This window comes from Prionailurus viverrinus, chromosome F2 (genome assembly GCF_022837055.1).
Source record: "Prionailurus viverrinus isolate Anna chromosome F2, UM_Priviv_1.0, whole genome shotgun sequence".
In the NCBI taxonomy this organism is placed as follows: domain Eukaryota; kingdom Metazoa; phylum Chordata; class Mammalia; order Carnivora; family Felidae; genus Prionailurus; species Prionailurus viverrinus.
Window position 1 is genome coordinate 66,831,766 of NC_062578.1, and position 144,179 is coordinate 66,975,944.

A 144,179-nucleotide genomic window follows, 5' to 3' on the forward strand; every position below is an offset into this window, starting at 1 on the left:
TGACCCAATTTGTCAAATGGGCATTGATTAAAATAATGCATGTAAAGTGCCTGTCAGATAGCAAATGAGTAATACACATTCATTCAAAATTCCTGTTTCAGGAGCAAAGTAAGAACAAAGCAAAGGCAGGCAGAGATCATTTTTTTCAGCCTTTTCTTTTTAAAGGCTATTTAGTTTTGGCACATCCAATCCTCTTGGGTTCTGTGCCCCCACTTCACACCCCCCACATCCCCACCCCGCCCCTGCCTCCTCCTGGCCCAACAACTACCTGAACTAAATCTTCTGCTGCAATGGTAAAGAAGCCACAGAATTGCTGCTTATGAGTAAGAGAGAGTTCTTTGCCCTTTGAACTCAAGATTTCTGAGCTCAGGGGATTCCAGCATTTTCACCACTAAGAACCCTTTCAGTTATTTTTCCTCAAAGTTGCGGAGGATTTGTGCACACAATAAAACTGCGTTAATTAGTAATTGCTTTGTTTTCCTTTAAAAATTTGAATCCAAGTTCCTATATAACAGCCAATACAAGCCTCTGCCCAGCCCGAGCCTACTGGCATTGCCTCATTGTGAGTTAGGATTTTAGTTGAAAGCAAAGAAGTAGCAGTGAGGGACTGCAGAAGGCCTGGTGAAAGGTTAAACATGATTAACATCGGGCCTTTGTTAACAATGAAAACAGCACAAAGGCCCCTATCACTATTGAGGACTCAGTATCTGGACCCCAATTTTAAACCACTGCCTCACTGATAGAGAGGATTTAGGATACTGTCTTTTTTATTTATCTTTTAGAAGAGAGAGCACAGGGGAATGCGCAGAGGGAGAGAGAGAGAATCGTAAGCAGGGGGCTTTATGATTCCCAGTCCAAAGTGGGCTTGATCCCAGAACTCTGGGATCATGACCTGAGCCTAAATCAAGAGTTGGACACTCAACGGACTGAGCCACCCAGGCACCCCATAAAGATTTTTTTAATTTAATTTTTTAAAGTGACCTCTACACTCGACGTGGGGCTTGAACTCACAACTCTGAGATCAAGAGTCACATGTTCTACTGACAGAGCCAGCCAGGTGCCCCTGGATAATGTCATTTTTTTTTAAATTTTTTTTTTAATGTTTATTTATTTTTGAGACAGAGAGAGACAGAGCATGAACAGGGGAGGGGCAGAGAGAGAGGGAGACACAGAATCCGAAACAGGCTGCAGGCTCTGAGCCATCAGCACAGAGCCTGACGCGGGGCTCGAACTCACAGACCGTGAGATCATGACCTGAGCCGAAGTCGGACGCTCAACCGACCGAGCCACCCAGGCGCCCCTGATAATGTCATTTTTAAAAAGAGGAGAGGGGCACATGACTAGCTCAGTGGGTAGAGCACGTGACTCTTGATCTCAGAGTTGTGCGTTCAAGCCCCACATTGGGTGTGGAGCCTACTTGAAAAAAATAAAAATAAATAAAAAGAGGAGAGTAAACCAGGAAGAGAGAAGGGCACTTTGTAACTATTGAATACAATTTACATACTTAGGAAATGCCAGATGTTAGGCACTGTTAGGGAGTAAAAGGGAATTTTGCAAGAGTTTAAGATTGTGTGGGTTGTGATAAAAATCTGTGTTTATAGATCTTTATTTATAAAAATCTGATTTTTGGGGCGCCTGGGTGGCGCAGTCGGTTGAGCGTCCGACTTCAGCCAGGTCACGATCTCGCGGTCCGTGAGTTCGAGCCCCGCGTCAGGCTCTGGGCTGATGGCTCAGAGCCTGGAGCCTGTTTCCGATTCTGTGTCTCCCTCTCTCTCTGCCCCTCCCCCGTTCATGCTCTGTCTCTCTCTGTCCCCAAAATAAATAAACGTTGAAAAAAAAAATTAAAAAAAAAATCTGATTTTTGACTGAGGGCATGATTGAGTTCCCCACTGCAAGGTAGAGATCACTTACTCCAGGCAGCCATCCTTCCTCTTTCCTGTAATTCCTCCATGCTTTTATCCGTTGTGGTATTTATGATGCTGTGGACCGTTGGAGGTTAGAGATGGTGTCTTTTTCACTCTTGGAAACTCGGCCCTCAGACAGGGTTTGGCCCAGGGCTGCTCAATCAATGCTTGTTGAATGGACGGGAAATAGCAGAAGGAGCAGACAGAAGCATTTCTCAGCTTGCTTTTTTTTTCTTTTTAAAATTTGTTTAATTGTTTAAAGAGAGCAAGTTGGGGAAGAGAAAGGGAGACAGAGGATCCGAAGTGGGTTCTGTGCCGGTAGCACAGATGATGCGAGGCTCGAACTCAGGAACCTCGGGATCATGACCTGAGCTGAAGTCGGACACTTAACTGACTGAGCCACCCAGGCACCCACTTCTCAGTTCTAAGTCACAGTCAGGTCCTTTCTGAGGGGGAGGGAAGGAGCCAACATTTATAAGCATCTATTATGCACTAGGTTGTGCTATGAACACTCTATTAACTTCCTTGTAATTAACTCTCAAAATATCTCCCTCAGAATTAGACATTACTATTTCCATTTTTTGTAGACAAGGAAATAGGACCTGACAGGTAACTTGCCCAGAGTCCCAGATAGTGAGTAAAAGAAACCAGATTAAAAACCAACTTTATCTGACATCAAAGTCTGTGTTCTCAACTATCTCCCGAAACCAAAATAGCAGGGTTTCATAAAGACCTGGAGAACTGAATCTGTCACTGGCTGGCTCTGCCTGCCTCATGTTCTGGAGGCTTGGGACTCTTCATTTCTTTCTGTGTGTCTCTGCAGAATGGCTTTCTCTGCCCTGCTTGTGCACATTCCAACATGACCTCTGAAACCTGGGCAATTCAAGCCCCCAGAAGAAAATGACTAGCATCACTGTGTGTCCAATTCCAGGTCACCTGCCAAGAGACCCTACTGGCCAAAGAGTGAGGAGCCCTCGCTGTTTCAAAGAGCTGAAGGCTGAAGATTCTGGTGCTCTGCTGGTGGCTCAGGGGTGGCTGTGGGACCGGGAGATGGCAGGGAGCCAACTAGACATATATGTGTAGTCCGTGGGATTTGCAGTCACTGTGCCAGGCAGGGTCTTTGCTTTGGTCTTGTCTGGAAACCCTGGTCTAGGGTCTAGCCTCTTGCGTACATCATCCTGCAGACCCAGGGGTGCTTCCAGAGTACAAGACTTTTCTCACCGTACTTAGAAATTACACACCTCCACACCCCTCTCAGTCTTGAGCCCTGCTCAATTTCTATTTCTGCCTCTCAAAGATACTCCCGTCCAGAACACCAAAATATTATCTTTGACCACAGGCTTCAACCAAAGATGAGGAGACCGGTTGTTTTCAAATTGTTTTTGGAATTACCCAGAAATCCAGATGTTCTGTGAAGCCAGAGAAAGTGTTATCCAGCACTCCAAGATGCATGTCTGAGGTTACCACTTTCCTTCCTGGCCCAATGGAGATGTTGGAGGTGCTTTGAAAAAGCCTGACACCTTACTAACTACACATCCTTACTCAAGCATTCAAAACCATCTACAGTTTGTTACCAAACCAACTCATACTCTTTTATGTATGTATTTATTTTTTAGTGTTTTTGTTTCTACAACTTCATTGAGGTATATTGGACAATTAGCTGCACACATTTAAAATGAATTTTGACCTAAGTATATATTCTGTGAAACTTTCCCTCTACTTGAGGTGATGAACACATTCATCACCTCTAAAGGTTTTATCCCTCCCCTATCTCATTGCTTCAGTTGAATCCTGCTCTGCAACCAGGCTGGTCCTCTCCAGAATGGGCCTCCCCACCTCTCCCCCCAAGTCTTTCCTTCATGCTGCAACCTTCCCTGCCCCTCCCAGGTCTCAGCTCACCATTTCCTTCGTCAGGAAAGCCCCTCCCAGGGCCCTCCCACTATAACCAAGTGGGATTTATCCTAGGAATACAAGAGTGGTTCAACATAAGAAAATTAATCAATGTAATACATCATGTTAACAGAATGAAGGGGAAAAAAGCCAAACAATTATCCCAACTGACGCCAGAAAAGACCTTTGACAAAATCCAACACCCTCTTACGATAAAACCTGTCAGAACACTAAGACTACAACTTCCTCAACATGATAAAAGACATTCATGAAAAACCCCCAGATAATATTTGATGGCAAGACTGAAAGCTTTATGATCAGGAACAAGACAAGGATGCCCTCTTTCACCAGGCTATTCAACACAGTATTAGAAGTTCTAGCCAGAGTAATTAGATGAGAAAAAGAACACTAGGCATCCAAATTGAAAGAGAGTAAAACTATACCTGTTTAAGGAGGACATGATCCCATAGATAGAAAATCCTAAAGATTCCACAAGAAAACTACTAGAGCTAATGAATGAATTCAGCAAAATTTCAGTTTACAAGATCAACAAACAAAAATTAGTTGTTTCTGTGGGGCACCTGGGTGTCTCAGTCTGACTCTTGGTTTCGGCCCAGGCCATGATCTCATGGTTTGTGAGTTTGAGCCCTGTGTCGGGCTCTGTGCTGCTGGTGCAGAGCCTGCTTGGGATTGTCTCTCTCCCTCTCTCTCTGCCCTTCCCCTGCTTGTGCTCTCTCTTCCCCACTCTCTCTCAAAATAAATAAATAAAACTTAAAAAAAAATAGTTGTTTCTATATACCAGCAATAAACAATCTGAAGAACAAATTAAGGAAGCAATTCCAGGGGCCCCTGGGTGGCTCAGTTAAGCATCTGACTTCGGTTCAGGTCATGATCTCATTCATGGTTTGGGGGTTTGAGCCCCGTGTTGGACTCGTGCTGACAGCTCAGAGTCTGGAGCCTGCTTCAGATTCTGTGTTTCCCTCCCTCTCTGCCCTCCCCTGCTTGTGCTCTTTCTGTCTTTCTCCAAAGTAAATAAACATTTAAAAATTTTTTTAAAAAGCAATTCCAATAACAATGGCATCTAAAAGAATATCTTGTACACTGAAAAGTATAAAACTTGCTGAAAGAAATTAAATAAGACATAAATAAATGGAAAGGAATCTCATGTTCATAGATAGGAATATATAATATTGTTAAGATGTCAACACTACCCAAAACAATCTAAAGATTCAGCATAATTGCTTCCATAGTTCATAATTCAAACTTCCAATAACTTTTTCAGAAATGGAAAAGCCAATCCTCAAATTCATTTGGAATTGCAAGGCGCCCCAAAGAGACAAAACAATCTTGAAAAAGAAGAAAGTTAAGGACTCATACTCCTGATTTCAAAACTTACTGGAAATCTAAAAGAATCAAAATAGTGTGGCATGGGCAAAAGGATAGATATACAGACCAAGGGAATATAAGTGAGAGTCCAGAAATAAACCTTCACATATACAGCCAACTGATCTTTTTTAAAGTTTATTTTCAGAGAGAGAGAGAGAGAGAAAATGAGTGGAGGAGGGGCAGAGAGAGGGAGTGAAGCCCAAGCAGGCTCCGTGCTGTCAGTGCAGAGCCTAACACAGGGCTCAATCCCATGAATTGGGAGATCATGACCTGAGCTCAAATCAAGAGTCAGGTACTTAACCAACTGAGCCACCCAGGAGCCCCTAGCCAACTGATTTTTGACAAGGGTGCTAAGTCCATTCAATGAGGGAAAGATAGTTGTTTGAACAGATGGTGCTGGGATAACTGGATTACCACATGCAAAAGAATGAAGTTCAAGCTCTATCTCATCATACACAAAAATTTACTCAAAATGGATTAATGACCAGGGTGATTGAGTGGCTCGGTCAGTTACTAGCCAATTTTGGTTCAGGTTATGATCTCATAGTTCATGAGTTCGAGCCCCACATTAGGCTCTCTGCTGTCAGCACAGAGCCCCTTTCGGATCCTCTGTCCCCTTCTCCCAGTGCCCCCCCCCTCAAAAATAATCATTTAAAAAAATGGATTAATGGCCTAAATATAAGAGCTGTAACCATAAAACCCTTAGAAGAAAATGTAGGAGTAAATCTTCATGACCTTGGATTTGGCAATGGAATTTTTCTTATTAGGTAATCTTTATGCCCGATGTGGGGCTTAAGCAACATCAAAAGCACGAGCAACAACAATAATAATAAACTGAACTTCACCAAAACTGAAAATGTTCTGTGCATCAAAGGACACTATCAAGAAAGTGAAAATACAATCTACAGAAGGGAGAAAATATAGGCAATTCTCATTTCTCCTACAATAGTTAGTTATGTTCTATAAAGTCACCATGAACACTGAATTAGTGAATACTGAACAAATGCTCCTAGGGGTAAGAACCTGGGAGCTTCTGATCATAACCTTTTCATAAACTGGTCAATACATAACCTTGTTTCATGTGCTTTTGTTTAAAGACACCTTATTTAATATACATTGTTAATTCATTAACATTGAACTCTCAGCCAACAGCACTATAACTCATGCCTGAATAAAACTTGTCGAACGTGTATTTTCTCCATAAGGCACCTCACAGACTTCTTGCATTTACAAACACTAGACAGCACATCAGGACTACACTTAGGGGTCATTTTAAACAGTGAAACCACCACCAAAAGACACAAAAATACTTCAAAAGTGGCACTAACAGACTACAAAAAAGATGATTCTTTAGATTCTGAGAGCTGAAATAAGAGGCAAGAGGCAAAGCATTGTTTTTGTTTGTTTTGTTTTTTGTTTTGTTTTGTATTTAACCCCACCTGGGAACATGCAGATTGGAACTCAAATGTTTCAACACCATTCATATGTGTGTGGATGAGCACAAAAGTGCCATGAATATTGATTTGGGGGTTATAAATAAATTTTAGTGAGTAGTCAAGTTTCTACATACAGAATCTGGATAATGAGAATCGATGGTATTTACAAATCATATCTCTGGTAAGGGTGTAACACCTAGAATATACAAAGAACTCCTAAAACTCAACAGGAGGCAACCCAATTACAAACCTGGAGAAAGATTTCAATACACATTTCTCCAAAGAAAATATAAAAATGGTCAATAACCAGATAAAAGATGCTGAACATCATTAGTCATTAGAGAAAGGCAAATCAAAACCACAAGATACCACTTCGTACCTACTAATACAGTAATAATAATTAAAAAAACTGAAAATAAAAGGTGTTGGTGAGGATACGGAGAATCAGGAACTGTTCCTTGTACATTGCTGGTGGAATGTAAAATGGTTACAGGCACTGTGGAAAACAGTTTGTCACTGTGGAAAAGTTTGATGGTTCCTCAAAAAATTAAACATAGAATTACTTTTTGATTCAGTAATTCCACCCCTAGATATACATCTGAAAGAACTGAAAAGAGACTCAGATACTTATATGCCACTGTTTAGTACAGCATTTTTCTAGCCAAAGGTAGAAGAGACAACCCAAGTGTCTACCCATCAACAGAATAAACAAAATGTAATTGACAGTTGTTGAATCACTATATTGTATATCTTAAACTAATGTAACATCATGTGGCAACTATACTCAAATAAAACAAAAAACAAAACCAGAGGGCTAGAGGTATTGTTAGAAGAAAAAAAAAAATTGTGGTACACTGCCCCTACCCTCCTGCAACACACACTGAAATATATTATTCAGCCATAAAAAGGAACAAAGTTCTGATATATACTGCAACATGAATGAACTTTGAAAACATTTTGATACATGAAATAAGTCAGATATAAAAAGACAAGTATTGTATGATTTCACTTATTTGAAATATCAAGAACAGGCAACTTCATAGAAGCAGAAAGTAGGTTCAAAGGTTACTAGGGGCTGGGGGAGGGGGGATGCAGAGTTATTGCTTAATAGTTACTGAGTTTCTGTTTGGGATAATTAAAAAGTTTTAGAAATAGTTGTGATGATTGCCCAACATTGTGAACGTAATTAATGCCATTGAATCATATACCTAAAAACAGATATAGTGGCAAATTTTGTTATGTATAGTATACCACAAGTTTTAAAAAACTCAGTTAATAAAATGGAAAAAAAAATCACTGAAAACTACAAATCACTGCTAACTTTTATTCTGTATTCAAGGACATAATTAACCACGAGAAGAGGGTTTTGCTCTGTCAAATAAATATATTTAAAAGCTAGCAAACATCAGAGCAGAATGAAGTGCCAAGTTTATAAGAGAAGATGGTGGCGGGGGGGGGGGGAAGGGGGGGAGGGGGATCACTACTAGTTATTTACAGTTATACAAAGTTAATATATTGCAAGGGAAGCATAATATATATCCAAAGGCTTCATTTCCAATACTGGACATTTCAAATCTGAAAATATTAAAATTGTCAAACAAAACTCAGACATGTTAGCAATGGTTTAAAAAAGGGAGCAATTTAATCATTATAATACAGAGTGCTTTAAGAAGTTTTTAAATGTGTAAAAGAAAGAACAGTTTAGTGCATTAAATTGTTACAGTCTTTACATTGCTTCTTCTTAAAAAAGTTAACAGTAGTATGAAAAAGCCACCCACGAAGCCAGCTGTCTGAGTGAAGAAATCAGCTACATTGCAGCATTTTGGAATTACTAATAAAGCTATAGTTAAAAAATAAAAAGTTTATAAAAATGAAAGCAGCATGCATATTCAAGGCTTTTTCATAACATCTCATTAGCTGACAAACATTTAGGTAAAAACAAGAGCTTAATATTATTCATTAAATTAGACAAAAGAAACTGGCCAAGCCCACTACATCCGATCATTCAGAAAAACGTTTTAAAATGCAGAGCTAATTAAACTGAACATTTTTCTATGAAGAAAGCACAGTTTGAAAAATGATCCTATAGTCACAAAAAAAGGGTCCTTCTCAACATGAATGAACAGCACCTGTCTTTACAAAGTTTATAAGTTAGTATGAACTTTCAGTCTCCTGATATGGCAAGAGTTAACAGTTAACACTCCCATAATTCATAAGTGAAAAGCTAACCTTTAACTCATTATGATCAGTTCAGAATTTTTTCTCTATTCACTGAAATTGCTACCTGCAGTAGAATTTCACTGAAAGATAATTCTTGAAAATTCTGATCTGATATCTGTACAAACATTTCTGATTTCTATATGATTGTAAGAAAACACTAAGTATATATTTACTACATGGTACTTCTTCACATTTTTGGTAAAATATTTATTTCAGAGTTTCACCCTATTCAAATTCTTATGCCATTTTCTTTTCCTTCTTCAATACTGATTATCTTCAGTTTACTACAAAGCAAATTCAGCTTCTAATGAAAAAAACGAACAGAGTATTACAGAGTAAGAGTGGTATCTACGAATGTGTTCAATTAAAGATCCAATCATTAAGGGCCAAAGATACCACAAAATCTTAATCGTTCCAACGCGTGTCAATCGGCTGTTTTACATTAAAATGGTATAAGCCCACGTACAAATTTTAATCTTAGTGCAAGGCCTGATAAGACATAGAAATAAATCAGGTTCTTTTTTTCCCCCTGTTTCTAATAATTTTTACTCTGTAAAATGTTTGGTCACTCAAAGCTATAAGCTTAATCACGTATCAAAGAATACAGGCAGTAAGGCCCATCTCACTAGACATACAGTATTAACCTGGACAAAAGATGAGGACAAGCTCTAGTGGTCATTAAACCCCCTCAGAAAGTCTAAGAATCAGAACGTCTCCATCATATCAGAATAAAAATGTACTATATTAAAATTTGAATTTTTACAAGTTTTTTTTTAATTAGTGTTCTATTTACATTGCAGAACTTCCGCCAAATGCAGTAGTTTAACTTTGGCACAACATTAAGTTCCATTTCTTTTGGGCACGGGATCCTATCTTTTGAGAATGTGTATGCCCCAAAACGTTTTCAGTGTCATCAAAGTTTGGGCCCATTCACAGTAAATCAGACATCTTGCGTTGAAGAATTGATTCCCATCCAACATTTTAGGCAGCTATAAAAGAAAAACATAATAAAAAACTAAAATTTTAAAGAAAACAATATTTTAATGTTTACCACTTTAGAAACAAAAATTATACAAATTAGCCATGAAAATACATCCTCTGTATTCGCTTATTAATACAGAAATCACTTGCTATATACATCTTATATAAAGCACTAGATTTTGTGAACAATTCCTATGTATATATTCTGCATATAGACATTTTCACCTATATGTAATGATTTATTAAAAATTATTAGTAGGAAGTATATATTTCATTTTCAGTATTTGTTTTTTTAAAATTAACATATATTTTGAGAGAGAAAGAGAGCGTGCACACGCAGGGGAGGGGCAGAGAGAGAGAGAGAGAGAGAGAGAGAGAGAGAACCCCAAGCAGGCTCCATGGTCAGCACAGAGCCTGACATGGGGCTCAAACTCACGACCGTGAGATCATGACCTGAGTGGAAATCCAGAGTCAGACGCTTAAGTGACTGAGCCACCCAGGCGCTCCTCATTGTCAGTATTTGTAGTAAAAAGACTGAAATCTAAAGGCTCTTGTATTTTTTTTCTATTTATATACAAGGCTGGCTTGTGCAAAACATATTAAATGTATCTCACTTTCTGCAATAACTATTTTGGAAGTTTTGGTTACTTATTTTTGGTAAACTGAACCATACTTAAATGGACAAATAGCTATTTAGAGGAAACTCATGGTGAATCCTTTTATAAGAGGAAAAAGTATTTTGCTAAGCCAACAATAACTTGTTAGTTAATGTGTTTCATGATTTTCGACTTAATATTTTAAAAGGCATGCCTGAATATGTACCACGAAAGTACATGTATATTATATATAATATTTTGAAAACGGTGGCTTTGTATGAATTTTCTGACCACAGTATCCATTAGAGTATCAATAGAACACGAGAATTATCTACACGAACTTAAAGTCAAACCAAACTGTACAAAAAAGTTCCTATTATTTTTGGAAGATCGGCGCTCTCTACAGAATCACTGCTGAGGTTACTACAGCCGCAATGACAATTCACTGCAGCAACGCATTTCTTGCTTTCATCTTGGCCAAGTGAGAATTCTTGTGTTTAGCAACAATAAAAAATGCCTGTTAAAAATATTTTATGCATCTGGGTCAGAAGAAAGCCTGTCCTGAAAATTTCTGACATTAGGAAGCAGAGGGCTGCACACAGAGAAAACCTGCAAAAACTGTTCAACTGCTGGTGACTTACATTATGCTCTACAACCTGGAGCGAGGCTTTATTCTAAGACAGGTGTGTTTAAAAAATAATATAAAATAGGTGCATTTTTAGTTTCATCTGCTCTTCTGCCTGAAAAAAAAAAGTGTTAACAGAAAGAAAACTTGGAAGAGGGCTGCTAAGCAGTAAAAAAGGTGCCTGGTACATATTAAGCTCTCTATAAATAATTGCTTAGCAAATAAATAAAGCCAGGGAGGAAGACATGGAAGAATTAGGGAAATAGCTGGCAGAATAACAGGGCATAAAAGCAGAGGATGGGGTAGGGATGCAAAAAGCTAAGGAAGTAAGTAAATATGCTCATATGATAATGAGGGTCTATGCCTTATTGCCTTCTTTACTGTGTGAGAACAGTGCAGTGACTTCTGATAATAAGATGGTTTGGGACTACTAATAGACATACACAAACATTTTGTGACAAGTGCACTGTTCTCAAAAAACGTGTAAATTTGATCCTGGAATACTCCAATACAGAGAGTAGGAAAGAACAGAACTATGCTATTGAATTCCAGAAGTATTAAGAATTGAAATCCTAACTCTGAATCCGGTATCTGATTTGCAACTACAGTGGAATTTTAATTAACTCAATCTATGAATTAAAATTTAAGGAACATGCCAAACCTTCAGACTTAAAGCATATTTACTTGTGCTTTTATAACAAGAGATACATTTTTAACCAAATACAGTGTTTCTGCTGGTAGCAGGTTTGTTTTATATCAAAGAGTGAAAAGATACTTTAGGCAACTGAGTTAATTTAATATCAAATCTGTTATTTACCTTTTGATCTCTGAGACAGAAATAATTTATATCACAGTTTTCAAAAACAGATGCCATCTAAGCAAATGTGAATTTACATAGAGCCTAAAACAGACCTTTGGCTTTCAAGAGAAAAATTACTGAATAATTTTAACACATAAAGCATGTTAAACTATAGTTAAAAACCTAATAGTTTGGGGGCAATACAATGAATAAAAAAAGATACCCATTTTCACCTAGTTTCCTAAAACTGAGCAATCCTCACCCCTGTGGTAAGTCTTTCCTTCGGTATACTTTTCCCCTTCTTTTTAGTTTTCGTTTTTGAATTCTTTCCTTAAATAGGCAAAAAATGAAGCTTTAGTGAAGGAGGGTTGCAAGCAATACATTTTAGTTATCTTTAGTATTTGTGAATCCACCCCCCCTCCTCCCCGCTGCCCCATCTCCGTTCTCTGAGAATGGGCAACTTTCCCTTAAGACAAAGTAAAAAAACATTTCATGTAAAAAGTAAGTAATTAAAGCAGCATTAAACTCTACATAATAAATCTAACAATCATAATAATCAGACTACACATAATAATCATGTATCTCTTGGCTACAGTCATGGCCCCTGGTCATCTTCTTAGCTAAAAGAAAAACCATTTTAGAAAAAAAAAACTATCAAAAATGAACGTTGTCAGGTACGAGGCAACTATTCTAAAGGTATGTGGTTGACGAATGTACGCTCAGATTAAAAACTTACATGTCAGTCATCTGATTTAGAAAGCTTCCGCTTCACATGTCGTGGGGGTTCCCAAGTGTCACTATCATCGGTTTCTTCTTCGTCCTCGTCCTGATCATCGATGACTTCATCTTCCTCCTCATTTTCCTCAAATAATTCTATACCTAACTCTGATCTTCTCTGTCTTTCTGCAAACCACTCTCTGACCTGCTCGTAGCCCATATGTGATTTGTTAACAAGTTCGTCAAGGTCTTGCTCGTTAAGAAATTTGTGCTTCAGGTAATAATCCTTAAGTATTGCAGTTCCAGTTTTAAATTTTATGAGTGATGGCCCCCTGTCCCAGTTGTTCATCCTCTTGCTCCCTCTCGGCCGCCCGCGCGGTCTTCCTCTTCCCCTTCCTTTGGGCCTCCCTCTCCCCCTTTTCCTTAGGGAAGACAGGCCATTAACACTACTCGAATTGGCGCTTTGATAGTAATAGTACCATTTTAAGTTTCCGTTTTTCCAAGCGTAACGGGTGTCCCCAAACCAACTAACTATGTCTGTTCTCGCAAGCCCGCTTTCTTCAGCCAGCTTGTCATACTCCTCTGGCGACGGCCACTGCGTTCGGACAAATGCACTTTTAAGCATGTGCAACTGCTCGGGTGTTTTTTTACACACCTTGCCTGTACTCCCGGGCTTAGGTGCACCAGATTCGTCTCTGGGAGAAGCTTCTCCAGCTTCTTCTTTGGAACTACCTGCATTACTTTCCTCTATTTCCATTTTCTCTTCCTTTAAAGCTTTTGATTTCTTCTTCTCTGTAAACCAAGCATCAATCTCCCTTCTGGTAAGTTTGGTTTGCGCTCTTAACCTATTTAATTCTTCATCTGTAAGTGCGGAGCTGTTGAGAAAACTTGCCTGAAGAGCACGAAGCTGCTCTGCCGTCTTCTCTTTAAACTTCTGGGGAGTAAAGTCGGGAAAAGGATTCCAGGACTGTTTGGGCTGTGACGTGACGACGGTTGGGGATTCCGCGGTTTCGTCGCTGGAGTCTATAACGATCGTGGTGGAGGAATCGTTGTTGAGATGTAAGCACTGGTTACTCTTTGAATTTCTCTGGTTGTACCTTGTGTCGCTAAACCATTTTTTAATCTCTCCTTTAGTCAGGCCTGTGATTTTCATAAGTCTGATAATTTCTGAATCGTGGGGAAACTGATTTTTAAGGTAGCTAACTTTCAGTTCTGCCAGTTGCTCTTTCGTCTTTTTTGCCCGAATGCCGAATGAATCAGGGTTGGCCACTGCGCTTTCATGTTTGACAAGCTGAGGAGGGGGAGCGGCTGCCGTCGCCGGCTTTGTCTCTGCAACGGGCTGCGCGGCAGGTGCCTGACTCTTTTGCACATTTGTTTGATTTGGAACCCCTGCCACTGTCAAGGCTATAGGTGCTGTCACCGGCAGGGTGTTTGTTCCAGCCACTTGTGTAAGGACCAGACCTGGCTGACCAACTATTTGGCATGTCTGCAAAATGGATGGTAAACCGTTACTCCCTGTGGAAATGTGTGTGGGAATAACAGTTATGGTCTGAGGTACAGTGTGTACTGTTCCGTTGAATTGTTTTCTTCTCGCCTCCTCTACTTCCTCAGGAGTCCAGCTGACACCATGTTTTAGGCGTTGGGCTGAAAACCATATCTTGATCTGTTCCTCTGTGTATTTTGCTTGAGCAGAGAGAACAGTAATTTCTGACATTGTCGGGTAAGGGAACTTGTTGTAGGTGTTAAGCAAAAGGGGGTTGTTATCCAATGCAGCATTGTAGGTAGGAATGCTATTAACAGGGATTAAGACTTTGGGAATCAGATTGGAATTCTGCTGAGCCGAGACCGCGGTTATCACCTGTGCTAACCCAGGAAGAACCGCTGCTGGCGTCACGACGGTGCTGGCAGCACCTGGATGTATTCTGTTCGCAACGGAAGTGCTTGTGTTAGATTCAGAAGCCGAAGAACTTGGATTTTCCACAGTTTCTTCACGATCTGGTTTGATTTCATTCTCTTTGTCTTCAGGAACATCCTCCACTGAGTTGTGGTGAACTGTGATCCGTTTGGTCTCTACTTTATTCTTCATCATTTTCATAATTGGAGTTTTACTGATAGATATTCCTGAAGAAACTTCTGTTGGTTCAGCTTGCTCTGAGTTCTCCTCTTTAACAAAACTCCCATCAAAGGTCAGATCATTTATTGTCTGTTCAAAGATTGTCTGGTTATTTCGTTTCACCATAGTCAACTTAAAATTCTCCTCTCCTGGGTGATATTTCAGATTATGCTCAGAAAGTGCATCATACCTTTTGGTAAGAAAATTGCATTCGACACAAACATAGGATGAGTTTAGCACTACGTTGGGATGTTCTGAATCCACATGAAAAGTAAACATATTTAGATCTGGGGTTTGAAAAGTACAATATTTACATTCATAGCCACCTTCAACTTTTTTATTTTGCTGATTGTCAGAATCCACAGATTCATGAACTTCTTCATCACTTGAGATGCTCTCTGCCCTGGTGTTGTCTACAGGTGTAAGTACAGGAGGACCGTCATCCAAATCTGATATCAACTCAAGGTCTGGATCTTGCTCACTGGCAAGGACCATGCAGGGTGTTGTGGATTTTCGCCTGCTTGCCATTCTGATGTTATGAGCAAAATCTCAGTGGTGATTAAAAAGCACTGAAGCTTAAAACTGTTCAGAATTCATTTGAAAACAATGGCTTTTGGTTCTTCAAGTCCATTTTTGTGTTCAACAAGTTTCATTAGCAGCTTTTTCATGGTGCAATCAAGTAAAGAGCTTATCGTTGGCAGATAAAATGCTGTTGGACTGCTGAACTTTTTGAAGCACAACTCCAATCACCTACGTTAAAATAAATTTAAAAATGTTTCAAATGCGTGATTATGATCTTTTAAACAAATTGCAGTTATATTTCACTTATACGAAGCTTTGGACAGCTCAGTTATAAAGATCTAGAATAAGACTAGAACCAGGAAGAAAGTCCTCTAAGGAGGATTATCCCAAGCCAACTCACCGAAGGTCACGTACTATACTAATGGTCAGCCGCCAGGCTTGTTGCTTGGATTTTTCAGCCAGCTCTATAATAAAAGGGAAGTAGGAGAAGACTCCGCTTTGGTAAGCACACTGTTATCAATGCGAAATGATAAGCTGTTACTAAGGAGGAACTTTAAAACTATAAAAAGCAGTCACAGGTACTCAGAGACTCTGGCATTAAGTGTATACGAAATTCAATCCATCAGTTACGCTTTCTTCCTCCCACTGGTTTGTTTTATCATTCCAGTAGCATGGCCAAGTATGACAAAAGCAGCAAAGATGGATACGAATGATCATAGCTTCAGAAACATTATTCTTAATCATTCTTCACAATGCTACCAGAATTTATAAAACGTATCTGATCATATCAGTCCCCTGACTTAAAATTTCCCCAATGCCAAAAGAATGAAGTCCAACCTCCTTAAGCCACATGTAGTTCTTACCACAACTTGGCCTCGATCTCGATTTTCTTCCATCTCTCTCCTGACTCCTATTTCCTTATGCTTTGGGCACAGTAGACATAACTGCCGTTCCAGGGACACACAGTGAAGGCTGTTCCTTAGGCCAGGACCCTTGTTTGTGAATGTGGTGTGATGATCTTGTCTTCTAGATCACCTTCTCCCTTTAACTTGGCCCGATCTCCTCCTCGGTTTATCGTTTGGTCTAGCACTTACTGTGTTGTGGCAGAGGAGTGTTACATTTCTGTCCTCCCAGCTCTCTGTACTCCTGCTCTCCTTACTAGAAGTTTGTGTCTCACTCTTCCAAGAACCTTTATATCTTCAATCTAATGCTCTCCCAGCTTAACTATCTTGGCTGACTTCTCATTTATTTCTGCATCCCCTTTGCATACAAGAAGCCTAGAGGTAGGGACTCACAAAATGTTTATTAACTTGAACTAGAACAAAGAGGAAAATAGTCCTATGAAACTCAACATGCCCAGAGAACATCACCACAGAGAATAGCAGCTGAAATTTACAAGAATGACCATGACTCATCAAGAAAAAGTGAATTATGCTCATACACATACATTTTAATAATTTTGTACCCACATATTTAAAATTTTTTTTTATTTTTTTTTAATGTTTACTTATTTTTGACAGAGAGAGAGAGACAGAGCATGAGCAGGGGAGGGGCAGAGAGACAGGGAGACACAGAATCTGAAGCAGGCTCCAGGCACTGAGCTGTCAGCACAGAGCCCAACGCAGGGCTCGAACTCACAGACTGCGATATCATGACCTGAGCCGAAGTCGGACGTTCAACCGACTGAGCCACCCAGGAGCCTCTAAAATAAAAATTTTTAATGTTTATTAAACGTTAAATGTCTCTCTCTCATTTTTGAGAGAGAGAGACAGAGAGAGAAAGTGCACAGGAGAAGCAAAGAGAGAGGGAGACAGAGGAGTCAAAAGGGGCTCTGTGCTGACAGCACAGAGCCTGATGCAGGGCTCAAATTCAGGAACTGTGAGATCATGACCTGAGCTGAAGTAGGACACTTAACTGAGTGAGCCAGGTGCCCCTAAAATACAATTTTAATGCTACCTCAATGAAAGGTGGTGTGCTTAAGTCTAAACTAAATGAAAGTGGAAATGAGTTAAGCGGTCTCATTTACTCTCTACCTCAAGAACTATTTTCATTCACTAGTATAATCCTTTTACTAGCTGAACTGAGGAGAAAAAGTTTACTTCAAAGATTATAAAGCAAAACCTGGTCTGTCTGAGGAGATATACTGACTCAGTAAAAGAAGAAAACTTTTTAGGAAACAGAACTGTCCAAAGAGAGAATGCCCTGCCTTTGAAGGTGGCAAGATCCTCTGCACTGGGGTTATTCAAGTACATACTACATATCCATTTGATGGATCCAAGCAACAGATGGAAAGTTGGCCTAAATACCCCTCGTGCCCAGACTTCCAATATTATAAAATAAAAAGCAGGGAGCCTGGGTGGCTCAGTCACTTGAGCATCTGACTTTTGATTTCAGCTCAGGTCATGATATCACAGTCATGAGATCAAGCCCTGTGTGGGGCTCTGCACTGGATGTGGAGCCTGCTTAAGATTCTCTCTCTCTCTGTCCCTCTCCCCTGCTCTAAAATAAAAAAATAAATTAAGTAAAGCATCAGCTTAGTAATAATAGTATCCTATTCTCAAAGAATCCCTATTCTCAAAGGTGTCTTTTTTTGTTGTTGTTAGTTTTTTTACTCTGGAAAATGTCTTTGATTTCTAAGGGAACATAAAGAAGTCACTGATATTTAAAACTATTTCTTAACAGGGGCGCCTGGGTGGCACAGTCGGTTAAGCGTCCGACTTCAGCCAGGTCACGATCTCGCGGTCCGTGGGTTCGAGCCCCGCGTCGGGCTCTGGGCTGATGGCTCGGAGCCTGGAGCCTGTTTCCGATTCTGTGTCTCCCTCTCTCTCTGCCCCTCCCCCGTTCATGCTCTGTCTCTCTCTGTCCCAAAAATAAATAAACGTTGGAAAAAAAAAATTTAAAAAAAAAAACCAACTATTTCTTAACTGAATGTTATAAACTAAACTAATGCCATCTCTCCTATGTAATTCAGTAGGATTTGAACTATTTTGTTCAAGTGCTAGAATAGCTGTTTGATTATTTTTTGTCATTAGGAAGAGGTATTTCCTCAAATAGCCTGCAGTAAGTGGAAGAGTAATAAATGAGCAAAACCCACATTTTTGGCAGTGAGGGAGAACTGCTAAAAGGCAGGGGAGTAAGCTATTTTGTAACTGTTATTCTCCCAGAATCTCAGATTATATTTAAATGGATATATACTAATAGTTACAAATCAAAGATGGAAAGGTGGAGTTTTTTTTGTTTTTTGTTTTTTGTTTTCTGGAACTACCTTTCCTTAGTGATGGTTTTCAAACTTTTTGTTGTAAGCAGGGAAGCCCTTTCTTCAAACAAAATTCTAGGAGAAGCCCTGGGGCAAAACGGACAAATAAACAGCTGCCTGGCTGGAGAAGCAGAGGCTAAACTACTTCCTGACCCCATCCCATGGATCCCATAAGCCCTACTTGCACCTCTGATGGGTTCTGAGATGTGTTTGAAAGCCTGTACCTTAAAAACTTAAACACTTTCAAGACAATGTATGGGTGTCACCAAAAAATCCTTCTCAGTTTACCACTGCTGAGCCGTGAAATTTGAAAACTAATGTGAATTTAATGTGTCCTTCAGGTTGTTTCCCTGTGGAAGGCAGGGCCTGGGCACTCAGGGCTAAAACAGAGTAGCCAGTACTAATAAGAGATACAGAAGGGAAACTTGAGGAGCTAAGATCCCCTTATTATTCTGGCTCTCTAGGTCTTAGGTTAAACTGCTTACTTTTCATTTTATCTAGCTTAAAAATAGGAATTAGCCAAATTATTATTTTTATTTATCTTCCTTATAGCTCACTCTTAAATTCATAAGAATTTAAGCAGATATAAACAAATTTTAAAAGCTTAAATATTTTTTGATAAAGTCATAAAATTACAAAATGTTCATACATTATTTTACAATCTAATGATGTATATGCACAGTTGTGCTTTGTCCTTTGAAAGCATTGGTCTTGGCAATGTAACCTTAAACAAGCTACTTAAAAGAGAAGCTTTTTGAAATAAAGTCTTCAGGCGGCACCTGGGTGGCTCAGTTGGTTAAGCGTCTGACTTCAGCTCAGGTCATGACCTTGTGGTTCATGAGTTTGAGCCCCGTGTCGGGCCCTGTGCTGACAGCTCAGAGCCTGCAGCCTGCTTTGGATTCTGTGTTTCCCTCTCTCTCTGCCTCTCTTGCATTCGCGCTCTGTCTCTCTCTCTCAAAAATAAATAAACGTTAAAAAAATTTAAAATAGGGGCGCCTGGGTGGTTCAGTCCGTTGAGCGTCCAACTTCAGCTCAGGTCATGATCTTGCAGTTCGTAAGTTCGAGCCCCATGTTGGGCTCTGTGCTGACAGCTCAGAGCCTGGAGCCTGCTTCACATTCTGTGTCTCGCTCTCTCTTTGCCCCTCCCCTGCTCATGCTCATGCTCTGTCTCAAAAATAAATAAAAAACATTAAAAAAAATTTTTAAATAAAGTCTTCAGTAATGCAAAAGACTCAAACCTGATCATCTTGGGCATTTAAGACTGCCTCAAGCTCAGGTTACTTATATACCCAACTACACAGACCTGAAAAATACTCTCTTTCCACTGTACTCCTGAAAACTGTTCGCTTACATTTTCCTAACAAAACCAGAGTCACTATATTGTTTAACATATTTCTAAAGGGAGACTGAAAATTCCCAAAAGATCTTCAAGATTTGGTCCAATGGCTCAATTTTACTATAATGTATATAGCTCGAAAATAGACCAAAGCACAAAGGCATCCTCATGGTACTGATTATAAGGTCATAATTTTCAGGGAAGCAGGGTACTCAGTACAAATGCCCCACTTTTATGACAGAAGAAACCCAGGCCCAAAGGAATAAATTCACAGAGGCTTTGTGATGTAAGACAAAACCACGTTCTGGAGTCTCCTCTGTCACTCAATAGTTCAGTGACTGGAAAAGTTACTCAGTATCAACCTCAGTTTTCTCACCCATAAAACCAAGATTCTTCAATTCAACAAATTCACTCGACACCTATTTGCTGAACGTCAACCATGAGCCAGGCCCTGTGTTGGCACTACAGTAAAGTGACGATCAAGACAGACTGCCTCCGGTGTGTCAGATACGAGCAGTCGAGCAAGAAAAACAGGCAGTAAAAATTACTTAAAATAACTGTGATCAATGCAATGAGAAAGGAAGTATCAGAAGCTCTATGGGCACATTGCAGGAGGCTTCTAGAAATGCAGCAGAAAAGGCTACCCTGGAGAAAATAAGAATGATGCCATCTGCCTCAGAGGCTGATTGAATAAATGCTTCACACACTGTGATACACGGTAGGTGCCTAATTAATGCTATTTTCCAGTCTCTGAAAAATTCTTTTGGGAGATGAAGAAATACCATTTATTTAGTATTATTCCCTTTCTCTCTTTCAAGTAACATAATCAGCTGACAAGGCACACAAACTGAATGAAAAAGCAGAAAGGGTAAAAAGACAGAAGGAAAATATCTTTGGTGTGGTTCCAATTTATCTCCTTTTATCATTAAAGTGCAATAGGGCTGAGACAGGAAAACTGTCATACAGAAATTGCTATTAGCCGATAGTCCTCCTCTACTTGAAGGTCAGCTAACAACAGAACTCAAAATCAATTTGGGGAAACTTGCACTATTTACCTGTAAAGGAGAGTAGAGTTCAGTTGCACAACTGAGTAGCTAGCTAGGTGGCTTTGCAATTTAAGCACCAAATAAAGATTGCCAATAAAATAAAAAATTATGCTTTAAATGCATTCAGCACTGTAGATATAATTATACTTGAAAGCTATTTTCAATTAACTTTTCAGTAGAAAAATGGTAAAAAAAAAAAAAAAACAAAACAATAACAAAATACCAAACACGATCAATTAACTGTTACACTACCCTTAAAAATGGTAATCAAGAGCAATTAAGGAATATGAAAAAATATTTATCCATTTACTGTTACAATTTTTAAAGATCAGAACAAAATTTGCATATTAATTATAAAATAACTAAGGGAAAATAGGTATGTATATGGACAAAAACTAGATGAGAATATAAAGAAATGAAATTTTCACATGAGATTATGGGTGAAATTTTTATGTGTGCTATTCACAAATTTTAATGTTGTTATAATATTGCTCTATTAGAAAATGCAACAAACACTAATTTCAAGGCCTTAAAATTGCAAATAGGCTAGGATGTTTTGGTGGTCCCTTGTCTGCAGCTGGAAACAAAGTTCCCTTTCTATGGCAAAAACATGGGCTACATAAAGGTTTTTTTCAGGGAAGCAGAAATCCCTGAGTATGTATAACACCCAGACATTTTGGGGAGCTGCTTCTCCATGGCCTGAGAAATCATACTAGTTCTCAGAGCCCTCAAGAACACTCGGAGTCTGCAGCATATGGATCTAGGCCAAGCCAATTTCCATGGTTTTATCTGCATCCTGGTTCTTCTGCTGAGGGTAGGATACTTCTCACACAATTCATGATTCTTCACTCATCAAAATAATTATGACAATGTTTCTTTACAGGAAAGCACTTAATGAAAGCAAAATTCATTTTATCAGTGTATAAAAACTGAGGACAGTTCAGTTCTAACAGCAGTTCCTACACGGTCAAGAAGAATGTCCACGCAGTTTTCCACTATATCCCCAGGGCCTAACACATTGCCTATCAAGGCCTCAATAATATTTGCTGGGGGCGGAGGGGACCTTTAACACTCATTTATAGAGGAGTTATAAAGTTATAAAGAACATCTGACTTATTTTATAGATTACTTCCAATGGTAAAATCCTTACCAATAACATTACCTTAGTCACTAGAATATTAAAACAACTCAAAAACATCCTATTTATTAAAATATAGCAGTGAATATTCAACAAACATTTACCAACATGTATAATTCTGTTGTAACAAATCAGTTTTACATATGAATAGTACATGTCTAAATTTTGGACTGCGTAAGAATGAAACAAGGGAGACATACTCATTCGCAGAATTAGTCCTGCAGTGAAACTCAGGAGAAAAGGGTTCTTGTAAAAATAGCAAATGCAAATCTGAACTTAGAATAATTATTTTTCCGTTCCAGGAGAAAACTGTACTTTAATGGTGCTCTACATTTTTAAAGAGATTAAAAAATAAGTTCTCAATGTAATCTACTATAAATAGTAGATTGTTTTAAATTCTATGCTTAGTGCTACAAAAAAAGCCTAAAAATTTTTATAGTTAAGCAGAACTATACTGAATTTCCATGCCTCTATTTTTTTGGCTGTCTTGTACTTCAAATTAAATGATTAATAGATAATAATTTATTTGGCTAGTTAGCCACAAGAGCATGTTATACTGGTATTTTATGTGAATAAAAACTATTTTTTATACCAATTCTAAGTCAAATATGAGTACTTATAATTTTTAGGGATTATGTTAGTTTTGAGTTGGTACTAACTAAAAACTGTTCTCAGGGTAGCTAAAATATAAACTGAGACTCCTTTGGGATATGTATTCATACCTATACTGAGAATTCTTAGAACTCTGTATTCTATTTAGTTTCACTTCTTACTCTCTGAGTCACAGTTCTGTTTAGCCAGCTGAAAATACTTATTTTTACATGTTTATATTCAAACTAAAAGTTACAAATCCACCCAAATCACAGAATGCCTGAAATAATAACAGGAATAAAGAATAATAGAGTATAACTAACTAGAATTTAAATAAAACTTTGAAAAGACAAAAAAAAGAGTAATGGGATTAAAACAAATATTCACTTTGCTAAAAAAAAAAAGGATGCTTTTTTTTTTCTTAAAACATTTATTCATTTTTCAGAGACTGAGAGAGACAAAGCATGAATGGGGGAGGGAGAAAGAAAGAGGGAGACAGAGAATCCGAACGAAGCAGGCTCCAGTCTCTGAGCTGTTAGCAGAGCCTGACACAGGGCTCGAACTCATGGACTGAGAGGTCATGACCTGAGCTGAAGTTGGATGCTTAACCAACTGAGCCACCCAGGTGCCCTGAGGATGCTTTTTTTAATTAAAAAAAGGAAAACAATTTTGGCCTCTATGCACTTGAGGCCTAAAGAGAAAATATAAAAGCATTTAGAAACAATGCTCAAGTTCCTAAAAACTATTAAATGAGAAATCTGACAACCCAAATTTGTACCCACAGCAAATGTTTTTGAGAATTACGGTAACCTAGAATCATTACCTAAGAGATAAATCTCAAGAAAATTGCCAATATGGTCTCAAGACAATCAAAATTCAAGTATTAAGGTGAATATAGACAGGAGTGAATGTGATCAAAATGGAAGCATCTAAGAAACTGGCCAAAGATCATCGAATTTCAGAAGATCCTTTTGCTAATGCTAAACTAAGGCTTAAGGGTTTAGAAACTCCATCTTCTCTGTTTTTTTTCCACCTGAGAAAGCCAACCTTAAAAATGCTAAAGATTAAAAGAAGATTTCAAGCTGGATAAATTTCTCTTTGCAAGCTCTGACCCCATATTTGAGGAGTGAAATGTCTTTTTGAAAGGTCTCTGCTGGGTCACGAACGTGGCTCAGTCAGTTGGGGGTCCGACTTCAGCTCACGTCAAGATCTCACAGTTTGTGGGTTTGAGTCCCACATTGGGCTCTATGTTGACAGCTCAGAGCCTGGAGCCTGCTTTGGATTCTGTGTCTCCCTCTCTCTGTACCCCTCCCCTGCTCATGAGTGTTCTCTCTCATTCTCAAAAATAAACAAACATTAAATGCAAAAAACGGTCTCCAAAATCCTGGTTTTCTACCTTCTGTGGCATTAGGTAGGTATATAACATATTGAGAGTGATATACAAGTAAGTACTATGGTGGAATCTCCTGTATTTATTATTAAAGTTTATAGTAGTACCCCAAAGTAATTTTTTGCTGCAAATAGTTTTTCCCTAATTTTCTCAAGGAGGTGTGTTAACAAGTCTTTCACAGGCAATGTAACATAAGAATGCTATTCTTGATTGCAAGTGAGATTATCACTGAGAGGATGAAAAACCATTCATCTATCTGTTACCTTTCTCATTTATAAAATAAAATGTTACTTGTTTTACTCAGGTTATAATCATTTAGTTATAAAAAATACTTTGAAAGACAACAGTAATTAGTATTGGTAATGCCAACTTCTAAGGACTCTATCAATTTTTAAAAAATGAAAGTTGAACCACCACATTAATAGTTATGGAATCTTTCCTAGTACTTTCTGAAATCATCTAAAATGACAATTGGAATAATGTGTAAATATTTCAGCACTATAGTATGTAATTTAATGCTTGTTATAAAAGCCAATTTATGTCAGGCAAATAAAATATAAAAGTGATTATGTACAAATATATTCAAATATTTAAAAACTGGCATGTTTCACCTAAAACCAAGTATTTAATCATCAATATCCTAATTTTTATATTATAATTAACTATTATTAATAGATTATATATCGTAAGTATATTTTCAGGAACTGATCTTGTAAGTCTTGAAGCATTTTTCTGGATATAGGCAAAAAAAAAGGTAAAATTTCTAAATCAATTTCCCTACACTAAAGGTCTCTGCCCTCGCAACCTTAATTTGACTTGTTTGCCACTGTTACCACAGCACCAGGTACAGTGTATTTCAACAAATATTAGTCAAAAAATCAATTATTAATATACCACTTAGATTTATCATGAAGTGTGATACTGTTTTCTTTGAAATTAATGCAGCCGATATGCCTTTATTTTTAAAGCTTGGAAGTACATTTCTTAACAAAGTGTCAAGACTAACTAAGTCTGCTGCTTTTTTAAGAAAAGCTTTTAAAATGTTAGGCAAATACAGTATCATGGAATCTAAAGTGAGCATTATTCAGAATATGAGTTTTATCATACCCAAACAATGAAACACATACTTGCCATAGCTTCCTCAGCATTCTGTTCTTTGACAAGGACAGTGTCCCTTCAAATTAGGTGTTTAGCTCAGGCCATCATTACCAACAGGTCTGAAGTACCTATCTGCCATCTCCTACAAAAAAAATAATAATAATAATATCACTTTATCATCCTAGATATAATTCAGTCTTAGGACTTTAAAGGTTATGCCTTGGCTTTTTAAAAATAAATATAATTTTGAAAAAAATTAATTTCCTCACAGAAATTGTAAAAGAATCATTTAAATGCCAAACCCAATATTAGTAAGAAACACAAAATTTAAAACATTTTCAAAAATTCTATTTATATTATATAAAACAACCAAGTCATATACTATTTTCACTATTATACTATTTTCAATAAAAAATTTTCAAAATGTGAATATATGCAGGCTATAATATAAAAACTGAGGTGAAGAAATTGGGAACTGTAAAATATTAGTACACAAGTTATGAAAGACAATTTAGTTAAACTAAGAGGTGGGAGGAAGTGTATGTTGACACGTTCACACAATAAACCCATTGATACTTGAATCCTATTTTACTATGTAATAACTGGAATGGGGTGGATTATTAAGCTGGCAACAAGCCAGTACAACTTAAAAAAGTTAGTGGCACTCTACCCCAAAGCATGTGGTATGTAATAGACTGATCTGTGTTTCATTTTTGCAAGAAAGCTACTACCAAATGGCTTTCAATCAGTGCGTTGTGAAGCATCAGACTGTACAATCAAACAAACTGAAAATCATCTGCCGAAATTGAGATATGTGTCCAAAAATGTTGTGGTGTATTATTTGGAGCACTTAAACCAATAAGGAAAATTTACTAAAAGATATAATTGCTTCTTTTAATAAATAACAGTAAATAGTGCTTCTGAAGGGTTGAAGCATTTTTGTTGTTGTCTTGAAGACCGGAACTCCATACACCACAGTGAATAAATATTAAGGAAGATTATTTTCTCCAAATAACTTATTCTTTGATTCCATATGTTATTATATACATGTTCATCAAGAGGCTCTCAAGAAATAATGGAAATACACCAACCCTTTAGTAAAATATTTCTAGGTTAAGTTAAAGCTTAGGCTGAATAGTTAGACTATTTTCATGAAAAGCAAAAGAGCATTTTCCTGGTAGGCCCACTGGGAACATCCTGTTATCTGCAGCCTGGGATTTTACAGTTTCATTTCCTGGTATCTCCTTGTTTGGAAACTCCTGAGCCATCCATATACAGGATGTGGACTAGAAGAGAAGATAGGAAACAGCTGCCAAAGAGGGGAAGTTATTTTCCAAAATGAATTATTAATAATATAGGAAATTGGTAACCTATTTGAACTCATTCTTAAATCACACAGTAAATACAAGACGTTTTACTGAATAAGAGTCTCTTGAGAAGAGCTGCTGAGACACGTGAAGGCACAAGGCAACTAGAGGAGCAACAAATGAGCTCCGCCATACTTCTGGATGAAAAGCATACTTGCCTGATGTTATTTCAGTTCCTGGTACTGGGATTATTTTAGAACACTTCACTCTAACTCAAAGTAACTTTAACAATTTTAAGATTAGAATGAACTTCAAAAACTAAAGAAGTCATCTTAGCCGTATACGTTATACAAGAAAACAGATCAGTTGTTTGGCAGAAGACGACTGCAAACAAAGATGAAGAGCTTGGGCTTTGGAACCAGACTGCATGGGTTCAAATCTCAGCTATGTCCCTTACTAGCTGGGTGGCCTTAGACAAGTGACTTAGCCTGCCTATGCCAATGCCCCTCATTTAAAATGGGTCTCTATGAACATGTATTTAAAATAACACATGTAGGGGTGCCTGGGTGGCTCAGTCAGTTAAGCGTCTGACTTTGGCTCAGGTCATGATCTTGCACTCTGTGAGTTTGAGCCCCACATTGGGCTCGGTGCTGACAGCTCACAGCTTGGAGCCTGCTTCAGATTCTGTGAGTCCCTCTCTCTCTCTGCCCCTTCCCTGCTTGCGCTCTGTCCCTCTCTTTCTCTCAAAAATAAATAAACCCTAAACAAATAAAATTAAAAAATAAGATAACATATGTAAAGTGTTTGGAATATCTCTTGGCACTCAGTAAGTCCACAATTACATTTTTCTGACATTTATTTATTTTTTTTTTTTTGAAGAGAGAGGGAGCAAGTGAGTGAGGGGCAGAGAGAGAGAGACGAGCAGGGCTCACCTGAAGCACGGCTTGTGTTTTACCTGAAGCGGGGCTCGAGTTCCCCCTGAGCTTGCCTGAGGTCGCCTGATGTGGGACTCAAACTCACGAACCTGAGCCAAAGTCAGATGCTTAATGACAGAGCCACCCAGGCACTCACATTTTTCTGACTTTTATTTAAGGTGTTTATTTTAAGTTACACAACAGAGGAAGTCTTTGCACAAACCATGCTAAATGTTGAAACATAATAAAATAGTTTATTATTATTATTTTTATTTTAGAGAGAGAGACAGGGAGGGAGGGAGGAAGTGGGAGAGAGAGAAAGAGAAAAAGAATCCCAAGGAGGCTCCCTGCTCAGTGCAGAGCCCAACTTGGGGCTTGATCCCATGACCCTGGGATCCTGACCAGAGCTGAAATCGAGTTGGACGCTCAATTGACTGAGCCACCCAGGTGCCCCAAAACATTATGAAATATTTTCAAAGTTTAGGCAACAATCAATTTTATTTCCATTTCGTACCTTTGAGCATATTTAGCAATGCTACAAGTTGGCTTTAACAGATAGACATTAATCAATCATAATTTTATACCCCCCACTCCAACATACACATACTTTCTCTGACCTTAGCTTCAAGGACAATCATTAATATATGACTCATTTTAAAAGGTGTTTCACAGAACTAACAAAGCTCTGATATAAATCATCTAACTGTAGAATTTCTCATGAAGAGAAATTGTTCTGTCCTCACCATGCCCTCACTCTCCAGGACAGTCCATGCCCAGTAAAGTTTTAACACAATTCTTTTTGACAATATTGGAAGGTAAAAGGGAATAGACTAAATATAGAAGAAAAACATCATTATGAGTGAAGTACTCAGAAATATCAAAATCTTTCCATCTCTTTTCATTTCTCACAAGAATCAAACAAAAAAGAGAAAGAAAGGTCTTTAGAAAGGGAGAAAAGGGAGTCAGAAATCCCCTAGGAAATATGAAATCACTAAAATTTAATGACAAAGTTCTTTTACTTAAAATGATAAATATGTTATGTCTATTACTTTAATGTTTTGATGTTTTAGATTTTGAAAATATTATTTTTTAAAAATCTAAAAACTGAAAACAAACATCCTTCATAAAAATTCTGACTGCCTTGAATGTCATTCTTAAACTGCTCATAAAACTTCTTTTTTAAAGTACATCATCATATTTGTTTAGATCAAAGGTATATATTTTTGTATCTCTTGAATGCATCATAGAATATTGATTATATAAGCTACAAAAATTCAGCATCCTTTAAGACCAAAACCTGGCAACTACCTAAAAATTTACATATTTACTTTAAAAATTATCTGTATGAAATACAGGTCTCCAAAATATAAACTCACATGTATATCCTGATTAATAATCTAAATCAGCAGCCTCAGTCAGGCAAATTTGGTCACTCACAACCACAAATATATCAGAGCAACAAGGATATGATAAAACAGATCAGTAATATTATGGAAACATCGGCTATTATTCAAAGGCTATCAGCACAGGGTTTTTTTTTCCCCCCTTCAATTAAATGTAATTTAAATTGCTTCTGAGATTACATAGGATGATTTAGAAGGATTTTAGGTTAGAAAAAACTTAGATGTAAAAGTGAATGTGCTACACTCGCTACTAGCTACTACCATAAACAATGCAATAGATATTTCCAAACACCTCCATGAATTAATGAATATGATATTAGATTAAAACCTAGCTTAGGCACTGAAGTTTTAACATGGCTAATATTCAAATAAGTAGTCTCTTGAGTCCAAATCCACAATGATGCAATGTACATGAAAAGGTTATTTCCTCAGCTGCATTTGTAATCACTTTAGTAATTTTAAGAGTACTTCCATTTAAATATAAAACCATGATTTACGTCAAACTAAGTCCCAAATAACCTATTTTTGTGCCCAATTAACATTATAAGGAAGAAAACAAATACATTATTACATCACCTTTCAGTCTTAGTGTAAAATATAATAAAAAAGGGAGAAACTGCAAAATGAGCCACCTCACCTATGCTATTAAGTTCATTAATAAAATAACATAAAACTTGGGGCGCCTGGGTGGCTCAGTCGGTTGGGTGTCCGACTTCGGCTCAGGTCATGATCTCGCTGTCCGTGAGTTCGAGCCCCGCGTGGGGCTCTGTGCTGACAGCTCAGAGCCTGGAGCCTGTTTCAGATTCTGTGTCTCCCTCTCTCTGACCCTCCCCTGCTCATGCTCTGTCTCTGTCTCAAAAATAAATAAATGTTAAAAATAAAAATAAATAACATAAAACTTTATTCACATTTATTGGAAAAAAAAACCCTGTAAGTATCATCGAAGGTGAAATAATTGTGAAATCATCAATGGACAGTCCTCCAAATCCAGGGACATAACAAGCTCACTATAAAGGAGAGACATCTACTACTAATGAGTGCTCACCAGCACAAGCGCATTTATGTTTTCAGTCCTAGCATATTTTCAAACCATCTGGCATCAGTGTCACTCTGGTTCATCCAGCCTCATCTGTTCAGAACTGAATACAAAACTAGAGCTACATGCACTTTGGGGACACCAAAGAACAGCTCACATGTATAATAATACTCCAAATGCACAGCTCTCAACTAGTTTATACTTGAAATGTGTTTGAGAAGCCATTTCCCTAACAGACGTTAAGACTCTTAAAAATACTAGAATGGTTCAAAAAACCTGTATGAATCATAGCTGTCATCAGTTATCCAAGTCTTACTTTTTCTCATTTTATTCGCGATCATGAAATAGAGCATTTGAAGATGTACTTCTACAAAGATTCATTGATAAGTGAAATTCTACCAATTCTATATTGAAAGACCATAAGATTTTACATTTTATTTTGCATTTTGCACAAGATTAATCAGCTTTGCCCTAAAATGCTTAGAGCAAGGAGGGACAGATTAAGGGGGGAAAACATTCATGAAGGCCCTTTTACATCCTGTTATGCGTTACTGTCTTTGACAGCGCCCACATTTCTTTTGCTTGAAATCAAGAGTCAGAATTGCTACTTGAGAAAATTTTTAAAAATCTATGGATATACTGAGGCCAACATCCCTGTGAGAAACAACGTTCATTCATCCTCACTGTTGGCATAAGAACAAATGACTTTTTGGGGGTAATTTTTCAGAAACAAAGGTAATTCACATAATACCATATAACACCAGTTGAAGCTTTCAGACAAAGACTAAGAAACAATGACCAATACCAACAAATCTAAAGGTGCACTTATGTAGGCACGTACACACACACACACACACACACACACACACACACACTCCAAACCCACAAACAGGCACTATTCCTGGAGGGAAGACTGCTTCTTCCTAACTGTGAACCCTGTATTTTCCAATCCTCTGATTTCCGCCCCCCCCCCTTTTCTGTTGTCCTCTTGGCCTCCAAGAGAACTGCTTTTCCCTTTCAAGTTACATGGAATCCCAACCTAATCACATTACAAACTATCACCCTTTCTTTACCACCCCCCTCCCCAGCCCCACCACCCCCACCCCCCCCACCCCGCAAAAGATCAGCTCCTCCTCATGTGTTTCTTCAGCTCCGGGGTGTGATAGAAAAGCGCCGCAGAATTCCCACTCTGCCCCATCTCTGCCCCGTATCCCTCCTCTATCCACCCCTTTCCCCGCTTCCCACTTCCCCTCCCCTGACTCTTTCACTGAAGCCTTGCCAGAGCTTGTTCCTTCGCTAACCTAAACTAAGGATATCAAACGGAACCTTCTCCTCCTCTGGGCTTTTGCTCTTTTCTTACTGCTACCTACGGAGGGGAGAGGTGGAGGGAGATGCACGAAACAAAGAATTTCGAGTCCCTGTACCTAGAACTTTGGCGTAAATCCACAGGGAAAGGGCACCCGCCAGAGGTCTTCTCGGCCATTAGACCCCGCTCCCGTTCCCCTCACAGCTCCTTCCCAGCACTTCATTCCCCGCCAAGATTGGGAGATGGTTCCCGTTAGGCCCCAAGGCTCGGAGGAGTCCCTGGTCGGCCTCTCAGTCTCCCTTCTGAAAGGGACGGATAACATCTCCATTCTCTTTAATTAACTTCTCCCAGGCTTCCTCAAAACGGAATACAGTTCTTAAAGACTCCATTCTGAGTCTTGCCCCGAAGAGGGGGAACGGCCTGACCCCGAAATGGATGCCCAGTCTTCTCCGAAGTGGGGTACAACCTCGCCGGAAAGGTTTCCCGGGGCTCCAACCCCAATGCCAATGCGCTCAGCTCCAGCAAGACGATCTTTCCTTACTCTCCGAGAGACAGTCCCCACGAGGCCACGGGCCCCCCGCAGGGCAGGCCTTCCGACCTCCCCTAGGACCCTTAACATCGCTGGGGTCCTCCGTCCATGCGGCGCCCTCTCCTCTCCCCCCCCTCACCCCCCACCCCCACCCCAAGAAGCCCCGTCTTCACTCCCCTCAACGGTCCCAAGTTGTTCGGTGCTCTCATAAGGACCGGGGCTGGTATATTCCCCTACAGAGCCCACCCGCAGCTCCTTCCACGGCCGCAGACACCCCGAAATCGCGAAGGACCCTCGGGGGTCTGTCCCTCGGCGGCGATACCCCGGGGCCAGCAGGCCGAGTCCCTCCCCCTCGGACGCCCCGCGCCGGGTCCGCCCCGCCGCCCGCCGCCCGCCGCCGCCGCCGCCGCCGGCGCGCTCAGCCCCCGGGGTCTCAGCCCTGGGGCCGCCCTCCTCCGGCCGGCCCGCGCGGCGCTCGCCTTCCCCGGCCGCCGCGCCGCTCGCGAGCTCTGCGCTGCCGGTTCCCACCCGCAGTCCCCGGGCGTCCCGGCCCACTCGTGGCGGAGTCGGCTCGTGCCGCTACCTGCAGGGGCCGCCGCGCCTCTCAGCGCCCCGCCGCCGCCATCTTGCATTTCAAACCGGCTGCACTTTTCAGGGAGTCAACTCTGACCTGTGAACCCTACACCCGGAACCGCTCGGCGGGCCGGCACACGGCCTAGGCAGCTCGGCGGGCCCAGCAGAGCGTGGAGGGTCGGGGGTGGGGGTGCGAGGCGAGGCGCGCGCCCCAGCGGCCGACCGGGGGCGGGGAGGGAGGGAAGGAGCCGGCCGAGGCGGGGCCCTCCCGCGCGCGCGCCGTCCGCGCGCCCCCACCCCGCTCCGCGCCAGGCTCTCTACTCACGGACCCGGCTGCTCCCCTGGGGTTCGACCGGGTCTCTACCCTCTGGATTGGCGCACGGGGAGGTAGGGAACCGCCCCGCCCCTCTGTCAACAGAATCCCCGCCCCGGCCGGCTCGGAAGCCCCGCCCTCTGTCAGCAGAAGCCTCGCCTCCTCCAGGTCTCGAAGCGGCCCCGCCCCTTGCGGGCGGTAGCTCCACCCACCAACAGAAGACTTGTCTTTACTCAGGTCAGTCCCCGCCTTCTGTCACTTGTGGCCCTGCCCTCCGGGCGCTCTGCCTTGCTAATGTCACCGCCGGATCCTAAGAAATGCCCCTTGTCATCCTAAGCCCCATCTCCTGGTGGCATTCCACCCGAGCCCCGCCCCCTTCATCGGAATCCCCGCCCACTGTCAAAAGAAGCCCCGCCTTGCTGAGACCAGTCTGGATTCCAGCCCGAAACCCCACTTTCTGTCAACCTCCGGCCCGCCTCTTCTCGCCTGCGGGTGCCTACCCCAGCACAAACCGCAGCTCCACCCGCTGACACCGAAAGTTCAGTTCAGCCTCACTTCGAACTGCAGTTGAAGACGGAACCACCCTTTGCTTCCCAAAGTCCTCCTTTACCCCCATGCCTGCCCCTTCCCCCCTCTCCCCCCACCCGCCGCCCCGCTCACGAGCCTCTCCGCTGAAGGCTTTCTTTTAAAGATATGGTCTTCACCGGACAGCTTCAATGGGAGCTAGTCCCGAAGAAGATGCCAGCCAAGGACCCAGGCTTTGGGGAAAACCGGACGGCGTCACCGCCCCTCCTCACCTCCGCTTCCCTTCCCCCCACCCCCACATCCTTTTTAAAATTATGAAACGTGCAAACCAAAGCGGAGAGAAACGTCTCACCCTCCAAGCTGCTCTGCACAGATTCATGGGCCTGGACGCTCAACCCTCTGTGCTTTGACAGTAGTACTCCACTGAGCCACATTAATCCTAAAATGTGCAGTTGCTTAAAGTACAACCCTGATTGTTGAAATCGATATACAGCAGTTTCTTTTTATTTATATGTTTTGTCTTAGAATCCTAGAACTTGGGGAAACAGAAGCAAGTAAAGCTTAATGATCTTATAAACAGAGATACTCAACCCTACCGTACTCAACATCCTGTATTTACAACAAAAATGTACCACCACTTTGCTCTCCTGGAGTTAAATTCGCAGATAATGTAAACTACACAAATAAGTTCAATAAACCAGTGTATGTTATAAAGGTGGAAAAAGAGAAAGTGGTTTATTCTAAAATACTATACTAATATCTATAAAAATAATATGTGTTGCACTATGTAAATACTTTAGCCCCAGTGAGAACTACGGAACAAAAACTGCCCCCACAAAATCTCAAGACGCCCCCTAGGGGGCAGTACTGTGCCCACTGAGAGACTGCTTAGGACTTCTTTCTGAGGAAAGGAAATGGCTTGAGCTACAGAAATTCATTCTTTTGTTCATACATTAAACAGCTAGGTTTTTGAGCACCAGCATATGCCAGGCACTGTGGGAGATGAAAACTGAGTCCAGCAATATTTTTGTCTTCAAGAAGACTACAGTCTAGTAACCCAGCAAAAAACATGAGCATGAAAACATCAACCAAGGTGAGAAGTGAGAAGAGATCAAGGTGGGATTCAAAAAGAGATCCCTTTAAGGGTACGGGCTGATGAACAGAAATCTCCCCTTCGCTATCTCCCTCTCTTCTCTTTTCCTCATTCTCCTTCTCCCTTCTCTCCCTCCTTCCCTTCCTTCCTTTTCTCCTCCTCCTCATCTTCTTTAGCATCAGTTTATAGAGTCACCTCCTTCTCACTAGAAGCTGTCTGCCTGGTTCGCTGCCCAGTGCCAGCAGCCCAGAGTCCTCTCAGTTTAGGGCCATGCCCACAGGGCAATTCTGTCCAGGAAAACAACTTCAATAGCACGGTGCTTAGAACAGTGTCCTTGGCTGAATTGCTGCCAATTATTTGGTATCCTTGAACAAAGCAAGACTGTTATCACCCTCAAACACACACACACACACACACACACACACACACACACACAATTGGTTACAGACCTAAGCAATATGAATATATGTTTAACATAGCAGATTGTGCCAGCCCACATAAATCTGTTTAGAGATCATGCTCAGAGTAACTTGTTTTTATTAAAATAAACTCATTTGTAAAAATTGTAAATATGACTGATTTCAACAGCTGTGTGGCTCCAGAAGTAAGTTTTTAGCCATGGATTGGCACAGTTAGAAGAGTCTAGATTTTTTTTATGCATATGTTTTGCAGTTTGTCACACACAGTCTGCTATGGCAAAACTTCAGTACTGCTAGAGATGAAAAGTTGTCCAGCAGGTTTTAAAAAGCACAGCACTTTTGCTATTCAGAGTCTCTTCCATATTTGGAACAGTGAAAAAAATATTTGTAGGAAATGAAGAGCTTTGAATCAAAAGTTCTCAGCACTGGTGTCATCTGAAGAGGAATAGGCTTCCAACAGCACTTTTGGTAGTAGTTTCCTTCTGTTATTATTTTTCTCCTTTTTCTTCTTTTGGTGAGCAAGTCTTCTAAAAAACATATCATGAAAACAGATCAGCCTAAAAGACATCAAACGAAGACACTTTAAGCTTTTAATTACAGGTAGGTGAACTCAAGAATTTTGACCTAGTGAAATGCTCCCACAATTCTCTCCAATGGCTAGTTCAGAAGGTAAACAAAAATGTTCTTGCTAAAGCTAGCTCAGACTTAACAAACTTCCTTTCTTTTTTTAATGTTTATTTTTGAGAGAGAGCATGAGTGGGGGAGGGGCAAAGAGAGAGGAAGACACAGAATCCGAAGGAGGCTTCAGGCTCTGAGCTGTCAGCACAGAGTCTGGCAAGGGCTCGAGCCCATGAACTGGGAGATCATGACCTGAGCCGAAGTCAGACGCTTAACCGACTGAGCCACCCAGGCGCCCAAGACTTAACAAACTTTTAAAGTTAATTTAGGGTCAAGTCATTTCTTATTCCTCTCAATGCTTGCTTTGTAAAAACGGGAATGTTGTTGATAATAACAACAGTAAAAACAAGGTAGTATTCTAAATGATGCCCTCCCCATTCCACTCCTCCCCGGTTTCTGTATCTAGCATAAGACTGCATGTAGGACTATGGGACCACAGATGCAAAACAAGAAAAGCAGGAAAAACTGACTTTCCAGTATTTATTCAAGGAATAACATGCTGTTACACTTTAGTGGCTCTGTCAACGCTATCTCTGAAAAAAAAAAAAATGGTGCCAGTGTTATCTTTTTTTGACCTAAAGTCTTAGGACACAAGTAACTCTAGAGGAACACCCAACTAAAAACCTACAGTGGGAAGATGCAACCCTTCACTGGTTTTCAAAGACTTAGTGGAGGAGTCTAGGGCGGCGGTTCCTAAACTTTAATGGGAGTGAAGATTCCCCGGGGAACTTTAAAATGTAGCTTCTCAGGGGCACCTGGGTGGCTCAGTTGTTTGAGTGACTGACTCTTGATTTCAGCTCTAGTCATGATCCCAGAGTCATGGGATTGAGCCCCACATCAGGCTCTGTGCTGAGTGTAGAACCTGCTTAAGATTCTCTCTCCCTCTACCCTTCTCCCCAACTCACCCACTCTCTCTCTCTATAAGTAAGTAAATAAATAAATACATAAATACATACATACATACATACATACATACGATACAATATAATATAATACAATACAATACAATACAATGTAGCTTCTCAGACTCTGCTCCTGGGAGAGTCTAATTCAGTAGGTCTGGGGTGAGGTCATGAATCTACCTTTGGCAGGCAGCTGGTGACCCTCACCTAGGTGACCTGTAGGCTTCACTTTGAGAAATAGTGATCTAGCAAAATGCTTATAATTGAGGAAAAACTTACTGCATTCTTGTAGAACTAAGGGTTATAAACTACCAAGTCATTATCTCTAAGAAGAGCTATTCTAGGGGCGCCTGGGTGGCTCAGTCGGTTGTGTGTCCGACTTCAGCTCAGGTCACGATCTCGCGGTCTGTGAGTTCGAGCCCCGCGTCGGACTCTGGGCTGATGGCTCAGAGCCTGGAGCCTGCTTCCGATTCTGTGTCTCCCTCTCTCTCTGCCCCTCCCCTGTTCATGCTCTGTCTCTCTCTGTCTCAAAAATAAATAAACGTTAAAAAAAAAAAAAGAGATATTCTAAAGCTGTCAGCTGGTTGGACATCATCAGCACTGGAAGGGAAATTCTACTTCGGTCTTCAAGAACCTTTAAATCCATTACAGACGTCCATCTTCCAGGCAAACTCATGCGACTCAGTAAACCCTGGGCACTTTAGATAGACTATTTCACCTTCCTGGTGTCTCTGTGAAGTAGTTGGTATTGCTTGAAGTTAACATAATGAGGATGCCAAGGTTTGGAGAGGTTAAGCTGCCAGTCGGTTGCCCAGTTACCTACAAGGTAAAGGGTTTTGAACCCACCTTGACCCTTCCTAAAGTCTAATGAAGATGCTCCATAAACCCTTTCTCAGAAAGAGGGTATTGCATTAGCCAGGCTACAGTGTGCACAGAATTTGAAAGCCTTCCCTCGTGTTGAAGTCAGACAGTCTTCTTTCTGTTCAAGTCCCAAATCCTCTGCATCAGCAACTGTTGTTTCATAACAGACCACACAAACTTAGTGGCTTGAAAACCCACGCAGTTATTTAGCCCCTAAGTCTGTGGGTCAGCTGGGTGGTTCTGCTGATCTGGGCCAGGTTTGGCTGATCTTGACTGGCCTCACTCATGCATCGTGGTCAGCAGGTGGGTCGTCTGGAGGCTGCCTGGTCCAGGATAGACTCATTCATGTAGCTGGAAGTTGGCTGATGGTCAGTGGATCATCTAGGTGCTGGCCATCTAGGATGGCCTCAGTCAATACCTCCAGTGGGTGTCTGGCTATTGATCATAGGGGTGACTGAGCCACATGTGTCTCATCTTCCAGGAGAAAATAGCCTGGATTCCTTCACATGCAAAAAGTTATAAGAAATTGAGAAGCAGTGTTTGAGACTTCTTAAGGCTAGCCTCAGAACTGACACACTGTCATTTCTGCCATAGTCTACTAGTCAAAGCATCACAGGGCCAGCCCAGATTCCACCTCTGGAGGGGAACAGATGCAAAGTCACACTGCAAAGCCTGAAGATACAGGAGGGGCCAACAGTTGTGGCCATTTTTATAATCAATTTACCACAATAACTATATGACTCAAGGCACGTTTCTCAACTTCTATTTCTACTCATCTGCAAAATGAAGATATTACAATTGTTGTGCCCTATCTCAAAGGGTTGATAGCTCACGCAAGAGGCCTGGCTTACGTTAATTTTTCAGACAATATTGGCCACGAGAATGCTGATACTGTCCTCTGGGGGCTTTCTAGCCTGAAAGTCTTATGAGTCTGCATGGCAGAGAGAGTAGGCTGATTTTTTGATGACCTCGCAGGGCAGGACTTTGGACCTGATTTTTTCTGTTGATTTCATGCTGCCCCACTTAGTACTCTTCTGGTTGTGGTACAGAAACCCATTCAAGCTGGCTCAATTAAAGAAGCCAAAGCTCCCGTTTGTCCCCTGCATGTTCACTCCATCTTTTCCTCCCTCGACTCTCCTTTTAAGACTCCTCTAGAACATGCCTCAGCCAAGTAGCCTCAGCCCTGGAATCCGATATGACTGTTCAGCTTTGTTCATTAGAGCTCAATGGCCTGGTTCTCAGTGTCCCGATTCCAAAATCTAAAGAGAGAAACTGCTTGGTCCAGCACTTCTCTTCGCAAAAGGTCAGTTCAGTCTACTCTGCCATGGCAGGAGGGGTGGGCAGTCTTGGGGAGAAGGGGCAGCTTTATGTGGGCAGCAGAGGCTGTGAGCAAGAGCAGCAGTTCCTTCAGGAGATGGCCGTGAGCCAGCAGACACAGTGATTCACATTTCCTGGACACAGGCAGCCTTCTCTAGTATTTTCAATTACCTTCCCATCAAACAGCTGAAGTACACAATTTCAAGGACTTGATAAAAATCCATCTCCTCTCTGAATAGCTCTTAATAAAGTGGAGGTAGGTGGCTCTTTCTCCCACTCACTCACCAAAAACCTACCACATGCTTTCGCTGTAAGCAGAGGTGTATTCCCTTTTTTAGGGCTGCTGTAACAAAGTACCACAGACTAGGTAGCTTAAACAACAGAAATTTATTTTTCTCACAGTTGCAGAGGCCATAAATCTGGAGGCCAAGGTGTCAGCAGGATTAGTTTCTTCTGAAGGTTTTAAGAGAGAGAGAGATGTTTCATGGTGGGTTTTTTTTTTATATGTTTATATTTGAGAGAAAGTGTGAATGGGGGAGGGGCAGAGAGAGAGAGGGGGACACATGGATGCAGGGCTTGAACTCAAGAACTGTGAGATTATGACCCAGGCCGAAATTGGATGCTTAACCAACTGAGCCACCCAGGTACCCCAGATCTGTTCCATGTTTCTCTCTTTGACTTGTAGATGGGGGTCTTTTTCCAGACAGAGAGAGACAGAACATGAATGGGGGAGGGTCAGAGAGAGGGGGAGACACAGAATCTGAAACAGGCTCCAGGCTCTGAGCTGTCAGCACAGAGCCTGATGTGAGGCTCGAACTCATGGACCGCGAGGCCATGACCTGAGCCAAAGTCAGACGCTTAACCGACTGAGCCACCCAGGCGCCCCTAAAATTTTTTTTAATGCTTATTTATTTATTTTGAGATATTGGGAGGACAAGCAGGGGAGAGGCAGAGAGAGAGGGAGAGAGAGAATCCCAAGCAGGCTCCAAGCTGCCAGCACACAGCCTGACTCGGGGCTTGATCCCGTGGACCTGAGCTGAGGTCAAGAGTCAGATGCTTAACCAACTGAACCACCCAGGCACCTCCAAATTCCTCCCTTGTAAGAATACCAATCATATAGGATTAGGTGGGGTTGAGCCCTCATGTTACCTAATTACCTCTGCAAAGATCTATCTCCAAATATAGTCACATTCTGACTAGGTTAGAACTTCACCTTATAAATTCTGAGGGAGACACAACAATTGAGCCCATGACAGCATGAAAACAGTCATTAATATAAACAATGTCAATGGTAGCTGAGCCTGTTCCATTGCAACATCCCTGGTCTTATCTAAAGTTCCGCTTATCGGAATGCCCTTCAGCCCCTGAGAGCATCCAGTAACTACTTATTGACTCTTTTCGTCTGTCATTTATAAATAAGCCTTCTTTAAAGCTCCAAGTCTGTGAAAAAGTGGTCATACTGTGTACTTTTGAAGTCACTTTTGAAAAAAAAAACCTCTGTCATCAAATAGCATTTTGTTTATACATTGCCTAAGAAAATGGTTCTCGACTCTGGTTAGACAATAGAATCATCTGGTGCTTTTAAAAAGCAGTCTCCACCTCCCACCCCCGTACCCCTCACCAGTCCTATCTCCAAAGATTCTGATGATTTGGTTTAGGTTGGGATACAGGCACTAACTAAAAAAAAAAAAAAAAAAAAAAAAAAAGAAAGAAGATTCCCAAATGATTCTAAAATAAAGTCAGTGTTGAGAACCATTGGCTTCAGATAAAGCTTAGGGGAGGCAAACAACTCTTAGAAAGCACCTCTGCCTGTCCGGCCCTGAGCTAGGTGCTTTGCTATGTAATTTAATTTTCAAAATAATCCTAGGAGTATTAATGCTACATCCTCGATTGTATAGACAAGAAAACTAGGCTCAAGAAGATTGCCTTACTCAAGTCCCACAAGCTGTGGAGGCAAAGGGTTATTCAGGTTTAAATACTGGGTAGCAGGAGCCTAGATAGGACTAGAGGCTGGTCAGGGCTTTTACACTGGAGAGACAATCAGCATAGAGAACAATTTTTGGCCATTTTTTGTTCTAAGTTTATTTATTTTGAGAGAGAGAGAAAGCACAAGCAGGGGTGGGGCAGAGAGAGAGAGAGAGAGAGAGAGAGAGAGAGAGAGAGAGAGAATCTCAAGCAGGCTCCAAGCTGCCAGCACAGAGCCTGATGCAGGGCTTGATCCCACTAACCTCGAGATCATGACCTGAGCTCAAGTCAGACGCTTAACCGACTAAGCCACCCAGGCATCCCAACAATTTTTGGCCACTTTTTAAAAACAGGTCTGTTTTACCCTCACATTGATTCTTCCACCACAGGCTCAACAACCATCAAGGGAATATAGTACCTGTTTGTCAGAACAGACAAGGCTGTGCTGCTGTTAACAAACCCAAATAAACCTTGGCTTATTTAACACATCATGGTTTATTTCTCATTCATCAAGTTTTCTTATAGCTCTCGGTGACCTCTGGGTCACCTCCTGCCAAGCGGTGGCTCAGGGATCCAGGCTAACCCCTCTTTTTGGCTGTGCCTTTTGGAATACATGTCTTCTAGTTTGCCGACATAGGAGGAAAAGAGATTTCCACCACTTATGCAATAAGTGTTGCTGCCATGTTACCTTAACAAAAGGCATCTCTTTCTTTGGAGAACATGTTCAAGAAGATTGGAACCCGTGTTTGACTCCACAGGCCCTCCTTTTCCACTGCACAGTCCATTCTTCTGTGCCATGGATGGTAAAGAAAGTAAAAGCAAACTTAAATTCTTTACTGAGGTAGGGGGCACTTTAGGCGTGTTGACATGTGATTTTGTTGTATTATACCTTTCTTATGAGGCAGAGACCACACATCATTTTTCTCTCCTGTAATGCATTGTACACAGTAAGTCCTTAATAATAGTATGTATGTGCACATAAACATAAATTCAGCAAATATTAATTGGACAAGACAGACCTAGTCTCTGCCCTCATGACTACAATTAAGATACCCTAATAATAATATACTGGTTTTGTGTCTGGTCATTTGTAATGTACTTTAACTATACCATTATCTCATTTTATTTATGAATGTCATAAGTTGAACACATCCACCAATCAGTTTGGGCTTCTCATTAATTTCTTGGCTGGTTTGTAGGTCAGATATTTTATAATCTACCTCCTCCTTACACTTCTTTCCTTCCTGTTTCATAGCTGGATGAGAGGAATGCCTTTTATAGCCAGCAAGGTGATACACTGCCATGCTTACGTTATGCACATACCCAGAGGTTCAACACCTCTTTTCTGATCATGCAGAGATATGCAGACTTTTAGCAACTTTTTGAGAAATACTTGCCCAAAGACCGTTGAGGAACAATATAAAAATATAATAAATACGCATTTTTTCAGTTTAGACACACAAGATTTTTTCTGATTTTTGCCTCCCTTTGGATTTTGCCTTCATGTTTCATAATCAAGAATTATGAAAACAACTTTTAAATTTTTATATTTGCACTACCAAAGGAATATAATAACTTTGCAAACACTTCAAAAAAAAAAAAAAAAACAGAGGTAAGAACCCATCTACAGTTCTCCCTAACTACTATTAGCATTTTGGTGTATTTCCAGATTAGCTATTTTTAGATGAGAGAAAATGTTATCTTTGTTTCTTCTTCTGCAAGGTTATTTCATGTAATAATATTAGAAAACTGTCATTTTGGATAGACATTTTCATTTAGCTAGTATTTTAGTGATTATATTTCATGCAACAGCTGTGAGGTGAAGGTTCGGAAGAAACCAGGGAATTCATTTGAGTGATGATGGTAAATTACATTTTCTCCCTAGTGGGGTGGGGAAGGAGACTTAGGAAAAATTTAAGTAAGAAACAGAAAAGAGACATATGCTATGGTCCTAAATATAAAACATGTAAATTGAATGAAAAAAGTAATTACAGAACATAAGATTGGGGTAACTTATTTTTCTTCCTAAATAATTAAAGCAAAAGCTTGTGTCTTTTTTTAAGACCCTGATTTTCCTAAACATTCACCACAGTAAATAGCTATAATTAAGATTCATCACACGTAATCAGTTTCCAAATTATTTCATGAATACATTATCTATTGCAACAGGCCCCCCTTCTTCCCCCCCAAGTCAATCTTTAAGCAAGCTGAAGTTTCACAATGGTCTTTTAAACCAATATTTGTAGCTCACAGCGTCCTCATGTCCAGGGTGCCCATGTTTGGCACTCTTCGATCCAGTAAATGTTTTAGTCCCATATATTTTGGATGTTTAAATCATTTTGATTTGGCATGTGGTCTGAAGGTAGTGGTATTCCAAGAGCCCTCTCACTGCATGTTAAGTGCTGTTCTCTGACTCCCAGCCAGAGCTTGGATGTTGGCAGGGTTGATTGCTCAAATGTAATGATTTCATTTCCAACCTTTGCATACTAAAATTACATAGCCCAAACATGAAGCTTCCAGATTTTTCCTCTTGAAAACAGAATAGAGACATAATTTAACATTACTACAAAACACTTATGACAATCTTTGAAATGGGAATAAATTTGAAAATTGTTAAGCTGTCACAATACTGAGGAAATGAATGCTGATTTGTAAGGTTCAATAACAGCTGAGAAACATAAAAAACTTATAGTCGTTGTTTAGGGAATTTTCATATTTTTCTTTCACTTTATATATAAAGGGAGTGTCATAGATTCAGTTCTCCTTAAAGGAGACCCTGAATAAAGAATGTGAGAGTAAATGGTTATGTGGAAGGCGATGCCAAGAAGTACGGGCAGGGGAGAGAAATGAGACAGGGAAGGAAGCTACAAGGATAGAGTGCAGTTTTAAGAAGTCTGGGGCTTGAATAGCCCTCAGTTTCAGGATCTAGGGCTCAACCCCAGTGGAGACTAGAGACAGTGTAGAAGACACCTCAGGAGCAAGGGAGCCAGGGTGTTATTATTCATCAATTTCTACCTATGTCTTGTTGGCAGCTAATCCCAGGGAAGTGTTTCCCAGAAACACTTTCAGCCTACATCCAGCATGGATCACGAAAACACCCTCGGGTGGGGTTACAGATGTTTGCAGGAGGTTGCCAATGGCACATGCCAGAATGTTGAATGCCAAGAGCATAGGCGTAGGGCACCACAGTGTCTGTTTAGGGGAGGTAGTTAAGAACATAGGTTTCAATCATACACACCTAATAGAATCCTGCTTTTGCCACTAATGTGTGAAATTGAATAAATTACCTATCTACCCATTAAACTTGTAAAATGAAAATAACATAGAATATACCTCCTAAGGTCATTCTAAGGATTAAATAAAATACTGCATGTACATTACATACAAGGTGAGAGTTAACCATATGTTTTTAACTGGCTCAAATGCACATTAGAAATTATGTCAGTAAATTGTGACTTTGTTAAGCTTTACGACAGCCTCTTGGGGTGGCTTCTGGGTTGGCACTTCCTTGTAATGGTGATTTTCTTTAACAATGTCTAAATTATGTGACCCTGGCTTGTGGCCATAGTTAGGGGGAACATTAAGGCCAATCCAATTCTTTGGTGGGGGGAACTCTGAAATCTAAAATGGAATCAATGAGGGGCACCTGGGTGGCTCAGTCGATTGAGCGTCCGTCTGGCTCAGGTCATGATCTCATGGATTGTGAGTTTGAGCCCCATATCAGGTTCACTGCCATCAGCGCAGAGCCCACATCAGATCCTCTGTGTCCCTGTCTCCGCCCCTCCCCCACTTGCGCTCTCTCAAAAATAAATTTAAAAAACACATTAAAGTGGAATCAATAAGCGTGGGTGTCTTTGTTGAATTATATTGATAGCAACTATTTTAAAAACTCCTGCAAGAGCTTGGAACAGCCCTGGTTCTCTCCACTGACTTGGTTAAGACCATCCATGAGGTAACTTACATCTTTTCAAAAATATATGCCTTTTTTTTTAAAGTGTAGTTATTTATTTTGAGGGACAGTGCAAGCAGGGTAGGGGCAGAGAAAGAGGCGAGAGGGACAATCCTAAACCTTCTCCACACTGTCAGTGCAGAGCCCGATGCAGGGCTTGAACTCACAAACTGAGATCATGACCTAAGCTGAAATCAAGAGTCAGATGCTTAACTGAGCCACCCAGGCACCGCAAAAATATATGCCTTTTTGCTAAAGTTAGCCAAAGAGAATTTCTGTTGCTTGCAATCAAAAGAATCTTAACCAGTAAAAACCATCTGTTTTTTTAATTTAAATTTTAGTTAACATATAGTGCAATATTGGTTTCAGGAGTAGAATTCAGTGATTCAACACTTACAACACTCAATGCTCATCACAAGTGCCCTCCTTAATACCCATCACCCATTTACTCCATCTCCCACCCACCTCCCTCCATCAGCCCTCAGTGTGTTCTCTGTCATTAAGAGCGTTGTTTCCCTCTTTTCTTCCCCCTCCCTTCCATACATTCATCTGTTTTCTTAAATTCCACATAAGTGAAATCATATGGTATTTGTCTTTGATTGACTTATTTCACTTAGCATAATATATTCTAGCTCCATCCGTCATTGCAAGTGGCAAGATTTCATTCTTTTTTTTTTTTTAATTTTTTTTTTCAACGTTTTTTTAAAATTTATTTTTGGGATAGAAAGAGACAGAGCATGAACGGGGGAGGGGCAGAGAGAGAGGGAGACACAGAATCCGAAACAGGCTCCAGGCTCCTAGCCATCGGCCCAGAGCCTGACGCGGGGCTCAAACTCACCGACCGCGAGATCGTGACCTGGCTGAAGTCGGACGCTTAACCCACTGCGCCACCCAGGCGCCCCAAGATTTCATTCTTTTTGATGGCCGAGTAATATCCATTGTGTGTATGTGTGTATATGTATGTATGTATGTGTGTATATATATCTACCACATCTAATTTATCCATTTATCAGTCAGTGGACATTTGGGCTCTTTCCATAATTTGGCTATTTTTGACAGTGCTGCTATAAACATTGGGGTGCATGTAGCCTTTCAAATCTGTATTTTTGTATCCTTTGGGTAAATACCTAATAGGGCATTTGCTGGGTCATAGGGTAGTTCTATTTTTAGTTTTTTGAGGAACCTCCATATTGTTCTCCAGAGTGGCTGCACCACTTTGCATTCAACCAAGTGCAAGAGGGTTCCCTTTTCTTTGCATTCTCACCAACATGTATTGTTTTTTCATGTTATTAATTTTAGCCATTCTGACAGGTGTGAGATGGTATCTCCTGATTTTGATTTGTATTTTCCTGATGATGAGTGATGTTGAACATCTTTTCATGTGTCTGTTAGAAAAGTGTCTATTCATGTCTTTTGCCCATTTCTTTTTGTTTTTAATGATTTTTATTTTATTTTATTTTACTTTATTTTATTTTGAGAGAGTGCAAGCAGGGGAGAGGGGCAGAGGGAGAGAATCTTAAGCAGGCTCCATGCTCAGCACGGAGCTTGACATGGGGACTGATCCCACTACCCTGGGATCATGACTTAAACCAAAAATCAAGAGTCAGATACTGAACCAAATGGGTCACCCAGGCGCTCCTCTTCTCCATTTCTTAACTGGGCTTATTATTTTTGGGTGTTGAGTTTGATAAGTTCTTTATAGATTTTGGATACTAACCGTTTACTAGATATGCCATTTGCAAATATCTTCTCCCATTCCGTAGGCTGCCTTTTAGTTTTATTGGTTGTTTGTTGTGCAGAAGCTTTTTATCTGATGAAGTCCCAATAGTTCATGTTTGCTTTTGTTTCCCTTCCCTCCGTGATGTGTCTAGCAATAAGATGTTCTAGCTGAGGTCAAAGATGTTGCTGCCTGTGTTCTCCTCTAGGATTTTGATGGTTTTCTGTCTCACATTCAGGTCTTTCATCCATTTTGAATTTACTTTTGTGTATGGTGTAAGAAAGTGGTCTAGTTTCATTCTTCTGCATGTCACCGTCCAGTTTTCTGAAAACCCATCTGTTAATTCAACACTTTAACTGGTAACTGCTCTCTCTCATCAATATTTATATATAAACATAATTTTAAAATACATATACAATTTAATTACATGTGAATTCTAGTGTATGCATAAACATATTAAATATGTGAATATTATTTTAAATATGTAAATATTCTAGAGCTAGTGAAAAACAAAATGAAAAATCCCCACAATCTTCCTTTCAGTCTTTCCAGTCATTGTACCGATGAACTGTTATCATCAGTTGCAAAGCTAAGATAGAATCATTAGTTAGATGGGTTTCAATCTCATGAGAATGCCCAATATGTGAACAATTAACTGTTAGCAAACTGAAGTGAAAAATCTGTTCTTTTACAGCCTTGGAGCTGGATAAATCTAACAGATGCAACTTCTAAAAATATAATGAAGATGATTCTGTATCTTTTTGAAAATTAGATGCTATTAGCTACATCCTACTCTTTGTCTGAGGTATGGGCTTCCCTTCTCTATAACCCCCAAGGACCTCTATTTTCTGTCAGCTGTGTTATCTTCCTATCCTGCTCCTTAATGTCCTGCTTTCCTTATCCATTAACCAGTCATTAGGTCAGTTGATTCTTATTTAGTGGCAAATATGGACATTATGTAAGTTCTGGATCTATAATCATAAAACAAAATAGTTCCTGACTTAGAAAGTCAGGATGAGTTTTCCTCAGAAAATGAGAAGGTTGGGGCACCTGGGTAGCTCAGTTGGTTAAGTGTCTGACTTTGGCTCAGGTCATGATCTCACGGTTCGTGAGTTCAAGTCCCACACTGGGTAGCTCAAACTCCACTTCAGGTAAAAACGTGAGCCCCACTTTGAGTAAAAACACGAGCCCCCAATTCAGGTGAGTCCTGCTTCTCTTTCTCTCTGCCACTCACGTTTTTTCTCTCTCAAAAAAAAAAAAAAAAAAAAAAAAAGAAAAGAAAAGAAAAAAGATAAACAAGAATTTCTCTCTCAAGAAGTCCAGATTGGAAAAAAAAAAGCCCAGACATAGTTAAGGACTTGAAAAGCAATCCCCTAAAGTTATTATGAGCAAGGTTCTTTCATCTTATACTTTTATGAAGTAGGGCATGGGTTCCATCTTTAAGGTCACCTCATGGTCCAAGATAGCTTTTGGAGTTCTAGCCATTTTATGTATATATTCTAGGCAGCAGGTAAAATGAAGCACAGGTCAGGAAGTGTTCTCGGGGTACCCCCTCCCTTCCTAGCAGCTCTCCTAGAAATTGTGCACACTTCCCTTTGTATCTCATGTGGTCACATGGCCACATTTTGCTTCAGCGTTAGCAAACATAATCTCCCAGGACAGATTGCTCTGGGTATTGTGATAAGCAATGAGAGAATGGATATTAGGAGGCAAAATGGCTATCATTTCCTCTATGTCCTAATATAGAGTTATTTTTTATCCCCACAGTATCCCTCAGCAAGAAGTCGTTCCTCAGGTCCTAACAAAGTTAGGGGCAATCTCTCAATTGCAAAGAAGTAATGTATATGTGTGGGTGGGAGGGTAGCAGGGAGAAGACAAATAAATCTGAAATAACATCAACTAATCCTACAGTGCATACCAATCGGGATCCCTGAAAAAATCAGTTTTAAGAAAGGCAAAAGGGGAGACAGGCCCCCAATCCTTATGAGTGGGCTGTGCACAGTGATCTTCCAGAGTACAGTACTGAAAGAGAAAGAAGTTACTTTACAATGGAGAAACCTGAGAAACACGATTTCTGCCAGGTGGTCAAGGCCAATCAACAGCCATAAATCACATTGATAGTATGTAACCTGATATAATCACTTTACTTTTGTGATCTTCCTCCCCCAAATCTGTAATCCCAGTCTAATCATGAGAAAAACAGGCTAATTCCAGCAGAGGGGCATCTTCCAAATATTTGACCAGGACACTCCTCAAAATTGTTAAGTCATCAAAAACATCCCCATCTATTACTGAATTGTCTTTTGGTTGGTGAGCTTTAATAATCCTTTGAGATGATAGCCTTTGTACAAGAGACATGAAGGTTTTCATTTTGATGAAGTCTGATTTATCTAATTTTGTTGCTAGTGTTTTTTGCCACATTTAAGAAATCATTGCCAAATTCAAGGTCATAAAGATTTGTCCTCGTTTTCTTCTATGAGTTTTATGTTTTAGCTATTAAATTCAGGTCTCTGATCCATTTGTGTTCATTTTTGTACATGGTGTGATGTAAACGTCCACACTCATTCTTTTGCATGTGGATATCCAGCTTTCCCAGCACACCATTTGTTGAAGGGACTATTCTTTCCCTATTGAATGGTCTTAAACATCATTTTCAAAAATCAATTGACCATAGATTAATGGATTTATTTCTGGACTCTCAATTCTATCCCATTGATCTTATAGCTATCCTGTATGCTAGCATCACCTGTTTTGTATATAACTTTGTGTTAAGTTTTGGAATTGGGAAGTGTGAGTCTCCCAACTTTCTCTTCTTTTTTCAAGATTGTTTTGGCTATTCAGGGTCCCTACAATTATATTATGAATATAGGACTGACTTTCCTATTTCTGCAAAAAACCATTGGGATTTTGATAGGTATTAAACTGAATCTGTAGATTCTTTTGGTGAATACTGCCATTTTGACATTAAGTCTTCCAATACTTGAATACAGGATATCTTTCCATTTATGTAGGTCTTATTCAATTTCTTTCATCAAAATTTTGTACTGTAAGTGTACAAGTCTTGTACTTCCTTGGTTAAATTTATTCCAAGGTGTTTTATTATCTCAGACGCTATTGTAAATGGAACTGCTTTCTTAATTTTCTTTTCGGATTGTTCATTGCTAGTATATTAAAATACAACTGATTTTTATGTTGACCTATTCTGCCACTTTGCGGAATTTATTAGTTCTAACAGATATTTTGTGAATTCTTTAGAATTTTGTACATACAAAATCATGCCATTTATGAATAGCTTTACTTCTTCCTCTCCCATTTGGATGCCTTTTATTTCTTTTTCTTGCCCTCATTACTACAGACTGATTGCACTTTTAAGCAAAAAAACCCCACAGAAAACAAAAAACAAAAACAAAACCAAAAAGATAAAACATCCTAGGCTTGCAATTTCAGCATGGTTTTGAAAGTCTGAATAGGAAACAGACAAATTATTTCCCTGTCCATAGACAGTGTGTCATGAAAAGGACAGGAAGTATGTTCATCTTTGTAGCTAAAGTACAAAGATCATATCAACATTCCAGTGTGAACAGCATTTTAAACTATGCACAGTAATAGATTTTGTACTTGTTTACACTGGATTATCTTTAGGATATTTTGAAATAATGAAGAAATAGAAGCAAGTCTGAGAAGCAATTTTCACCTTTAAAATTTACTACAGAAGCTATACATAAAAAATGATGCATCTGGAGTTACAGAAGATGCATCTGGAGTAAGTTATAATAAGCTTTAATAAAAATGAGTATATGTGTATGTGTGTATACTTAAGTCCAGAAATATATGCTACTTCACATTTTTTCAGTGACTGGCATTGTGTTATGCATTATATAGACAGTATCTATTAATTAAGGTATCTAAATTACTGGGTTTTAAAAGGCTTAATTTAAATACAGTATGCTGATAAATCAACAAAAGGCAACTCACCTCTGAAACTTTTATTTAAAAAAAATTTTTTTTAAATGGTCATTTATTCTTGGGAGAGAGAGAAAGACAGAGCATGAACGGGGGGTGGGGGGGGGGTAGGGCAGAAAGAGAGGGAGACACAGAATCTGAAGCAGGCTCCAGGCTCTGAGCTATCAGCACAGCCCGATGCAGGGCTTGAACTCCCAAACTGTGAGATCATGACCTGAGCCAAAGTCGGATGCTTAACTGACTGAGCCACCCAGGCACCACCGACCCCCCTTTTAAAAAATGTTTATTTTGAGAGAAAGAGAGCAAGAATATGTGTGTGTGTGGGCACGTGCGCAAGCTGGGGGAGGGAGAGAAGGAGAGAGAGAGAGAGAGAGAGAGAGAGAGAGAGAGGGAGAGAGAGAGAGAGAGAGAGAGAAGGCTCTGCAATATCCCAAGCACGGTCTGCACTGACAGGGCAGAACCTGACGCGAGGCTTGATCTCACAAACCATGAGATCATAACCTGAGCCAAAATCAAGAGTCGAATGCTGAACCAACTGAACCACCCAGGTGCCCCTGAAACTGTTTTAGAATTCAGAATCTCTCATATGAGATCATTATCTCCTATTCCCCTCTAAAGAAGTTTCCAACTATTTTTACAAACTAGAATGTCTCTTTAAAAGAACAAAACAAAAGAATATGCACGGTAGTGAATAGTTTTATTGCTTTAAGAAAGAAATGTATTTTTGGTATCATTAATACAAAATTTATAATATTTATCTTTATATAATTGTATATAAAAGCTATCTATAGAATACAACCTAAACACAAACTTAGAAGGATATAAAGAGTTTTCAAATATAAAACTTTTGTTCTATTAAAAAGATATTCAACAAAGTAATTATTAATACATTTGTGTGTATAATCATAAAAATAAACCAAAAATATTTAAAATCTTTATTAACCCAAATTAGAATTATAAAAATGTTTATCTAAAAAGCATCAATTTTGACATTCATGTACAGAAGTTGTTCAAGGACCTTCCCACAAATCATGACTTGAATCCTGGCTTTTAAGTAACTGGGCAAAGAAAGCTAAAGGAAAACGAGAGATGGGAATTAAAAAAAAAAAAAGAATGGCAAAGACACAATGATTAAGTTTCTAGTCTGATACAAGAAACTATTTTTAGGAAGGAAAAAACTTAAAAGTGCTCAAAACAAAAAATATCAATGTCACTAATTACTCTTAAGTGCCATAAAACATTAGTTATCAAAATTACTTTTATTAAGAGTTGGCCACACTTCATATGCTACAGAATTACTATTACTACAGTGCCTTTTTCAATCAAACTTTCAATATTTATCAGTTATCTCTGTGATTTATCTTACACATGTACATAAATACCAAGAAAGCTTAAATATTTTTATTTACTATTTTAATCTTTTCCTTAAAGATGCAGGATTTCATCTCGCACGAGTTATACGGACACAACAAAGGTGAATTAAATAGGAACTGAATATAAAGAATATTTGATACCAAGACATCATGATCTGGAACAACTGAAGTTTTCTACCTCTTGCTCCATTTTCTAGATAAAGAGTAAGAAGGAAAAATAGTAACTTTCAATATGAAAAAAGCTAAAGAAACATTACATCTATTTTGTCAACAACCTCAAGAATATTATTAACCCATATATGATAGTGAAAATAGAAATTTAGTTCAGTATTTAGGACTATCACACAAACTGATATCACCAATGGGACTTCATTTAAATCCCTTTGAAATGAGTCTGAGATGCATTCGTCTTATGTTAAGTTCAAATAGTTATCATCAAGGCACTAGTGTATTTCTAGGTATTAATATTTCATATTTTGTAGGTACTAACGTTACATACATATTATGCTATTTAGGTACCATGTTATACTTAGTAGATATACTAATTACTAAGTATATTACATACTAGTAGCTATATTAGTAGGTACCAGTAGTGTGTATAGTATACTATATTATCATCCAATATCTATTTTTAAAAATTAGTACCAATGCTCACTATAAAGAGTAGGTAAAGACATACAGATTGATCCATCTTAAGTCTTATCTTTAAAAGAGCTTTATATCTTCATCAATACACACACAAAATAGAGATTTTTCAGTCTTCTAATACAATAGTTGCAATGTTTTTTGAAGAAGCACAAACTAGTGAAGTGCTAGATTTCAAAAAGCACAGAACTTGGCTGTGTCTAGAAATAGTCCATAATCCACATATTAAAAAATGGTCTTTAAAAATTCTTATCAGCTTATAATTCCTTATATAGATTGGTTTACCTGAATAAGTGCTGTTTTGTCATAGTCCATGCGATGCTGATAAATACATTGGCTGATTACTGCATATAAATTCTCCAACTGAAAAATATTGTATTCTCGACTTTTCTTAACAACAGTCTTCAAAAGATTCTAAAAGAAAACACGAGTGTTTATATATATGAGAGATATTCCATGAGACAAGATACTATATTTTTGAAGATGTGGGGAATTTTTAGCATATAAGCCAGAGTGAGGGCAGACCTAACTATTTGGTGAGACGTGGTGACACTGCTAGTGGCTCTGACAGTTAGCAACAGTTAACTCAGCATCATCGTTCTGTAATCCTGGTCTCTGCCCTGGGGAACTCCCATCCTAAAAACTGTAGCCGAGGAGGTGTCCAATTGCAACTTTAGCTAGAAATCTCTACGGACAAACTAAAGTCTGTCAAAGAAATCTCAAAGATTAATAAGCAAAAAAGCAACATTTTTGCAGGGTATTTTATGGCACTGTAGGTACCTTATAAAGTGCAACAAAAAGAGCACATAAACGGTGAACTACCTCACTACTTCAGTTTTTTTTCTTATAAAAAGGCTTTTTCATATTTGCCCAATGTTTTTTCTTATGACTGGAATGGACTCACTGGATATCTGTGATGCTTCAAGTCTGGCCCTACAAGAATATGCCATGACCCCTCAGTTAACCAAAAAAATGCCAGTAGAGTTAAGTAAAAACCAACTAAAATGCTCACTGGTGATGGCCATAAAAACAATGTATAGGATCAATAATGCAGACAAATATGTTAAGAACTACAATATCAATACACTAGCCATCTCTAACTACTGCTTTTATGAAAGTTATTCCATACCAAGTTCATCCTTTCATAAAAGGTCATTATTTATTGCCAAATTGATAAAATATACTATTACAAGTCATTTTTGGTGGGTTATGTTACTAATCTGCACAATGAAAGCATTACGATTTCAATTTACATACTTTTAATCGCTCCTGGTCCACAACAAGTGAGGGTGTAGGCTGGGAAAGAATTGCCAAAGCCTTTTCAACACTGATGAGTTGCTGTTGCTCTACTTGGGAACGTCTAGCTCGAGTCATTCGCAGAATGCACATTTCTAGGATGAAAAATGAACTATTATTTGGTTCACAGACATTATAATGCTTAACATAAATATTAGGCAGATTACCTAGCAGGACATATTTACTAAATACAGACACTGATTCTGGTTGATCAGAATCTGGTTGATTCGCTTTACTGTAAAATTAAGATACTGCCACTTACACACTCAAAAAAAAAAAAAAAAAAAAGGGAGGGAGAAGTACTTCTCAAATTGAGTTTTTCAAAGCATCCTCAACAGGTTGAACTATTCTATACTTAGATACAAGATTCATAGACTTTAAGAGCTGGAAGGGACCTCAGTAATCTAAGAATTGCAAACTACCACCCATAGGCCTAATCTGCCCTACGGCTATAAAGAAAATCTTATTAGAACACAACCATAACCATTTTACATATGTATGTCAATGTTACTTTTCTAACAGAGTGGACTAGTTGTGACAGAGGCTGTATGGCTATTTACTATCTGTCTCTTTATAGAAAAAGTTTGCCTATCTCCAACCTAGAATAACCTACTCACTGATAGATAGGAAAAATGAGGTCAAGAGAGGTGAAGAGACTTTTCTAAGGTCAACATACCTAATTGTTGTTAAGAGCTAGGACAAGAACCCAAATCTGCTGATATGTAAACAAGTACCTGTACCCTATTAAATAGTATCCTTTTTAAAAAGATGATAAAAGAAAAAGAAAACTCTGAATCCACATAAAACATACTGCCTCATATAGCCAGAGAACTAACACCTAAAATATCCACACTGGAAAGGCTATATCCTAGTCCATTATGCTATGGTTACTCAAACACACTAGAACTCATTTCAAGGAATTGCTTGATAAAAGGTTTCCCTACAGCCTATAAACCACTGGGAAAAAAAAATCTCATTAACATTATCAATACTTGTTTTTGACCAAAATACATTTTGACTCTGTTACCCCTCTTTTTGCTTTTTAAGACTAAATAACGTTTGTCTTTTCCAAAACCCAAACAAATCTACTGCTAAAGATCCAAGAAGATTCAGACAGAAGACAATTCTAAATGAATAACTTTGGGAGCAGGATCATTACAATAAGTAGAAATAATCTTGGACTTAACCTTTAAGAGAAGCAGAGGGATGATGGGGGTGAGTGATGTTCTACACCACTCAGCTAGGATCACAGAAAACTGCTTCTCTTGCTTAAAAAGAAGAGGGTATCCTGCCAGTTTTTAAAAACTGTGTAGCCAAGTACTTTGCTACATGCTTTAGATGAATTCTTTTATTCAAGTCTCAAAGTATTTCATTACCTGACTACCATCCACCCCAATTTTGCCGATGAGAAAACTGAGACTGATAGGACAAGACCTTGCCCAAGGTCACAAGCTACTAAGTAGTGGACTAGGGGTTCAATTCCAGGTCTATATGATGCCACACTATAGCTTTAGCAGTGATTTACAAGCTAAATAGCAAGTAAAGTTAATGCTAATTTGTTTCTAATTAACACCTGCATTCTGAAAGAAAAGGAAAAGGAATAAACTGAAATGGTAATCAGTCATTTAAGAACTTTGAGTGAAACATCTTTTAAAATTATAATTAGTAAGTTGCTTGAGAAAGCCTTACCTTTAGCTTCATTTTCATCAGAAATATCTATTATCTGAGAGCCAGAAGCATCTCCGTTGCAAACAATTTTATCTTTCCTCAATTCTGTGCATGCTGTAGTTTTCCCAGATTCTTCAAGTTCATGCTCAATATCACAAATACTTGAGTTATTATTCCGCAATTCTATTTTGCTTTCAGAGGCATTTTGCTGTTTCTCATTTTCTTCCACTGAGGACTCTCCTGTGTTTCCAGTCTCATTGTGGTCTACACTTGTGTCTTGATTTTCCTCTGTATCACTCTCAATTTTGTCATCTGTGACATTTTGGCTCTCATCTTTCACCTGTGAAATCCTCCTGCGTTTTGTTATGGTGCCTAAGTACCACTTTGACTTTTTGCGGATTTTCCTCTTCAACTGAGCTTCAAAGAATTTAAAGAAAAGAATAGAAGAACATTCAGCAATTTTCTAAAGTCCAAGTAAGTGGGGAAAAAATACCTCCTGATATATAAGAGGGTAGAGAGCTTGAGAAGCCACTACAGTCTTGTATGATTGGAACACAGAAACAAAGGTAGAGAGCACTGTAAGAAGAAGGCCAAAAGAGGGCAATCACCTGTCACCCTAAGGAGCTTGGATTTTACCCTGAATAATTTTTTTAAAATCTTGAATAATTTTAAGAAGGTCAATTATATGAATTGTCCAATGACTGTATTACAAAAATCATTGTGGGAGGAGTATGAAGAATGAACTGGAGGAAGGGAGGGCAAGACTAAAAATAGCCTATACTTATAGTGCCTACCATATAGTGGGAACTCTTCCAAGCTGTTTTTTTTTTTTTTTTTTTTAATTTAAATCCAAGTTAGTTAACACATAGTATAGTAATGGTTTCAGGAGCAGAATTTAATGATTCATCACTTATCTAGAACACCCAGTGCTCATCCCAACAAGGGCCCTCCTTAATGCCCATTGCCCATTTAACCCATCCCCCTACCAACACCCCTCCAGCAACCCTCAGTTTGTTCTCTGTATTTAAGAGTCTTTTATGGTTTGCCTCCCTCGCTGTTTTTATCTTATTTTTCCTTCTCTTCCCCTGTGTTCATCTGTTTTGTTTCTTAAATTCCACATATGAGTGAAATCATAAGATTGTCTTTCTCGAACTTATTTCGCTTAGCATAATACCCTCCAGTTCCATCCATGTTGTTGCAAATGGCAAGATTTCATTCTTTTTGATTGCTGAGTAATACCTTCCAAGCTCTTTATGTGTGTACTGACTCACTGAAATTCCACTTTAACCTGATCAGGTTTGTGACCATTATCAACATCATTTTACAGCTGAAGAAACTAAAGATATACAGAGATTAAACATTCTGTCTGGGCTAGAGGCAGGATACCTACACTGAAATATTATTATGCTTGGGAGATGCATCCATACTGTGGCACACACTTCAAGTTTAGTCATTCTCACTGTTGTACAATAATTGATATTTCCCATTCTATTGTGGCTTTTTTAGTATTTATTTTTTATATATATTTTAAATGTTTATTTATTTTGAAAGACAGTGCAAGCGGGGAAGGGGCAGAGAGAGAGGAGAGAGAGAGAGAGCCCAAGCAGGCTCCACACTGTCAGCACAGAGCCCAATGTGGGGCTCCAACCCGTAAACCAAGAGATCATGACCTGAGCTGAAATCAAGAGTCAGTCAGGCCGCTCAAAGGACTGAGCCACCCAGGCACACCCCCATTCTACTGTTGATGGACATCTGGATTGCTCCCAGTGTTGGACATTTATGAATACTAGTTCCATGAACATTCTTATACATGTATTTTGGTGAACATAATGTATGCATTCCTGATGGGTATATAGCTAGGAATGGGTTGTTTTAAAGAAGACATTTTCCACGTCCTCAATTTCCACACACACACACACACACACACACACACACACACACACACACTCAAAACTCATTTGACCAAGAACATTCTGGTAGGTCAGCTCTCTTGCTGGTGTGCCTTTCTCATCCTCTTTTTCCCAGCTGCCTCCTCACATTCTTACAAAAGAAGGGGTTACTCTATCTCAAATCACTTACCCCAGGATAGACTAACCGGCAACACAATAAGGGAACATCCCAACCCCTGCAAAACACACACACACACACACACACACACACACACACACACACACACACACAGAGTTTTAAAAATTTTGTTTAAAAGCATATGAGATCTAACAAGGCACTGAGGAATTATGGTACCAGAATCTGGGAGAACAAACGAATAACTGAGAATCTAAGATCTGAGGAGAGTCAGACATTTATGGGGCTCAAAGAACAAAAACTACAATTAATAAGAGCCTTCCAAGGAAGGGAGGCCCTGGGAAAACCCATAGGCTTTGGATTAGTGCCTGGGGAGTTATACCCTAAGAATAAGGAGGAAAGGGACACAAACTGGAATTTACAGAAATGAAATTCAATTTCAAATCAGTCAATCCTGCAATTAGATGAAGGTGAACTGGGACTACAAGCGGTATATCACTATAAACCTGGATGTATTTCAACAATGCAAAGTTGCCTTAATACTAACAAAATCAAGGTAATTCATCACATTAATATAAATAGAGAAAACTAAAGAGAAAGTAAATGGCATCAGTAGAGAATAAAGGCTAGTTTCATAAGTAAAAATTACCCAAGTGCACTTACCAGGAGTACTGCAAGCCACAGGAGTACTGGGTGTCTTTAGTTTATCATTCTGCTCTGATTCTGATCTTTTATCACCAACAGAGGTGGAATTTTGCTTTGGCATCACATGATAGTAAGATGGGGCGTATTTGGAGGAGCTACAACCTTATAAGTAGACATGGAATATCAAGTCAAATGTCCAGATCTCAAAATTACACGAAGGATTAATTAAAAGAACTCAATACACTAAATGAGAAGCATCTTTTTCTGATACCAAATCATTTTCCTACCTCTCTTCTTTCTAGATTCCTGAATTTCTTCACAAAGCTGCTCAAAGTCTTCATCAAGTTCTTCTTTAATTATTGCATAGGCAGTATCTCTTAAAGCACAGGCTCTATGCCTAATTAGACGATCTGAGAAATGAACAAAGAATATAATTTTAAAATTTCTTTTTAATAATTTCCCAAAAATAAACTCAACATGTTGGGCTAAAATTGTGGGGGGGGGGGGGGGGAGGAGAAAAAGAAAAGAAAATCAAAATTCCTTTTTTACTTTTATCAGGAAGACTAAAAGTTACTGTAATTGTATTGTTCTGTTTTTGCTGTTAATCTAATGTTCTGGATGTCAGATTTAATTCAGCAGACTAACCCCAAACAATTTTATTGCTCTGTCCTATCTAGCTCCCTGTGAAATATCAGAAAAAAATAGAAGAATCAATCAACAGCAAGACTATATAACAACAGGACAACAACAAAAACAGCAAGGAAGGCTGTATCATTAGTGAGCCAGGGATGTAAAAGAATTTTAGAAGATATAGAGACGATGTTACTGCATTGACAGAGAAACTAAACAGAAAGACAATTAAATAGCAACCCTATACAGGAAACACTGGAAAAGCCCCCTAAACTCAGAGTCCAAGCACTAAAAACTGGAATATGCTTTGAGGCAGACGGCAGGTAATAAGTGAATGTAAAATTGCTTGAACACCTGGATCAATTCCCTCATAAGGCAATAGGCAATATTCACACCCAGGTTAAGAGTTGACAGCAATAGCTATAGTATCAGAAAGATTCCTCAGGGGATTTCTAATTCAGGCACAGGCAAAAGTCTAAGCACTGATTCCCCAACTATGGTAGCATAAGCATCACTTGGAACCTTGTCAATAATGTAAATTCTCAGGCCCTACCCTACATCTACAGAATCAGAAACCATGGAGATGGGGCCCTACAAGCTGCATCTTAAGTCCTCTAGGAGACACTGATTGCCTGCTAAAGTTTCAACACCACTGGTCTCAAGTAATTTTAGATTGTCATGATGGACAGAGGCAGCAGCAGCAGTATGACTGCAATGAAACAGAAAAAGTCCTCAGCCTTCACTGTAAATGCTTCCTTCTTTCGACAATTAAGAGGTGTTCTCAGGTTGGTAACCTGTTTCCCAGGGTTTACCTATAGAATTCTGAATTACAGGGAAATGCCTAGGGAAGATGAGGGTAAGGACTGGGAGGGGAAGAACAGAGAGCTTTTCAATTGTTGAACAAACTCTCAGTAGGTCCCTGTGCTAATCAGGCCAATTTATAAACACTTCCAATTAGAAAACAGAAAGCCAATGTACTAGGGAGAGAGTTAACAGGACTATTAAAAAAAAAACCAAAACTATCCACTGAGGGTAAAGGACACTAGCCACAAAAGAAAAATAGGAAGCTAAGAAAAAGAAGCACCTAAGAAAGAATATTTTTGAATATGAGTAAGTTTATATCAGATATACAGATAGATATATTACATATATGAACAAGTGTCATTAAAAACTCCCTTATTTTATAAATCTTATTTATTTTTTAAAGACTTTGTTTTTAAGTAATCTCTGCACCCAATGTGAGACTCAAACCCACAATCCCCAGATCAAGAGTCACATGCTCTACCGACTAAGCCAGCCAGGTGCCCTTACAAATTTTATTTTTTAATTGCCTGTGTAGGTGAGGACAGAATGGGTATATGTATAGAAAAGATCTAAAAAAGTTATCCCCAAACTTAATAGTGTCCACCTTTGGAGAGAGAAAATGGGTGACTTACTTTTTATTGAAGTGTAGTTAACTTATAATATTATATTAGTTTAAAGTGTACAACACAGTAATTCAATATTTATATACATTATGAAGTGATCACCATAATAAATCTAGGAGGCTTGGTTTTAAAAATATAGGGGCGCCTGGGTGGCTCAGTCGGTTAAGCTTCCGACTTCGGCTCAGGTCATGATCTCGTGGTTCGTGAGTTTAAGCCCCACATTGGGCTCTGTGCTGACAGCTCAGAGCCTGGAGCCTGTTTCAGATTCTGTGTCTCCCTCTCTCTCTCTGACCCTCCCCCATTCATGCTGTCTCTGTCTCAAAAATAAATAAACGTTAGGGGCGCCTGGGTGGCTTGGTCGGTTAAGCGTCCGACTTCGGCTCAGGTCATGATCTCATGATCCGTGAGTTCGAGCCCCGCGTCAGGCTCTGTGCTGACCGCTCAGAGCCTGGAGCCTGTTTCAGATCCTGTGTCTCCCTCTCTCTCTGCCCTTCCCCTGTTCATGTTCTGTCTCTCTCTGTCTCAAAAATAAATAAACGTAAAAATAAATAAATGTAAAAAAATTTAAAAAAATTATTAGCAAGTATTATATATTACTTTTGTAATAAAAACTGCAATGGTCTAAACTAAGAAAATTCTTTTGAACCTTTTTTATTACAGGGTGTTTATTTTCTACTTCGAGACAGAACACTGATAAACAAATGAAAGAAGTGAGGTTGTTAGTGACTCTGTGTCTCATTAGAGGATACATCACACAACAGTTAATAAATACAGGTATTTTGGCATCAAAGAAACATGCATTCAAATTTTGCCTCTGTCACTTCCTGCCAGTATGATCCTGAATAAGTTTTCTAACCTAACTTCATTTTCCTCAACTGTAAAATGAGAATAATGCTGTATTCAATGGCATTGTGAATGTAAAATGTTTATAGTATATTACCTGGCATACAGTCAACCCTCACTAAATGTTAGCAGCCCCTGTTCCTGCCCCCTCCCTGGGGAAAAAACCCACTAATGCTTACCTCCAGGATCCCTATCCGGATTGTATTCTAAAGCATTACTACAGATCAGATCAATATCACTCAAATAGTCTTTCACAGTCAGATACTTGTGGAGATCAATTTTACTGATTACAGATGAAAGGTCCATTGGTTGCTTTATCACAGTGACATAATCAGGAACCTAAAATTCAAGCAAATCACTAAATGAACTCAGAACATAAAAACACTGGAGTCTAGTTGCTCTGCCAGGCAATACAGGGGTGAGAGAATAAATCTATAAGAAGGAATGATAATATATTAATATTAAACCTTTGACTCTATTTAAAGCTGGTTTTATTTTGTATTTACTCTTGTTCTTGGGCACCCATATCTCCAGTAATATCTTATACCTCTTTCCTTGTCCAAACGCCACCCATCCTTCAATGTCAACTTAAGATTTCACTTATTCAGCTTATTATTATTTCAGCTCATTCTAAACCGTGTAGGTTACAATAATATCATGGAGCATTAAGTCATTCTTAAATCACAAAGTTCACTGGCTACTCTCTGGAGGAAAGAAAAATGTGTTACATAGTTCTTAAGTCTCCATGTGCTTAGGACACTACTCCATATATTCCACACAAAGGAAAGAAGTTCAGAGTGTAGACAGGGAACCACATAAACTATTCAAATATTCCCTAATAATATTATAGTTTAGAACACATTTGATCCAAAGATTAAATCAATACCTCATCAGGGTCAACAGGTTTAGTAAATACTCTGAATCGCTTGTCAATAGCAAGCCTATGTGTAACATTTCTCAAGAAAATCCTCAGTTCTCTAAATGTATCTTCTTCTTGTTCTTCTAGTCGTTTCACTTCTTCTGCTGTTAGAGGTCTTGGCTCAGGTGGTGGTGCCACAGGGAGAACCTCCAAGGCCTGCAAAACTTCACATGAATGGAAGATTTTAGTTACTACTCTCTCATCATATCAAGGGCGACAAATAATTTGGTGCACACAGTAGCCAGGCTTTCAGGGGTTATCCTCCTTATAGACCCCAGGAATAGAGGATTTGAAACACTAAAGTGTTACCATAATCTCTATCCCTACATCCCTTCCTACAATAATTGGTAACTTGTAATTTGGAATGCGAATTCCTAAGTCATTACCTCTTTTCCATTTTAAGATCACTTATGAGGCTGTTAAAACTTTGAAAATGCATTATTTTCAGAACAAGAATATTCTACTAAAAAAAAAGCTTTTTACTAGTTAATTTTTAAAGTAATAAAAAATTGTGTTATGTTTCAAATGTAACAAGTTTAATTTTGTTTAAACAGATGTGTACAAGTACTCAGGATTAAAAAAGGAGTATGAGAGTGCTGCCCTAATAAACTGGCAATCTACTAAAGGAGTAAGTAACAGATAATTATCACATCTCTGTAGTGTGATATTAGTATGAAAAAAGTACAGTGGGTCATAATGATAGAAAATTAATTTTGCCTAGATATGTTAAGGAGTGAAAAATGAGTTACAGTAGTAGGACAAATGGGTCCTTAGGCAGAGATAGGCAAATGGGGATAGAAGCATTACTGAAAGGGAGCAAAAGAATGAATGGAATTAGAAAAGGCAGCAATATGTTGCATGTGGTGTAAAGTTAGAGTGCTTTGCAAATAAGGAGGTGGGGGAAGGAGGGGAGAACGAAAGTGCCGAAAATGGGCTGGGGCTTTACTATGAATTCCAGCTGCAATTCTACATGGACTGGGAGTATACTAGGAAAGAAAGGCCTTGTATGCTTTAAGATCTTCAGTCTACTTTAATGGGAAGCAGAGAGATTTATAAGCAGTAGAGGTATCAACCTAATGACTGGGGTTTTGAGTTTGTGTTAGAAGATGATGATGCTATTAATATTTTATTCCCACTGGCTCGGAATTATTATATATTAAACTTTGACAGAGAAATTAACCTGCTTTCTTTTTTGATACAGGAGGCTTAGCAGCTTGCTTTATAATTAAATCTTCAAAAAATTTTGTCCGTTCTTCTTTACCAGGTAACTGGACATTAAAAATTTCTCCATAATCACGGATAAATAATTCTTGCACCTTAAAAGAGAAAATACATGCATTATATATGTGAATACACAATACTGTGTATGTATTAATCAATGCAACAGTAGGTTATTATACACATATTTTTAATAACCTGAACTATGCAATAAAGAGATGTTTTTAAAACACAGATCTTTTACGTATGCTGGAGTTACATATAAATCGTGTATGCACAGATTAGCAACTAAAAAATATGGGATCTTCTTTAAAACTCAAGACTCTGAAGTTCACATGGTAACTGACATGGCAATGTTTTATATCCAGGGTTTTGTTGAGATCAATTAATTCACTTTCACAACCCAAAGTGAGATAGGAGAAGGAGTGGTTGTTCAGTAAAAATAAAGGCTACAACTTTGCATAGGGTATCTGGGTGGCTCAGTCAGTTCAGTGTCATGTGGACTCTTGATTTTGGCTCAGGTCACGATCTCAGTTTGTGAATTTGAGTCCCATGTCGGGTTCTGTGCTAACAGCACGGAACCTGTTTGGGATTCTCTCTCCCCCTCTTCCTCTGTGCATGTGTGCTCTTTCTCTCTCTCAAAAGAAATGAATTTTTAAAAAAATTGAAAAAAAAAAAGGCTAGTGGGACCTGGCTGGTTCAGTCAGTGGAGTATGCAACTCTTGATCTTGGGGTTGTGAGTTCGAGCCCCATGTTGGGTGTAGAGAATACTTACAAATAATAATAAAAAAAATAATAAAGGCTAGAAATTAACAAGTGCTAGTGAGGATGTGGAGAAATTAGAACCTCTGTGCTGGTATGAATGTTAAAATGGTGCAGCCATTGTGGAAAACACGGAGTTACCACATAATCCAGTACAGAAGAATTGGGGGTAAAAAAACCACCACGCAACCTGATCCTTGTATACCAATAATCATAGCGGGATTATTCATAGTAGGCAAAAAGTAGAGACAATCCAAATGTTCATCATCAGATGAATGGATAAAAATGTGATACATAAATACAATGGCATATTGCTCAGCCTTAAAAAGGAGTGAAATTTAAAAAATCTCTTTTAATGTTTATTTATTTTTGAGAGACAGAGTATGAGCAGGAGAGGGGCAGAGAGAGAGAAAGACACAGAATCTGAAGCAGGCTCCAGGCTCTAAGCTGTCAGGAGAGAGCCTGACGCAAGGCTTGAACCCACAAACCAAGAGATCATGACTCGGGCCAAAGTCGGACACTTAACTGGCTGAGCCACCCAGGTGCCCCAAAAGGGAGTGAAATTTTAATGCACGCTACAACATGGATAAAATCTGAAAACATGCTAAGTGAAATAAGCCAGTCACAAAAGGACAAATACCATATTATTCCACTTACACAGATATGTAGAATAGGTAAATTCATAGAGACAGAAAGTTATTATAACAGAAGTTACTGGGGGGGTTTGGAAAAGGAGGATATGGGGAGTAACTGGTTACTGGGTATAGAGTTTCTGTTTGGGATGATGAAAACATTCTGGAAATGGATATTGGTGATGGCTGTACAACACTGTGAATGTACTTAATGCAATGTACTTTGTCACTGAACTGCACACTTAAAAGGCACTAGTGTACAGTTCAGTGACAAAGTACACTGCATATTTTACTGCCAAAAAAAAGGGCAAAAGAGATCCCCAAAGAACGTTTCTAGCCAATCTCTCAACCCTTTCCAGTATTATTAGAGAATAATATTTATTCCTTGTGCGATGCTTATGCACTTTGTTTTGTGTATCTTTGACATCTAGAAGTTTACATTCATAGCTTTTGCATGACCTGATTCGCAGGGTCTTCCACGCTCCCATATTTATGAAAATGTTCCTAGTATGTTATATGAAACTTTCCTCCTGTTGTCCCAACGTCACTTATGAAAGGTCTCTATTTTTGTTAATTCATTTACTAAATTACTATGCAAACAAGAGTCTACCAGTGGACTATATTACATTAATTTGCCCATGCTGGCCCGAATTCCACAGTTTTAATTTTTAATTTTGTGGTATGCTTTAATATTTGATGGTCTTAGAAGCTCCTCATTGGTTTTTCAACATTTTCTTGGAAATTCAAGCACCTATTCCTTCTCTATTGAATTTTAGAATCCACCTATTTTGTTGGAATTAGTACCCTTTCCCCCTCTCTCATGGCTTGTAAGTTATATGCTGTATTTCTATTTTTTATTGTTATAACTGTTAACAGAAATACCTAAGTTTCTTTTTTCTAGCAAACTGTAAGGTTAATCAATATCTAGATATCAGACAAAAATCTGAATGTGCTTTTATTTCCTTATTCTCCATTGCAATATCCTTCTTGCCATTATCAAGTTCAGACTAAGACCAACTTAGATTTAGTTTCACATTCCTTAAAAAATTTTTTCTATCACAATTTTGTGACAATAAGTTTTACTGTTTTCTTTGTTCACTGCTTCTTATATGCCACTTCTACAAAATAAAAATCCAAGAGAAATAATCCTTTAATAATTTTTTCAATCAAGGGTTTGAGTCATTGGTCATAGTTTCTTAGGCACTGCATATTGAAAAATATCTTTGTTTTGCTCTCTCATTCAAATGCTAACTTTGTTGGGAAGGAAATTAAGGTTTAAAATTATTTTCTTTCAAAACTTTGAAACTATAGCTCAGTTGTCTCCTTAGTAGCTAGTGTTACCAATGAGAAGGTAGAAGCCATTTGATTTTTAGTCCTTTCTAGTAGTATTTTTTCTCTCAGAAGATTTAAAAATTTTCCTCTGTACTTACATTTTCTCTTCTATATTTACTTTCCCTTCCCTATCATAAAGCCCATTAAACAGGTGTTAGACCTGAATTGATCTCCTGTATTCTAACTTTTTTTCCTGATTTTTCAAATCTCTGTCCTTTTGTATCAGATAGAGTAAGAATTCCCGGTGTCACGATCTCCCATCTTGCTAATTCACTCTTTATCTGTGTCTGCTCTTTTTCAAAAGCCTCACAGAGTTTTTACTTGGGGGTGCGGGGAGTTACTTCATTTATAACATCTCCATTTGGTTCTTTTCTACAACAGTCTGTTGGTGATACATGGATATGATTATTCATTGAGCTGTCCTTCTCAAATGCTTATTTATAAGCTCCTCTTCGCCTGCCTTTGAATTCTTGACTGTCCATAGCTGTCAAGCTATTCTAGCTTCTACTCCCAGTGATTATATGAAGAAGCTAGCCTATACTAGAAATAAAATTTACCTGTAATTTGCTTTCTGAGCACAGGGTTTTCCCATTCCTCCTGATCTTGACAGCCACAGATAGTCACTGTTCTGACACAGTAGTCTTTGGGCCCAACCTCACTGCTCTAGCTGAGGATGAACAGCTTTGCTGACTTCTGCCTGGTATGGCCAGAAGTGAAGAAAACGAATTAACTAAAAGTTGTCCCAGGGCTCTTTCAATTCCTTTCCAGCATTGCCTCAGCGCTAGAAACCATTCCCATCTTGGAAAGCAGTCCTCTCATGCACATGCTTTGAACTGTGGTAACCCTCATCAATCTAATCCCCACTGTTCTTTCATGGGTTCATGAAAGTTGCTAATCTATCCAGAACATTCTCATTTTTCCCATGCTGCTAAATTGTTAAGGGTTCACTAGTGCTCATGGATATAGGTACTCTGACTACAATTCTGAGATGGACAAGCTCCAATGTAGCTAAAAATGGTACACACAGTGTTCTCATTTATTATATAGCCCAATGCTATACAGACAGTATCAATGAACCACTAAAAACTATATAAGGCTCAAAGTGGACTTGCTTATTTATAGCCATATAAATTACATTATTCATTTTTTAAAATAAGCAATCCATGGTCCTGTGCCCACTCCACCCTACCATGCAGTGTGATACTGGGATGCTTTACTCAGTTTACAATTATATGCTTAAGAAATATTACCCCCAAAAAACAAGAGAAGCTATTCTTCAAAGAAAGATCTTTAAGTGCAGAATTCCCACATTCTTGACAAAGTTATCTCAGATCAAACGGACTGCAGATTTTCAACCTCCCTACATCCATATTAAGAATGCTCAGCTATTTTGTCTTGTTATCAAGAGTATAAAATTATCTTTCAAATTTCAAAATGATTAACAATGTTTTAACTGACAGTGAGTACAATAAGCCAATGGTATAATGTGGCTACTAAATAGTAATTCTTCTTTACTTTGTTAAGCAGAACACTGCTAGAGTACTTCATTCTGGGTACAGCTTTTCAAAGGGAATATAAAGACATTCAGGAGAGTGACAGAATTCTGAAGAAACTAAAAATATGTGATGTGTGGCAGAGCCTATTATCAGGCCCATGTCCTCTTCTTCTTAGGCACACTGCTCTGTCATACTTCCTAGTCTCCCTTGCTGTTAGGTACAGCCATGTGAGGTTCAGCCAATGGAATGGGAGAGAAAACGATACATATCTTTCGAATCAGGCACATAAATGGGCCACTCCTTTCAGTGGGGTGGAGTAAAAGCAGGCTGCAAAGTCACGTGATGAAACTGAGAAAGTTCTCTCAGCCTGAATGTCTGGAATGACTACATGGGAGGAGGCTAAGACCTGAATGTAGTCACCTGCATAGTATAGTTAAGCGAGTGAGAAATAAACTTCTACTGTATTAACAACCCTAAGGAATATACTGTTATCACAGAAGAAATGTTTAGTGTGAAGAAGTTTGAGTCAGAGTGGGGAGATGCAAATAAACATAATAGAGCATTCGAATAAACAAAGAGTTGTCATGATGAAAACAGACTTGACAGGTTCTAGATAGCACTCAGAAAACAGATAAAGAAATGGAAGCCTCTCAAAATGAGTTTATTTTTTAGGAATCAGAGCTAACGAACTGAATAGTAAAGAAAGTGTTTCACCAAAAGTGGAATATCCACATAAAAGATCAAGTATGAAGGAAGAGTCCAGAACTAAATTAACTACACTAGAAGCCATTAAGAATCTATAACATACACTTAATATCTGTTTCCCAGCTTGCTCAAATTCCAGCTGAATACCTCACAATTAACTATTAAAACAGGGCCATCAGGGACATCATTCTTGTCCTCGGATAACTCAATCTCATTTCCTTCTACTCTGCTCTCCACTCACTTGGCTCTAGCCACCCTGGTCTTCTTAAGCTATTTTTCTAACACATCAAACACACTTTTGCCTCAGGGTCTTTGCACTTGCTTTTCTTCTGCCAAGAACCTTTGTCCCTCAGATACCCCAAATGGGTTACTATTTTACCTTTTTCAGGTCTTTGCTCAAAAGTCATCTTCTTAGGCCTTACTTAAGACTATTTATTTAACACTGTGACCCTACCACACTCTCTTGGCATTGCTTAGCTAAATTTTTCTCCATAGCAATAGGTTAATATTATACATTTTATCTATTTATTTTTACTTTCTCAACTAAGGTGTGTGTGAGCCCTAGGAAGATAGAGAAATTTTTGTATTTTTCAATGCTATACTCCATTACCCAGAACTATGCCTGACACAGAATAAGCACTCAATAAATATCTCTTTAATAAAATATTTGAATTTATCTTCCTACTCACATTCTAAAATATGCAAACCAATTTTGTCAAAGATATGGAAAACTCATTAAATTCAGTCATTAAAAACAAAACAAACCACAGAGAAGCCTACAATATACTTATTATGTACTCTGAGAATTGAAAGGTGGAAAAAAAAGTCTCTTCATGTATTTTACATTTCACTAGGAGACAGAGAGGCAAACAAATATTTAATGGCAAGCAGTGATAAAAACAAAATACAGTAAGGGAAAAGAGAGTGATGGGCAGAGGAGCTAATCACTATAATTAAGAAACTGATCAGGGAAGGCCACTCTGAGGTGACACCTGGGCAGAGACCTGAGAAAAATAAAGGATCATGCCAGGCAAATATCTAGAAGAGTATTTCAGGCAGAAAAAGTGTGAACTTTTGTCCATGGTAGTTGTCTAAACAGGCACTAACTTGAAAATACAGTAATTTGGTACAAACAAAAATTCTAAATGTGCATACTCTTCAACTAAGCTACAGTTATTCCACTTTTAGGAATGGATGCTAGAAAAGTCCACATAGTAATGCTCATACAAAATAAGCTCAGGGGCACCTGGGTGGCTTAGTCATTTAAGTGTCTGAGTCTTGACTTTGGCTCAGGTCATGATCTCATGGTTCATGAGATCAAGACTTGTCCCTGCTTGGGATTCTCTCTTTCCGACCCTCCCCTGCTTATACTCTCTCTCTCAAAATAATCATTTAAAAAAAAAAAAAAAAAAAAAAAAAAAAAAAAAAAAAAAAAAAGCCCAAGGACGCTCACTCTAACAGTTCAATAGAAACAAAAACTAAAAAACAACCAAAATACCTATGAACAAGAATCTGGATAAATTTGGGTACATCAAGACAATGGAAAAAGCCATGCTACTTTTAAAAGGAATGGGACTGTGTATTAAAAAACAAATGTGTGTGTGTATACACACACACATACACATATATATGGCAAGTTGCAGAATAGTATGCATCATATAACCCCGTTTTTGGAAGAGAAAAAGATTTATAATGCAGCCTTACTATACACACATATAAATACACCCACCATCCTTCCCAACAAGCCCATATATCATATGTACAGTGACTTTCCCCTCTACAAATTACCTCTTCTGGCAGAGCAGAATGGGGTTTGTCAGAAGTTGCAAGTAGTAAAACTGGAGCAAATGAAGGAATGTTCTGTAACAATGTAATAAATGTGGCTTTCAGTGTTGGTCCAACTATTTCCCACCACAAGTGGATATGAGGAACATATACTATACTTGGTGCTGTTCTCTTAGCTTCACGAATCATCTAGTAGAGAGGGAAAAAAATTATATTCAGTTAAAGAGTTAGTATGTTAGTAATGCTCGCTTTTTATTGGTCTGGAACAATGTTTAACTTCCCAGAATTATTATATAAAACCCTCAAGATTTTAAAATGCTTTCCCGTTTCGGTCTTATTTTTAAATGTTTTGTAAAAGTCTTGTAAAGTTCTAGTAAGAGGCAAAAGATTTATGTGATATGAAGAGAAATCTGAGTATTAAAAGTCTTATTTTTAGGAAAACATAATTGCTTTAAGCAATTAGGAAGAAAACAGCTTAATACATCTAGAAGACTTCTGTTAAATGCAAAAATAGAAAACTTACATTTGAAAAATTTTAATATAAAGATAGCAAAAACAGAAGCAGCAGAATATCTGAGTGCTTACCATGCAGCAGTCACTTTTAAATACTCTACCCACTTAATCCTCACAGCAGCCATACAAGGTAAATACTATTATTATCTCCATTTTGCAAATGGGGGAAACAAGGCAGAGATCTAATAACTTTCCTAGGTCACACAGATATTAAATGGTAGAAATGTGACTTAAACCCATACTCTTTAATGACTAAGCAATTACATATAGTTCTATTTCATAAACCTGGAGGTAGAAATCAAAGATAAAAAAAAAGTTCAAAACGGATAAGCAATTCTAGACTGTGTCTCTGGAAGACTGCTTCTCTTACAGCTTACTTGTCTGGGCAATAATGAATTACCTGGGCACACGTTTCTTCAGGAGATGTAGCGCTGACTCCAAAAAGAACAGGAATGTCTAAGGTATATACTGCAAATTTTTCCAAAGCGTGGATGACAGCTGGTGCCAAATGAGAACCTTGCCCAAATCCTGGCTCTCCCACTATCAATATTCTTGGTCGAAAAGACATAGGTTGATAACATGCATTTCTGAAAGAAATTAGCTGTATTTTAGAAAAAGCAAAAGTTAAAATTTTCCTCCTAAATTACCAATTTTTAACTTTCTTAAGGCAAAATTTTTGACTATATGGCTGGTCAATCTATAACAGTATGGTTCAAGTAGTCTTTGGAAAATATCAACCTCCACAGATTTTAGGACTACTTTATACAGTGTAATTTCTATTATGGTGACAACTGTAATACCAAAAAATTTTTGATATTTTAACTTAAAAAAAGAAGATCAGTTAGCATTCTTATATTTTCAACCACCATCTTTTAGTTTCTAGGAATTTACACACAAGAAATTATATATATTCATTTGCAAGGGAAATATACCTATTCAAATGAAGAAAATTAAAATTTTCTTTTGCCTTATTAAAGGGTTTTTGAGAAAGCCCATTTTCATATACGGATGGAACATCATCATCACTGTATGCCAAGTCACTTTCTAGCAGAGGACAAGAAATATCTACAAAACAAAAAAATTGTACATTAGTAACTTTTCTGGATTGCAAAAAGCAAACGTTTATGTAATGCATTAGTTAGCAAATCAATGTCAATGAAATGTACAACAAAATTTAAGAATCAAAAACATTTGTGTAGATACGAATAACAAATATAAATGCACTTCAAATTCAAACAGAATTAAGGGCAATCTTTGAAGTAAGTTTCCTTCAAACATCCAGGCAAGGCAGGACTAAATTCCTTTCAAGAGGCTGTTTTCTAAAAAAACAAACAAACAAACAAACAAAAAAACACACACACAAAAAAACCAAACACAAAACATTTCTGGGATGTATAAAACATTTAGTTTTCCTGATTATTAAATGGCCGATCAAGTATCATACCTGAGTCTAAAGCTTTATTTGTTCTGATTTCTGCATGTGGAAATACTCTCTGCAGGGCTTCTAAGATCTGGTGAACAGTACTTTGTAGGAGTGGTTTCACAACAGTGGACAATGCCTGCCCAGGTGATGTCACAGCTCTTTGGGCAGCTGGTATCATCTTTTGCATGGCTACCTCAAAATCCTTAGCTGAGATGTTAATTGAAGAGAGATCCAACTGTAGTTTCTCACTAGTGGTATAAATTTGTGGGTAGCGTCGACGCAGAGCACATAAAGCGGCCTCAGAGCATATTGACTTAATATCTGCACCACAGTATCCTATCCAAGGCAACCAAAAAAAATGTTTTAAAGTAAATCACCACCCTATGAGCATGAATATGGTTAAAAGAAATTTAAAACTCAACATAGAAATATAGTAAAATATTCAGAGTAAGGATAAAATCTCTCTTCCACTCAGTAAACTTGTAACGGTTAATAACCATCAACAAATCAATCAACTTTTGCAAGTGAAATGTACAAACACTAAATGGAGCACAGCGGTCAAGAACAAGACTTTTAAAATGACAGACTAAGTTCAAACTCCAGTTTTTCATTTACTGCACATATGATCTTTGGAGAATCATTTATGCTCTTTCAGCCATTTCTACATCTGTAAATTGGGGATAATGCTACCTGCAGGACTGATGTGAGAATTTCTCGAAGTAACATATATAAAATGCTTAACAGAATGACTAGAAAATGTAAACAGCAAAAGATAGCTATTATTATTATTTTCTAACATTGCTCTCAAATTCCCCAATAGCCAATTCATCAAATATCTCTATTTAATATCCAGTATTTTTAAAGAAAACATGCCACAAATAAGAGACCAGAAACAAACAAAATCTGTATTGCTTTAAACATAACCTTGCCCAAGACTACAACTTAGTTTCTTTCTTTTTTTTTTTTTTTAATGTTTATTTATTTTTGGGACAGAGAGAGACAGAGCATGAATGGGGGAGGGGCAGAGAGAGAGGGAGACACAGAATCGGAAGCAGGCTCCAGGCTCTGAGCCATCAGCCCAGAGCCTGACGCGGGGCTCGAACTCACGGACCGCGAGATCGTGACCTGGCTGAAGTCGGCCGCTTAACCGACTGCGCCACCCAGGTGCCCCTACAACTTAATTTCTGAAATGCATGCATTTTATCTTTTAATGCCTAAAGCAATGTTTACCAACACAGTTTTCTGCTAGTTCTTCTAGAAATATGTCCAGTGGTTTAGGATTCCAATCTCTTGTATGAATCTTAAGAATTTCTTTTCGAGCCTGTAAATAAGAACAATTTTAATTTTTTTATAATAAGGCACTATTCAGATTTGAATAATTTCAATTTAAAACAGTTTTATCTAAAAATCATAAAGAAATCAATACCTACTATAACAAAAAACAGTAAAAAGTAAAAAGAAAAAGATGCACTTGTAAGCATTTAAGGAATTTATGTTAAAGAAGATTCGTATTTCTAGTGTTTAAGTTCTAGGCATCATAAATGTGAATGAGAAAAATTAATAATGATGGAACTATTGTTCATTCTGGTCTATATTAAGAATTGTTTAAGAGTACTGACAGCACTACTCATGTTTTCCTCCTTGGTTCTCAAGAGATTAAGTGGCTTTAAAACAACTAGGTAGGATTGTATGGTAGTGTCCATGCAAAAGTCAAGGCTAATAAATTGACTAAGGATTAACTGTTCATTATTAGGCTACATGCTCTGAAGCAAAATAAAGTCATATGGTAACATTCAAAGGCTATGCTCAAATTGAGAAAAATGTAAAAGTACATTTAGGGGGGCATTATTTTAATTAGAAAAAAAAAAGAATTAAAAAAATCCATATTCTTTTCTTTAAATAAAATAAAACCTCCCTAAGAATACATACATTACCTCTTTGGATGTTAATCACATTTGACTTTGCTTCAGAACATACAAAACTCAAACTTCAAATTTTCACTGTGCCAAGATTTCCTATGATAAGAGCAACATAGTCTGTCAAATTCTGAATAATGTTAAATTCCTACATCTTTGTCAGGTAGGCTGAAAAGGAATTCTCTGTCAAAGCGACCAGGCCTTCGCAAAGCAGGATCGATAGAATCCAGTCTGTTGGTAGCACCAATGACCACAATTTCTCCTCTGCTGTCCAATCCATCCATAAGAGCTAGCAAGGTGGAAACAATGGAACTAAATGTAAAAATAAACGACAAGAGATTAAACATATGATGCTGAATATATTATTCCTTCTTATGCTAAGACTTAATACATTAAACATGTGAACACATATTCTCAAAGCATGCCATTACTTCCCACAGATTTAAAAACCTTGTAAAATAACATACTAAATGGCATGTAGAGGTTAAAATCAATGAAAAACATAAATGGTTTTTAGAATGCCACTAATGGAAGACATTTCATAAAGCGTAACTTCACATAGGAACTTAAGAGTTCCTCAAAAAGGATACTTCAAAAGAAAAAATACTAGATAAACTGTATCTAAAAAGTGGTCCACTGTATACACATTATCAACAAAGAATGCCCAAATAAAATAGAATATACATAAAGCATTGAAAGAAAAAGAACTTTAATTACATTTTAATTATGGAGAGAGAATAGTAAAACAATCTCCACATCTTCATCACCCCTTTTTAATAATTATTAATGTCCTCTCAGGGCGCCTGGGTGGCTCAGTTGGTTAAGTGTCCAGGTTCGGCTCAGGTCATGATCTTACGGCTTGTGGGTTTGAGCCCGGCATCAGGCTCTGTACTGACAGCTCAGAGCCTGGGGCCTGCTTCAGATTCTGTGTCTCCCTCTCTCTCTGCCCCTCCCCTGCTCACACTTTTTCTCTCTCAAAAATAAATAAGAATATAAAAAAAGTTATCAGTGTCGCTTTTTTATGACTTCACCCAATTGTGTTTTTCTCCATCCAACAGATTTTAAAGAAAACCCCAAAAACTTTCCACAGATCATTTAATCCATAAATATTTCATATTAAATACTTCATGTATTTATTTCTAATATAAGGACTTTTAAAAACTCCCACAGTACCAGGACACCAATGGAAATGACAATAATTCCTTAACATCACCTAATATTTAATTTTCCTAATTGTTTCAAAATATCTTTTCTACATTTGATGTTTTTAAGCCAAGATCCACACACCTTGGGGTCAAATGTCCCTCAATTCCTTAACAGTCCCCATTGAACCTTCTTTTTTTGCCTTCATGCCTTTTATTTGTTGGAAGAAACTGGGTCTTTGCCTTGTAAAATTTCCTTCCCACATTCTGGATTAGGCTAACTTGTTTCCTGATAGGGTCATTAACTTGTCCTATATCGTTCATATTTCCTACAAACTAGCAGTTAGATCTAGAAGCTTAATAGATGCAGGTTAAACTACTTAGGATAGCATATATGATAGGAGTATTCCATGTACTTCCTATTGTGTACTCAGCAGGTACATAATACCAGTTTCTCATTTAACATCAGGGGATTGGGTTTACATGAGGGGTTATCAGCTTACTATATTCATCCTAAACTTCGCCATCAACCTTTTTACTTTACTGTTTTTGTAGCCACTTACAATTATTGCTTAGATCAAGGTTTCTCAATCTTGGCACAAATGGCATTTGGGTCAGGTAATTATCTGTTGTACAGAGCTGTCCTTGGCACTGTAGAATGTTTAACAACATCTGTAGTTTTCACCCACTAGATGCCAGTGATACATCACTCACCTCCTCCAATTTGTCACAAAAATGTCTCCAGACATTTGTTCCATGGGGGGCAAAATCTACTCTCAGTTGAAAACCACGTGGCTAGATCTACTATGTCATAAGGGGTTGCAAAATGGTGATTTTCTATTTCAACAATTTCCTCTGTATTTATTACCTATGATTTCCCTATAAAGAACAATGTTACTTCATCAATTACTCTCAATCATGGCATGAATCATAGTTACAGGACAGGAAAAACAAATGCCTGATTCATTTTGTTTATCAATTTTCAGAGTAATGAGTCACTGTTTTAGCACCCTTTGGAGTGACAAATTAAGTTTTTATTTTTTAAAAAAAGATCATTAAAAACTGACTCTATTATAAGCATTATTATTTTTTAAAAAAATTTCTTTTGATGTTTTTATTTATTTTTAAGACAGAGCATGAGCAGGGGAGGGGCAGAGAGAGAGGAAGACACAGAATCCAAAGCAGGCTCCAGGCTCTGAGCGGTCAGTACAGAGCCTGACGTGGGGCTCGAACTCACAGACTGTGAGATCATGACCTGAGCCTAAGTCAGACACTTAACCGACTGAGCCACCCAGGCGCCCCTATAGTCATTATTATTTTTGATGCTCGAATTATCCCATCTTGGCCAATTGAAACTTTCAAAACTGACTATGTCATTCTGTTATGACCCTAGTAGTTTTCAATTGCTTCTTTGCTTCCAGGCATTACAAGATATTCCAGGCTAGTCTTGCTTATTTCCAAACTCATTTCTATTACCCACCATCTCTCCTCTAAGTGCTAGTACCACATTTTGGGTGCCAGGGGTGTGAACTGCTACTGGGTTGTAGTAACTCCTAGGCATTTTTAAGTGTCCAGAGCTAGAAAATATTTTTTCTTAAAAAAATTCATCCTGAGGGGCGCCTGGGTGGCGCAGTCGGTTGGGCATCCGACTTCAGCCAGGTCACGATCTCGCGGTCCGTGAGTTCGAGCCCCACGTCGGGCTCTGGGCTGATGGCTCAGAGCCTGGAGCCTATTTCCCATTCTGTGTCTCCCTCTCTCTCTGCCCCCCCCCCCCGTTCATGCTCTGTCTCTCTCTGTCCCCCCCCAAAAAAATAAATAAACGTTGAAAAAAAAAAATTCATCCTGAAAGGCACCTGGGCGGCTCAGTCAGTTAAGGGTCTGACTTTGGCTCAGAACATGATCTCGTGGTTCATGAGTTCAAGCTGACAGTGCAGAGCCTGCTTGGGATTCTCTCTCTTTCCCCCTCTCTCTGCCCCCTCCCACTCTTACTCACTCTCAAAATAAATAAAGTTAAAAGTAAAAAAAAAAAAAAAAATCAATCATCATGAATTCATATTGATACTCCCAATTCAAAGTTAAGATTTTAGGGTTTTAATTTATTTTATATTTATATCCTTCCTTAAGCTAAAAATCATATTTTCTACGGCATTCACATACTTACTTGTATTGTCTTTCAATATTATTACTAACAGATAAAAATTACAGTTTAATAACGTTCAATGTGCTAACTTTTAAAAATGCTTAATTTAACAAAAATGTTTGTGCTCAGATATTTTAAGTCTTTGGTTAAAAAATTGCACATTAAGTTTCTCATATCAATATATAAGCCACCCAGTTTCCTAACACCATTTACTGAAGAGACTGTCTATATTCTTGTGTACAATATCCCCACTGCATATTCCTGCTTTTATCAGAGATTAATTGATCATATATAAGTGTGGGTTTATTTATGGGCTCTCTATCCTATTCTACTGACCTATTTTTGTGCCAGTGCTATACTGTTCTGATTACCATAGTTTTGTAGCATATCCTGAAATCCGGGATTGTGATACCTCCACCTTTGCTCTTCCTCAGGATTGCTTTGGCAATCTTTGAAACTGGACCATTTTCTTACACAATTCACAAAAACAAACTCAAAATGGATTAAAGACCTACATTGAGACCAGAAACCATAAAACTTCTTAAAGAAAACATAGGGAATAATCTCTTGGACACTGGCCTTATTAGCAACAGTTTTCTAGATGTGTCTTCTTAGACAAAGGAAACAAAAGCAAAGTTAAACTATTGGGACTGTATCAAAATAAAAACCTTTTGCAAAGCAAAGGAAGGTATCAACAAAACAAAAAGGCAACCTACTGAATGGGAGAAGACCTCTACAAATGATGTATCCAATAAGGCATTAATATACAAAATATATAAAGAACTTACACAACTCAAAACCAAAAAAAAAAACAAAACAAAACAAAAACCAAATAATCTATTTAAAAAATGGGCAGAGCACATTCTTTGAAAGAGCAAACACTTTTCTAAAGAAGACATACAGATAGCCGAAAGACACGTGAAAAGATATTCAACTAGCCATCAGGGAAATGAAAATCAAAACCACAATAAGGTATTGTCTTATATCTGTCAGAATGGTAACATCAAAAGACAAGAAATAACAAGTGTTGGTAAAGATGTGGAGAAAAGAAGACCCTCATGCACTGTTGCTGGGAATGTAAATTGTTACAGCCACTATAGAAAATAGGATGGTGGTTCTTCAATAAGTTAAAAATACCATATAATCCACTACTGTTTATTACCACCCCCCCCAAAACAAAAACACTACCTGGAAAAGATACATGTACTTCTATGTTTATTGCAGCATTATTTACAATAGCCAAGATATGAAAGCAACCTAACTGTCCATCAATAGATGATAGATGGGTAAAGACGACGTGCTATATATGTATACAATGGAATATCAGCCATAAAAAAGAATGGGATCTTGCCATCTGAGGCAACCTAGAGGATGTTACACTAAATGAAATAAGTCATTCAAAGACAAATAACAAATTATTTCAGTTACATGTGGAATCTAAAAACAAAACAAATAAACACCACAGAAACAGAACCATAAATATAGAACTGGTAATTGCCAGAGGAAGGGAGATTGGGGGTGTGGGCAGAATGGGTGAAGATTAAGAGGTACAAACTTACAGTTATAAAGTAAGTCATGAGAATGAAAAGTGTAGCACTGGGAATATAGTGAATATTGTAATAATACTGTATGGTGACAGATGACAACTACACTTACCTTGTATGAGCATAGCTTAATATATAGAAATGCTGAATTGTTATGTTTTACACCTTAAACTAGTAACACTGTAGGTCAACTATCCTTCAATTAAATACATGTATGTACTTGAGAAGGCATGTGCTTCCCAAATTATAATTTTTGTTGCTAAAATTTCTAATTCCTTTTAGAACTATTCCAAAACATAGTACTTAATTATTTGGTTGCAAAGTAATGGTAGTATTGTTAAATATGTTTGATCCTACCAATACAATGAATACAATATGGCTGCTGATGAAATTTGTCATATATAAAAAGTCTGTATGATTACTGTAAGTTATTGCAGACACAACTATTTTTACCATAGCACTTAACATTTTGATCTACTAAGAGCAACAAATGAAATTGTATATAGTATCAAGTCAAAGACCACCAGACTACAGTAAATATTGTTAGCTGTTAAGAAAATAAAAACCTACTTCTCACATTATTATGTCTTATTCCTCTTCATATTATTTATAATAAAAAACAATACTGGCATATATGAAGACATGTAAACATTTGCTTTAGAGTATCCAAAATTAATTAAGCAATTACAGATAATACTTGAGACAATTTGAAAAGAGGGTTCTGAAAAACTGAAGATGAACTAGGATTAAAATTTAGATTCAAGTTGAGGCAGTGTCACTAAGGACAAGTGCCCCCACCTTGGCAGTCAGTTTATCATAGAGGAGATGCAATTCTCTCATTCTGAAAATTAAAAAGTTGGCCTAATAACTGAATCTCAAACTAGTAGTCATGCACTAAGACATATTTTGTTTGGCCAAAGCAGTATCTTAAAAAGATCTGAATTAGTTGGCAACATTTAAAAGATATTTAACACAAAAATTTGAATATAACATTTAAGAAAGTGCAAATTTATTTTTCAAGTCTGAGTCAACTTCTGCACTTCAATAATAGGTTTGGGCTAAAAACAACTGGCTATGCTCTTATGATTAGATGCTCAGCCACACTCCAAACCATAGTCCCACTCTTACTACTGGCTTGCCTCACTCATTTCATTTGCCTTACACCTCACTAGCCAGTGGACATTTAAGTTTGTATCATGAATTAAACCTGTAACCAAGATTTTAACACTGTGCTTGTGAATACCTTGCCATGCAGAACAGGTTCATTTTTCTTTTTGTACTATATATTGGGGTTCTACCAACAAGAGGAAACTGCTGGTTTGTGAAGTATCTTTCACTATTTTAATATTCTATCCCTTATGCAGTATCAGTACAGCTCAGAATACAGGAAGAAAGACAGAAGTGCTATTAAACAAATTTTACCTGTGAATCTGATCTTGCCTGCTTGATCGTACAGGAGCCAGACCATCAATTTCATCAAAAAAAATAATGGATGGGCGCATCTGATAAGCCTAGAAAGCAGGTCCAGTGGTTGCATGTTAATATGAAAAACTTCAAATATATAGACTTAATATGAACCATTTTAATCTGTTTTCATTCTAACTTGCTTAGGAGAATTAATTTCTAATTTGTAAATCTAAACATAAATCTAAGAACTATATTTTAAGAACTTACAGATCCAAAAATATAATGCAAACAATTTAATTTTTTTGCATTCTCCATTGGAATTATTCAAAATACATACTCCACTGGTCATATACCTTGGGTTTCATATAGCTATAGTTATTGGGACACACAAAATATATATTTAAAATCAACTGCTAAAACAAGACAAAGAACAGAAGACAATGACATAGCCTTCCTCCATGTCAGGATGGGAAAACACTTAGCAAGATGCCATATTTTTTTTTTAAAGTCTATTTCAGTTAAGTTAAAGAAACTCAGTGTGTTCTATAAAGAGATTTAAAAGCATCTGCAGCAATATGCCTTAGTAGATCAGAATGTATTATCTTACAATGTGCTGTCAATACAATCTGGGATATGAAATTGAAAGCTACTCTAGGGCAGAACTAATCTCAACTCACATACTGAGACATAACTCACTACTGTTAAGTATGAGACTACCAGCCTCTCTCTGGATATGAGACATAAGACTCCAAAGAACTTAGATCTTATTATTCCTTTCTCTTCTTCCTACAAAACTGTCTATCATAAGTCAGTATTATCTTAATAAAGAATATTTGGTCTAATTTTTCTGAAAAGTGATTAAATGCCACACCTATCTAATCCTTACATACTTACACCCGCATTGATTACAGATCTATATAGCGAAATTTTAATATCATACCTGATCAAATAGCAATCGTAGCTGTCTTTCAGACTCTCCCACCCATTTACTCAGACAATCAGCACCTTTCCTCATGAAGAATGCTACTCTTTTATCCCCTTGACTGCACTCATTGGCAAGTGCTCTAGCAACCATGGTTTTTCCAGTTCCAGGTGGGCCATAAAACAAACAACCTCTATAGAAGAATAAGTGTTATTTTAGTACTACATTAAAAAGTAGACTCTTTAAATTAGAAACCAATTTCATGAATACAAATTAGTGAATAAAGTAAGACAACTATTGTTTCAATCCACAAAGCACAACTTAAAACCTGAAAATTAATACTACTACAAAATTAATATTGAAACTAAATAAAACCCTTTATCTGAAACATTTTCTTTTTTAAAAATTTATTTATTTATTTATTTTAAGAGAGCACGTGCACGTGTCTGAGCAGGGGAGGAGCAAAGGGACAGAATCCCAAACCAGCTCCATGCTCAGCACAGAGCCCCACATGGGGCTCAATTATGACCCAAGCTAATATCAAGAGTCAGTACTTAACTGAGCCATCCAGGTGCCCCAAAATAAATTTTCTTTTAGTCATTCATCATGCCCATCATATTACTTTACCTTGCATAGAAGTCAAGCTTAAAAAGACTTGATAGTTTACTTTTGTGACATATCAAGGGAAAGAATACATTTCATCTACAACCTTTGGTCTCAGCGTCAGTAACACAACACCAAAAGTTGTGCAAGAAAACACGTTGGGAATGAACAGAAGAGAAAGTAAAGTAAAAAAGAGAGAGCTTTAAGAAATAATTGTGGTGTTTAGCTGGTAGAGATTAGGACAATGTAAATAATTTGACATCATTCTTGGTGACATCACTGTCATGGGGTAATCTATAATTTTTCATTTATTTCTAAAGTTATTCATTGCTCTTAGAATAGAATTCTTAAAAAAAATGGGCTATATCCGTAACTCTTTTTTCAAGATTTATTTTTAGTACTTATTTTTGAGAGAAAGAGACAGAGTGTAGTGGGGGAGGGGCAGAAAGAGAGGGAGACAAATAATCTGAAGTAGGCTCCAGGCTCTGAGCTGTCAGCACAGAGCCTGATATGGGGCCCAAACTTGTGAACTGCGAGATCATGATCTGAGCTGAAGTTGGACACTTAAATGAGCCATCCAAGCTCCCCTATACTCATAATTCTTGTTAGAAATGTAAAAAGTATATAGAAATAGAACATGTCATGGATTAAGTGCTACCAAAGTAACATGAAATAATCAATTTCAGATCACCATATAACTGCTCTTGAAAAGAAACACTAAGGATAAAAGCCATATATGAACGACCCAACACTAATATCATCCTCAATGGGGAAAAACTGACAGCTTTCCCCCTAAGGTCAGGAACAAGACAGGGATGTCCGCTTTCGCCACTGTTATTCAACGTAGTATTGGAAGTCTTAGCCTCTGCACTCAGACAACCCAGAGAAATAAAAGGCATCCAAATCAGCCAGGAGGAGGTCAAACTTTCACTCTTTGCAGATGACATGATACTCTATATGGAAAACCCAAAAGATTCCACAAAAAAACTGCTAGAATTGATTCATGAATTCAGCAAAGTTGCAGGATATAAAATCAATGCACAGAAATCGGTTGCATTCCTAATACACCAACAATGAAGCGACAGAAAGAGAAATCAAGGAATCGATCCCATTTGCAATTACACCAAAACCCATAAAATACCTAGAAATAAATCTAACCAAAGAGGTGAAAAATCTATACACTGAAAACTACAGAAAGCTTATGAAAGAAATTGAAGACACAAAAAAATGAAAAAAGATTTCCATACTCCTGGATAGGAAGAACAAATATTGTTAAAATGTCGATACTACCCAAAGCAATCTACATATTCAATGCAATCCCTATCAAAATAACACCAGCATTCTTCACAGAGCTAGAACAAATAATCCTAAAATTTGTATGGAATCAGAAAAGACCCAGAATAGCCAAAGGAATCTTAAAAAAGAAAACCAAAGCAGGAGGCATCACAATTCCAGACTTCAAGCTATACTACAAAACTGTAATCATCAAGACAGTATGGTACTGGCACAAGAACAGACACTCAGATCAATGGAACAGAAAGAGAACCCAGAAACGGACCCACAAACATAAGGCCAACTAATCTTTGATAAAGCAGGAAAGAATATCCAATGGAATAAACACAGTCTCTTTAGCAAATGGTGCTGGGAAAACTGGACAGCGACATGCAGAAGAATGAACCTGGACCACTTTCTTATACCACACACAAAAATAAACTCAAAATGGATGAAAGACCTCAATGTAAGACAAGAAGCCATCAAAATCTTCGCGGAGAAAGCAGGCAAAAATCTCTTCGATCTTGACTGCAGCAACTTCTTATCGAACGTCTCCAGAGGCAAGGGAAACAAAAGCAAAAATGAACTACTGGGACCTCATCAAAATAAAAAGCTTCTGCACAGCAAAGGAAACAATCAGCAAAACTAAAAGGCAACCGACAAAATGAGAGAAGGTATTTGCAAATGACATATCAAATAAAGGGTTAGTATCCAAAATCTATAGAGAACTTCTCAAACTCAACACCCAAAAAACAAAGATTCCAGTGAAGAAATGGGCAAAAGACATGAATAGACACTTCTCCAAAGAAGACATCCAGATGGCCAACCGACACATGAAAAAATGCTCACCATCACTCATCATCAGGGAAATACAAACCAAAACCACAACGAGATACCACCTTACACCTGTCAGAATGGCTAACATTAACAACTCAGACATCATATGTTGGCGAGGATGCGGAGAAAGAGAATCTCTTCTGCATTGTTGGTGGCAATGTAAGCTGGTGCAGCCACTCTGGAAAACAAGATGGAGGTTCCTCAAAAAATTAAAAATAGAACTACCCTACAACCCAGCAATTGCACTAGTAGGTATTTATCCAAGGGATATAGGTGTGCTGTTTCGAAGGACACATGCACCCCCATGATTATAGCAGCACTATCAACGATAGCCAAAGTATGGAAAGAGCCCAAATGCCCATCGACGGATAAATGGATAAAGAAGATGTAGTATATATATATATAATGGAGTATTACTTGGCAATCAAAAAGAATGAAATCTTGCCATTTGCAACTACGTGGATGAATTGGAGGGTATTATGCTAAGAGAAATTAGTCAGAGAAAGACAAAAATCATAGAACTTCACTTACATGAGGACCTTAAGAAACAAAACAGATGAACATAAGGGAAGGGAAAAATAATATAAAAACAGGGAGGGGGACAAAACAGAAGAGACTCATAAATACGGAGAACAAACTGAGGGTTATGGGAGGGGTTGTGGGAGGGGGGATGGGCTAAATGGGTAAAGGGCACTAAGGAATCTACTCCTGAAATCATCGTTGCACTATATGCTAATTTGGATGTAAATTAAAAAAAATAAAAAACAAAACAAGTTAAAAAAAATAAATACATAAATTAAAAAAAGAAAGAAAAGAAACATTAAGATTCCAGAAAAGCAGAAATGGTGGGAAAAATTTCACGTGATGGATGAAATCTATTAGAAGTTAAGAATAAAATATAAAAGAGGGGTGCATGGGTGGATCAGTTGTTTCAGCATCTATTGACATTGGCTCAGGTTGTGAACTTGCGGTCGTGAGATCAAATCTCCCACTGGGCTTCGAGCTGAGCGTGGAGCCTGCCTGAGATTCTCTCTCCCTCTCTTTCTGCCTCTCTACCCCTTGTGAGCATGTGCACACATGCACTCTGTCTCAAAAATAAACAGTAAAAAAGAATAAAATATAAAAAATAGTAAGAAATTGACATGATCAAATGCAGAGAGAAAAAAAACAAAGCAACTGTTTAAACACCAAACAAATGGAATAAATAAATGAAAATTTCAACATACAAAAACGAAGGCAGGAAAAGAATTTAAGAATGTGTGTACTGAGCTAACAATGTTATTTGTGAGGCTGTATCTTAAGAGGTAATTGAGGATTCATACAAAGAGGAAGCAATGAGATATTCATATTAACATTTGTGACAACAATAAAAAAAAATCTACATAGTCAGCAATAACAGAATTGATTTAAAAAAAAGATACACCCACATTATGGTACATTATTCAGCTATTAAAACAGAAAGAGAACCACATGAAAACAGCAGGTTAATACAATTATAAATTTATTATAAGGGGAAATGTTTGTTGTAAGGAAGGAGAAATGAGAAAACATCGGGAGAGTTATTTTTTTCAAATTTACTAAATTATTTTTTTACAGTAATGCAGTATTTTATTCCATTGTAATTAATATTTGAGAGCATTTATAATATTAATGGAACTTAATCTAAGAAAATTTCGACTTACTTTTTTTTTTTAAAGTTTATTTATTTTGAGAGACAGAGAAAGAGAATGGAAGGGGCAGAGAGACAAGGAGAGAGAGAGAAAATCCCAAGCAGACTCTGCGATGTCAGCACATGATGTGGGATCTGAACCCCCGAAGTGAGGGATCATGACCTATGGACTTACTTTTTAAGGCTTATTTATTTATTTTGAGAGGGAGGGAGAGCAGGGGAGGAGCAGAAAGAGAGGGAGAGAGAGAATCCCAGGCAGGCTCCATGCTGCCAGCACAAAGCCTGATGTGGGGCTGAAACACATGAAACTGTGAGATTATGACCTAAGCTGAAATCAAGAGTCAGATGCTCAACAAACTGAGCAACCCAGGCGCCCCTTGACTTACTTTTTTTTACATTTCAATATCAGGTATCAGTAAGAGGAAAAATATGGTCAAAATTACTATGTCAAAAACTTAAAATAAATGATTGATGTTAGTCTAAATACAATTCAGTTTTTGGCATAAAGTTCTTTGGCTGCAAGGAGAACATTTGGTTTACTTCTCTAATAGGAATATCCGCATTTAATGCTGGGATAGCTTCTTCTTGGTATTTGTTCTGCTGTTGATTTTTAGCACAGTTATTTATAATTGTATGAATGGAGTGGAGAGAGGTACTCATGATATCATGAGGTACTCTAAATAAGAGTATATAACTATAGTAATGAGGAGGCAGACAGGCAATGCGACTGCCCTGTATTTTTGAGGCCAACAGGTTAAACCTAAGGAGTTTACTCGATATTCAGGAATAAAAGCCCACACAAAATATAGTATGAAGCCAAACTGGGAGCTTAAGAAAAGAAAAAAGCCATAAATCACTCTCTGTGGCAATGGCAATGATGAATTTTCCACCATTTTCACTGTGACTTCAGACAATCTTGGGTCCCTGAAATGACCACTCAGGCCCCTCCTGACAGCTTGGCTACCTCAATGGTGAGTCCCCTGTCCAAGCACCAACAAGGAAGCTGCAGAAGGGGTTAAAGAGGGAAAACTGAGGAACAAGCTAAGTCACAATGGCACCCCTCTTCCCACTTACTAAATTACTCTAGGTGCTTCTAATGCTTCTTCTAGAAAGCAAATGCTATTATTTAATATCAGTATTTTTCTAGTTAAAAAAATTGTTTTTAATTCACCAATGTGTAACTGTGATTGATGTATGCTACATAACTTTTATAATGGAAAAGCAACAAAGCTTACCAATCTAAAAAAGTGTACTTAAATTAACATTTCTATACAGGTGATTCAGAAAAAGTTGCACAAGGAAAAAGGAATCAAGGACTAGGGTTTATAAAAGGGTGGGGGAATGTGGGTAGACAGGTGATGGGCATTAAGAAGGGCACGTTTTGAGATGAACACTGGGTGTCTTATGTAAGAGACGAATCACTGGGTTCTACTCCTGAAGCCAAGACTACACTGTATGTTCACTAACTTTAAATTTTAAAAAATGGGTTAATAAGTGAGATATAAACACTAGAAAGAAAAGGACCAAAATTGGGGCCCTGGGTGCCTCAGTCCGTTAAGCATCTGACTCTTGATTTTGGCTCAGGTCATGATATCATGGTTCATGAGATCAAGCCCCAAGTTGGGCTCCACACTAACAGCGTGGTGCTTGTTTGGGATTCACGGTCTCCCTCTCTCTCTGCCCCTCCCTCACGCGCTCCCTCAAAACAAACTAAAAACGGGGGCGCCTGGGTGGCGCAGTCGGTTAAGCGTCCGACTTCAGCCAGGTCACGATCTCGCGGTCCGTGAGTTCGAGCCCCGCGTCGGGCTCTGGGCTGATGGCTCAGAGCCTGGAGCCTGTTTCCAATGCTGTGTCTCCCTCTCTCTCTGCCCCTCCCCCGTTCATGCTCTGTCTCTCTCTGTCCCAAAAATAAATAAATGTTGAAAAAAAAAAATTAAAACAAACTAAAAACAAACAAAAAAATCACTGAGACCACCCTGATCCCTTTTACTACTCCACACAGGCAACTTGCTTGGATAGTTTACTTTCTGGTATTGCACAAGATGAGATGCTGCAGAAATTAAGTTAAAAACTCCATACTGAAGAGGAGACTACTAACCTTTGCTCAGGCCTACTGCTAAAATTCTGGCAGCCAAGCTCATAAGCTTCCAAGAGAAAACTGGAGGATTTGTCTCTGGGGGGAAAAAAGGCCCGACTAGATACTGACTTTGAGGACTTCTGGTAAAAGAATCAGCATCCATGGGGGCACCTGGATGGCTCAGTGGGTTAAGCCTCCAACTTCAACTCAGGTCATGATATCATGGCCTATGGGTTCCAGCTGTGCTGACAGCTCAAAGCCTGGAGCCTGCTTTTGTCTCCCTCTCCCCCGCTCACACTCTGTCTCTCTCAAAAATAAATAAAAAGTTAAAAAAAAAAAATCACCATCCACCAATCACCCTAAGGTGAGGCCTACAAATTAACAAGCCCTACTAGTGAGCTTTTAAAAATAAATTAAATATTAACAGAAAGCCAAGGATCACTGGACACAGAAAGCCCCTAAGATCAAGAGGGATGAAAACAAGAAAGAAAAAGAAAAGTACATTAATCTAGAAAGTCCAACAATCAACTGACATGAATTGAGGGAAAAGGAAAAATGGAACAGAAAATTATTGAAGAAGTGATACAAAAAAACCTTCCCACAAACCAGACATTTTTCCAGACCGTAAAGGTATATAATAGCACAATGAAAGCAGGAGGGGAAAAAGATGCATCAGCAGAGTGTGGTTACATGACCATCCTCAAAAAGAAAATAAAAATAACCTCTTGTGCACTCTTTTTTCTTAAGATATTCCCAGATTGCACTCCATCAAAACACAGCTGTAAAAAAAGGTCGTAGGGCACCTGGTTGGCTCAGTTGGTGGAGCATGAAACTCTTGATCTTGAGTTTGTGGTTTTGAGCCCCATGTTGGGTATGTAAATTAAAAATAATTTTTTAAAAACCTTAAAAATAATACTAATACTAAAAAAGGGGTCTTAGTTGAATCCAGGAAGCAGGGAATCCAGCACTAAAAGATACATAAAGCAAATCTCATTGATGGTGATGAGAAATCCCAAAGTTTAGTTGTGCTACAAGACTAAGAATAACCCGTATGGATGGAAGCAAGAGAACAAAAGCTCCAACAAGATGTGTCTAGAAAAATGAGGAGTCAATAAATTATTTGATATGTTTAACTATACTGAAGAGTTTTCTCTCTAGCAAACACTGTGGATGAACTGATAAGCACATATAAAATAATTTTAAAAACTCTATAAAGAGCAAAAAAAAAACCCCCTCACCCACAGGCAAAGAGTGTTAACGCTGAGGGGAAAGAGCACGGTTGTAAAAAAGAGAATAGTCATGATATACTATATATGGCTCAGCTGTAAAAAAAAAATTTACATTTACATAATCATAAAGCACACACTGAAAATTGATTCAACACTTATATTTGTGCATAAAGAAGCTACTGGGAGCATATGAGGACAGGAAAAAAATGTGTATATATGGAGAGTGGGGAAAGCAAAAGAACCAAATAGTCACTATTCATGTTAGAAGCCTACAGAATTCTAAAACAGAAAAAAACAAAAATTACAGTATAAGCATATTATTTAAATCTATATAGGTAAATACCTAATAGCTAAAGGAGTTGAAAACAGTTGGCTCTGGAAAGTGGGAACTGAACTGGAGGAGGAAGAGTAGAGGGAGGACTACTCCCACTACCATTTTTTCCTTTGTAAGACTTACAGTACTTATGTGACTTAAAATTATGTACGGGGCGCCTGGGTGGCTCAGTCGGTTAAGTATCCGACTCTTGATCTGGGTTCTGGTCATGATCTCATGGTTCATGAGATTGGGCTCTATGCCGCCAGCACGGATCCTGCTTGGGATTCTCTTTCTCTCCATCCCTCCCCCGATTGCGCGCTCTCTCTTAAACAAAACTTTAAAAAGTATTAAAAGTATGTACATATATTACTTTGATACAGACCTGAAACAAAATTGTAAAAGTGAAAGAAAAAACTAAAAAGTATAGGAGAAATTTCAGTAAATATATGAAAAGCATTGGAAATTATTTTTCTTTTCGTGAGGATCAATTTTGAAACCATTTTTCAAGTTAAATATTAGAAAAGTAAAAATATTCGAAGTACCCAGAAAAGCACAATAAATTACTGTAGACCTAAAAAATTTCAATGGAGAAATGTTATCTTTCTGGACAACAGTAGCACAGCCCACATTTTGGCTAAAATAAAATTATTAAATTACCTTGGAGGTTGAATTTTGAATTTTTCAAAGACTTCTGGATAAAGTAATGGAAACACCACCATCTCTTTTAGAGCTGCAATATGATTAGACAGGCCACCAATGCTATCAAATCGTACCTGATAATGGAAGGGAAACATGGACATTCTCAGATTTGGAATCAAAATTAAAATATCACTCCATTTCTATACTAGGCTCAACCTATACATAGCCAACTGAGTAACAGAATTTTAGTTGTAGCCTGAAAAAGTCTGCAAAGTTTCGGATTTAAAGAAAAATTGGTTAAACTTTAAAACTAAATTAAAACAGTATTTAAGTTCAAGCATACAAGATCGTACTCACTGAAGAATCTAGTTGCATTGGATCAACATCTGCAAGACTTGCTCCAATCTTCATTCTATCTTTATAAATTCCTTTTAATTCATCTTTCCGAAAATTTAGTGGGAGGCACCTATTTTTAAAAAATTAAAAAGAAACACCCATTAGGGTGTTGGGTAGCTCGGTTGAGCATTCAACTTTTTTTGTTTGTTTGTTTATTTTTGAGAGAAAGAGAGAGAGACAGAAGGTGAACAGGGGAGGGACAGAGAGAGAGAGAGAGAGGGAGGGAGACACAGAAACCAAAACAGGCTCCAGGCTGCTCCAGGCTGATGTGGGGCTTGAACCCACGAACTGTACAATCATGACCTAAGCTGAAGTCTGGAGCTTAACCGACTGAGCCACTCAGGCACCCCAAGCATCCAACTCTTGATTTTGGCTCAGGTCATGACCTCAAGGTTGTGGGATCAAGCCCACTTTGGGCTCCATTCTGGGTATGGAGCCCACTTAAGATTCTATCTCCCTCTACCACTCATGCTCTCTTTCTCTCTTAAAAAAAAAAAAAAAAGACAAATAAAAATAAAATAAAAATAAAACACCTATCAGTTCACTTTCTCCCCTAAATTCTATGTCAGAATATGGACATTTTTCCTAAAAATTTAAAAACAAGTTGGGGTACTTGGGTGGCACAGTCAGCTAAGCATCTGACTCTTGGTTTCAGCTCAGGTCATGAACTTGTGGTTTGTGAGTTTCAGCCCCCACATCAGGCTCCATGTTGGCAATGTGGGGCCTGCTTGGGATTCTCTCTCCCTCTCTCTGCCTCTTCCCTGTTTGTTTTCTCTCTCAAAATAAATCAATGAACATTATAAAAAATAATTAAAAAAATTTAAAAAGTTAAATTTCAATCAGCAACTGTGAAATTATGTATTTCAACTTCATTTTCTTTATAGGTTGAGAACTTTAATGTTAGAAATATTTATACCTGAAGTTTTATTATCAGAGATATACAGTCAAACGAAGTGCCAGTGTTCAAGATGCCACAGCATCATAAAGTAATTCATGGTTAGCAATTCAGACTGTATCAAAATACTTTATAATGATTGTGCTTAACATATACAGAGTATTTACCACTTGTCAGGCTGTTTTAGGTGCTTTATATGTAATAGTCCATGAAATCCTCGAAACAGTCATTTATTGAGTAGCTATTATTTCTCCTATTTTAAAAGAAAACGGATGGGGTGCCTGGGTGGCTCTGACTCTTGGTTTTGGCTCAGGGCATCATCTCGCGGTTCATGAGTTTGAGCCCCGCATGCTGACAGCATGGAGCCTGCTTGGGATTCTCTCTTTGCCCCTCCTCTGCTTATGCTCTCTCTCTCTCAAAATGAATAAATAAACCTTAAAAAAAACCTGAGGCACAAAAAGATTAACTGAAATGCACAAAGTCACAACTGGTTAAGTGTCAGTTCTTGGACTCAAACCAAAGCAGTGTCTCCAGACCTGCAATAACTCTGCTACAGTACCTCTCAGCAAAATATTCATAGTCCACCAAGCATCTTGGATCCACATTAACCGTCTCAAGCAAGAATGAATCACTACTTTCCTAACTACTTTCAAAAACAGTTACAGTAGATTATAAAAAATACACCTAGAAGTACCTGCTTGTTTTATAGATGGAGAGTGGAAACTGCTTATGTTAGAGGTTAAGACACGTTGAAATGCCTAAGAAAAGAAATACAACTAAACACAAGTAAAAGCACACCAAACTCACCCCAAGTGACAAGTCTTGGTATCTCCAGACTCCACAAGGAATTTATACTGTGAAATCTAAGATGAACACGTTTTCAATTGTGGCTTTTTAAAAGGTATTTCTCAAATAACTCATTTATTTATTTATTTATTTACTTACTTACTTACTTACTTACATTTATTTATTTATTTTCGACAGAGCATGAGTGGGGGAGGGGCACAGAGAGGGAGACAAAGAATGTGAAGGAGGCTCCAGGCTCTGAGCTGTCAGTGCAGAGCCCGGTACAGGGCTTGAACCCACAAACCGTGAGATCATGACACGAGCTGAAGTTGGATGCTGACTAAGTTATAATTCTTAATAGAAATATAACTGCATGATACAGAAACTACAGGATTAGATGTACATTTCTATGAATGAAGGCAAAGAAACATCAGTCTAAGTAATACAGGTTTTCGATGATCTAACTCACTGCTGCCAACAGAAATGAAATGTAAGTCAAAGATGTAATTTAAAATTTTCTATTAGATACACTAAACAAAGAAAAAGTAATAATATATTTCACTTACCCCAACATATCTAAAACATACCATCTCAATATGCAAAATAAATATTTAAAAAACTGAGATATTTTACATTCTTTCTTATACTAAGTCTTTGAAATCCAAGAATGTGTTTTGTTTTGTTTTTTTTTTTTACAAAATTTTACAGTATTTCTCAATTCAGATTAGGTACATTTCAAGTGCTTAATAGCCATATGTAACTAGTGGCTACCATACTAGGGCAGAGCTAATGTGGTAAAAGAATAGAGCTTAGGATACAAAGAATGGTTGGTTTGCACGTCCCTTCAATTATTATGTTTCTAATTGCTTCACCATGCAGTTTTTACTCTATGAGAATATTACTTTATTAGGATACAAGCCCTGCATTTTTTCACTCCTGACCACATATGTAAAATGGGTATGATCCTTGCTATAAACTTATATATGAACTTACACGAACTTGTATTACAAAAAGTTATGAAATAAGTAAACCCATTTTCCTAAAGAGTTCTATAAGGATGTATTATTATAATTATTATAAACAGAAAAAAATGTATTTGAAGTGAAAAAATTTCAAGTTTCCTCAAGTCCATGTTTGTCAAGCACCATTTGAGCTATACAATGGCTGTAAAAGAAAATGTTCTAATGTATTTTAAGTTTCAAATATAGATGTTTCAAACAAGATGGCATTCTAATTTATACATTAACTTTTTGTATAAATTTTTACATGTTTATTTATTGGGGGGGGGGCAGAGAGAGAGGGAGAGAGAGCATCCCAAGCAGGCTCTGTGCTGTCAGTGTCGACCTGACGTGGGGCTCAATCCCATGAACTGTGAGATCATGACCTGAGCCAAAATCAAGAGCCGGATGCTTAACTGACTGAGCCACCCAGGTATCCCAAAATTTTAAATTTGGTCAAGCTGTATCTGCTCCCAAATTATTCAGCCTTCTCACCACTTAAAAAAAAATAGCTTATGGTATTAAAAAGCATCAGTAGAAGACTTACCTGTTGATAGCTCTATTGCGGCTCCTTTTTCTCCGTCTCTCAAAGTGCTGTTCATCTTCAGAAGAGGAAGATGAAGTAGAGTCACTACTGTGGATTGCATGCCTTCGCCTAAAGTAAAGAGGAAAACTGAAATCATGACGAAGGAGGGCAGGAAAAACAGAGGCATAAGATGCAAACATCAGAATTACCTAAGGATCCAAAAAGATTTATCAAAAAATTAATACATTTGCTGAAGCAATGAAGTAGGCTTTGATGGTTCAATCTTTTGGAGGGAATAAAATACATGGATAACTGAGAGGAAGGGAAAGAGATAGGTGGCTGTGATAGAGCTGACAATCAAATGTTCGTTATGATAGAATATGGTCCAAGCAGAATGACTTCTTAGTCTTGATGTAAATCAGTTATCCTCAAAGAGAAAGGTGGGAAAAAGAGGATATTAAACTCTTTGGGACTATAACTTCAGAAAGCATTTTCAATATCATACCACATATAGTTTCACATTTGTAATATTATACTATACATAATTTCACCTTTTGAAATGTCAATCTTAAAAGGAGAACAGAATTTTTATGCAAACCAAAAAGGATCAAGAAGAGTTTAAAAAATACTAGGAATACAGTGAGAAATAAGATGACCTTTTATCTACAGTATCATCACCTGTAAATTTACAACTGTCATTTACTGCTGTGTCAATATGGATGTACTACTTAACCCATATAAGCCTTAATTTTCTCACAAAAAGGAGGTAAGGATATAATCAAATTCTTAGGCTGGTTGGTAGTACTACATAAGACACCAAGTGCTACAAATACTGAAAAAAAATTTCAATCACTTCTACCTTTGCATTTGTTGCAAAACACCCATAGGAAAAACAAAGAATCTAGCTGGGAAAACCTTTAATCATTGGCTCAGGGTCTAGAGCTTTTCCTGAGTCAGAGTGCAATCACAGTAAGTAGATATTTCCAAAAATATTAAAGGTTCACAGTCTATTATTTCCATAACATAGGTGCAGAATCTTATACTCTGAGAATAAGTTTTTCCACTATTCACTTACCAGGATCTGAAATGTCATAAAGATGGGGGGGAGGGGAAAATGGGTGATGGGCATTGAGGAGGGCACTTGTTGGGATGAGCACTGGGTGTTGTATGTAAGCCAATTTGACAATAAATTATATTCATTAAAAAAAAAGAAATGTTGTAAAGGAAATTCAGTCTCTATTTGTCCCACTTACTATGATTATTCATATGTTCTGCTATTACACATTTGACTAGGCAGTGCTGGCCCAGACACTCCTAGAGATGTTAATGTTATACATTACCTTTGTAATTCCCCCTTCACCCCAGTCTGAATTATGAAACACAAATGGCCCCACAGGTTTTGGATAAGGGGTTTCTCACAGATATTTAAATGAGAAAATAATCTTCCAATGTCCACCTTCCCAAACATGCCCAAGACTATTCTTATGATTGGCCTGAAACTAAAACTATCTAGTACAAGTGTGCAATTTTATATGAAAGACTAATTTATTTAATATTACCATTAATATTACAAAACAACTCTAACCTGGAGGCACATAATTCACATAACAGTAAGTGAATTCCGTATGTATTCACATAATGAAGACTAACTTCACAATAAAAAGGACTAACATTTATTAAATGCTTCTTGTACCAGATAGTAGATATATTATCCCACTGAATCTTAATTAAAGCTCTGGACAAGTACATATCAGCAGGCTCACTTTAGAGTTGCAGCCAATGTGACTGGCTCGTAGTTTAAATAACTTGCTTAAAATATTAGAATTAGGCAACAATGGTGTCAGAACTCAAACCTTTGTCTATTCAAAAAACCCACTTTCTATATACACTGGTAATTTCCAGTTGTTTATTTCACAAACCAAAAGAATTATAAGCAAACAACAAAACCTGTGGACTGAAATAAATTTTCCAATGTTTGATCTGAAAAGGAATTAAAAGAAAAATTTTTTAATGTTTATTTTTGAGACAGACAGAGTGTGAGCAGGAGTGGGGGATGGGGGGGGGGTGCGGCGCAGAGAGAGACGGAAACACAGAATCCGAAGCAGGCTCTAGGCCCTGAGCTGTCAGCACAGAGCCCGACACGGGGCCTGAACTCATGAGCTGCGAGATCATGACCTGAGCTGAAGTCGGACGCCCAACCGACTGAGCCACCCAGGCGCCCCTGAAAAGTAGGGTTTTTAAGCATTGTAGTTATAACAAAGACATAGAGCACTCAATACATGCCAAATAGTAGTTTAAATGCTTTTCGTGTATTAACTCATCTAATTCTCACATTACTGTGAGACAGCTAATATCATTCTCATTCTATGGGTCAAAAAACTGAAATGAGAGGTTAAGTAACTTGCTAAAGGTCATTAATAGGTGGTAGGGCTGGGCCTGAAACCTAGTCATGGGTCCAGGGTTTTCACAATTACTCTATACTGTAGAAAGGCCATTTTTTCAGTTTTAAAGAGATTCTAAACACCCACACCCACATTCACTCTTTATTTTTCATTTTACTAAATATGTTTGAAATTCTGGCATAGACAAGTGCTGGACCAGCACTGTGAACTTAATCAGTGTTTAGAGTTGCCAGTTCTAGCACCTTGACACCAGGTAAGGGGCACTCTGGAATACTGGTGAAGCAACGGTACTAGGTTACCTTCAGGTTCAAAGGGATTGGGCTTGTTCCAGAAACTGCAGACTGAAACTAAAGAATAAACCTTAGATGAGTAGAGGTGAGTAATCATAAGAAAGAAAATCCTGCTTAAAGGCAGCGTTCCTGAACCTCTGTTATGGTAAGCACGCCAAAAAACCCTTGGAAGATCCTGCACTGCGGCTGCAAGGTTTTTCGACCATTTGCCATGGGTACTGAGAGCAATGCCCAAATGATTCTTTGGATGTGTGCTCTGGTCCCATGCCTAAGTAGGTGAAGTAGGACATGAATATAAACATAAGCTGGTCTCTTTAAGTAAAAGTAAAAAGGCTGAGCAAAATGACCATTACGGTGTTAAAGGGGAAGAGATGTTCATATCACCTTGGTAAGAGTGTTGGGGGAAAAAAAAAGGTTTAAAGGGCTACATTCAAAAGGTCAGATAATATTAACAGTTGAGATGTGGAGAAATTGGAACATGCATACATTGCTTGTGGGAAAGTAAAATAAAGCAGCCATTCTGGAAAATAATTTAGCAATTCCCTGAAACAGTAAATATAGTTAGCATTTGATCTAGCAATTCCATTTTTAGGTACATACCTAAGAGAAGTGAACACATAAGTCCATACAAAAAGTTGTCCACAAATGGTCATGGTAGCATTATTCACAAAAAGTAGAAACAACCCAAATATCCATCAGCTGATAAATGGATAACCAAAATATGGTATATTTATACAATGGAATCTTATTTGGCAATAAAAAAGAATGAAGTACCGATACATGCTAAACGTGGATGAACCTTAAAAATGTACCAAGTGAAAGAAGTCACTCACAAAAGAGTCCACGTATATGAAATACTCAGAATAGGCAAATCTACAGAGACAGGTAAAAGATTAGTGGCTGCTCAGGGCTGTGGGGGATGGAGGGACTGGAGATAACTAAAGAGTACAGGGTTTCTTTCTGAGGTAAGAAAAATGTTCTAAAATCATTTGTGGTTATAGCTGCACAACTGTGAAAACCCCTTGAACTGTACATTTTAAACAGGTAAACTATATGGCATGTGAATTGCATCTCAATAAATCTGTTATCAAAAAGAAAAAAATTTTTACAAAGCTATCAAAACCAAAATCAGTCATTTAGTCAAATAATGTGACTCAGGGTACAATTTAAATATCTTAGTTCATACTTTAATTTAAATGTGTCAGAATGAATAAACAAACAAAAAGCAGAATCAGACCAATAAGTACAGAGAATAAGCTTGATGGTTGTCAGACGGGTGGTGGGGGGGTGGGGGGTGGGGGTGGTAAGGGGGGATGGGCAAAATGGGTGACCAGGAGTGGAACATACAAAGCTTCCAGTAATGGAATGAGTAAGTCACAAGAGCAAAGGTACAGCATAGGGAATATATCGTCAGTACTATTTTAATACCGCTGTTACGGTGACAGATGGTAGCTACACTTGTGGTGACCAAAGCATAACAGATACAGTTGCTGAATAACTATGTTGTAAAATTGAAACTAATGTAACATCATGTGTCAACTACATGCAAATAAAAAATAAATAAATACATAAATACATAATAAAATAACAAATAAATGTGTCAAATCTTCCACTAGTCTATGAGATCTGAGGGCAGGAATCCTGACTTAAGTCATTTTTATATCCATAGTGCTTAGTACATGGTAGTACTCAAACATTTGTTAATTGGAGAAAAAAAAAGTCCTGCACCCAAAGAAGTATGAGACACTTTACATAAATAAACGGTAGACTCTGTGAACCAAATATGGGAACCTGAGCACCAAAGGAGCAAAAAAAAAAATTCCTACCTGCTGCAAGATCCATTATAGGTGGTGACTACAGAGGCAGTCATTAATTACTTCCAGAAACATATACCCATTAAAAATGGAAGAAGAAATTTAATCTCAAAGTAACTGCCAGCCTTTTTCACTTCTGTTGGATCTAGTAGAGGTTTATCCTTTAAGTCAGGCAACCAAGACAGCTGCCCTGGGCCTTATGCTTGGAGGGGATTCCAGGGAACATTACACTTTACCCCCCTTTTCTGTAGATCATTAGATTTCACTATCAAAATACTGGTCTTTAACAATATTCCAAAGGGGCCTATCAAAAGTAATGATAGTGTGGCCTCCTTTCAGGTGCAATTTATCTTGGGCAGCTCTGACAGGTTGCCCTCCTGACCCTCCATCCTTCTGGGCTCTGGTTTTATGGAAAGGGATGATGAAACAGGAAATCTAGGATGTACGCTTGTGATTTTGACACTCTGAAAATGAAATTAAAAGACCTAGGGACACATGCAGTATTTCATATTTTTCCTAGAAGAATGTCAGTTATTTACAAAAGTGTTGCTTTCAGTTATTAGTCTGCTTCTATGAGGAGACTTCCAAGAGCTGTTCAAATAGTTGAAGTCTCATAGGATTTCAGTCTCACCTCTGAGGAAATTAATATTAGAAAAAAGTACCATTTCCACACCAATGTCATTTTTTCCCCTGTCTCTTTAATCTTCACCACGAGCTCTCTCATTCATGAACTACTATAATGTTATTATTACCCAGAAAGTTTTAATGAATCACAAAGCCTTTTTTAACTTGGGAAAATGAGGAAATAACAAGAACTACCTCTTTGGACTTAAATATGACAGACAACCAACAAGTGTTATGATGCAGAAGGAAAAGAAACCCACAAATAATTTTAATAGTCAAAGATAATTAATGTTTCTTACTATAGGAGAAAAAAAATTTTTTAAAGTGGAAATAAAACCTCAGGGAAAAAACCAGATCCAGAAGAGGATGGTTAGCATCGTGAAAAGTCTAGAAAGCTATGTAACCTGGAATGTTTGTCACAGTAAGAAAATATGTCTGTGATTGATACTATGTGAAATAGTAGACTTAACCTACACTCTAACTTAATGTGAAGATTAAATGAAACAGTCTATGTGAGATGCTTATTAACACCAAGCCAGGAATACAGTAAACACTGAAGCAAAGGTAGCTCTCTATTAGTAAAGTGTGGAACAACGGAATAAACTACCTTACCATGGTAGTTACTAACTACCTAGTAATGGAAGCAACAGCAAAAATCTAGTCAGTGGTAGCAGGGATAAGAGCACTATAGGCATAGAGAGAACTCTCCAAGATACAGGATTCTAGAATTCTATCTGGATACATCCAGTCCTAAAACTCTAGAATCCTACCTATCACAGCCACAATTACGTTATAAATCAATCAGTACTTCAGAACCAAACCTGTTCATTCGTTTACAATAAGGACTTCTTGGTCCCGCAGAAGATAATCTATATCTTGGTCTTGCAGGAGAAGCTGGGCCAGTGTAAAATATGTTGGGCTTTCTCTGGTGACGAGGTTCTAAAAAGAAGAATTATAGGTATGTGACATATTAAGTAGTTATGAAGATAATTTTGTTCTTCACCTAAATACTTACAAAGGTGCTGCCTTCCATGAAAATACTAGTACATATCTACCAGACTATTTTACTGTTCATGTTTAAAGTCATTTATGTCTGCAGGGTTGCTATTGAAAATTATATAAACCACAGACACCCACCCAATCAAAACATACACTGGCCATAAACAACCATTATGATTATACTGATGCATAACAGCTGGTTATCAGCCCTGCATATATATGCTCATTAGTACTGAAATACAACTGTAACATAAATCAAAAGCAGTCTTATTTACACAAAGTGAAAAAATAAACTAAGTTGAAAGTTATAAAATCTAAAGTAAGTAAAGACAGACATGAAATTTCAAAATGGCCCAATTATTTGCTTTGGTCAAGGCTAACATCTAACTTTCTTGAAGTAATGACTTCTTGCACATTTAGGATAATTTAAGAAAGACAACAGCCATGGATATTCTACAAAATGAAAACATGAAAAATAAGAATAACAGAGGAAAAGCAGTAAAGATAAAAGTAATATAATTACATCTCCTAGGACAAATATATGTAACACTTACTTTCCAATGGAGCCTGGTAATAAACAGTAGCTTTTCTCTGTCTAAGATAATATCGTTTCTGATTATCTTCTTCCCCATCTTCTTCATCTTCATCGTCATCATCTTCATCATCTTCGTCATCATCTTCACCATCATCTTCATCTTCTTGGTCTTCACCCTCTTCAGATGATTCTACAGTTAAGAAACATTTACTTTCAGAATACTCACCAAAATGTTAACAATTTTTAATAAAGGGGAATTGAAAGAGAAAGAAAGAGACACTCATTTAAAAATTTACTTCTAGGGGCGCCTGGGTGGCGCAGTCGGTTAAGCGTCCGACTTCAGCCAGGTCACGATCTCGCGGTCCGTGAGTTCGAGCCCCGCGTCAGGCTCTGGGCTGATGGCTCGGAGCCTGGAGCCTGTTTCCGATTCTGTGTCTCCCTCTCTCTCTGCCCCTCCCCTGTTTATGCTCTGTCTCTCTCTGTCCCAAAAATAAATAAACATTGAAAAAAAAAATTTACTTCTAGATTGCTCATAGAAATGATTCTTTTGCAGCATTAAATGAAGATTTTAAAAAATGAAGTAAACTATAGAATTAAAAATAACTAGAGGAAGGAAAAAAGGAAATAGGGAAAGATGTTTAAAGGCTACTGTCAGTAGTACCAAACTAAAGTTTATGGTATTGCTGCTGATTTCATTAATATAAGTGACTATGCTTAAGTTTCCAAGTTAATTTAACATGTTGACAAATTAAAGTATCTCCTCACTTAGCTTTTTCCTTTAATTTTTTCATTTTTACTTATTTTTAATTTTAATTTTTTAAGTAGGCTTCACACCCAGTGCAGAGCCCAACACAAGGGCCCGAACTCATGACCCTGAGGCCAAGACCTACACTGAGATCAAGAGTTGGATGCCCAACTGACTGAGCTACCCAGGCACCCCAACTTTTGCCTTTTAAACTTAAGTTTTAAATTCCATCCAGCCCTTCTGGCTGTCACTGAGCTACACAGAGCATAACTCAAATATCTACTTACAAAATGTAAAACACCCTCACCAAATATTTAAAATGCATTTCAGAAAACTGGTTTTCACTCAAGAAAAGTTCTAATAAATTACAGTTGTAATTCCTAACAGAAGAGCAAAACTTAATTTTAATCACCTTTCAACTAAAATTGGTAGAGATGTGTTGTCTATAATGCATTATATAAGCAAACCAGGTTTATCTGCTTTAGATTTGTAGATTTCAAGTACTTTCCCAAACAAAACACACTATCCTTTTAAGCTCTCCCCTGCCCTCACTTTTATTTCATTTTATTTTTTCATTTTTTTTTAAATTTGAGAGCGAGAGCGAGAGCGAGAGCAAGAGAGAGAGAGAGAGAGAGAGAGAGAGAGAGAGAGAGAGAGAATCTTAAGCAGGCGCCACGCTCAGCACGTGACCTGAACCGAAATTAAGAGTTAGACGCTCGGGGCGCCTGGGTGGCTCAGTCAGTTAATTGTCTGACTTCAGCTCAGGTCATGATATTGCGGTCTGGGAGTTTGAGCCCTGCGTCGGGCTCTGTGGTGACAGCTCAGAGCCTGGAGCCTGTTTCAGATTCTGTGTCTCCCTCTCTCTCTGACCCTCCCCCATTCATGCTCTGTCTCTCTCTGTCTCAAAAATAAATAAACGTTAAAAAAAAAAAATTAAAAAAGAAAAAAGACGCTCAACCAACTGAGACACCCAAGCGCCCCTCCCCTGTTCTCACTTTTAAATTATGACCAATCCTTCGATCTCTCACAAAATACCAATAATGTCACAGCTTCTGAATAGAAGAGCTGAGCTATATTGTACTAAATAAAAAGTGCTGAAATTCAAACCCAGAAGTAAAACAAAAGACTAACCCACACTGCCTTCTTGATTGTCAGTTGTTTCCTCATCAGTTCTTTGAATACCTTTTTGTTTTCCTCTTGTGTACATATTAAGATTCTCCTAAAAATGTTTAAACAGAAGCCATTAACATTTAGCATATTAATTTAAAAAATTCAGTAGGACCTTCCTATCTTGCTTAATAAAATGAAGATATTTATAGCTATAAACTGTTAAAACTCCAGCAATATCTAGTAACTGATCAAACAAATGCTGAACAGTTTAAAGATGTTGAAAACAATGAATAATTTACCAAAAATGGATAGGTACTATAGAAAAAAGGTTAAATTGGCGATCACTAAATCAGCCGTGAAACAGGAGATATTCTTTTTTACTGAAGTGTAGCTGACACACAATGTGGCATTAGTTTCCAGAGTGAGGAAGGATATATTTACTTCTTCTGTTTCATTAAACACTCCCAAGTCTTCAAGTTCCCTCATTCGCTGTCTACGCATCTTCTTCATGTCATCCATTTTTTGAAGTACAGCTTCAGCAGTGCTTTAAGAAAATTGACATAAATATAAGCTAAAACTGTAAAAGAGTGGTATAGTTTTAAAAGCTTGATTTTTCTCCCATTATATTTTTTAATTGCTGGGATTTTAAATATCTCTATACAAGGCACTGATTTACCTGTGTAAAAATATTCTATAATTTTTTTCCAAGAATTTAAAGATCTATATAGAATTATTCAAAGTCCTCTAATAATCTTTCTCTCTTTTGCTTTACACAGCTGAATGCATTAAACACTCAGGCTAGTTGAAATTTATGATCCTTCCCCAACAACAAATTATGCCACCTAAATCATCTTGATCTAAATAATTTTTACTTACTTTGTTATAAGTTTGTCAAACAGCACAGATTGGTTCACACTACTGTAACGACTTCGAATCCTACAACTTCGGCGAACTTCAACGTCACCATTCTCTTCATGCAAGCGTTCTTTAGTTTGAACAATGTTTCTAGTCCTCAACGACCGAGTAACCGGAACCACTTTGTCTTCAAGATGTGTAAATGAAAATAAATGGAAAGATTCTAAATAATGGCATTTATAAAACAGTTCTAAAATGAACAATTGAATAGCTACACTTTCGTGTAACAAGATCATAATATCTTGAACTTACCTATCTTAAAAATATTAGGAAACAAAAAAAAAGTTACAGCATACACCTACCATACGATCCAGCCATTCCACTCCCCAGAGAAAAGGAAAGACATATAGTACAAAGATTTGTGTTCAAGGCAGGTTTCTGATAGCCCCAAACTGGAAACAACCCTAATGTCCACCAAAAGATGAATAAACAAATTGTGGGAAATAACCTAAGTGTCCATCAATGGATAAATGGATAAAGAAGATTGTAAAAATATACACACATAAAAGAATACTATTCAGCCATGAGAAAGAAGAATATCCTGTTGTTTGGATATTCTTCCAAATACCTAAGGTCCATGGATGGACCTTGAGGGCATTATGCTAAGTGAAAGAAATCAGTGAAAGACAAATACTGTGTAATATCACTTAAATGTGGAATCTAAAAAAAGCCAAAATCATAGAAACAGATTAGGATGTTGGTTACCAAGGCCTGGGAGGTGAGAGAAAAGAGGCAATGTTGGTCAGAATACAAATTTCCAGCTATAAAATAAATAAGCTCTGAGGATTTAATGTACAGTATAGAGATTATAATTAATATATATTGTATTATATACTTCAAAGTTGCTAAGAGAGTAGATCTTAAATGTTCTCACCACAAAAAAGAAATAGTAATTATATGACATGATGTCGGTGTTAGGTAAAACTATGACAGTAATCATTGTGCAATATCTAAATGTACCAAATTAACATTTGTTGTACACTTTAAATGTACACAATGTTATATGTCAATTATATCACAATAAAGCTGGGGGAAATACACAAATTGTGGTATATTCATATAACAGAATACTCAGCAAGAAAATGCAACAACATGGATGATATTCAAAAGTAATTATACTAAAAGAAAGCCAGACAAAAAAGAGTGCATACTGCATAATTTCATTTCCATAAAACTCTAGAAGATGCAAACTAAACTATAGTGATAGGAAGCAGACTGGTGATTGATCAGGAATCTTGGGGTGTGGAAACCCTGGAGAGGAGCTGGGGGTATGATTATAAAGAGGCCTGAGGAAGTTTTTGGCAGTGATAGTTATCTTTACCATCTAATTGTGGTGTGGTTTCACAGCATACATTTGTGTCAAACCAAACAAACTGTATACTTTAAATATGAACAGTTTACTGTATGTATCTCAATACATTTGTACACAAAATATGAACTACAGGTTTTTTTTTTTTTTTTAACGTTTTATTTATTTTTGAGACAGAGAGAGACAGAGCATGAACGGGGCAGGGGCAGAGAGAGAGGGAGACACAGAATCAGAAGCAGGCTCCAGGCTCTGAGCCATCAGGCCAGAGCCCGACTTGGGGCTTGAACTCATGGACCGCGAGATCGTGACCTGAGCTGAAGTCGGACGCTTAACCGACTGAGCCACCCAGGCACCCCTGAACTACAGGTTTTAAATCTGAAATGACTTTAACATTATTTACCTTCTTTGCACTCTTCTTTTTTCTTATCAGCCTGCTGTCTGGCCAATTGCCTATATAAAAAAACATATTAAAAAATTTAAAATAATTGACATAATCTTAAATCCCATATTTCATGATAACTAAAAAATAGGGTAAAAAGTTAAATCAGCTTAGAGAATATTAAGATACGTAAAAGGCTAAAAAACACTGAAAAATAAAAATCTTTAGAATATCTATGCTCCTGTATGTTTAGTTACGGCTAAACAAACTCTGAGAAGCCTGTTGTGAAATGCAATGATACATGCATGAACTCTTAAACAGAATTAATCAAAGTATCTTAGTTAAAACAAGAAATTATATCATTAACCTAAGTATTTGGGTATAACTGAACTGTAAGTATTGAGCAAAAACAAGACAATGTGTTTTATATCATAGGAATATAGTTATTGCACATCCTTGAAATATTTGTAACTATAAACAGAACTAATGTCCCTTAGTGATATGTTAATTTCCTTCTAAAAACATTTGCTGGCTACTAACTTTATGACCTGCATTATCATTCACCTGCAGAAACAGTCCCATTTATGAATCAGATATCCCACTTACAAACTGGCAGACAGAATCTACTGAGTTGGAAATTAAACACTTTCAAAGGCTTAAAAAAAACAAGTACCCTCCCCTAATATTTTTTCCAAAATCCACTGAACAAAACAGTTTATCTCATTAACTTATTTTTAGGGACACAATTTTCCATACCTAGATAGCTACATCTATCAATCAACCTATATGTCAAGCTATTTGCAAGTGGGCTGGTTATACACATGGGATTTCAAATGTGACATTTTAAAATAAAGTGGAACCATCTTATCCAAAAGTTAAATCATGTGTCCTCACAACAATGTAAGTCATCATTAACTCATTATCTCTTTTGGTAAGAACCAAGAACAAAATAAAAACATTTGAGCAATCCATCAATAGGTCAGGGCTAGCTTGTTCACAGGCTCATAGACATTTCTCATAAAAGAACCCCTCCCTCCATACCATGCAGGTCTACACTTCCTATTAGTCCCTATTAAATGCTAGAACACAATGATAAAACAATGTTCTGTCCCCCTCCTCTCCTCTCCCTCCTTTCTCCCTTTCTCACCTCCCTTCCTCCCTTCCTCTCTTTTTTCTCTGCCTTTTGGGGAATGGGAGCACCTCTCCCCTTGCAGGGGTTGATAAACTTTTTCTTAAACAGTTAGATAGTAAATATTTTAGGCTTGTGAGTCATAGTCTCTGTCACAACTACTCACAAAAACAATTCTAACAACGAAGCAGGAAAGCAGCCATAGAATGAATGGGCATGGCTGTGTTCCAATGAAACTATTTACAAAAACAGGTGTCTGGACTTTTCTCAACTCCTGTGAATCTGATAAAAGATACAGATCTTTTCTGCCTAGAAAACTGCATATACACATACAAGTTTATATCTTCTTTCAGAGGTTTCATATGCCCCCTGAAAACTATGATTATTGGACCATAATTAGGAACTACAGGACCAAAGAAATATAGATCCTGCCCTCAAGGTACAGTTACTCAAATCTTTCTATATTAGTCTAACAGTCTTAGTCCCCTGGTCTTTGAGCCTCAGAGAGAAAACAAAAGAGAGGGAGGGACATAGAAAGAAGTAAAGAGATTACTACTCAGGCAAACTAGCAACACAAAAAGGGTCACCCTGGTAAGAAACAGGAAACTACATGAAACAAAATTCAACAATACTGTAGGCCACTTTATCTAAGTCTTATACAAACAGATCCTGATGTTATCACTATGTAAAATAAGTCTTTGTAATAATGATCTTAACTCAGAGATTATTTAAGATAGAAATTCTTCCCCTCAGAAGGCATAAAAATGGCCAATAAGCACATGAAAAGATATTCAATGTTATTAACCATCAAGGAAATGTAAATCAGAACCACAATGAGACACTTTCACACCCACTAAAACGGCTAAAACCAAAAAAAGATGGACTATGACAAGTGTTGACAAGGATGTGGAAAAACTGGAACCCTGATACACTGTTGGTGGGAATGTAAAACGGTACAGCTGCTTTAGCCAACTGTTCAGCAGTTCCCCAATGTCCCAGCAATTCACTCCTAGGTATATACCCCAAATAATCAAAACCCTATGTCCACACAAACTGAACACGAATGTTCACAGTATCATTCATAACAGCCACAAAGTAGAAACAATCCAAATGTCCATCGTGCAGTGGAATCTTATTCAGGAATAAAAAGAATGGAGTGCTGATGGGTACTACAATAAAATGAACCTTCAAAACATACCAAGTGAAAGAAGCCAGACACATAAGGCCATAAATACGATTCCATTTACATAAAATGTCCAGAATAGGCAAATCCATGGAGATGGAAAGTAGATTAATGGTTCCTAAGGGGCCAGTGGGGAGGGAGAAGGAGGTGGGAGATAATATAACAGGATTTCTTTCTGGGGTGGTGAAAAAGTTCTGAAATTGGACAGTAAGCGATGGTGACACAATATTGTGAATATTCTAAAACCACTGAACTATATATTTTAAAATTGTGAATTTTATGGTATGTGAATTATACCTCCATAAAGTTATTATTTAAAAAAAATCTGAAAAGACAGGAATTCAATATATTTTAGAAGGAATCAAATTTAAAAATACCAAGTCACTCATCTTTAATTCTAGATTTAAAAAGTACCTATTTTAAAACATTCCTTTATACGTTTTGAACATAAGGTCCAGTACAACTTGAATAAGGTACAGATTTTTTATTCATGTTTCACAACTTGAATAAGGTACAGATTTTTTTAAAAGATAAAGACTTTAAGGACTTCCAACATTAAATTTTTTTGACTATGTACAAGCCAAACGAGACATAGATTTATTTACATTTTATACAAATAAAACTATGAAACTGACCACTAACAAAAATATTAATATGAGGTTTTGCTGAAATAAAATAGCCATTTGCTATGTGAATATGGTACAGACTGCTATCAGTTTCTCTTAAATTTGGTTTGTTGTATGTCATGACTCAATTCATCCACTTCTCTTTTTGAAGTATTCCAAACCTTCATTTCAACAGCATGTCATGACATCACATCCATGGCTTTCTCTTCAAAGCATTATTTATGTATTAAGGTCAGACTCAGTTTTTATCTCATGAGCCTAAGATAATTCAAGCAGTACTAGTTACTGGCAACTAGTTGTAAACACAAATGTAGGGCCTGAAATTTTATGACTATTCTCTGCAAGGTAGCAATTTAGATGATCCAGAATGTCAACTGTTACTTCAGATCATGAAATAAATTTTAAAATTCTCACACAGAATCCATGGGCCACTCCCCACGCCCCAAGAAGACTTGAAGTTTCAGAAATACTGGGGTAGTTTAAATTGTATTTCAATCCTGTAAGTTGTACATTTCTCCCCCCACTTTAGCATCTATGAAATTAGGGATGTGTCTTAAAATTGATGGAATGTCATAGTTTAACTTTCGGTGTTTTTTTTCTCTTTTACTGTCTCATGAAATAATGAGTGTTTAAATTGCTGCTATCTTGGATCCCATGAAATACAGTAGTAAACATGCCATAAATAATGGATGAAAAAATGGATGCAAATTTTAAAATGTGTAATGAAAGACTATTTAAACAACAGTAGCAAAAAAATAGTAACAAAAACAAATTTAAAAGGGCATGATGTCATTTATCTGGAAAATCTGCTACATAAAATAATCAAAATAAACTTAAGAGGAAGGTTCTAGTCCTATAAGTCATTATGAGAAATTTATGAGAAGAATTAATATATAAAACAATTATTTCATCAAAAGAAATTTATTCTAATTAGCACTTTCCTGCTCATTTATGTTAGGCCCACCAAAGTGGGAGGAAAAGTAAAGGTTTTTAGCTAATTAAATTTAAATCTGCCCCTAACCAAACAAATCCAAGTTCCCTGAATCACCTATCTAAATTCACTAAAACTAATTCCTTGAGTATTAAAATGGAATTCATGCCACCTACCTCAGGGTTCTTGAGAAATGAAATTTAAGTATGTATAAAGCATCTAGTCCCCTTAGACAAGTAAAGAAAAAAAAAATCATGTTCTGTCTCCTATGTGACTGCTCTAGAAGCATACTAACACAAATTCATAAATAACTCAGAATTGATTTGCTTGATAGCAAGCAAACAGAAAAATAATTCCTATTTTGAATAAAGGCTTTGTATAATTATGAACAAAACCACATATCATAAACAAGTTAAAATGAAAAAGTCACAAATATACTCAAATAGTCTCAAGCAACTTTGTCAGCTGCACTCACACATATCACAAATACTCTCTGTGAACAAGAAAATAAAAACAAACCTGGTACATATTAAAATTTTAATTCAATGATATTCATTTGTGGTAATTTCATTTCATCTTGATGATTGGTCAAGAATACACTTAAAAATTAAATGCAAATCCTAAGTTACTTTAAAACTATTTTGAATTGGAATTCAACCATCTTGTATTACCTTGTAAAATGCCTTCCATTAGCACGTTTCTCTGTTATTTCCATATTCTTATCAAAACTAGAATCTGAAGAATTCTGTGCATTTTTTCTCAAAGACCTTAAGGCACGCGTCCGGTGGTAGGTTTCAACTTCCTTAACTGAAGACCCATCCTTTAAGAAAAATTAAGAAAGCCATCTAAGTTTTTCTTCAAACTCTCTAGTTAAACTCCTAAGAGTTTTCTTTGATTACAAGTTTTTAACAACTGCTTTTTGTGCAGAATCATTCTGCATCTCCCCAAGAAACTACAATACTATCTAAACAATCATTTCATGATAAACAAATACCAGCAATACCTATGAAATAGCTAATATAAATTTTATTGATGGTTTGTGGCTCTATTTCATAGCAAGTACTCCAGGGAATAAAGTATATAGTTTATAACAAATGCTCCTTTTAAGCTATAGAAATAAGAAAGACCCACACACAAACCATTGCCTGTCATGCAACCACTGGCAGCAACTTTAAGATAACTGGACCATCAGAACTATAATTTGGGCTTGGATGACAAAAGGAGTTATTACCATCTCTTTCACAGTTTCACCCAGATGATGCAACACTTGAATTAAAAAATTGTTTATGTATGTTAATCTGTTATAAAAACCATAGTGCTCTACGTAACTTTATTATTGCTCAATAGACTAGAGTTTCTCTTAGTGGGCTGCTTTATGAGCTACAGAGCTTGTCATGAAGTGTTCAAAAGTTCATACATATCTCTTTGAAATCATATAAAGGCTACTTTCACATAAAAATAAAAGGCCAAAGTACCTAACAAGTCTCTAATTACATGCCATACTACTCTGAAGATTGGTAATTCTAGAAAAACAGGCAGTATTTTTAAAAACCTGCAACATTAGTGTACCCCCAACCCCTTAGGCTGGCTTTACCCAGTCATTTCATTTTGTTTTATCAAGACATTTTATCATTTAATTTTGCTTTGAGCACTGGTTCACAAGTAAAATAAGGATATGTAAACCACAAGGATTTGTGTTAAGAATCAGACGGGTACTTCATAAAACATTAAGTGATATGAATGGTTTGATACCACTTTTATCAGTGTACCTACATGTAAGGATGGTTGAAAAAGGAATACCTTACACTTTTAAGTAGGTGTATTATTTTTAAAATGAACAGCTACATCTTAGATGGGTATAGTATAACAAGACTTTCTAAGAAAAATTTTATGGGAATCTATTTCCAGATTCTCAACTTCCATATGTACTTAAAAAAAAAACAAACAAAACTGATTTGCGTGAAGGCATCCTCTTCCGTTTACCTTTCTCTCATTTTACAAAAGAAAGTCATGTCTCTCACTCATTCTCCATCTTACCATTGTGGACTGCCTCAAGGCCTTAAAAACCTTCCTAAAGCCAAAGAAAAACACTAGTGCAGGTGTTAAGAAAGTGAATGACAAAGCAAGGCAACAAATCCTTTGTTAGGTAAGGTAGTTTCTAATTTTCTGCTTTCAACAAAACTGAAAGGAGACCTAATCAAGCTAAGAGACCATGAAAAAAATTTCTGGGCTAGTGTTTTTCGGCATGCAAGCCAGAAAGTGGCACTGCTAAACTCCTTTCATTACTGTCTACTTACTTATATGAACAATGTTTCTCATTTCTCAGTGCTTGCATTTATAAAAACAATGAAACTAATGACAAACATGATCTTCAGCAGTAAGATTCTTCCACAGATATATGGGTGGGGGGACTTCAACCACATGAAATCCTAATGAAATCTTACTTTCTATGTTTAATCATTTTTAATCAAAATAGGTATGTTTTTGCTGTTTGAATCAATTGAATATTAATACATTATATTTCTTATAGCCTTGTGATCACAAAATAGTATAAAACACTTCGAATTTTTACAAGTACAAAAGGACTTTTAAGTACAAAAGTATATCAAGATAAAATGCTGTGGGTTAAGTGAATTGAGAATACGAATTAAAAGAGAGGAAAAAAAAGAATTAAGATAAAATTTCTGGCTGTTAAAGAATGTGTTTATGTATTTTTTTAACGTCCAAGACAAATATTAAATAACTACGATTTTTAGATTCCAGTGGATAAAAAGACCGATGTAGTAGTTTTATTTTTTTAATGTCAGCACTATAGGATGACAGAAATGATCCCCTTCCTAACTACTTAAACCAATCAGGATGGGAGAAACCTTAGATAGCAAAACCATTTTAAGGGAAACCTTTAAAAGTACAAGAGAATACAGAGAAACTCTTAGAATAAAACATGGGCAAAAACTTTCATAACATTGGATTTGACAATGATTTCTTAGATATGACACTGAAAGTACAGATAACTAAAGAAAAAGATCTGGAATTAATCAAAATTACAAACTTTTGTGCCAAGGATACTATCCACAGAGTGAATGGAAACCCATGGAACAGGGGAACATATTTACAAATCCAATTAACTGACAAAGGATTGATATCCATAATATATAAAGAACTCCTATATTTTAATGACAAAAAACAATAAAAGAAATGGGAAGAAGACTTGAATAGATATTTCTCTAAAGAATATATACAAAGGGCCAATAAACACAAAAAGATACCAAACTAGTCACAGAGAAACACAAAGCCAACCTACAAATGAGATGTCACTTCAGACTTGCTAGGATGGCTATTATAAAAAAGAGAAAATAAGTATTGGTTAAGTATGTGGAGAAATTGGAACCCCTGTACATTGGTGGTAGGGATGCAAAATGGTACAGCCACTGTGGAAAATGATATGGCAATTCCTCAAAAAATTAAACACAGAATTACCATATGATCTAGCAATCCTGCTTCTGGGTATTTACTCAAAAGAAGTGAAAGCAGCCATTTGTATTCTCATATTCACAGCAGCATTATTTACAATAGCCAAAAGTAGATGCAATCCAACTGTTCAATGATGAATGGATTAAAAAACTGTGGTACTTACAGTAGAATATCATCCAGCCTTTAAAAAGGCAGTAAATTTCAATACACTGCTATAATGTGGATGAACCTGAAGACATTAGGCTAAGTAAGACAAGTAAATCACAAAAGGACAAATATTGTATGTTTCCTCTTATGTGAGGCTCCTAGGGTAGTCAAATTCATAGGGACAGAAAAGAATGGTAGTTCGTAGGTGCTGGGAGGAGGGAAGAATGGGGAGTTACTGTTTAATGGGTACAGAGTCTCAGTTTTAGAAGATAAAAGATTCTAGAAATGGATGGTGATGATGGTTGTAGAACAAAATGTACTTTAAGGCTACAAAACTGTACACTTAAAAATGGTCAAAATAGTAAATATTATGTTATCAATGTTTTATTACAATAAAAAAAGAAAGTAGTATCATCATACTCCTGAAGGTCTGTTTCCATAGGAAAAAGAGAGGGAGGTGCTAACTACTGGGAAAAAAGATTCCCTGAAAAACTTGGAAGACTTAATTTTGTAAGTGGTATAAGTCAATCTTTGATTTGCCTAGTGAGTAGCTTCATTCATACTCCCTAAATAAGTGCTAGGCATCAAGAAAAGCTTTCCTTAACTGTTTGGAGAAAAAACAAAACAAAACAGATTCTTGGGGAATCACCTACATAGAGGTACATAATGGGGAGTTTTAAAATATCAGTTTTCAAAAATGTTTCTTACAAAAGCAATATAAAAATAAAAGCAATACATGCTCATTATAATTGGAAAATGAAGAAATGCACAAAGATGAAAACATCACCCTTAATTCCAGCTACCCAGGATAAATGTCAACCTTCTGGTGTATTAACTATTCTTTTCCTATGCAAACATATTCACACGATATTTAAATTGGACTATTATTTATGTTTTGTAACTTTTTTCTAGTAACACAAAACATTTCCCATGCCCTGAAATACTATTCTAAAAATCTTCTAAAATGAATGACTAGTATTCCAGCCATTACCTGAATCAATTTAATAAACTGCTTAATGAATTATATTTAAATTATCTGCAATTTTTCGTGTTATAAATACTTCCAGATGGATTATCTTATAAACATCTGATTTCCTAAGGAAACTAGCACAGTTATTAAACCAAAGTCACAGTTTAATATAGCTTATCAAAATAATTCTCAAGGAGTAAGTTAAATGCCAACTGTGCATTAACATTTGATGATAGAAATGAGTACTTTCACTTTCTACTTTTTACAACATGTATTACTAGAAAAAAATTTTCTAAGAAGTAAAAAGCCAAGAGAAAATGTGCTGAATCTGAAAACTAAACCTGGAGATGTAGTGTCCTCCTTTATTTTTTTTTTAAATCTACTTAAATAATGAGAGCACTGATAGTTCTTTAAAGTGGAGTTTTAAAAGAGGAAAAAAATATTTTGTTAAGATTTTTCAGTCTCTTATAATCTTGCAGAATCAGTAAGTTAGTTCAGGGAAGAAGCAACAACAGAACAAAAGCTTTTCCCTAAAGTAGATACAACTGTGTAATAGAAATATTCTAATATGTTTTCCCACAAAAGACCAAGCTCATCCAACCTTTAAATTCCTAACAAAAAATATGTATGTGGGTCAGTTGGTTGAGTCAATTCAAGTCTCAATCCAACCACTGAAGTGTAAACAGGATTTTTAAAATCACAGTTAAAATACTGACGTAAAATGTATTCATCTAGACATAGGACCCTTTGAAAGCTTGATCAGCATATTCTAATACACAATGGTATACATGTTATACCTAGTATAGCAGTGATATCCCTCCTAAGCTTCATCTTTTTTTTAATGTTTATTTTTGAGAGAAAGAGGGAAGGAGGGAGAGAGGAGGAGGGAGAGAGGGGGAGGGGGAGGGGGAGGGGGAGAGGGGGAGGGAGAGGGAGAGGGGGAGGGGGAGGGAGAGGGAGAATGTATGTGTGCACACTAGCAGGAAATGGGCACCGAGAGTGGGAGACAGAGAACCCAAAGCAGGCTCTGTGCACCATCAGCACAGAACCCAATGTGGGACTCAAACCCAAGAACCATGAGATCATGACCCAGGGAAAAGTTGGACACTCAACGAACTGCGCCACCCAGGCACCCCTCTCCTTAGCTTCATCTTTAAATAAAGGTGTGTGGGGTCCAGTCTTCAACATGAATCTATTCCACAAGCTCCAGCAATTTGATTTCTACCTCTTCAGCTCTTAAAATAGACCTAAAACTATCTCCCAATAGCTAAATCCAATGGACTCCACTCTACTCCACTGACTTCTATGGAGTTGATCACTCCCTTCTTTAAGTGCTTTGATCCTTTGGTTCACATGATACTTAAAAAAAAACAAAACACCATAATTCATTCCCTTCTCATCCTTAAAATATAGCCATTACTGCGGATCTTCTTAAATATATTTGTGTTTTGCTATGTCTTCTATTCAGCTTCAAGAATTTAAATTCAAGAATTTAACTATCACTTCTATACAGGTTGACTACCAAAGACATATAGTTCTAACTTCTCCCCAAACTCTAGCATACTCCCAAGGGTCTACTGCACACCTCTTTCGCTGGAAACACTGCCTTCCCTCTCTATCCGAATAACTCAGATTTCTTGCAGTATAATTTGGCATTTTTCTCTCTATTCCTTCTAGTATCACTTTAACTTAGCCTCTAGTTTTCTCTGCTTTGGTTTATTGTGTTAATAGTGTACCAATTAGGAGCCCAAACTCTTTTTTTTTTTTTTTTCAACGTTTATTTATTTTTTGGGACAGAGAGAGACAGAGCACGGACGGGGGAGGGGCAGAGAGAGAGGGAGACACAGAATCGGAAACAGGCTCCAGGCTCTGAGCCATCAGCCCAGAGCCCGACGCGGGGCTCGAACTCACAGACCGCGAGATCGTGACCTGGCTGAAGTCGGACGCCCAACCGACTGCGCCACCCAGGCGCCCCTCAAACTCTTTTTTTAAGTAGGCTTCACGCCCAGCAGAGAGCCCAGTGCAGACCTTGAACACATGACTCTGAGATCAAGACCTGAGCTGAGATCAAGAGTCAGATGCTTAACCAACTGAGCCACCCAGGCGCCCCAAGAGCCCAAACTCTTAAAGACAGACTGTCTAGGATTGATTCTTGGCATGTCACTTAGAGCTGTACAATCTTGTCCAAGTTATATAAGGTCTTTGTGCCTTGGTTTCCATATCTGCAACGAGGATAATAATAGTTACTTGATAAGGCAAATGTATGTGTGTATATTATGTAACACGTTTGGCACGTAGCAAGTGCTATATGTAACTGGTAGCTATTAATATTATAATATTTTAACTGGTCTTCCAAACTCCAGATTTGTTGACTATAATCCATCTTTTTTTTAAAGTTTATTTATATATTTTGAGACAGACAGACCATGAGCAGGGGAGGGACAGAGAGAGGAGAAAGAGAATCCCAGGTAGGCTCCACACTGACCGTGCAAGACCTGAACTCACAAACTGTGCGATCATGACTTGAGCTGAAATCAAGGGTCAGATGCTTAACCACTGAGCTACCTAGGCACCCCAATTATAATCCATCTTAAACACTATTTTATCAGATTCCTGTTCCAAAAGTTGCAACTTCTAAGCATAAAATCAAGGGCCAGTCTTTAATAGAACTAACAAAAATGGACTACTTACTGTTGCTTCAAAACAAGTATACTCTCTTGAATTCAGAGCAGCCATGTCATTCAACTTCAGGGTGCAACATTCATTGCAACATGTCAAAATATCCCTATTCATGCTTTGTGATACTTCACTAAGCTGTACACTTTCCATTTTTCTGTGTTGTGTTATACTTCAAGTTTTAAAAACTCTTCCATATGTTGTACATCAGTGTCATTTGCAGTACTTTTCAAACTTTTAAATAAACAGACTTTAAAAGTACCTTCTACATACCACAGCACGTTTTATTTTACCTAACATATAGAACAAAAATGTAAACACAAGCTAAAAGTAATGTATAATCATCTACCTGCTACTATCTTTGAGATACTATCCCCTACTATTAGCAAGAAACAACCCTAAATTTAGTGAGTCAAAGAGCCTCGGAACTGTGAAAGCACAGAAATAGGCAATGGCTAGTCTGACTCTGGAGGAAAATGAAACCACAAAAAAGGGCATCTGAATGGGTGAAAATGCTAGATCTTGTGATCCAAATACGATGAAAATAAAAGCTTAAAAAACAAAAAAAAAATTTAAACAAAACTTCAGAGAACACATACAAGTCAGGAGAAAAAAAACCCAGCTGAGTGAGATAATATTCAAAATGTGAATATAGAATGTGGTTTTAAATAGGTGACTATTAAGTATCTTCAGAAACTGAAAATAAGGTCAGCTTCTGAGATGAGATGAAAATACAAGTTAACAAATTAATATGAATAAATTTAATCATCTTTAAAAGTAACTTACCCTAAGAAATGATCTGTCAATAAATATGTAGCTGAAAAGACAAGAATACCTAAATACTCAGAGTGATCAAGAAGTTAAGTTTCTGAAATGCACGATTGATGTCAAAAGCAACCTGTAATAGAACCAAATATATTGAATGTAAGCCCCCAAATTAGAAAATATTCCAATCACAAAGGTATGTTTCATTTTTGGTATTGGTAGGCTTTGTGAGGATGAATACATTAGCCCTTAGGACTACCCTTTTTTTTTTTTTTTTTTTTGAGCCAATCCCATGCTAAGTAACCCTCAGAATATAATTTGGTCTATGGAGAATTTATAGAAGACAGGAATACTATGTCTCAAAAAGGCATAATCCCTACTAGAAATCCTGGCCTGGGGAAAAAAGTCCTTTTCATTCTACCAAATCCATCTGAGTGCTAACTGTTCAACCACCACATACCACTGATATGGCAATTATGGCATATAGTCTCTGTACATTGATGTGTTAGGTGTCCTCTGCTAGACTAAGTTCCTTCAAAGCAAGGACAGTCAACAATAAATATTTATTATGTATCTAATACACTCTAGGTTCTATTCTAGGTCCTGGGAAAACAATGCTGAACAAAAGGTCAAAACCCTGAACTGTACAGAGTTACATTCTGATTTAGCAAGACACAAAATGTTTTAAAAGTAGAAAATTAATAGAATGTGTCAGAAAGTGATAAGGAAACATAAAGCAGAGTAAAGAGAGAGATGAGAGTGATCTGTAATTTTATTATTTTGTGTGTGTGTTTTTAAGTAGGCTCCATGCCCAATGTGGAGCTTGAAAGCAAGACCCTGAGATCAAGAGTTATATGTTCCACTGACAGAGCCAGCCAAGTACCCCAAGAGTGGGTTGTAATTTTAATAAGGTGGTTAGAGTAAGCATCATTGAAAAGGTGAAATTTCAGCAAAGACTTGAAAGAGACAGGTTCTCCTGTGTAGAACCTGGAGTGCCATCGCTATCATAAAGGGGAATTTGAGCAAGTTATTTTAGTCTCTCTGCCTCAGTTCTCTCATCTGAAAAACAAAGATTATCATATCAACCTCATAAGAGGACTGAGTTAACAGTTGTGAAATTCTTGGAACACATTAAGTACTATAATTTCTGAGATTCTTTTTATTAAAAAATTGTAAAAGGTAAAGCAATGGGTCATGCAGATATTCAGGGGAAGAGTACGCCCAACAGACGGTAGAGAAAGTATAAAGGCCCTGGTATTCAAGGAGCAGGTAGAGCAGTGTAACTGGAATACATTATTAGGTTTTGCGAAAAGGAAAATGGGAGAAGACGTCATCATAAAGAGAAAGGGGCACCCAAACTTGTAAAACTTTTAGAGATTTTTGAGCAGAGAAGTGATCAACTGCTTCTGACTTTTACAAAGATCACTCTGGAAGCTATATTGAGAACTGATGGTTGTGGAAGAGGATCATTATATACTAACTAGGGTGGAAAACCAGGAGGCCAGTCAAGAATCTATTTTAACAACCCAGGGAAGAGATAATGGCTTGGGGCTATTATGGTGACAATGGAAGAGCTGAGAAGTGGTCGGATTCTGATTGTATTTTGAAAGCAGAGCCAACAGAATTTACCAATTTGAAATGAGGCGTCAGGAGTCTCAGGTTTTTGGCCTGAAGAACTGGAAAGATGGAGTGAGCATTAAAATGGACTGTGGTCTTTTTTTTAAAAAAAATTTTTTTTTTCAACGTTTATTTATTTTTGGGACAGAGAGAGACAGAGCATGAACGGGGGAGGGGCAGAGAGAGAGGGAGACACAGAATCGGAAACAGGCTCCAGGCTCTGAGCCATCAACCCAGAGCCTGACGCGGGGCTCGAACTCCCGGACCGCGAGATCGTGACCTGGCTGAAGTCGGACGCTTAACCGACTGCGCCACCCAGGCGCCCCTGGACTGTGGTCTTAATTGCTGACAGTGACTGAGTCCTAACTATCTGCCAAGTGTTCAAGTAATCTCCTTACATGCATGATCACATTTAGTCCTCACTACCCATGTGGTGAATATCACCTCTTAACAAGTTTATAAACCTGATTATTACTAAGCTGAGATTCAAAACTAACAGTTGTCTTAAGCACCTGTATTACTTATGTTCAATAGATGATTACAATCACAGGATCTAGCGCTTTCAGAAGACAATAAATATTCAGTAAGTATTTATTGAAATAATTAGATTTTCTGAACACAGGTTAATAAGTCAAGTGACCCAAGTTCAGCGCAGAAGTGTCTGGCCTCCTCAGATCTCAAGCTCTGTCTGTGATTGAGAAACAGATCCTGAAAGTCAGGAAGAAAAAAATTTTTTTTTTTTTCAATTCAGAATCACAACTTCAGAGATTAAACAGACTTTTTCACTCCCCTCAGTAGAGGAACAACCAGTACAGGGTGCCTACAAAAGATACGGATAACCAATTTCATACCGTGATCGCTCCCTTAACTATGTTTTGTCACTCTCTCCCCCTTGGCCTCTGACTTTCCAGTTCCTAACCCTCTCTCTGGGGCTATTTTTCTCGGCCCTATGTCTACCCTCCCTCAAACAGAACTAGACTACTTCCTGCTGCCTTAAGTTTTCTAGTGTTGCTTCCTCAACTTCTCCACCCTTTTGTTAACGCTGTCTCCTCCACCTGCGCCTCCTCCAGAGGCTGCTGTAGGGGGCTGGAGGGACCCTCTCTCCTGGCCTTAAATCTACACATGGAAAATCCTATCGTACTTCAGATCTCGAAGGAGAAGCAATTCTTTCAACAAGACTTTATTGCTCCGCCCCCTTGGAAACTTCCCCTACAGACATCGTTTATAACTGCAGCATGATATAACAGAAAGGAAAAGAAAGGTTTTGGAGGCAGAGGGTCCAAGTTCCAATTTTAGATCTACCACTTACGGGCTACCTTCTAAAGTCCATTTTTTCGTCTGTAGGATAGACAGGCATAACTACCCATTTTCATGGAGCTGTTACGAGGCTTAAGTGAAGAAGGTGTACGTGAAATGTTGGTCTCCGTCCCTCCACATTATGCAACCTGGTGTTATTCGCTGTGCTATTACCGAACCTCTCTGGATCGCAAATGAAGGTCAGGGAACCTGAATGACCATCCTTCTACTCCTGTGGCCCCTAAAACATCCATTGTGCATCCAGTAGGGCGTCCGTAAACGCGTGCTGCCCTCCAAAGATGCGAACCTAGGGCAGGCGCCTGGGCGATAGGTTAGGGAGATGGGTGGGATGGGGGTGGGGGCAGCCCGACAAATCAAGCTTCCAGAGGGCTTCGGTTTCCTCGTTCGCGAAATGAGCTAGTGTCGAACTGCTCAGCCCTCTTCCACACAGCCCAATCTCTTGCCCCGACCCACACCCACCGGGGCTCCGATCTTAGGAAGCCTTCCATTTTACTTGTCCTCCGCAACATTCCTCCCTCCCGCCCACCTCCCACCAACTGTCACCCGGACCGCGCCGCCCACCCCCAAGCCCCACCCGGACAACCGGCCGCGGGCAGTCCCGCAGGCCCGGCCCCAGGGGCCCGCCCCGGCCGCTACTCACGCCCGCCGCGGTAGCGGTGACGGCGGACTGCTCAGCGGCGCGGGCCGAGCGGAGCCGCCTCCGGCCGATCTGCTCCAGGCTGAGGAACTCGTTGGACAGGTCCAAGGGGTCGGTGGCCGAGGAGGCGGAGTGGCTGTGCAGCTCTAGGCTGCTGCGGAGGACCACCATCTTCCCTCTCTCCTCGCTGGGCGTTCGCGGCGGGAGACGGGGTCCAGTCGGTCCGGCAGCCGCACAGGCTCTTCCGCGCTACGAATTCTGGCGCCACAAGCTCCGCGCCAGCGGCCGCAGCGCGCGCACCCGGAATCCCTCCGCCTCCTGTCCCGCCCACGCCCCTGCACTAAAACGGCGGACTCGAAACTTTCCGCCGATCCGCTGGGCGAAAGACTTCGGGCCGAAGTTGAGGAGGACCTGCACCGACAGTGACGTGGACATGAGCGGACGGTGGCGGGAGAATGCTGACTTCTTTTTTTATATAGTTCCGGCTCCCTGGGCTCAGCGGAGGGAGACGGCCAGTAGCGGCACGAGGTCCCGTTTGGAATTTTGGCGCGTGGATGTCGAGGGAGGGGGGTAGGGAGGCTCCTCCGGTTCTGATTGGCTGGCAGGGGTCTGGCGGCTCCTCCCAGCCCCGCCGGTCACCTGCCTTCAGCTTCCCGCCACGCAGGATTCAAATGCAAAATGCTGAGTCCTTGACTGGAGCGGGATAAAGACCTTGGCTTAAACAGGTTTTGACTTTGATCCTTAAGAGCTTTTTACGGATAGCTTAACCAAAACTATTTACCTAGCAAAAGAAAACAGAAAGGGACCTAAAAGCTAGCCTGCAGAGTGCTATAGTTGAGGCCGCAGATTCTCTACCCAGTGCTGCCGCATTCCAGCTATACGCTCTTGAGTAAATTATTCCTTTGTGGGTCTTAATTTTCTCATCTGTAAATTAACTGTAATAGTAATAATAGTAATAAGAATAATAATACCTGTGGATTTAAGATATTCTACTTTAGAACCGTGTTTGCACATAGGAAGAGCTCAATAAATGTTTGCTACTATTAAACAATTACAGAAAATGGCTTCTCTAAGATACAGCAGTTACTTGACTACTTTGAAATAGATAACATGCTGAATGATCAGAATGTGAGAGGAGTTCTGGTGAAACTGAAAAAAGCTTTATTGATTTGGATAACTACGTTTCCTTAATTCGACACTTATTAAATATTTATTGACAATCTATTTTGTGCCAGGCAGTATTCTAAACACCGGGGATGCAGCAGTGTATAAAAAGAACAAAAATGCCCTCGTGGAACTTAAATTCTGGTGGAAGGAAAAAGACAAGAAACTAAGTAAATGTTTGTTATTATAAGTGTTGAAAAGAAACAAAATAGGGAAGGGCAAGGGGAGAGGGAAGCGTACAATTTTAAACAGGATGATTAAGGAGGGTGTCATGGATAAATGTAAGCAAAGACCCAAAGAAAAGGGGAAGGGAAAGGAGAGGGAATTAGACACCAAAGAAGAAAGAGCCTTTATGAGTAGATCCTGAAGGGCTGTGGGCCTCAGCTTTAAGATTTTCTCCTTTTTATTACAAGTGACATGTAAAGACATTACAGCATTTTGAATAGAGGGGTGACCTTTTCTGACTTCTTCAAAGAATCCCTCTGGCTGCTACATGGAAAATGCAATCTTTGGATTTATTTAAACTAAAAAAAAAATGTTTATCTGAACTTCCAATTTCAACGGGTGTCCTGTATTTTTATTTGCTATATTGGGCAGCCCTCCTTAGGAGGCCACTGCAGTTGTTCAGGCAAGAGATGATGGTGACACAGACCAGTGTTAGAGCAGTGGAGGTAATTAGTTGAATTCTGGGTGTATTTGAAGTCAAGAGACATGTGAACTTGCTGATTAACTGGATTTAGGTGTGAGAGAAAGCGAGGCATCAAGGATGACTGTTTTTATTTTTTGCTTGACCTAATGGAAAGAGAACGCTGCACTTAACTGGGATGGGGAAGCAAATTTGGAGGGAATGTCAGGAATTCCTTTTGATGCACGCTTAAGATAGACAAGTTATTATATATTATCTATGTTCTGTACTTAAAATTTGGCCTTTGAAAAAGTTTTCACACATATGCATTATGTTTACCACAGCATTATTTGTAATGTCGAAAAACTGAAAACGGAAAGGTCCTTCAGTGAAGCCTCACTTAAGTAGGATGCTATACAGGGGCATGTGGGTGGCTCAGTTGGTTAAGCCTCTGGCTGACTCGTGGTTTTGGCTCAGGTCATGATCTCACAGTTCATGAGATGGAACCCCACATAGGATGCTGTGCTGACAGCAAGGAGCCTGCTTGGGACTCTCTCTCCCTCTCTCTCTGCCCGTCTCCTGCTTGTGCTGTCTCTATCTGTCTGAAAAATAAGTAAACACTAAAAAAAAAAAAAAAAAAAAAAGGATGCTATGCAGTCATTAAAATTATGTAACTCTGTTAATTTAATTCTATAAAAAGTTGGGCACAGTGCATTATAGCTTGCTAAGAAACTACAAAAAAGCATCATACGGTTCCATCTTTAAGAAAGTATGTGCGTGGGGGGTGGGGGTGCCTGGCTGGTTCAGTCGGAACATGCAACTCTTTATTTTTTTAAAAAATTTTTTAATGTTTATTTATTTTTGAGAGAGAGAGAAAGAGACAGAGCATGAGTGGGGGAGGAGCAGAGAGAGAGGGAGACACAGAATCCGAAACAGGCTCCAGACTGCGCTGTCAGCACAGAGCCTGACTCAAGGCTCGAACTCACAAACCGCGAGATCATGACCTGAGCCGAAGCCAGATGCTCAACCGACTGAGCCACCTGGAACATGCAACTCTTGACCTTCGGGCCCCATGTTGGGTATGGAGATTACTTAAAAATAAAATCTTAAAATGTGTGTGTGTGTGTGTGTGTGTGTGTGTGTGTGTGTGTGTATTTGCATTGGAATAAAAACCAGAATAAACTATAACAAAATGTTAATGGTTAATTTCTGGATGGTAATACTATGGTTGTTGTAGAGTTTGCATTTTTCTCAATTTTTCTGATTTTGCAGTAAATATGTGTCACTTTTATAATAGAAAAAACGTTTTAAAGTGATTGTTTACCCAATATAAATGGAAGAGAAAAGAATATTTAGAGTAGCATAGTCTACCCTTATGTGCACTTTTCTTTATGCATGTTATACCTCAATAAAAATTTATAAAAAGAACTTCCACCCAAGAGGCATATATGCATTTGTGATTGTGTTAGATATCATCAGATTGACCTCCACAGAAATTCTAGCAGTCATTTTAGTTCTTTTAAAATAAGTAAAGGGGCACTTGGGTGGGTCAGTCCATTAAGTGTCTGACTCTTGATTTCAACTCAGGACATGATCTCACAGTTTGTGAGTTTGGGCCTCTCATTGGGCTCTCTGTGCTGACAGTGCAAAGCCTGCTTGAGATTCTGTTTCCCTCTTTCTCTGCCCCTCCCCTGCTCTCTCTCAAAAATAAACATTTAAAAGATTTATAATAAAATAAGGCATAGAAATTTAGAAAACCAAGAGATAGAGACAGCTAAAGGTTTTTCTCTGTTCCTTTATTCTCTCTCCAACAATATTAAGAATAACCACACTTGCTTCAGCCTTTGGCTGGTGTAGTCATTTGAACTGTGTACCCCAAAAGGATATGTCCAAGCCCTAAACTCCAACACCTGTAAATGTGACCTTATATGGAAGTAAGGTCTTTGCAGATGTAATTAAGGACTTTGAAATGAGATCATCCTGGTTTATGGTAGACCCTAAACACAGTGACTGGTATCCATTGTGAGAGAAAGGACAGGGGTGTTTGACACATAAACACACACATAGAAGAAGAGAATGTGAAGATAGAGATAGAAATTGGAATGATGCATCTCTAAGCCAATGAATGCTAAAGGTTTCCAGCAACCACCAGAAGCTAGGAGAGTGATACAGAACAGATTCTCCCCCAGAGCCTCCAGAAGGAACCAACCTTTCTGACACCTTGATATCAGGCTTCTGGCCTGAGAATTAATTTCTGGGTTTTCTTTTTTTTTTTCTTAAATGTTTTACTTATTTTTGAGACAGAGAGAGAGAGAGAGAGAGAGAGAGAGTATGAGTTGGGGAGGGGCAGAGAGAGGGAGATACAGAATCCGAAGCAGAGCTCTAGGCTCTGAGCTGTCAAAACAGAGCCCAATGCGGGTCTCGAACTCATGAACTGCAAGATCATGTCCTGAGCTGAAGTCAAACACTTAACTGACTGAGCCACCCAGGTGCCCCTCTTTCCTTTTTCTTTTTTTTTTAAATTTTTTTTTTTCAACGTTTATTTATTTTTGGGACAGAGAGAGACAGAGCATGAACGGGGGAGGGGCAGAGAGAGAGGGAGACACAGGATCGGAAACAGGCTCCAGGCTCTGAGCCATCAGCCCAGAGCCCGACGCGGGGCTCGAACTCACGGACCGTGAGATCGTGACCTGGCTGAAGTCGGACGCTTAACCGACTGCGCCACCCAGGCGCACCTCCTTTTTCTTTTTAAAGCCACTTAGTTTGTAGTAATTTGTTACAGCAGCCTTAGAAAACTTACGGGTTGGTCTGGAATTGGTCTTTGGCAGGTGATATTTCTTTCCTTTTAATTTTAGCTATTGTAGAAAGGAATTACTTGATTTAGGAAAAAAGGGGCAGTGGAAACATGTTCTTTCCCACAGCCCCAGACTGCTTACAGAGGATCAAGTGTTTTTACCTCACATGTGAAAGAAAAGAGGGCTGAGGTAAGAGCTAAGCATAATTCCATTACCTCATTTTCAAATGAGGTTATAGGTGGGTCCCTTTCTGTTCTTTGGTAACAAAGTTAGAAAGTAAACACCAACTTGGACAGGGATTTCTTTCAGGAATGTTGTAAATGTGACCTTACCTAATTCAATAGCTAATCTCATTGATTTCTATTAAAAGAAAAAAACATTAATCGCATAGAAGCGTGTGGGGGGCTCATAGTTGCCATTTGCCATTTTTTAACTACTCTAAATTTAAACAGACACATCCACATCTATTTCAGAGATTTTGAGTGGGTCTGGGTTAGTTAGGGTCCCACCTCCTTTTATGGAAATCCTACGGGGACAGATACTTCATTTCCCTGTTAACCTGGCAACTAGGACTCAGGCATGTGACCTCGGCTCAGTCAATGGACGGCTCCCACCTCAAACCTTCATTGCCTCTTGAAGGAGTGACCCAAAGACGCAAGGGCAGAGATTATTCATGCAGCAGCAGATGGTACAGAGACAGTGGCATTAACGGTGGCATCCTAACCAGCCGATTCTTGGAATTTTGGAGAATTAGATCAGCGTGACCTGGCTGTGCTTCCTCTCCTCCAAGCCCTGCCCAACCTCCCTCTTTCCTATCCTTCCAGTAAATTTGATTTCTTGTTTCAGTTAGCTAGAGATGATTTCTGTCATTTGCAAACAAGAACTCCGTCTGGTATAGAGGCTTTGAGTCAGAAGGTAAAATTTTACCTGTGGTTTCCTACAATGGACACTGACGAAAAGAATATTGGGAGGCCATGTGAGACACCCCTTTCAGATCTGGGGGATAGAGGGTGGGGAGAGCGGGTATGCAGGCACAGGAAGTGAGCTGGGAAGAGATCTCATAATTTTGTGATGTGGTTTTCAGACTTTTTCTCTTTATATCAGCGTCCCCTGAATATACTTCAACTTCTCAGTTTTCCCACCTAAGGTGTGGTACACAGCCCTGAGTCTAACATCACAGGCACGGGCTGGGCCTTGCAGAGGGCCCTGGAATTACTGCCTCCTTCCCACCCCATTCTAAGTAAGATGAGTGAGTAAATAGTAGTATTGCATTCCAACCCAGCCCAGCTCCTCACCCCTAATGGCGAGGTGCCCCCCCCCTTTCCAGCTCCCCCTGTATATTGCCACCTTAGTTAGCACTTTATATTGAAATGGTCCCTTTAACACAGGAAAGTAGTAATCAGAAAAAATAACAATGGGAACTCCAGGGGTGGGTTTTTCTGCCTATTTCTTTTTTAAGTTTATTTATTTACTTTGAGAGACAGCGCAAGCAGGGGAGGAGCAGAGAGAAGGAGAGACAGAATCCTAAGCAGGCTCCGCGCCATCAGCGCATAGCCTGATGCGGGCTCAAACTCATGAACCGTGAGATCATGACCTGGGCCAAGATCAGGAGTCAGATGCTTAATCGATTGTGCCACCCAGGGCTTTTTATTTTATTTTATTTTATTTTATTTTATTTTATTTTATTTTATTTTATTTTTTTTTCCAGGGGCCTTTTTAAAAAAATAATACTCAATGTAAAAAAATATGATATTTAAGTGTATTTCTTTCTCTTACTAAAAAAAAAATTTTAATGTTTATTTTTGAGAGAAGAGAGCATGAGCAGGGAGGGGCAGAGAGAGAGGGAGACCCAGAAACTGAAGCAGGCTCCAGGCTCCAAGCTGTCAGCATAGAGCCCTACACAGGACTCCAGCTCAGGAACTGCAAGTTATGACCTGAGCCAAAGTCAGATGCTCAACTGCCTAAGCCACCCAGGCGCCCCTAGGCCTATTTCTTAAAAGCAAAACAGCAACATAGGGGCACCTGGGTGGCTCAGTCAGTTAAGTGTCTTTTTTTTTTTTTTAAGTTTATTTACTTATTTTGAGAGAGAGCACAAGCGGGGTAAGGGCAGAGGGAGAGAATCCCAAGCAGACTGCCAGCACAGAGCCTGACATGGGGCTTGAACCCATGAACCCTGAGATCATGACTTGGCTTAGCCAACTGAGCCACCCAGGTGCTCCATCTCTTGATTTGGGCTCAGGTGATGATCTTACAGTTTGTGAGATTGAGTCTTCCATCGGGCTCTGCGCTGACAGCAGGGAGCCTTCTTAGGATTTTCTCTCTCCCTCTCATTCTGCCCCTCCCCACTTTGTGGGTTGGGTGTGCATTCTTTCTCTCTCTCTCTAAATAAACAAACATTGAAAAAAATAAAAGCAATATAGTGACATGCATCAAGAGACCTGGAAAATATTTAAAGCCATTGGCCCAGGAATACCACTTCTAAGACTCCATCCTAATGTTATCCGAGGCATATACCAAGATTTATGTACAAAAATGATAAGTGCAGCTTTATTTACAATAGGATCTGAAAACTAAATATACAAAAGTAGGGGAAAAGTTAAATGAACCATAGTCTGTCCATGCAGCTCTTTGTGTTGAAAAATTTGACTTTTAAGACTTTATTTATTGACTTAAATTTTTTAGAGAGAAAAAAATGGAACGGGGGGCGAGGAAGAGACTCTTAAGCAGGCTCCATGCTAAGTGTGGAGCCCAACATGGGCCTCGATCCCGTGATGCTGGGATCATGAACTGAGCTGAAATCAAGAGTCGGTTGCTCAACTGACTGAGCCACCCAGGCACCCCAAGACTTTAAAAAAATTTGTTATTACAAAGTAATACAGTTGGACGACATGGGGCTTAGGGGCACCAACCCCAGTGCAGTAAAAAATCTGCATATAACTTTTGACTCCTACAAAACATAACTACTAATTGTCTTCTGTTGACCAGAAGATTTACTGATAATATAAAGTCAGTTAACACTTATTTTGTTTATTATAGTACTATATACTGTATTCTTATGATAAAGTAAGAGAAAAGAAAATGTTAATTAAGAAAAACGTAAGAGAAAATACATTTGCGGTACTGTAAAAACTGCGTATAAGTGGACCCACGCAGTTCAAACTTACGTTGTTCAAGGGTCAACTGCACCTGTAAAAACGTCGAAGCAGCACAGAAATGTAAAAAATAAAGGTACAAGTTGATCTGTGTGATTGCTATGAGGAAAAGGGAGTTTTCTCTTTCCACTGGGGTTGCCAAGCCTGGAAAATATGAATATGGGGCTGCCAGTGGCCGTCCTCCCCACAGCAGGAAGTGAAGTCACCTCAGGATGGAGCCGAGCACTGAGAAGCACACTGTGAGGAAAGAAGACCTGGGGAAGTGGATTCTGCTTCTGGTCCCTTGAGACCCTGGTTTCTGCAGCTCATCTTTTGACTCTGAGAGCCACTTCAGTGTCCTTCCCATTAAACAAGCTAATAAACAGCCTTTCTGCCTTGACTCCTATCTGAATGAGTCATGACTGATACTGGGCCAGCTGCTTTGTTAGAATCAAATTATATGGTTTATGCTATAATTCTAGTCTAATGATCAATTAATTCTTTCAACAACATGAGATGAGGTCCATTTGGCATGAAATGGGCTTGGTAAACCACTAAAGGCCCCTAAATTATCACCTCTTCTTCATGGTCACAATTCATCCTGGGAATAGGCATCAAGTTCACAGAGTATAGCATCTGGAATACATATTTTTCCTTTTTATGAAACTCAAGACAGCAAGTATTCATATTTAGTCTTATGTCATCTCCAACATATTTTCTCCAAGATCCATAATAAAGGCTTTGGGGTCATAATCTAGAGTGCTTTCAGTATGCTGGGATGTATCTCATCTGGGTCCAAAGATTTGTAACCCTGAAGAGTTGTAACCCTTGTAAGGCAAATTGGTGCTTTCTGCCACTGCACCTATCTTTAATTTCCTCTCACCGCTGTTTCCCTTATTCTTTACAGCCTGAGGGTCATTTTCTTTGATAAAGAAGAGAGAAAACACAATCAAAATAGACTGTTGGTTTTCTTTCACTTACATGGTCCCTTATCACAAGGTCCCAGGTGATAGTATTATCTTTCTTTTTCTTTTCTTCTAGCTCTTAATATTGAGGATTAAAAATACCTCCTCCCCCAATTTAAAAAACTCCTTTTGTGGTTAAACCTCAATGTATCATGTGCTGCCTGCTTCTCGATCTCCCCTTTCACATCTGTGGCCCTCTTATGCTTTCCTTTGTTCTGTGTCCTTTTCTGTAAAACGCAGCCCTTTGGTATCCTTATTTCATTGGGTTTTGGGTTCTTTGAGTGCACTCTTATTTCTTCCTCATCTAGATCATTGGAGTTTACAGGTCAGAATCTAGTTCTAAGCATTAGAACCTTATTCCTCTGAAACCATATTGCTTTTTTATAGTCTCTACTATGAAATCACATGAATTTTAAAAATGATCTATATTTTTAATCAAAAAGTTCTTACTTATAAGAGAAAGTTTGAAGCATATAGAAGCATAAAGAAAGCACATTGTAGCAGAGACTCCTGGCTCTTCTTTACCCCCTTCTCTATTGTTTGCTCAGCAACTCAGACTTCTCTGCTATCTGGTAGGCAACCCAAGCCTTCTCCAACCGGGTGCATACCCCTTTCAAATTTATCTTTCTTGAGTACTTGTCCTCAGCCCTAGGTACCATAGTTTCCTTATGTCTTTTGGTTTCACTTTTATCATAGTTAATTCTTGAAATTCAACTTCCCTTAAGTAGAGAAGAGGGTAGAGGGAGCAATCACCAACCAGTGGTGTAGGGATACCTAGGACTCTGGGAGCCAGCTGGGGTAGAAGGCTCTCAGAGTGCGTAGGGGGAATGGAAGGGTTGTTGTCTTGAGTCTCATAAAAAGAGAGGCTTGGTGAAGGACTGATTGGTCAGCATGTGACCGACCGTACTAGCCACAGGTAACTGTGCACAGGACAGGGCTTCTCTAAGAAGTATGGGCAAGTGGCTGCCTGCAGGCCTCACAGGGGAGGGGTCTGGTTTCTGTGTCAAGAGGGCTGCAGGAAGGTTATTGCCAAACTAAAGCTGTAAGGTCACAGAGGCCTGAGCCCAAGGCTGGGGCAGACTCCACTGGATGTTCTCAGGACCACACTCCACAAACTCTTCTACCCTCCCAGAAACTGCAGAAAGCTTCTTCCTCCAGCACACTTTACTGAGAAGGCTTACCTTGGTGCCCATTTTAAAGGAGAAATGCTTAAAGGAATTCTGTTATTTATCATAGAGCCTATATTGAAGGGTGTATTCAGAGCAGAGAGGCAATAAATTGATGACTTACCAAGGACTTATGCTCAAAGTCTTTAGGATTTATGTATGGGCTTTTGAACTCATGAGACTGGAAAAACCTGACTGCACATGGCCTATAAACCAACTAAGAATTTCAGTTTTCATAATGGGAAATACCCTGATCAGTTACATATGTTCATTACAAATATAAGACCATGCAGAAGGCTATTAAGTATAAAGTGATAAACTCATCATAAACACTGTTTTAATAATGTGGTGCCTTTCCTTCCAGATTGCCAGCAAACATGATTATCACAAAATGAATGCCATAGGAACTCTTTTTAAATTTTTTAAAACTTAACTCTATCAAGGGATCAACATATCTTCTGAGTCAATACACATAGTTCTCCTATTAAAATCAAATGTTACAACACGGTGAGACTTGGGGGTGCTATTCCTCTCTAAAACCGCCCGATGCGGACATATTTGGAATTAACTCCCCCTCCTTCCCCGGGCTTTCGCGGCTTCTAGGATAAAACTGCTAAAGGTTCGTTTTTCACATACACGGTTCTCTTATTTCACTTGCTTTTCCGCATCTCCTCTGGTTCCTCCACAGCCGGCAACCTCAACCCTGGGTTGGAAGAGAGTTTCACACGCCTCCGGGGCACTGTTGAAGCCGAGTTCAGGATGGGGCGATTTGCAAACTCCACGCCCTCCCCAGACTCCAGCAAGACACCCGCGGGCGACCTCTGTCCTCCCCAGCTGACCGGATCCTCAGGGTTACCGGCCCCCAGAGCTCGCCCGGCTCCGCCCCTATGGACCCGAGCTCCCCCAAGGCCGCTCGCCCTTGCTCCACCCACCTGCTCTGGCCCCGCCTACCCGGAATTACACAATCCTCCGGGTCCCGGGATCCGCCCACTGGATATCCACGCCTTTCACCAGCCCCCCGCCCCCGGGATCCTCCCACTTCGCTCTAGCTCCACCCCCCCGGAAGAGCTCGGCGTTTCCCGCCCGGGCTCCGCCTACCGGTATCTGCAAAACCCGCGTAGCCGCGGGCTCCATCCACCCGGAACTTGCACCTCCCTCCTCAGCACTGCGCGCCCGGAACCTGCGTCGCTCGCTCCGCCCAGACTCCGCCTACCCAACCTTGGCTCCACCACCCGGGAACTGCACCATCTGCCCCGGGCTCCGCCCCGAAAACCCTCGCGGCCTGGCGTGCGCCGGCTCCTCCCCCGAATCCTGCACACGGGGTTGGTCCAGTGGGTCCGCCTCTGGCCTGTCCCCTGGCCGAAGCCAGCCTGCCATGGAGGGGGATGTCCCCGCCGCTGCAGCCGCCTGCTACCAGCCGGCCAGCCCCCCGAGGGACGCCTGTGTCTACAACAGCTGCTACTGGTGAGGGGGCGCGGGTGCAGCCCCCGGCGTCTCCCTGGCTCTCTGGGTCTTGGCGTGGCAGCCAGGCCCCGCCTCCTCCCGGCTCCTCCCCGGGGGTTCTGGGCCTCGACTGGCGGGTTTTCTGGCTTGGGGGATGAAGGGAGAGGGAATGGCAGCCCTCGTCTCTTTTTTTTTTTTTTTTTTAAATTTTTTTCAACGTTTATTTATTTTTTGGGACAGAGAGAGACAGAGCATGAACGGGGGAGGGGCAGAGAGAGAGGGAGACACAGAATCGGAAACAGGCTCCAGGCTCCGAGCCATCAGCCCAGAGCCTGACGCGGGGCTCGAACTCACGGACCGCGAGATCGTGACCTGGCTGAAGTCGGACGCTTAACCGACTGCGCCACCCAGGCGCCCCAGCCCCCGTCTCTTGAATGGAGTGTAGACTTTGGATGGTGGGGGTGGGTTGGGCGGAATTCCCAGGAATGGTAGGGTCGGTGGTGCATTACTAATGCCGGCGCTTTTCGCTTGGCCGTTTCTCAGCAGATCTTAGGGTTTGGCGGCCTGGAAGGGGAGGTGGAGGCGGAGGGTGGAGCGTAGAGAATCTTTGCAAATTACTCCGCTCAAGCCTTTGTGGTTTCACACTGATGGGAAAGTCATTTTAATTTTGGAAGAGAGTGGAAGAACGGAGATTTTGCAATAACTTTCCCAAGGTCATTAGCTAATAGCATCCAGGAATCCAGTTCAGGCCTTCTTGTAACCAGAAACCATGAGCTTAACCACCACGTTGTCGTTATCACACCCGTTACATTTACATAGCATTTGCTACATGCCAAAACATTGTTTTGTTTATGTAAACTAATTCATTTGAGTCCCACAATTATCCTAGGAGGTAGCTACTATTGTTACCCCATTTTAAAGATGAGAACACCCAGGCACAGAGGGGCGCAACTAATTTGCCTAAGGCCACATATCTTGTGAGTGAAGGAATGGGGGTTTACCTGCAGGGTTTGGCTCTGGAGTCCACACACTATACCCCTATTCTAGGCCACCTGTGTGGCTGAATCACCACTCCTACCTTTGTCTTTTCCACTCCCACACCTATCCTTACCTTCCCTGAGTAATGACTTCTTCCCCAACTTCCAGTCTCTGCAAAAGAAACCTTAGGGCCATCTAAAATTACCTTTCCCTCCTTTAGCTGGTCATCAGACCGCCATCACCAAGAGTTTAGCGTTCGTTCAGCTCTGACTGCATGTCAGGGCCAATGCTAAATGTTTCCCTCCATGGCTAGGAGATAGGTTTTATCATTTACCTCATTTTACTAATGAAAAGACTGAGCCACAGGGAGGCTGTGTCCAAGATCATACATCTAGCAAGAGACAGTGCTGAAACTGGAACTTCTGTAATAGAGGAGTCCATGCTTCTTCCATATATATATATATGTTTATTTTTGAGAAAATGCACATGCAAGCGGGGTACGGGCAGAGAGAGAGGGAGACAGAGAATCCGAAGCAGGCTTGAAGCTGTCAGCACAGAACCCAATGCAGGGCCCGAACCCACGAACAGTGATCTCATGACCTGAGCTAAAGTCAGACACTTATCCAACTGAGCCACTCAGGAACCCCCAGGAGTCCATGCTTCTTAGTTACTGCACTTTGTTTCTGTCTTACCTCTCACCTAAATCCTGTTCTTGTCCCTAATGCCCACTCATTGTTTTATGTATTCAGTCAGTAAATGTTTTTTAGGCAATTGGATCGTGTGATGCACCATTTTAGGCCCTTGGAATACAGCAATGAACAGAGTAGACAAATTCCCTGGTAAGATCTCATGGTTCTTCTGTTTTGGTTCAGGGAAAGCAAGCAAAGCCAAGTAAACCATGTTTGGGTGGTGGTAAGTGTTACTAGAAAAATAAAGCTAGGTAAGAGACAGTGATTCACTATTTCATAATGGATATTTAAGGAAAGCATTGTTGATAAAGAGGTATTTGAGCAGAGATCTGAAGGAAAAAAGGGTGGGGGCTTTGTGCATTTGGAAGAAAATCATGGCAGGTGGGGGAGCAGTTGGTGCAAAGGCTCTGGGAAGAAAGTGTGCAGGAGTATTGTAGGAACAAGATGTCTGGCACAATTGGAGTGGAGCCATCTGGTGGAAGAATGGTAGGGGGTGGGCTTCTCTTCAGTAGATTTCTCCTTTAAGTTCCTTTAGCCATTGGCCCCGGGCCCTCCTTGGCTATCAGGGGCCTGTTCAGGTCCTTCCTTACAGGCCTCTGCCCAGATCTCTCCTATCCCCTCAGGTCCTGAACCTTAGCGGGCTTCACACTGCTGAAAGCCTTTCTAAATTCAGATGAGCCCTAGATTGCCTAGGAGCTTGTAAAGCATGCACATCATAGGGCTCCACTCTAGAGAGTCTGGATGTGTGAACTCTACAGTGGAGGAGTCTTAACGCTGGTTCATTGATCCCATTTCGAGGAATACAGGCATAGACAATCTTGTCTCCTGAGCATTGCATGTCCTTTAAGATCTGGTCACCATGTGTTTCTCCAAACCCATTTTGAACCTGCCTACTGGGCTCTACCCCAGGGTTTCTCAGCCAGGGCTTTGTCAACATTTTGAGCTTGCTAATGTCGTGAGGGGGCTGTCCTGTGTATTGGAGAGTGTATAGCAGCATCCCTGGCCTCCGCCCACTAAATGCCTGTAGCACCCTCCCGCAATCTGTGACAACCAAAAATGTCTCCAGATAGTGCCAGATGTTCCCTGGGGAGCAACACTGCCGCTGGTTGAGAAGCGGTGTTCTACCCTGTCAGAACCTTTAAGGTAGGTTCTGCCGTGAAACCTTGAAATAAATGCCTCTTCTCTGCTTCAGTTAGCTTCTGTCAATTGTTACTTATCTATTAAGACTCAGCTTAATGCTGATAGTGGTAACCAATATTTGTATGGCACTAGGTTCTTTACAGAGCACATCTGATTCTGTTGTGATTGTTTTGTATTCTTCAGATGTTGGCTGAGTGCCTGCTGTGCCCCAGGGGTCCTTTCCTTCTGCCTGCTTCTCTGATCTCAGCCCACCACCGGTAACCCTTGCAGAATCTTATTTTAATGCTGCTCTGTTAGACTTTCTGCTACCAAAATAATCATCCAGTAGGTTGGAACATTATTATCACCAGCCCCCCCTGCTCGTTTTTAAAACCAGTTAAATGGATGCTAGGGCTTACACCCAGTCTGTGCTCTTCCTGTTCCAACAGCAACTCCCAGCATTTCCAAGTATAAGGCCCTCTTTTTTTTTTTTTTTAAACATTTATTTATTTTTGAGACAGAGACAGAGCACGAACGGGGGAGGGTCAGAGAGAGGGAGACACAGAATCGGAAACAGGCTCCAGTCTCTGAGCTGTCAGCACAGAGCCCGACACGGGGCTCGAACTCACGGACCGCGAGATCATGACCTGAGCCGAAGTCGGCTGCTTAACCAACTGAGCCACCCAGGCGCCCCAAGGCCCTCCTTTTTAATTTTCATTTATTTAATTAAAAAAAATTTTTTTTTACTGTTTATTTTTGAAAGAGAGAGTGAGTGCGAGCAGGGGAGGAGCAGAGAGAGAGAGAGAGAGAGAAAGAGAGGGAGACACAGAATCCGAAGCAGGCTCCAGGCTCTGAGCTGTCAGCACAGAGCCTGATGCGGAGATTGAACCCACGAACTGAGAGATCATGACCTGAGCTGAAGTCGGATACTCAACCGACCGACCCACCCAGGCGCCCCAAGGCCCTCCTTTTTTAAACGTCAGATGTTTCTTGAGATCCTCCTACATGATATTAATTGTACTTTTGAAAAAAAAATTGATGATAAAAAAGGACTATAGGTTCAATAACTCTTAACATTTAATTTTTTCCCTCCGTGTAACATTTACACATATTTGAAAAATAAAAGACAAAGTATGTCCAGCCGTATACGTATTCAGACTGCCAACAGTTCTTGGGGTATACATGGATTCTCGAAGTCTTTGTGTTAATTCTTTGCTCATCCTTGGGACTGGGAGTGGGGGAACAAACAAGGAGAAACCACTGACCTATACCTCCCCAATCTTCCTGTGTGCCTCAAAATTAATGACTCCCTCTTCTATGCATCTTTTATGGCCATCTATGATGCTTGCTTATTTATGGATCTGTATGTCTCCTCTCACTGTCTGTGAGCTCTAATTTATCATTATATCCTCCAAGCACTTAGCACAGTGCTTTTTACATCACAGGCTCTTGAAGATGTTTGTGAGCAACTCCAGAATTTCTGCAGGCTGGACAAACAAATGTCTTCTGAAAACTTGGTCTTAGAACATCCAGGTTTAAGAAAATTTAGTTAATACATGGTATATGTCATATCGAAACAGTACATTTTTGTTATTCCATACTACATATCCTTTGGAAGTAGTGAGTGGCAATCTCCTGTTTTTACCTCTATCACTACTTTTTCTGTGAGTTTTCTTAGGTATTTTAGAGAAAAACAAAATCATAGGAAAAAAAAAACACTCAGCTTTAGTACTTTACATGTAGTTGTATGGAGCGTTGCGACAGGTAGACAAGGTCAAAACTGTGAATTGAAAGTTTGTATTGCCATAAAATGGTGGCATTCATCAGTGCCATTCATGCCTGCCTTCATTTTCAGGTAGCGTGGTGTAGGTGTTTGGAAATTAGGCTTTGACAGATTGAGTCACAAGTATGAGCTGAGTACTGATGTAGCTCATTTTGAACAAAGGTGCTCTGTGGCTCATTAGGAAAAGATAGCAATCCTGAGGCTGAGCTATGAATACAGACAACAATGACTGTTTTTGTCTGTGTGGGCGTGTGCCTGTGGCCATCAGGATGGCTTGGTTTCATGCACTGGGCATTGATTTACTTAGGTGGTTCTGACTACTGCTTTAAATATCTGAAGACCTGTCACGTAGAAAAGAGATTCACCTGGGGCAGAAGTATAAGAAGATGGGGTTCAGCACAGTATGAGAAAGAACTTTGTAAAAGTCAGGGCCTGACTTGTACCAGAGGGCCGCAGGGAATACCACTCACAGAGTCTCCCTCCGAAAGAATTCCTAAGCATATCACATAGCTGCCCCTGGTCTTTTCTAGCCGGAAGCCCACCTACCCAGAACACTCATCCTGCCCCATTCCTAAGGGGAGCAGTGAACCAGTGTTAACTAAGATTTGTCAAGTGTTTATAATGTGATTATCCCCATTTTACAGATGAGAAAAGCAGATACTCAGGTGAAGATGTCTAAAGTTTCTTACCTCGTAAGTGGCAGAAAATTCCATAAGTGGAATCCACTTGTATCTCAAGCCCCTGGACCCAAAACTTGTGGAGTATCGATGCAGCATTTTATCAGTTGTAAAATGCCTCCATGTCCAGAGCAGTGCTGGGGCAGGTAATGAGCACTGTGTTAGCAGAGAGGTCAGCACACGGTTAGGTAACACCTTGTTGAGGGTGTTTCAGAGGAGGCTCAAACATCAGCCCTTTGCTGGATGAAATCGTGTTTAAAATCTCTTCCAACTGTTTTATGTCCTCGTCAGTCTTCTGTTCAAATTTGAATGACACAGAGTGTTATTATTTAATTATATTGATCAAACTATTATTTTGTTTCAGTGAAGAAAATATTTGGAAGCTTTGTGAATACATCAAAAACCATGACCAGTATCCTTTAGAAGAGTGCTACGCTGTCTTCATATCTAATGAGAGGAAGATGGTAAGTTGGTGAGTGGTTGCAGAAAGAGAATAAGAGATTTAGAATGACAATAGAAACTCAATATAGTATGGGGTTAGCACCATCCTAAAATCTGCTCTATAAAATACAGCAACATTTTAAAGTTTGTTTTTAGAGAGAAAGAGACAGTGCTAGCTGGGGAGAGGAGCAGGAGAGGGAGACAGAATCTTAAGCAGGTTCTGTGCTGAGCATAGGCTTTGATCTCATGAGCATGAGATCATGACTGAGCTGAAATAAAGAGTTGGAACCTTAACCAGCTCAGCCACCCATCTGCCCCTAACATTTATTTTTGAATGAGATATTTTTTCCTTTCAGAGCACAGTTGAATTAGAAAAGTTTAATCACTTATTTGTAGGTCAAGAAATAGATGATGGTATATTTACATAGATTAAATCCCTTTAGGTATTAGGTTAGAGCTTTTAAAATTGCTGAGACTAGAGCCACATACTGTCAGGTTTGTCTCTGGAGTTTAAATAAACTAATGGTAAACTTACATGAGGTATTAAAAAAGCAAGCCTTTAAAAAAATAAAGGAAGCCCTTAATATTTTGTGAAGTATTTTTTTTTTTTTTTTTTAAGATCTGATTTTTTAAGTAATCCCTGTACCCAGTGTGGGGCTCGAACTCACAACCCCGAGATCAAGAGTCACACGTACTACCATTTGAGCCAGCCAGGAGCTCCATAAAGCACTTCTGTAAGCATCATTTCATTTGATGCTAATGGAAACATGGTGAAGTAGGCAGGGTTCAGATAGTTGGCTCCATTTTATAGATGAGGAAATAGAGACTCATGGAGGTCCCATGAATAATGAGGGGAAAGCAAGACTTGAATCTGCCGGCCTTCTGATTCCCGGTTGAGGCCTCTTTCTGCTTTCCAAAGAACATCAGATAATTAATTTTTTGCGTTTTCATTGTTAAAGACACTTGGAAGGATTTAGATTTCTTCTTCATTCATTCTTTTACCTTGATTGTTTGTTGCTTGGAAATATTTTTAATTTATGTATTGCTTTAAAGAATTCAGTAGTGGTTTAACTGCAGTTGTGGCTTATGAAATTGATTGTATTTTATAGATACCTATTTGGAAACAACAAGCAAGACCTGGAGATGGACCTGTGATCTGGGTAAGATGGTCAATACAGAAGCCTCTGGTGCATTAGTACTTGTAATCCCTGAGTGGTTTGGTAAAGCAGAAGTGACAGGGCGGTAGAGACTGGCTCTGATAATTATTAATAATTGACCTTTTGGGAATAGATGTTATTTTGTCTAAGGTAGTACTTACAGACATGTTTTCATTTAATTTTATTATTATAGGAAAGATTTTATTTATGTATTTTTTTTAAGTTTATTTATTTATTTTGAGAGAGAGAGAGAGGGAGAGGAAGGGAGGTAGGAAGGGGCAAAGAGAGGGGGAAAGAGAGAATCTCAGGCAGGCTCCATACTTTCAGCAGGAGCTCTATGTATCGCTTGAACTTATGAATCATGTGATCATGACCTCAGCTGAAATCCAGAGCCAGATGCTTAATCAACTGAGCCACCCAGGTGCCCCTATAGGCAGATATATTTGTGGTCTCCTAGACTCTTACTCATTATACTGGAAGGAACTTTAGCAGTATCTGGTTCAGCTGCACTTTAGAATTATCTGCATATTGTGTTAAAACCATAGGTTTCTGGGGGCGCCTGGGTGGCTCAGTCCGCTAAGTGTCCGACTTCAGCTCAGGTCATGATCTCTTGGCTCATGGGTTCGAGCCCCACATCGGGCTCTGTGCTGACAGGTCATCCTGGAGCCTGCTTCATATTCTGTCTCTGTCTCTCTCTGCCCCTCCCCTGCTCGTGCTCTGTCTCTCTCAAATATAAATAAACAAAATTTTAAAAAATGTACGTTTCTGATTTAGTTGATCTAGATAGAGAAGGGTTCAGGAGTTAGTGTTCTTAGCAGACTCCTGAGTGACCATGTATGACTGGCATTTGAAAAACCCAGATCTACTCCAACCGTTTCATTTTTCAGGTGAAGAAATGAGCCCAGAGGCCAAAGTGAGAAGCTCAAGGTTATCTAGCTGATCAGTGGCAGGACTAGGTCTTAGGCCCAGGCCCTTTATAGTACACATCTATGTGTTACATTAACCTATCCCCTGAAGAATTGCTGGGGCTAGTAACATGAAGATAAAATAAAAGAAAAGCTTGTTTCTGATACTTATTTAAAATAAGATATCGTTCGAACTGGCATCATTTTCCTTTATTTAACTTGTATTTACTGAGTGCCTGTTATATGCCAGGCACAAGATAGGCCAAAATCCCTGGCCTCACAGAGCTCACATTCTTGCCTCCTTCACCAGCGGGTAGTTTGCTGCTCTAACATTAAAGCCAAAATCCAGTTTTGGCCCAGTTAATCCAGTTAAGGCCCAACTGGGGTTGACTCCCGGTACTGCCACTGGTGGCTGTGTGAGCTGGACATGTTACTTGTCTTCCTTGTGCATCGTCCTCCTCTGGTTAGTGGGGTAGTGAGTCTTTTAAATGAGATAATGCGTGTGAAACATTATGCTGGCACGGGGTATGGTGTCTGGTTCTGGTGCTCGAGAAGTGTTAGCTTCCCTCGTTAGCAACGATGGCTACAGGACCCCTGTTGTGCACTGTCCATCGGCCCTAGAGGTCGTCTCCATCGCTGAACCACTCAGCTGATTTTGAGTCACGGTCTTCTTTTAGACAAACTTGAAGAGAAAGGGCCTCTGGTCATGTCCCCCTAACCCAGCATCTCACGGCAGCCCAGGGTGGGGACTCCTCTTGCAAGAAGTCCCCCCCCGCCCCCATCCTCTGGCAGATGTATCTTTGCCGCAAGGCTGTCTTGTTGTAGGAAGTGGGTAGGCGGCCCTGAGTGGGTGGAGACACCCAGTCCCAAGAAGCGGATCACCTTCTATGTGGATTTCCCTCCCCGAGCCCAGCTTGGTCTTTTCCGGGCATCTGGGCAAGCGCTGAACCCAACTCAGAGAGTGAGGCTGCTCCCGCTTGATCTGTGTTCCTTGACTCCACGTCTGTGCTTATAAAGGCGACTTGGAGTTGAGGCCTACTTTCCATCTCAAGTTCATCAGCCATCTGGGATGTAGGAATGTGGACCCAAACTAAGTGAGAGATTGTGGGTATTCATTGCTTATACGTTTCCACAAGCTGTACTTTGTTGCTGGAACACTGTCCCCTCAGGCAGGACTCAACAGTGGCAGCCTTTCCTCAGTGAAACTCTTCCTTGGCTGTTGGGCCCCCCTCCCCTCTGTTTCTTGGTTGGCTTTTATAAATTTTTTTTTTTTTTTTTAATTTGAGAGAGAGAGAGAGCTGGGGAGGGGGGCAGAGGGAGAGAGAGAGAGAGAGAGAGAGAGAGAGAGAGAGAGAGAGAATCTTAAGCAGGCTCCATGCTCAGCATAGAGCCTGACATGGGGCTCAGTCCCTTGACCGTGGGATCATGACCTGAGCCAAAACCAAGAGTCAGATGCTCAACCGACTGAGCCACCCAGATGCCCCCCTCTTGGTTAGCTTTTAAAAAGTTTTTACTTACATAATCTCCTTAATTGTCTCAGCAACACTGAGGTAGACATTGCACTTAGCTCCATTTTATAAAAGAGGAAGGGGAGGGGCCAAAGTTTGACCAGAATGTCTTCGCCTGCAAGGCTCCCTGCTGTCTGCCATCATCACACTGTCCCTCCGGTAGCACTTGGCTGTTTCACACTCTGCTGCGGGGACTCCTCAGGGTCAGGACTTACCTTTCTCATCTTTGCATCTTTGATATTTTAGTAGCACTGTTAACTACAAGTAAAAGGGAGTGTGCACTTCAAAACCCCTGTACTACGAGGTAGAAGATGTCAAGAGAGAAACAGATTTGGGACAAGGCCAGAGACTGCTTCTGGCAGGAAGTAGGAGACTCGTGGGAAGTGAGCATGTGAGCGGGCGCTCGAGGGATGGGTATGGGGAGAGAGGTGAAAAGGTTGCTGCAGAAGGATGGGAATAACACATACACAGCCAGGTGTGGGCTGGAAGGTGGGTTGCTCCTACTTTATTTCTCTGGAGGGCAGGATGCATTAAGGGGAGTGCAGGGCAGAAGCGTCCATTTCTGATGCTATTTCTGCTTTATGAAGATAGCATTGGAGCCAAAGGAAGCTCTTAGGCTTTGATGGCACAGCATCTCCAGTCTTAATTAATCCCCGCCTCCCCTCCATAGGGTCGATAAAACAACGTTTGAGAAAGTGCTCTTTAAGCTCCGAAGTACTAGAAATATAAGGTGGTGTTACTTATGTGGTACTAATGTGATTGAGCTTTTTATCTCCCAGTGCTGTTCTCTGTGAGAGCACTTTTCTTTCAAGGGACTCAGAGCATCAGACTGCCCTCCTGCCCCTCGATAACTTCCCTGACATCCCTTCTAGCCATTAACTGGTGTTGGACAGTGCCCACCGTCTGGGAGTGAGGGATACACCATGGCTGAGCCACAAAGGAGAAGCTGTCTTCATCTTTCCCCTAAATGGCTACAGATTAGGGCTTGGCTGATTTAACAACATCGTATAGTCCTTCTTTCCCATTCTAGGATAGCCCAAGCCATCCCCTTTGTTAAGTTTGGAGGATATCCTTGCATACTTTTTCCTCAATGTGTATACATGCACGTGTACTTCAGAATGTACATGTGTATATATACACAGAACTTTTTATTTCATTAAAATCCAAGTTAACATATAGTATAATAATGATTTCAGGAGTAGAATTTAGTGATTCATCTCTTACGTGTAACACCTGCTGCTCATCCCAAGTGTCCTCCTTAATGCCCATCCCCCCACCAACCTCCCTTCCAGAAACTCTGTTCTCTGTACTTAAGAGTCTCTTATGGTTTGCCTCCCTCTCTGTTTTTATCTTATTTTTCTTTCCCTTCCCCTATGTTCATCTGTTTTGTTTCTTAAGTTATACATAAGAATGAGATCATGTATTTATCTTTCTCTAACTTATTTCCCTTAGCATAATACCCTCTAGTTCTGTCTACATTGTTGCAGATGGCAAGATTTCGTTCTTTTTGATCACCAAGTAATACTCCATTGCATATGTATACCATATCTTCTTTATGCATTCCTCAGTCGATGGACATTTGGGTTCTTTCCATACTTTGGCTGTCGTTGATAGTGCTGCTATAAACATGGGAGTACATGTGCCTCTTCAAATCAGCATTTTCTATATCCTTCGGGTAAATTCCTAGTAGTACAATTGCTGGGTCATAGAGTAACCCTATTTTTAATATTTTTGAGGAACATCCATACTGTTTTCCAGAGTGGCTGTACCCGTTTGGATTGCCACCAGCAGTGCAAAAGGGTTCCCCTTTCTCTGCATCCTTGCCAACATCCGCTGTTTCCTGAGTTGTTAATTTTAGCCATTCTGACAGGTGTGAGGTAGTATCTCATTATGGTTTTGATTTCTGTTTCCCTGATGGTGAGTGATGTTGAGCATCTGCATTCTTTCATGTATCTGTTAGCCATCTGGATGTGTTCTTTGGAAAAGTGTCTATTCATGTCTTTTGCCCATTTCTTCAGTGGATTATTTGTTTTTTGGGTGTTGAGCTGGATAAGTTCTTTATAGATTTTGGATACTAACGCTTCATCCGATATGTCATTTACAAATATCTTCTCCCATTCCACTGGTTGCCTTTTGGTTTTATTGATTGTTTCCTTCACTGTGCAGAAGCTTTTTATTTTGATGAGGTCCCAATAGTTCATTTTTGCTTTTGTCTGCCTTGCCCCCAGAGACATGTCTAGTAAGAAGAAGAACCTTGCTCATCTGAGGTCAAAGTGGTTGTTGCCTGTTTTTTTCTCCTCTAGGATTTTGATGGTTTCCTGTCTTATATTTAGGTCTTTCATCCATTTTGAATTTTTTTTTGGATACACATAGCTTTTAAAAAATAACATGTAGTACATATTTGCAGTTTATTTTTCCTATCCAACTATGTAACATACCCTTTTTTCCATTTTATTTTTTTTTTTTAATTTTTTTTTTTTAAATTTTTTTCAACGTTTTTAATTTATTTTTGGGACAGAGAGAGACAGAGCATGAGTGGGGGAGGGGCAGAGAGAGAGGGAGACACAGAATCAGAAACAGCCTCCAAGCTCTGAGCCATCAGCCCAGAGCCCGACGCGGGGCTCGAACCCACGGACTGCGAGATCGTGACCTGGCTGAAGTCGGACGTTTGACCGACTGCGCCACCCAGGCGCCCCTTTTTTTTTTTAAATTTTATTTAACGTTTATTTATTTTTGAGATAGAGAGAGACAGAGCATGAATGGGGGAGGGTCAGAGAGAGAAGGATACACAGAATCTGAAACAGGCTCCAGGCTCTGAGCTGTCAGCACAGAGCCTGACGTGGGGCTCGAACTCACGGATTGCTAGATCATGACCTGAGCCAAAGCTGGACGCTCAACTGACTGAGCCACCCAGGCGCCCCCCGCCTTTTTCAAAATTATTTTTATTTTATTTTTGAGAGACAAGAGAGCATGAGTCGGGGAGGGGCAAAGAGAGAAGGAGACACAGAATCCAAAGCAGGCTCCAGGCTCTGAGCTGTCAGCACAGAGCCTGACATGGGGCTTGAACTCACAAACTGTGAGATCATGACCCAAGCTGAAGTCGGACACTCAACTGACTGAGCCACCCAGGCGCCCCCCACTTTTTTTCCATTTTCTACATAAATTTACCTAAATCTTTTTAGTAGCTGCGTTGTGGTTTATTTCTCTCTAGTGGACTTTTGACTGTTTCTGAATTTTCACTATTATAAACAGTGCTGCAGAGATTTTCTTTGCATATATACCTTTACATGCATATGGCCATTTTATCTGTTGGATGGATTCCTAGAGGTAAACTTGCTAGGTCAAAGGGTATACATTTAATATATATGAACATTTTCAGTGCTTATTTAAGTGTTGCCTATCACCGGATGTTTAGTCTTTTTTTAGGGATTAGCATTTGCTTTATTTTGCTATTATAAGAAGAACTGTGTTAGTTTTGTATTCATTTTTAATGGTTTTATATATATATACATATATATATAATGCATTTTATGTTTTATATGTATTTGTATATAATATATCTTATATATATATTTTATATGTACCATTTTAATGGTTTTATATATATGTATATATATAAAAATATATGTATACATATGAAACCATTAAATGGTGTATATATAAAATATATATAAATATATTACATATAAAACATAAAATCCATCATTACTGTAACCTATAACACTGTATTCACGATGGTGAAGTAACTTGGTTAACTTCAGCAACTTTTATTTCTAGGATTACCATGTTGTCCTGCTTCATGTCTCAAGTGGTGGACAGAGCTTCATTTATGATCTTGACACTGTCCTGCCATTTCCCTGTCCTTTTGACACTTACGTGGAAGATGCATTTAAGTCTGATGAGGACATCCATCCACAGTTTAGAAGGTGAGGAGATTTAGGATGGATTTACCTACTTTCTGAAGTTAAACCTTGACAGTTGTATGGAGTGTGTGTGTGAGATTTTGTGGGGTTTTTTTTGGCATTTGTTTTGCAAAGATCACTTGTTTTGGCATCACTATTGAGTTGATACTTGAAAATGATGTGCTACTCAGAAGATTCAAAGTGTTTTGAAGTTTTAAAGGTTGTCCAACATATAAAGGTTGACATCTTTTGAAAATGTGTGTGACGAGATCCCAGGTGTCTTCTGAAAGCCAGTTTGGGGATTTCTCTCGTGTGTGTGTGTGTTTGTGGGTATGTGTGGGTGTGTGGGGTGTGGCCTTAATGATGACACAATTGAGAGGTCTGTGATGGTGGTGCCTAAAGGTTATGCCCTTTGTCCCTGGCATACAATCGAGTAAATAAAGACAACTGGATGTATTTCTGTGCCTGTGTAGTTTTTTTTATTTCAGCTGATCCTTTCTTGTGGCTTCTTTAACAGGTTGTAAAGCTGCATCTATATTTGTGTATTACTGGTAGTACAAAAATGCCTGGGTACTTTCGTGTATGTCATTGAAAATGAGTCTGGGGCGCCTGGGTGGCGCAGTCGGTTAGGCGTCCGACTTCAGCCAGGTCACGATCTCGCGGTCCGTGAGT

General features: G+C 38.9%; 3 protein-coding genes, 1 long non-coding RNA gene and 1 pseudogene across 12 annotated transcripts in view; 2 read left to right on the top strand and 3 right to left on the bottom strand.

Annotated features, from left to right (window-relative positions):
- Window positions 1–8,234: 8,234 nt before the first annotated feature.
- Window positions 8,235–33,137, bottom strand: ZHX1 (zinc fingers and homeoboxes 1). Of its 5 annotated transcripts, none has more exons than XR_007148584.1 (5): window positions 32,123–32,451; window positions 25,074–25,186; window positions 12,574–15,417; window positions 12,100–12,167; window positions 8,235–9,825 (listed from the first exon to the last, which is right to left on the bottom strand). XR_007148584.1 is itself a non-coding variant. In XM_047842406.1 (5 exons), exon 4 carries the CDS (start codon window positions 15,193–15,195, stop codon window positions 12,577–12,579), a length of 2,619 nt encoding a protein of 872 aa, XP_047698362.1. In that variant the 5' UTR covers window positions 15,196–15,417; window positions 15,590–15,653; window positions 25,074–25,186; window positions 32,123–32,451; the 3' UTR covers window positions 8,235–9,825; window positions 12,574–12,576. The 5 variants fall into 5 exon arrangements, 3 of the variants coding, with proteins under 3 accessions (XP_047698362.1, XP_047698363.1, XP_047698361.1); XR_007148583.1 differs by having other exon boundaries at window positions 12,071–12,167; XM_047842406.1 differs by lacking the exon at window positions 12,100–12,167 and adding an exon at window positions 15,590–15,653.
- Window positions 33,138–50,581: 17,444 nt separating this feature from the next.
- On the bottom strand, window positions 50,582–119,387 carry ATAD2 (ATPase family AAA domain containing 2). Of its 2 annotated transcripts, XM_047842003.1 has the most exons (29): window positions 119,063–119,387; window positions 108,128–108,276; window positions 103,609–103,658; window positions 101,861–102,026; window positions 101,426–101,528; window positions 101,006–101,093; window positions 99,149–99,319; window positions 98,417–98,534; window positions 92,487–92,594; window positions 89,222–89,330; window positions 88,883–88,998; window positions 80,241–80,415; window positions 79,316–79,404; window positions 73,220–73,379; window positions 72,382–72,472; window positions 71,173–71,487; window positions 70,661–70,793; window positions 70,129–70,315; window positions 69,219–69,404; window positions 62,466–62,601; window positions 61,253–61,449; window positions 60,546–60,705; window positions 57,754–57,876; window positions 57,485–57,628; window positions 54,818–55,213; window positions 53,090–53,223; window positions 52,118–52,246; window positions 51,329–51,380; window positions 50,582–50,886 (listed from the first exon to the last, which is right to left on the bottom strand). In XM_047842003.1, the coding sequence occupies exons 1-28, from the start codon at window positions 119,228–119,230 to the stop codon at window positions 51,336–51,338; spliced, it is 4,146 nt and encodes a 1,381-aa protein (XP_047697959.1). In that variant the 5' UTR covers window positions 119,231–119,387; the 3' UTR covers window positions 50,582–50,886; window positions 51,329–51,335. The 2 variants fall into 2 exon arrangements, with proteins under 2 accessions (XP_047697959.1, XP_047697958.1); XM_047842002.1 differs by lacking the exon at window positions 50,582–50,886 and having other exon boundaries at window positions 51,211–51,380; window positions 119,063–119,386.
- LOC125156248 (uncharacterized) lies at window positions 58,793–62,616 on the top strand. Its single transcript, XR_007148508.1, has 3 exons — window positions 58,793–58,881; window positions 61,840–61,913; window positions 62,550–62,616. It is a non-coding gene; the product is annotated as an uncharacterized LOC125156248 (long non-coding RNA).
- Window positions 84,983–86,269, bottom strand: LOC125156247 (phosphatidylinositol N-acetylglucosaminyltransferase subunit P-like; annotated as a pseudogene).
- A 10,642-nt stretch (window positions 119,388–130,029) lies between the features above and the next one.
- NTAQ1 (N-terminal glutamine amidase 1) overlaps window positions 130,030–144,179 on the top strand; it is a 19,372-nt gene continuing 5,222 nt past the window's right edge. For 2 of the 4 annotated variants that reach the window (XM_047842007.1, XM_047842008.1), the window contains exons 1-4: window positions 130,154–130,369; window positions 135,959–136,058; window positions 137,145–137,195; window positions 143,383–143,531. In XM_047842007.1, the coding sequence (XP_047697963.1) occupies window positions 130,281–130,369; window positions 135,959–136,058; window positions 137,145–137,195; window positions 143,383–143,531 (389 nt within the window). In that variant the 5' untranslated portion in view covers window positions 130,154–130,280. Of the gene's footprint in view, window positions 130,370–133,338; window positions 133,413–135,958; window positions 136,059–137,144; window positions 137,196–143,382; window positions 143,532–144,179 lie in introns of all 4 variants that reach the window. The other 2 variants (XM_047842006.1, XM_047842004.1) reach the window with 2 other exon arrangements.

Bases quoted from the DNA above. Each gene is read 5' to 3' on its own strand.
- ZHX1 (XM_047842407.1), bottom strand. From the start codon at position 15,195: ATGGCAAGCAGGCGAAAATCCACAACACCCTGCATGGTCCTTGCCAGT.
- ATAD2 (XM_047842003.1), bottom strand. From the start codon at position 119,230: ATGGTGGTCCTCCGCAGCAGCCTAGAGCTGCACAGCCACTCCGCCTCC. The intron at 101,094-101,425 runs GTAAATATATCC...AAACATTTTTAG, and splicing joins TGTTTAATGAAACAGAAGAA to GAGAATCTTAATATGTACAC. The intron at 89,331-92,486 runs GTAAGTCTTCTA...TTTTAAAAATAG, and splicing joins CGCAATAGAGCTATCAACAG to GTGCCTCCCACTAAATTTTC.